This window comes from Lutjanus erythropterus, chromosome 12 (genome assembly GCF_056507025.1).
Source record: "Lutjanus erythropterus isolate fLutEry1 chromosome 12, fLutEry1.hap2, whole genome shotgun sequence".
In the NCBI taxonomy this organism is placed as follows: Eukaryota; Metazoa; Chordata; class Actinopteri; order Lutjaniformes; family Lutjanidae; genus Lutjanus; species Lutjanus erythropterus.
In genome coordinates, this window is record NC_139328.1 from 35,057,586 (window position 1) to 35,191,352 (window position 133,767).

The 133,767-nt window shown below is 39.8% G+C and overlaps 7 protein-coding genes, 9 non-coding genes and 1 pseudogene across 26 annotated transcripts; 8 read left to right on the plus strand and 9 right to left on the minus strand.

The window, feature by feature from the left end:
• Window positions 1–979: 979 nt before the first annotated feature.
• Window positions 980–4,897, plus strand: LOC146318336 (uncharacterized). Its single transcript, XM_084732532.1, has 6 exons — window positions 980–1,127; window positions 2,805–3,500; window positions 3,661–3,732; window positions 3,839–4,139; window positions 4,354–4,413; window positions 4,822–4,897. Exons 1-4 carry the CDS (start codon window positions 980–982, stop codon window positions 3,952–3,954), a joined length of 1,032 nt encoding a protein of 343 aa, XP_084588658.1. The 3' UTR covers window positions 3,955–4,139; window positions 4,354–4,413; window positions 4,822–4,897.
• LOC146318337 (uncharacterized) lies at window positions 4,225–8,573 on the plus strand (annotated as a pseudogene). The gene is made up of 7 exons (XR_014771667.1): window positions 4,225–4,413; window positions 4,822–4,917; window positions 5,110–5,166; window positions 5,541–5,609; window positions 5,729–6,817; window positions 6,924–7,875; window positions 7,944–8,573. The product of XR_014771667.1 is annotated as an uncharacterized LOC146318337 (transcript).
• Window positions 8,574–17,102: 8,529 nt separating this feature from the next.
• On the minus strand, window positions 17,103–17,173 carry trnag-gcc (transfer RNA glycine (anticodon GCC)). The gene has a single exon. It is a non-coding gene; the product is annotated as a tRNA-Gly (tRNA).
• An 889-nt stretch (window positions 17,174–18,062) lies between these two features.
• Window positions 18,063–18,134, minus strand: trnad-guc (transfer RNA aspartic acid (anticodon GUC)). The gene has a single exon. It is a non-coding gene; the product is annotated as a tRNA-Asp (tRNA).
• Window positions 18,135–21,250: 3,116 nt separating this feature from the next.
• On the minus strand, window positions 21,251–21,324 carry trnan-guu (transfer RNA asparagine (anticodon GUU)). The gene has a single exon. It is a non-coding gene; the product is annotated as a tRNA-Asn (tRNA).
• Window positions 21,325–21,827: 503 nt separating this feature from the next.
• On the minus strand, window positions 21,828–21,901 carry trnan-guu (transfer RNA asparagine (anticodon GUU)). The gene has a single exon. It is a non-coding gene; the product is annotated as a tRNA-Asn (tRNA).
• A 1,111-nt stretch (window positions 21,902–23,012) lies between these two features.
• Window positions 23,013–23,085, plus strand: trnak-cuu (transfer RNA lysine (anticodon CUU)). Its single transcript has one exon. It is a non-coding gene; the product is annotated as a tRNA-Lys (tRNA).
• Window positions 23,086–23,745: 660 nt separating this feature from the next.
• trnav-aac (transfer RNA valine (anticodon AAC)) lies at window positions 23,746–23,818 on the minus strand. Its single transcript has one exon. It is a non-coding gene; the product is annotated as a tRNA-Val (tRNA).
• Window positions 23,819–24,095: 277 nt separating this feature from the next.
• trnav-cac (transfer RNA valine (anticodon CAC)) lies at window positions 24,096–24,168 on the minus strand. The gene has a single exon. It is a non-coding gene; the product is annotated as a tRNA-Val (tRNA).
• Window positions 24,169–25,993: 1,825 nt separating this feature from the next.
• Window positions 25,994–28,295, plus strand: LOC146318345 (zinc finger protein 862-like). 2 transcript variants are annotated; one of them, XM_084732799.1, is made up of 7 exons: window positions 25,994–26,164; window positions 26,241–26,425; window positions 26,511–26,758; window positions 26,835–27,086; window positions 27,168–27,636; window positions 27,734–27,880; window positions 27,972–28,295. In XM_084732799.1, the coding sequence occupies exons 1-5, from the start codon at window positions 26,034–26,036 to the stop codon at window positions 27,351–27,353; spliced, it is 1,002 nt and encodes a 333-aa protein (XP_084588925.1). In that variant the 5' UTR covers window positions 25,994–26,033; the 3' UTR covers window positions 27,354–27,636; window positions 27,734–27,880; window positions 27,972–28,295. The 2 variants fall into 2 exon arrangements, with proteins under 2 accessions (XP_084588925.1, XP_084588926.1); XM_084732800.1 differs by having other exon boundaries at window positions 27,978–28,295.
• A 3,423-nt stretch (window positions 28,296–31,718) lies between these two features.
• trnav-aac (transfer RNA valine (anticodon AAC)) lies at window positions 31,719–31,791 on the minus strand. The gene has a single exon. It is a non-coding gene; the product is annotated as a tRNA-Val (tRNA).
• Window positions 31,792–32,173: 382 nt separating this feature from the next.
• On the plus strand, window positions 32,174–32,245 carry trnag-ucc (transfer RNA glycine (anticodon UCC)). The gene has a single exon. It is a non-coding gene; the product is annotated as a tRNA-Gly (tRNA).
• Window positions 32,246–36,170: 3,925 nt separating this feature from the next.
• On the plus strand, window positions 36,171–44,115 carry rab36 (RAB36, member RAS oncogene family). Its single transcript, XM_084732246.1, has 11 exons — window positions 36,171–36,317; window positions 37,183–37,260; window positions 39,263–39,354; window positions 39,470–39,544; window positions 40,535–40,636; window positions 40,723–40,787; window positions 40,902–40,953; window positions 42,211–42,292; window positions 42,366–42,456; window positions 42,573–42,686; window positions 44,044–44,115. The coding sequence occupies exons 2-11, from the start codon at window positions 37,189–37,191 to the stop codon at window positions 44,106–44,108; spliced, it is 810 nt and encodes a 269-aa protein (XP_084588372.1). The 5' UTR covers window positions 36,171–36,317; window positions 37,183–37,188; the 3' UTR covers window positions 44,109–44,115.
• Window positions 44,116–46,079: 1,964 nt separating this feature from the next.
• Window positions 46,080–77,291, plus strand: depdc5 (DEP domain containing 5, GATOR1 subcomplex subunit). Of its 6 annotated transcripts, none has more exons than XM_084732303.1 (43): window positions 46,080–46,352; window positions 48,031–48,098; window positions 48,197–48,284; window positions 48,390–48,436; window positions 49,604–49,689; window positions 49,773–49,856; window positions 49,944–49,993; window positions 51,687–51,756; window positions 51,867–51,945; window positions 52,048–52,109; window positions 52,191–52,260; window positions 52,342–52,414; window positions 52,507–52,610; window positions 52,708–52,782; window positions 54,609–54,743; window positions 54,868–54,929; window positions 55,010–55,083; window positions 55,185–55,254; window positions 55,350–55,386; window positions 55,809–55,929; window positions 56,045–56,268; window positions 56,371–56,571; window positions 58,174–58,309; window positions 58,414–58,505; window positions 60,122–60,181; window positions 61,213–61,396; window positions 62,181–62,341; window positions 62,664–62,784; window positions 63,080–63,247; window positions 63,417–63,639; window positions 64,314–64,450; window positions 64,542–64,644; window positions 64,904–64,966; window positions 65,965–66,080; window positions 66,716–66,796; window positions 66,965–67,097; window positions 68,395–68,494; window positions 68,630–68,869; window positions 72,178–72,347; window positions 75,497–75,668; window positions 75,766–75,826; window positions 76,511–76,593; window positions 76,680–77,291. In XM_084732303.1, exons 2-43 carry the CDS (start codon window positions 48,041–48,043, stop codon window positions 76,976–76,978), a joined length of 4,773 nt encoding a protein of 1,590 aa, XP_084588429.1. In that variant the 5' UTR covers window positions 46,080–46,352; window positions 48,031–48,040; the 3' UTR covers window positions 76,979–77,291. The 6 variants fall into 6 exon arrangements, with proteins under 6 accessions (XP_084588429.1, XP_084588432.1, XP_084588430.1 ...); XM_084732306.1 differs by having other exon boundaries at window positions 68,630–68,809; XM_084732304.1 differs by having other exon boundaries at window positions 64,317–64,450.
• Window positions 77,292–78,749: 1,458 nt separating this feature from the next.
• LOC146318350 (major facilitator superfamily domain-containing protein 12-like) lies at window positions 78,750–95,201 on the minus strand. The gene is made up of 11 exons (XM_084732320.1): window positions 94,325–95,201; window positions 92,583–92,702; window positions 88,977–89,187; window positions 88,761–88,884; window positions 83,572–83,802; window positions 83,363–83,455; window positions 83,167–83,259; window positions 81,783–81,953; window positions 81,584–81,678; window positions 81,277–81,407; window positions 78,750–81,113 (listed from the first exon to the last, which is right to left on the minus strand). Exons 1-11 carry the CDS (start codon window positions 94,467–94,469, stop codon window positions 81,070–81,072), a joined length of 1,458 nt encoding a protein of 485 aa, XP_084588446.1. The 5' UTR covers window positions 94,470–95,201; the 3' UTR covers window positions 78,750–81,069.
• A 1,340-nt stretch (window positions 95,202–96,541) lies between these two features.
• LOC146318351 (casein kinase I-like) lies at window positions 96,542–113,458 on the minus strand. Of its 4 annotated transcripts, none has more exons than XM_084732316.1 (11): window positions 112,330–113,458; window positions 111,976–112,045; window positions 111,463–111,611; window positions 111,137–111,371; window positions 107,980–108,065; window positions 107,804–107,888; window positions 107,420–107,565; window positions 105,573–105,653; window positions 102,971–103,072; window positions 99,131–99,237; window positions 96,542–97,676 (listed from the first exon to the last, which is right to left on the minus strand). In XM_084732316.1, the coding sequence occupies exons 1-11, from the start codon at window positions 112,621–112,623 to the stop codon at window positions 97,622–97,624; spliced, it is 1,410 nt and encodes a 469-aa protein (XP_084588442.1). In that variant the 5' UTR covers window positions 112,624–113,458; the 3' UTR covers window positions 96,542–97,621. The 4 variants fall into 4 exon arrangements, with proteins under 4 accessions (XP_084588442.1, XP_084588441.1, XP_084588444.1 ...); XM_084732315.1 differs by having other exon boundaries at window positions 107,420–107,568; XM_084732318.1 differs by lacking the exon at window positions 102,971–103,072.
• A 12,459-nt stretch (window positions 113,459–125,917) lies between these two features.
• Window positions 125,918–131,429, plus strand: LOC146318352 (uncharacterized). The gene is made up of 5 exons (XM_084733206.1): window positions 125,918–126,048; window positions 127,523–127,662; window positions 128,790–128,943; window positions 129,880–129,957; window positions 131,193–131,429. Exons 1-5 carry the CDS (start codon window positions 125,967–125,969, stop codon window positions 131,288–131,290), a joined length of 552 nt encoding a protein of 183 aa, XP_084589332.1. The 5' UTR covers window positions 125,918–125,966; the 3' UTR covers window positions 131,291–131,429.
• The last annotated feature ends 2,338 nt before the right edge of the window (window positions 131,430–133,767 follow it).

Sequence of the window (133,767 nt, forward strand, 5' to 3'; positions counted from 1 at the left end):
CTGCTGAGACAAGCTCAGAGGATGAGGTGCCAGTTTACGATGACGAGCCCAACTCCAGCTCATCTGTATCTTCCGAAGAGCTCCGAGTGATGCTAGAGAGACGCTCTCAGTCAAAGAAGAAACTTCACTTTAGTCCTCCCAAGCTTTTGCCAAACAAAGAAGCTCCTCCACAAATCATCACATGGTCAAAGGTCCAGGTGACGGTTGAAAGACTGAAACCGTCAATTAGTGAGTATTACTATAACAAATGGAGTGTCACCGTGGATATTCTGAGAGATGATGAAAAAGAGCCTCAGCCCCAGTCTCCAAGCCAGCATCCGCTCAAGGCCCCTGAGGAACTGCTGTGCAGAAGCGATACTGAGCTCAGCTGAAAGTGCCCACCCTGAAGACAAGTCTCAGCCACTGACGAAGTGCCAAGCACAAGTGACTCTGGGCCTCTTTGGGGAACACAGAAAGTCAGGGATGACCTCGATTCCCAAAACGAGGTGGCAGTCAAAGAGACACCAGTCAGCCAAGAAATCCTACTCCAGATTGAATCTGGGCCCCTATCGATTCAGTCATTGGAGGTCATGGAATCCAATGTGACACCTGACCCTCCTCCACCTCATGATTCTTTCTATTGTGTGTCACTCTGAGGCCATTGGCTTTGGAAGTTAAACAATACACCGTTAATGTTAAATAGGTAAGCTGATCATGACCATTGGTCAAGGGTCACAGCTTTTGTGGTTCTTACATTATGTGTTTAAAAGTTGAAGTTGACAGCTGTAGCTGTTTGCTATTTGAAAGCTGTTATCAATATACTAATAAAGTCTTGAGCACATCTGCCATATTAGTATAAGAGTAAGTATTTACAAAACAGCTGCATTGGCCGGGAATCGAACCCGGGCCTCCCGCGCGGCGGCCGAGAATTGTTTAGCTAAACTGCCCTAAACCGTTTCCCATTCATTCTCTATGGTAGTGATAAACCACTACGGATGTAATGCGCCCTCTCGCCACTGCCGCTTTGTGGCACTGTAACCGCTTCAACACCCCACCCCCACCCCGCCTCCTCCACTCCTCAATCGATTCAGTGACAGTGACCGTGACAGTGATAGAAGAGCAACCGAAGCAATACCGAGAAACAACTAGTAGAAACCACTTCTTTACTTTGCATTTGTTTTGTCCAACAAAGGTAGGCTAAGTGACTTTTTTATGAAGGTCCAGATTGAAAACGAGCCAATACGTACATTTTCGCGGTAAATGTCGGAGCATTTTCTACTGAATGTCATACATCTGTGGGCTTTTTCTCTGTGCCGCTCTTTGATAACACGGGAAAACTTGCTAGCAAAGTTAAATACCTTTGGTTTTGTGTATCCGTCGGACACAAATATACACTTCTTACACACATACGTGAAAGTTTTAGAATATTTTGATTAATATATATTCATATATTTTCGTTTCAGTCGGAATATATGTTTTCAGTTCAGATTCACCTGCAACCTCAACATCTAGACAATACAATTTACATATTTTACGTAAGTTCGATTTCTGTACAGTAATTCAATTCAAGTCAGTTTAATTTTATTACCATTAAAACGTCGTTCAGTCACACACGTAAACTAGGTGGGGGAGGGGGGGGGGACTGAGGCTTCGCCAAAAACAGAAAGGGGGGGACATGGCACAAAATAACTACGGATAAAAAACTCAACAGTATCAACACTTGCATTGAATGAGGTAGATTACAGTATACCTGGTGTTTTTGTAGTAGAGTTGCACAAATTCCATTGTAAACTTATAGCAGTGGTGCAAAAAGAATTAAGTTGAGTTTCAAAAACGGGGGGGAAGGGGCAGTAGCGAGAGATCAAGGTGTGAATGTTGCTAGGTAACGTAGTGGGCCTGAAAGGTCGCACTTTTGATCCCCCCACAACAACCCAAAGGCCCAAGAGGGCGAGATCTGGCAACTGTGTCAAGGACTTCCTTCAACTCTTGTCTCCACAGGACACAACGCACAAGCATGCCAAGTATTGTTTCACTGTGCCCCATAACCACCCTTTTCTTGATTGTTCTCCTGTGGTTCACCTCAAATTCATAAAAAAAAAAAATAGTCAAAATTTAACTAGCAACACATAAAGGAAATATGCAATTTTAGGCAAAAGGAATGTCATTTATTGTGAAAAATTGCAAATGAAAGACATTACATTTTACCTCAAAAGCAGTGTTAGACTTAAAGGGACAGCTCATCCCAAAATCAAAAATATATATTTCTCCTGCATGCAGACCTATTTATCCATATGGATTTGTTTGGTGTGAGTTGCTGAGTTTTACAGATATCACCCCTACAGATATTTTGTTAAAAAAATAAAATCAGACCCTTTCCAGAAATGATTATGTGGTTACTCAAGATAATCTACAGACCTTGTTGTGAACAGTTTTATGTAGCATTCTACTGCAGCCAAGTCATGATTTGTGGAATGAGAAACTGGCTTTGACTTTTTCAAATGTATATTTCAGGTGCGTTGAGCTTAGTACATTAGTCATTAGCCACTTAGTACCATTATACTGAGAGAAGGCAGTAGGGGTGTAACAGACACATACAGTATGCAGCATGGGACAACTGCGATCTGTTGCACCCCTAGAAGGCAGACATCTCTACAGCTGATATCTCCAGAACCCTGCAATTCACATTCAAAAATTCCAGATGGATAAACAGCACTACAGGCCAGGGGAAAAATATGTATTTTTGATTTTGGGATGAACTATCCCTTTAAGAAGACGCACGTTTAACATATACATCTAACACTGTCTTTTCCTCTCATATATCACAGGCCAACATGCAAAAAAAAAATCAGTTTTTTTTCCTGGGAGGATCCAAGTTGTTTTCCGCAAGGGACCTCGAGGGTACCTCTGCCAGGATCCAACTGATGAAGCTAAGCAGCTCAAGGACAATCCTTCTCTGCAGGACAAGTCTGCACCACTGAGGGAGGACATAGTCAAACAAAATGCCCTGATTGTGGTCCGTCAGAGAGGAGGTGATTCCTCAGACAAGACAGAGGTGCAGGGGGAATATATACTGCAGTTTGGTAAATATAAGGGTAAATCTTTCCGGTGGCTTTTGGAAAATGATGTAGGTTACACTATGTACCTCATCAAGCACACACAGAAAGAAGAAGCTGCAGGACTGTCAATGACTGTGGGGCCTAGCAAGGCCAGTATGTCATCCTTTATACAATATGCCCTCAGCTTTGACGAAATCCAGTCTCTTCTCCGTTTTGAGTTAGAAAGGACCACAGCTCAAGGACTCTCAGAAGATGACCAGCTGGTTGGCTTTGGCTCTCATACCAAGAGCACCTGGCGAGAGGTGTGGGAGAGCAGAGCTGACGGCTATGCAGCCTTCGTCATGAGAACAAAGTGTTTTGTAGGGACTCAGATGTACAGACTGCAGCAGTACCTGAGAAAGAAAGAGATGGCCTCTGTCTCCTCTCCACCTGTTCCTGCCTCAACTACACCTGATGAAGTTATGAGTAAGTTTTTTTTTCCCAGTATGCCCAAAATGTTGGACCTGTATTTATATACATTAGACATAACTAAGCTGTGGAACATATACATTTGACCAAAATAATTTAATTAGAATGTAGATGTACATTTTTACAGCATTTTTAATTCTTTCTGATGGTGTCACAGTGATGGATGATGATGAAGAGCTAGAAAAAGCAATGCAGAGCATACCACCCACCGAGGAACTGGTGCAGTATCGTAAGTATATTTTTATTTGATTTTCAACGGACTGAAAATTAAGAATCATTTTTGGCTCAGATAGTATGATTAAATGTGACTGCTACATCTTTTTGTGTGTTTCCAGCTGCTGCTGCTACATCATCATTATCATCATCATCATCATTTGCTGAACCAGGACAAGCCACAGGAATGAAAAAAGGTTTTGTAAAAGTTCACACGTGCTGGATTGAGCCACCATGAATTGCTCTCCAAAACAGAACCATGAATTAAACCATTCTCGTTCTCGTGTTCTTTGTGTTCTGGTCAAGTTCTGGCCATGTCTGTTTTCTGGCCATGTTCTGGTCATGTTTCACTAATGTTGTGTTTGCATGGTGATGTTCCTACTAACAAATAGGGTTCATGAATTGATTCCTTCAACGTTGAGGGTAAGTACCCGTTATTTTCTTCATGCATGTTAAAATGGGTGTATGAGTAAAGTGTATTATCATTATATTACCATTAAATCTTTATATCAGAAAGAAGTACCAATTAAATTTACAAGACTTAGCAGATGAAGTAAGATTAAAGTGATTTGTGTGTTTACCTAGTGTGATTATTCCATGTTTCTAATTAAAATAATGTCTTTTTCTGTACCATCAGCTTCATTGTCCAGACCACCTGCTGACAACCAGAGGAAACTGCACGAGCCACTTGTAGATGGTAACTGCAGTGTAATTTGTTTCTGTGTCTACAATACATTCATCTTAATCCATTCAGTTAAAGGTAGAGCCACGAGGATTTGTCCAAGCTGTTCATAAACGCATCAGAATGTCAAATACCAACAGTGTGTTTTTTGGGTTGGTGAAACGTCCTGAGCACAGCAAAACAATAAGAAGAAATAAAATACAAGCAGACGGCAGGGTCTCTGTAGAAACAGCCACCATCACACATTTCTACTTGGTCAGAAGTGATGATTGAAAGAGATTATGTAATATGAGTCTATACATAGGTTTTTGTGGACAGTATTGCAGATTATACCTTAAACTCTCTGGTTTATTGTGGTAATATCAGTCCAGTAATTTACTGAGGATTGCTCTGTGTTATCTGGTTGTCCTTCTGACCTCACAGCCCCCACCATGCCTACAGTGCAGAGACCTGTGCCCCTTCCTCCTGAGCTGCAGTTTCTGGTAAAGGAGCAAACTGAGAGGACTGTCTTAGCACCAGGTGTGTATCACAGGCTGGTTTTCATATTCAGTTTTATTTTCTCCTAAACAGTGTCTATGCTGTGGATTGCATGAGTGTTATATGTTTCTTCAAGGTTTTACATCAGTGGTAACAAAAATGATAAAGTAAATAAATAAAAAATGCAACGTGGAATGTATCTGTTTTAACTGAACTAAACATTGATCTTTTCAGGAATCCTTTCACCCTCTGACACCTCATCTGCTCCTCATACACCTGAGCCACCACACAGTAAGATGTTCTCATAACTCCTTTCTTACTGTGCCCCAGACTTGCCCTTTAATATACAGTTCATAAAAAGAAGACTAAAAAGTGTGCATGTTATGATATCTCAGTCTTTTCTCATCTTTGTTCTCTCAGCTGGTCCGTCTGTTGTTGTTGTCCCACCTACTGTCAGACCAGCCCCTCACTCACAGCTAGCACACAGTAAGATATTTTTATAACTCTACTCTGAGGATGGTACTCTGACCCCAAAATGTTTTGAAATTGCTGTAAAAATGACCTATGTCCTTTACTATACAGTGTATAAGAAGAAGAATAAAGAGTGTAAATGTTAAGGCATCTCTCTAATCAATTTTTTTTTTTCTTAATCCGTGTTCCATCAGCTGGACCTTCTGCTGCTGTTCCCGCAGACACACACAGACCAGATACTTGTACACCAGAGACACCACACAGTAAGATATCACCACAAAGTGTATCAATTTATTATACAATCTGTGATAAAAATAACATCTATTAAAATGATTACATGTCACTTAATTAGGTTTTTTTCTTGTTATCCTTGTTCCCACAGCTGGGCCTCCTGCTTCTGATGCTCCACCAGCACAGAGACCAGATCAGGATATAAGTGGCTGGACCTGTTCTTATCATCAGAAAATGTGGATGAGGACAGAGCTCCAATCTCTGGGACTGTGGCCTGGTTATCACCATATGATCAGGCCAGGTAACGCCATTTCATTATGGCGTCTTCCTCCTCAGCCAGAACTAATTGACACTGTGTCGGTGCTCCCATCCCGCAATTTTTTCCAGCTCCATCCTTTTTTCATTTGGAAACCAGAGAGTGACATCATGGTGAGACTGCGAAATAATTACATACTCCCGTGTCTTCATGGTTGTTTAAAGCCTGACATAGTCTCAGCCGGTGTGGGTAGGCCTCGAGTGATTGTTGGAACCAGTGGGCAGTACTACATCTTTGCCTCACGCCTTCGCTGCAGGATGTGCAAGAAGGTCTGGTTTGCTGACAGTCCTCGTGGCTGGATAAACTGCCAAAGCAGTTTACAAACATTGTGCCAGCATTCTTGACATACAAGAAGGCCATTTGCAAAACGGTGCTTCATGAGCTGAGGCGCACCAGCAAGTCACCCTCGGACATGGCAAATGAGTGAATGAATGAGCTGATGCACCTTAAATACGAACAAGCTCATCTGGCATACCTCCACAGTATTCAGAATGTTTGGGATGCTGAGGCTGGGGCTTATGGACAGAAGACTCTTAGTCACCTTGTGAGGAAGGATGACACGCCACAGTCTTTTGGGGACTACGATGATGGAGATGGGTGGTGTGGAGTCTCTGTCTCTTCTCACTACTTGACTGACTGCCTCATTGAGGAGTACCGGTGCCAAGAGTCAGCCATCATCACACTTTTACAGGGCACTTTTGGACAGGTGTTGAGGTCTGACCATACCAGGAAGGTGGCACGGAAAGTGACCTTGTCTTCTGGGACCATGTCAAGCTACGCCATCATGAATGAGAACTGGATGATTGCCTCCTGGGTCATGGTGCAGTCTGAGACAGACAAGTCCCTTAAGCCCATGTACCAGGGGTTAGCAAAGAGGTACACTGATGCAGGGGTGGAGAAGGCTACTTACCAGTGGGTAGACAGGTGAGAAATATCTGCCCCTCCTTTCACTGTCACCCATAACATACATATTTGACTCAAAAAATGTTTTTTCTTTTTATTCTAATCAGTTCCTTCTTCTTTTGTTCAGGGATTGCTGTGCACCTTTCAGAATCCCTGACCTTGGCCACGGCGAGCACCTCAACTGGGATGCCTGGAAGACCACGCCCTCTCTCAGCACTGAGGCCACTGCTGGGATTCTGGAGAACACCTGTGCATCCCGTATGCACTACAACCCCAGCATTGTGGTGAAATTGGATTTGTTTCACTGTATGAGGCGTTTCATACGGGAGTGCACTTCAGAACATCATCCCCTCTACAGCACCTTCTGTCAGCTCCTCTCCACTGCCTTTTCTGTTGTTGATCAGGAGGACCTGCAGAAGCTCAAGGACGCTTACCAGTTCTGTGGGATACAGCCACCAAATCCCACAAAACAGCACATCAGAGAGCACTGCAGGACCAGAATTCCGCAGCCAACAGAACTGGTCGACAGAGTGGAGAAAGTTCTCCAGCACTTCCACCTGACCACAGACCCAAACAACTTGCCACTCTTCAAACCATCCATGCTGAAGACATGGCGTATTCAGAGGGTGCACATTCTCCGTGGGTGCCTCAGTGATCCTGAAGTCTCAGAGGGAATCATGTACAGGTATGGGGGCACTCTGCAGCTTAACCATGTCCCTGGTGACGGTGCAAAAGTTCCCATCTGGATTCCTGTCAGAGGGACCTCACAGCAGGAGGGGTATCATTTCCACCAGTCCCAGTGGGTTACTGGAACTCATGTGTCCTGTGAATTGTTCCAAGCACAGGGCATGACAGGGGTGGCACGATGGAACTACCAAAGACTTCTGGACATGAAGCAGCCAGATGTGATCCTCCCACCTGTGTTTGATCCATTGCTGGTAACTGAGCTTAACTCTGCTTCAAAGAGGGTGACTGGAAAGGAGAAGTATCCCATGCTTCACCTCTCTGACAGGGACAAAGGAGAGAGGTTTGGCCTTGAATACAGAGAGCCAGGGTGTCGTCCAGTCCCGCTAAAATGGGTAAGTCACTGCCAATTTCTAGGACAAATATTTTAAATATCATTGTAAATGGCTTTTATCAAATTTAGTTGAATAAATATGAGTAAAACAATAATTACCTTACCTTACCTTCTACCTCCTTTTTTTTCCCAGAAACGTCAGATACCCCACCCCTGCTATTGCTGTCCTCACCAAGGAGTGCCCGCACTGGACCGGTCAAAACTGGTGGACGACTGTTTGTGTTGGACCACAAACGCTGGACAACACCAATGAAAAAGGCTATTGACAACCTCTTGGACAAGTATCATGGACACAAAGACATGTTGAAGCTTGTGGATCATGACTATGCAGCTATGGTCCATCAGTCTGCCACGGATCCAAACAGTCTGCTTCACCCCACAACAAAACACCACATAACACAATACATAAAACACCTGGCTAAGCAGTTGAACAGAAGCTCATCACTCAACACCAGTCCAGAAAAACTACTGGAGACACAAAAACTGTGGCATAGTCTAACTGAGGGTAGTGAGACTGTCCATGTCCCAGTTGTTGAACTGCCACCAGCCATTGTGAATCCAGTAGGTCTGGTCTCACAACCAGCAGCTGAAAAGCCACTGACACGGGAGAATGTACAGAAAATGGTGCAGGACTTATTGCAACAGCAGCAGGAGCAGCAGCAACAACAAAAACCCCGACAGACAAAAACTATTGAATAGATGAGTGTTTGGAATTTCATAGATTAAAATTTGGAATATTCCAAATTCTAATCCATGTCCCTTCTTCTCGACTACTTCCTGTGTCAACAGGACGTGCTCCAGAATAGGGAAAGAGAAGGTCAGTGGCTGCAGTTGAAGGACAGTCCTCTTGTGTGCCGCTGAAGTCGCTGGTAAGTTACCATTTGTCGCCTCACAATGCTTGTTTTTCATCTGGGTACTTCATATATAGTGCATTTATTTATGTGGGCCCACTTTTGCCTCTGTCTCAAATGTAGCAAGTACAGTTTTAAAACAATGCTAATTCATGAGCTAATGCTATAGTTCAGAATTTGAAATCACATGGTCTACTTCCATATTCAGATTTATTACATTTGTTTTGCAGGCAAAACATCACCTTAGTGTTTGGCTACAAGATGGTAATTAGATATGAATACCAAGGTGTTGTGACAATGCAGTCATGAACGGTCCAGTCATAGGTCATCTAACCTGAACAGGTACACAAGTAGTTGGTCACTGCACAACTATAGTCCACAGCTGCACAAGTATGAGAGTAGTGCATCCCCCAGATACTTTCTCCTGAGGTCCCAAGGTTATGGCTTATCGGGCAGACAGACTGTCTCCTGACATTCTCTAGCGGAACACAATACATGAGTAAGGCCGACAGATGCAGTGATTTAGAGCAAAGAGGTATGCATAGCTTTTTGTTTTTCACTTATGCCCAATAGAATTTGTATACATGGTTATATACAGTTAAAAACCTTCACTCGAGAAGTAGCCTTCAGAATTGGGTTGGCAGTCACAATTAGGGGTGGGCGATATGGCAAAAATATCATATCACAATTTTTTTATTATAAAATCACGATTTCGATTTTATCACAATCTTACATGTATTTATATTATGTATTATGCTATGTATTTAGATTTCCATTTACTGTTTTTACTTTATTTTCTACTTTTTTTTCAAGTACAAAGGTAAAAGTAAAGGTAGTAATGTCTGCAGAAACCACAAACAGAAGATGGAACTAACTCTTTTAACTGAAACAGTCACCAGAATGCTTTGTTAACATGTTAAAATCACATTTTTCTTCTGGAGCAGGACGCTCCCAGACCCCCAGGGGACAAGAGACTGGTTTACCAACATGCCACCTTTTTCTCCTCTTATGAGTTTGCAGGTCTGTATTTAGTCATCAAAAAATACCAATAAGAATACCATTTAAGTACAACAGCAATAAAAATGTAGATTTTTCAAAAAAGGAAGCAATAACATGCAAGATTTTTAAACTGTAATTAAGTAAAAACACTAATACCACAATGTAAAAATACCTAAGTAAAGAATCTGGGTATTTTTTTCTATCACAGCAGGTAAGTGATCAGTGTTTCAGTGACTCTCTGTGGATCAGTGAATACTGTTTTCTTTATGGCGGCCCGCCACATTAAAAACATCAACACCACGACATGATTTTCTTGTTTCGGAGCTGCACACCTTTTTCGCTCGTGTCTAGAAGGTAACTCTTTATCTGCGCAACTCTCGCGAGATTTGTGTCCGTTATTTCTACTAAAATAATCAAACTCGCGCAATCTTTCGCAGGTCCAAGGTTCCCTTCTACACATGACCCTCTCTCTCTCTGTCTCTCTGTCAAACTAATGACAGCAGACTGAATAATGTCACATTTAGAATGATATATCATTAAATCAATTTGTGTGGCTCCTCCTACTCTTTCATCTCCATAGACAGTCAGCTTGATTCAGCTCAAGAATTAGCTTTCCTGAGGACTGCGAAGACAAGAATCCCGCAACTCTTTGGTAAGTGGGCCGCTGTGTTTATGTTGTTCTCTCCCCTTGCTCCATATCTGAAATTTATAATGTGAGTTACATGTGCTTGGGTATTTTTCAGACATTTTATCCAATAACGGGAGCCTGATAAACAAGCATTTAAAACTGATGGGGTGCATCATGGGGTACTTGTGTATCATCAGCGGTCACAGGTCCGTTGTACTGACCAACATGCTGACGGAACACGTATCCAATGCCGACAGTTGGATGGACGGCAGGAGATTTCAGATCCTGGTGAGTACACTCTTGTCAGTTCTAGATATTAAAGTCAACGACACATTGGCTGTTGAGCTGAATCTGAGGACATGGGGCTAAAAAACTACACTTCCCAGAATGCACCAGGAGCAGCAAAGAGATGCCTGACTGACAATCGCTGATTTAGAGCACCTGGTAAGGACTGGGGGGAGGTCGGTCACTTACAAACAACCTGCAGAGAAGGAAGAAGCAAGAAAGAACAAAGGAACATAAGGAACAAATGGCACACCAAAAATCGAAACGTTGCTGCTGGAGATGTGGTCTGGTTGGCTGACCAAAATGCCTTGAGAGGACACTACAAGCTGGCTAGAGTGGTCAGTGTTAATGCTGACAGCAAAGGCATTGTGAGAGATGTGCTTGTGAAGACTTTTTCCAGCTATCCTGTTCCCATCACAAAGCCAAATAACAAAGAAGGGCCCATAAGGGAAAAAAGTGAAAGAACCAAGAGGCTTCAAACAAAAATCCCAGCCACAATTCTTCATAGAGATGTCAGACGCCTTGTCATTCTACTTCCCACAGAAGAACAACAAGAGGTGTAAAGGACTTGTGTGACCTCGCTGGGTTTGGAAAACCAGGAGGTCAAGTGGGAGGTGTTGAGCTGAATCTGAGGACATGGGGCTAAAAAACTACACTTCCCAGAGTGCACCAGGAGCAGCAAAGAGGTGCCTGACTGACAATCGCTGATTTAGAGCACCTGGTAAGGACTTGGGGGAGGTCGGTCACTTACAAACAACCTGCAGAGAAGGAAGAAGCAAGAAAGAACAAAGGGAGACCCAAGTCCACTCACAGATTCAGCCAAAAGACGCCAATGGTTGGTGAATGTTTGTTTGCTTTGTTAGTGTTCTGATTTTGTGTTCAATTAGTTTGAATGAAGGTATTTTATTTTGAGTTTAAGTAAAGTGAAAATGAAGGATACATATATTCTGTTAAATGTTAAAATTTTGCTAAACTCTTCTAAAATGTTGACCATTCTTTATTCAATTTAAAAGGCTTAAGTGATTTAATTTAAAATGATTGATATGTCAACTTTTTTGGTTCTGTGTTTGATGTTAATTTTGTTTTCTGTCTTTAAAGGTTTACAACCTATTGAAATACCAATCAACTAAGGTGAAAATAAAAGTTTGAGTTGGATCTTAAATTGAGTTGTCCTCGCGTCCTTTTGGAGGGAAAGACAGGTGGACTTGACAGTTGTAAACCACACGGAGCAGCCTGGCCCTGAGGATAAACGGCTTCAGAACCAGAAATAAGCTGTGGACGCAGAGGAAGTCAAGATGGCGGAAGATGTCCTGTGGAAGTCGGTCAAGGAGCTCAAAAAAGAGAGGACCACTGCAAAAAGCAGCTTCACCAGACAAGCCAACTTAATTTCAAGAGGAGCAAGCAGCATGCTTCAAGTGAAGTTAAAGGAGGAATTCACCAAACTTTCAGACTGTTTCAGAAAAATGCTCAATGCCAATGATGATTACAGGATTGGACTGGAGGCTGACATTAAGGCTGAGAATGAAGAGGCAGATCTTGATGAACAGCAAGAGGCTGACATTGACAGATCTGTAAAAGAAGGTGAAACAAAGTTCGCAGAAATAAGAGACATTGTTCAAACAAACCTGTGGTCAAGGTACGGGAAGAGTGAACTTGATGTGGCAATCCGGGAAGCAGAAAAAGCCACTGATAGAGCAGCTGGTGTAACTGTGGAAAGCAGCAATGTGGAGAGCTATGAAGTACACCTCACTCTCTTGGACAAAAGAGTAAAAGAGGCCATCTCAGCAATGTCAACATGGGAGAAATGGATCCCTGTGGAATTAAAGGATGAATTGGATGGAAGAGTCAAGGACGTGAGAGCATCCTATTACAGCCTTGAATTAAAGAAAGCTGACTTTGCCACTGCTCGGACGAGGGAGGAGAAAGGCACAGGAGTGAAACCACAACCCCAACTGGCAACACCCACACCAATAGTGAATAGAATCAAGCCAACCACTCTACCTATCTTCAATGGAAGCAAGAGAGAATATCACAGATGGAGGAAAGACTGGGAAAGCCTGCAAAAGCAGGGAGAGCCATCCGGTTCAATAGAAGTGAAGAAGATTCAACTCTTGGAGAGTGTGGATGACAAAATCTCAAAAGATTTCAGACTTTCCACCTATACCACTGCCAATGACATGTTCAGAGTTCTGGAGAACAGATATGGCAACAAGTCAACCATCACTGTGGAAATCCTTGAAGAGCTGGAGAAGATGCCACATGTGAAGGGGAACCAGCCAAGAAAGGTCATCGACCTCATACAGTCAGTGGAGAAGGCCCTAGCAGATCTCACAGAGTTAGGAAACTCTGGAGCCATAAAGAACCCACTGGTGGTCAGATCCATTGAAAGTAAGTTGCCTGGCTTTATTAAGAGATACTGGCTGATGTTCATGGTTGAACCTAGAAACGTCACATCAGACAACCATTTTGACATGCTCTTGAAGTTCCTAAAAAGTCAAGAAGAAATACTAGAGAGACTCGAACAGCTCAGGACTGTGGAGAAGACAGAGAAAACAGATCGCTTCGACAAGAAGTATGAGAGAAAGATTGCCTCAACAAAAACCACAAAAAAAGAAAAGCTTGATGAGGTATGTGGCGTCTGTGGTGAGAGCGGGCACAACAACAAAATCTTCTTCTGTAGAAAGTTCAAAAGACTTAAGCTACCTGAAACGAAAGCTGTGTTGAGAAAGCTGGGAGCATGCAGGAAATGTCTTGGATGCCATGATGAAGATGGATACTGCAGAGACACTTTCCTATGCAGAAACAAAGACTGTAAAAGGGGAAGCAGTGCCCCAGACCACCATTTCTTCCTCTGCCCAAAGGGAGAAGTCAGAAGAGGTGAAGAGGAAAGGAGTGGAAAATACAGCAAAGGTGAAAGCACACTGACGGAGGAACAAGAGCAGATCTTGTCTGAACTTCCCCTAGAAATGGCAGATCGGTGCAGGAAAGCTTTCACCAACACCAACAAAACCACAGTGGAACTCGATGCTTCAGGCCAGTCGGAGCTACTGCAGAGAAATGGGCTCGCTGAACTTCCTGTTGTTATGATGTTGATGCAAGTCACCGCAAACGCAGGGCAGAAAATTGGGACTTTAATTGACCTTGCTTCAGATACAAACTACATCACTCATAAGGCTGCTGAAAGACTGAGGTTAAGAAATGAGAAGATAACCTTAGTTGTGCATGGAGTTGGTGTAATGACCATGAAGGTGAAGACACGAAGGTATCACTGTCTGCTACGGCTTGGATGAAATTGCCAGAGTGCATCAAGTAATTGAACCTGAGCAGTTGAAAAAATTCTTCCCAGAAGTCAAACTTGAAGAATTGGAAAGGCCAGAAGAGGTTGAACTTCTCATTAGCCACCGAGAGGGAAGACTCGCTCCCCAGAGGGTGAAAATCATCGGAGACCTCGTCTTGTGGGAAGGTCCATTGGGGAAAACAGTGGGTGGAGCACATCCCGACTTGTTTGAAGAAGTGGAGGTGGCAGCATATGAGTCCAAGACACACTTTGCTCGCTCCATGAGGACAGCAGCTGTCAAATATCAAGAAATCAGAAGTCAATCAACTGACATAGCCCAGCTACAGCAAGAGGACATGGCTCAGACCAAATTCACAGCTGCCAGTAACCATAACTTCCTTGAGTGGTGGCACTGGGACAGCATCGGAGCTGCTTGTGAGCCAAGATGTGGAGGATGCCGATGTGGAAACTGCCCACCAGGAGGAAAAGAAATTACCCTGGCAGAGGACAGGGAGCTTGATATAATTAAAGGAGGCCTCACCTACAGAAAAGGGGACGCTCACACACCATCTCCACACTGGGATGCAAAGTATCCTTGGACGGTAGATCCAACCTCTCTTCCAAACAACAAAGTTGCAGTCCAGGCCTGTTTCTTAAAGATGGAAAAGCAACTGAGCAGAGAGCCAGACTGGAAAGCCGCATATGCTACCCAGATCCATGAAATGGTGGAACGAGGCGCAGCCATACAACTCACCAAAGAAGTCAGGGACAGGTGGAACGGACCGGTGTGGTATGTAAGTCACCTGGTGGCACCAAACCCACATTCAGTGACAACACCAGTCCGCATTGTATGGAATAGTAGCCAGAAGTACAAAGGCGTGAGCATGAATGATCTTCTTCTGAAGGGCCCAGACGTCCTCAACCCCATCAGAGCTGTTTTGCTGAGGTTCAGAGAAGGGATGCATGCAGCTCTAGGAGACATCAAAAAGATGTACAACTCTGTATGGCTGGAGGAGCGTGAGATGCATCTTCACAGGTTCCTCTGGAGGGACAGCCAGATGAAGAGATAAGTGAATATGCAATTACCAGAGTCAACATAGGGGACAAACCAGCTGGTTGCATCGCTCAGGTGGCCATGAGGGAAACAGAGCTAACAAGCTCTACTTGTTAGCCTCAGGTAACTTTTCCAAAAGAAAGAAGAAGATGAGGATGGGAAAAAATCTTCTCAAGGAGGAGGTGAGGACTGAGACACCTAATCCACTGACTAGGAGGGCTCTTTTAAGTCAAGTGGCTGCATTGTACGACCCAATTGGCTTAGTTACACCTGCCAAACAGAAGGGAGCTATTCTTGTTAGAAAGGCATTCCAAGAGGGAAGGGGTGGCAAGCTAATCCAAGAAACCTGGGACCAACCTCTCTCAAACGGTCTCAGAGAAGAAGCCATACAGCTTTTTGAAGAATATGTGCAGCTTGGACAGGTGAAATTCCACAGGAGCCTCACCCCGGCTGGCTGGAAAGGAAAACCTTGGGGCATCACATTCTCAGATGGAAAACCTATGGAGCTGTGATGTACTTAAGATGGAGGACAAGTCAAGGCACTGAAGTTCCATTTGTGGAATCAAAAGCCAAGCTGACACCTCTGGATCAGAAGGGAGAAGCTGTAAAAGCTGAAATCTGTGGTGCTGTCTTCACAGCCAGGATCAGGAAGTATGTGGAAAAGCATGCTCGAATGAAGATCGAGAGATGGTTCCATCTACTTGACAGTCAAACCGTCTTAGAAGCCATTCAAAGAGACAGTTATGGGTACAAAACCTTCTTTGCAAATAGAGTGGGTGAAATCCAGAAGGCTGGGCCAGTGCAAGACTGGTGGTGGGTCCGTGGAGATATGAACATAGCTGACATCATAACAAGAGGGGGCACTCCTGAAGATTTGAAGGAGAATTCCATATGGCAAAATGGACCAGAGTTCCTGAAGTGGCCTTTGGAGGAGTGGCCTATAAAATCAGCTGGTGAGGTTGCAGCTCATGCCAGGAAGAGTGTAAACAAGCTTCAGAGGAAGGCTTTCTCAGGTGCATTGAGAAGAGCTCAAGCAGGAAGGAGTCAGCAGAAGGAAAACCTTCAAGCCACTCAAGAAAGTCAAAAGAGTGAAGCTCAAGAGGAAAAACCTGTGGTAAACCCAACTCCTCTTCTAAGAAGGAACCGACCGGATGGGTTAAAAATCAGTGGCTGAAGAGGAAGTGCCGGGCCCCAAAACAGTCAAAGTGGGAGGAAACATCATGCCCTAATGCTGGAGAACAAAAAAGGCAAGGACCCGCAAAATCTGCCGGCGGATGAGTCGTGCTCCTGTCCTGCTGAGACAAGCTCAGAGGATGAGGTGCCAGTTTACGATGACGAGCCCAACTCCAGCTCATCTGTATCTTCCGAAGAGCTCCGAGTGATGCTAGAGAGACGCTCTCAGTCAAAGAAGAAACTTCACTTTAGTCCTCCCAAGCTTTTGCCAAACAAAGAAGCTCCTCCACAAATCATCACACGGTCAAAGGTCCAGGTGACGGTTGAAAGTGAGTATTACTATAACAAATGGAGTGTCACCGTGGATATTCTGAGAGATGATGAAAAGGAGCCTCAGCCCCAGTCTCCAAGCCAGCATCCGCTCAAGGCCCCTGAGGAACTGCTGTGCAGAAGCGATACTGAGCTCAGCTGAAAGTGCCCACCCTGAAGACAAGTCTCAGCCACTGACGAAGTGCCAAGCACAAGTGACTCTGGGCCTCTTTGGGGAACACAGAAAGTCAGGGATGACCTCGATTCCCAAAACGAGGTGGCAGTCAAAGAGACACCAGTCAGCCAAGAAATCCTACTCCAGATCGAATCTGGGCCCCCATCGATTCAGTCATTGGAGGTCATGGTATCCAATGTGACACCTGACCCTCCTCCACCTCATGATTCTTTCTATTGTGTGTCACTCTGAGGCCACTGGCTTTGGAAGTTAAACAATACACCGTTAATGTTAAATAGGTAAGCTGATCATGACCATTGGTCAAGGGTCACAGCTTTTGTGGTTCTTACATCATGTGTTTAAAAGGTGAGGTTGACAGCTGTAGCTGTTTGGTATTTGAAAGCTGTTATCAATATACTAATAAAGTCTTGAGCACATCTGCCATATTAGTATAAGAGTAAGTATTTACAAAACAGCTGCATTGGCCGGGAATCGAACCCGGGCCTCCCGCGTGGCAGGCGAGAATTCTACCACTGAACCACCAATGCTCACAATTGTGATGGTGATTCACGGCAGATCCTTTCTCGTGGTTCAGGAGGATTTCAAACAGCTTGTTACTTAAGCAAGAAAGGAGGAAAATGTGAATGAAAAGCACGGCATGTATTAGCTTTAAGCTGTGCTTAAATACCCCTTTTCCATACATGTGCTGACGTTCCATGAGTCGGTGTGCCTTGGCATGTCAGCCCAGCATAGGAAGGATTTGCTTTCCCATTACAAGAGGTCTACTCAATTGAAGGTGTCTCATGAATATAAACAGCTTAGCTTGAGTCAAGCAGATGTAAAATGGTGAATAAACACTGAACTTCCCTTAAATTCTTCACAACAAAAGTTCCACATTACTGTATTATTCAAAAGCTTCAATTATAAAGCAGCCAAACCATGACATTTTCGGTTTTTATTAGCTTACTTCAGCAGCATCTTAACGTAACTTTTATAAAGCTTAAAGCCAAAATGTAAAAATACAGCCAATATCTGTACATAAAAACAGTGACACAGAAGAGAAATTTAACTTCAAACCAACAAGATTAGCTTCTGAAGAGCTGAGAGCTGAACACACAGCCACAGACACTTTTAAAAAGTGTTTCTCTGCCGTCCCACACAGTCATGAGTTGAGTATCATATCCATTTGTTTGAGGGAAAAAGGCAGGGTTGTCATGGTTTTGCCATGATAAGCAAGACTTTACCACAGCCTGCTTGGAGGTGTATCTGGCTCTCTTTGGCCCCACTCTAGAGTAGGTCCATCACAGGCACGACTCAACACAGCTAGAGGTGATAAAAGTGGTAATGAACACGCATTTCAGCACAGCCAAAAGTGCCAGTGGAGAAGCTCATTAAGTGAGACAATGATTCTGTACAATGGAGTGGAAAAGAATTACTCTCCCCGTCGGGGAATCGAACCCCGGTCTCCCGCGTGACAGGCGGGGATACTCACCACTATACTAACGAGGAGTGAGATCACCTCTAATCAGCACCCTTAATGTAGGACAAACTTCCACATTCCTAGGCCTCACAATTCTTGGCTGACATCATGGATGAGACGTCCATTCATAGCTGTCAGTAGGATTAGGATGCTCTACACAATCTCTACACAATACAGATTTTTTTTTTTTTTTCAATTTTGGTACTATAATGCTCACACATTCAATGACAAACCAAAGGCCCTAGTAGCATATATCAACCATCTGTCAGCAGCCTCTTTACTCTCTCTTTTCTCTTTTTAAATTATTACCTTTATATGTCATGAAACACTACAAAATAAAGCAAACTGTGGCAGAGCCCTGGGTACTGAAGATGACATGACAACCAATGATGACGTGTGTGCTCTTGTACTCTACAAGTCTACAAACATGACCTCAGGTGGCGATGAGACACATGCCCCATCAGAGGAACCTTACCTGAGGCTTCAAGTCCAAGACTGATCAGCACCTTGCAAAAGTAGATACTCTGACAATAGAGGACCAAAGAGGTCCTCGATTTCCAACCAATCTCCTCAAGGGACTCTGATGACTGTGGAGTCACCAACCTCCACATGGACCTTCACTGATCCAAAAGCACCACCAACATTTGTACACAGTACATAATTCCTTTGGCTGCCTACAAGTTGATACAGCTGCTACAAGCATGAAAACTGCATGAAAAACACCTGGAACACGGAAGTGAAACACTTTCAACTCTTCTTGGTTGGCAACCAACTTGTGATGGACTGAGAAATGACAATGTACTGGAGGAAGGTCAAGGGTTACTCCTAAACCTCTTATCTCAACAAGGATGTTAATGACACAGCCATCATGTCAGTCATGTCAGATTAGTACCATTACCTGTCAGCGAGCAAGACAACAAGAAGAGGACACTCAGGCCTGCATGCAAGCCCTTTGAATGGGCCATGAACCCAGTGATGCAGATTTGATCGATATGAAGGGGTCTGTTGCTAGTTCTAGACTGGGTGTCGGGGCAGGGGGTAGAGGTAACAAATACCTCTCAAATACCTCCCAACATCACTTGTACTTCTACCAAGTAGATTGAATGCCTTCCAACGACATGGCTATGACAACTGCAGTTCTATTGCTGAACCATGTATTCAGCCACTGGGGGCTACCCCTCTATTAATTTGGATCATAGCCCTCCTTTCATCTTGAGCGTCATGACTAAACTGTATGGCATCATGAGAGTGGATGTTGAACTATACATCCATCACCATCTCCAGTGATCCAGCAAAGCTGAATGTGCCAGCTGGACCATGGTTAGCATGCTCAAGAAGTGTGTTAGCAGCAATGGCAATGATTGGGATGTCAAACTCCCCTTGGCGCTTATGGCCACCCTGCACTGCAGTGAACTGCCACTGGCTGGGACAGTATTGTTAGCTTGTAAACTGTGTAGTTTGTGTGGTCTTGTAACAAAATCTACCACAAGAATTGAGGATGAATACAATTACATGTTATCTCATGTCTCAATAATTTGTAGGATGCTGTAGGATGTGTGTGTGTGTGTGTGTGTGTGTGTGTGTGTGTGTGTGTGTGTGTGTGTGTGTGTGTGTGTGTGTGTGTGTAAGCCATATGACTAGACTTGCACCGATTTCAACTTTCTTAGCCGATTCCGATTTCCGATTTCTGGGGGGGGGGGGGGGGGGGGGTCTGACCTACCGATTCCGATTTTGGCCGGTTCCGATTTTCAGTCTTTCTAAGAACTGTAATTGACAGCATTCACAAACATTTTTGCAACCGGAGACTAACGCGGTGCAACAGTTTGAAGTAAAACTTTGCCATGAGATAAACAAACACAGAAGTTAAACGAGTCTGGATGAGAAAATGTCTGAGGAGACGCATCAACACAGGTTGTTTATTCTTCAGCCAGAACAGGAGGTGAGATTTGAACTGTCCTTCTGTTAACAGCAGTCTGCTGCTAGCTTGCTAGCATTAGCCTGAAGTGCGAGAGAGTTTACGACTGTTTTGCGACATTGTCAGCTGCTCTGTCTCGTTGTAGACTGTCTGTCTTTTCTTTATCCTGTTCTTGGAATCTGTCTCTGACACCATCTTCAAGCAGACGTGTGTCTGAGTGTGTAGCTGTTATCAGCGCTGTGTTGACGTCACGGTCAGTTTGTCTGCTGCGCGCATGACGTGACCATCGTGCAGAACGTGTGTGACAATGATGGGCACAGAACCGGATTTGTGACGCTGACCGGCCGGTCACCGGTCAGGGCCGGTCACGTGAAAACCGGCCCGATTCCGAGCATTGCCGATTAATCGGTGCAAGTCTACATATGACCCATATTGTGTGTTTTGTCATCTACTGAGGCATGAATACTTACCATAGCCTATCTAAGAAACCACTTAGCCTGAATATACTTACCTGAACCTGTGAAGGAGAAAACACTTACCTAGTCACTCACCTGAGTTATGTTATCTATAGAGTTATGAATATGAGTTATGAATACTTACCATAGCCTATGCTACAACTAATCTCTCTTCATCTCTCTATCTCTCTATCTCTCTATCTAGGTGACGGGCAGTTCCAGAGGGTCCCCATCCCCAGACCCACAGCAGTGGGAGAGTACAATCGTTACATGGGAACAGCTTCATCGTACACAAGGAGCGTGTCAGCCAGGTGCAGGAGAGGCCTATGACCCGCCAGGCCTTCCAAGAGGAGCTGTGTGCCCAACTGCTGGGAGTTACAGTGGCATGCAAGCCGAAGAAGACGCCTGTCCACGACCACTTCCCTGTCCCCACTGCCAATCCCGATAACCTGGGGAAACAACAGAAAGCCACAGCGGGGTGCCGAAAGTGCACTCTGTGCAAAAGGAGCACACCCTGGCAGTGTGAGGAGCGTGGTGTGGGCCTGTGTAAAAAACTGCCAGATATTGAAAGCTGAACTCATCCTGGTAAAAGGGGCAAAAGCACTTACTCCTGGGACATTTTCTGACATTTGTACAGTCAAAGGAACAAAATAAATCCAGGCGGGATTTTGATGCATACAATTAAATAGGGTTAAAAGGGTTAAGTATTCTGGAAACTGAACCTGTTGTCATACATTCCCAACAGCATTCCTTCAGAGAAAATAAATTTTTTACCCGTCCCTGGGTGGGCTCGAACCACCAACCTTTCGGTTAACAGCCGAACGCGCTAACCGATTGCGCCACAGAGACAGACACACCTTTTTCACACAGGTGAAAGCCTTGTCTAGTTGTCGCAACTCAATCCATGCAGAAAAAAGGATTGCTTATATTTATATTTATATATTTGCTTATATATTCAAATTGATCTCGGACAGAATTTTTACCTAGAAGTGTTCAGTGTTCAGCTATTCTCCCTTTGGAAGAACAACTTCTGATAACACAATCACATCCTGACTCTCCCAATAAGCACTTCAGGTCCATTCTGACCCAACCTCTTTTGTCTCCTAACCCCATAAGACAGATTTAGATTCTTGACTCATTATCAGTTCCTTTTACACTTTCTGTGTGACTGTGTACTGATCCTTTTCCACCACAAAGGAAATTACAGTAGTGTAATGATATTTCCATGGCCTAATGCAGTGTTTCTCAACCCTGGTCCTCAAGTACTTCTGCCCTGCATGTTTTAGATTTGAGAAACACTGGCCTAATGGAATCCTCAATCCTAAAACAAATAGTAGGAACAAAAGAGAACGCGTCCCTGGGTGGGCTCGAACCACCAACCTTTCGGTTAACAGCCGAACGCGCTAACCGATTGCGCCACAGAGACTGCCACAAATGCTTTTGCATATAGATTTTTTTTTTCATGGTACCCAGAATTCATGGTTCTGTACATGCCTTGGTTTTGGAATCATGGCTCAGTATGTTTCTACCAAAGCACAGAAAACTAAAGTAGTAGAATGTTTTAATAAGGTCAATAATGTGACACCTTAATTTTTATGGATCTTCCTCTGGTGTTTTTTCCCTTCAAGTTCTTTGGATTATTGTTGGTCTTCTGGACTTTGATTTTCCTGTCTCCCCTTTTGTATTTGTTTGTCTTTGCTGGACTGCTCTGATGTTTCTTGTTATTAAATCATATGAACAACTTGCTCACTATCCAGGGCTGCATTTCTGAGTCCAACTTTCACACTCCTATGTATATGTATAAAAGCCCCCAAATGAGGAAATTAAAAAGCAGCTCTTTCAGTGGCCCAGAAGTGGCCTCCAAACCCTGGCTAAGGAACTTGATAAATATGAAAATCTTGCACTTCCTCAGCACCACTGCATCCCAGGATTCCCCTCAGCCTACTGGCATCAATTATGTTCAAGTAGTGTTACACTGGCCAATGTACTGGTTGGGCTCTTGTTATCAGCTCTATGTGTGATTAAAAAATCACTAGTTGATACTAGTGCTGTTATTTTGGCATGCCTATTTCACTTCCACAATACCAGCATGCTGTCTAAAATTGCACACCACGGTGGTATTAGAACTGCGTTGTTTGGTTCAGTGTAAAACAGCAAAGGCAGCATAATGACAAGCCTTTGTTACAGCAGCACTGTGAGGCCTCTGTTTAAAGAAGGGCTAAAGTCAGGCAGGGGAGGGTGCTTGTCATCTTGGACAAGGAAAGGCATGTCAAGTGTGTGTTTTTTTAAGCCTAATGAGCTTACGAGGGAGGATTGAGGGGGGAGGGAGAAAGCACTGGGGACAGTGGGGGTGTGTGCAAGTCTGGATGTGTAGTGAATTTTATTCACATATATAACTTCATTAAGCTAAACACACAAGATGTAGCAAGAAGAAGCTATGCAAAAAAGCTGACATTAATCCACAAAATGGGTTTCATCAAAGCAAGGACATTGTTAGGGTACGGACTAAAGGATGCATTTTTTCATTGCCATTCATAGCCCGGCTAGCTCAGTCGGTAGAGCATGAGACTCTTAATCTCAGGGTCGTGGGTTCGAGCCCCACGTTGGGCGCTACTACTTTTGTGCAGAAATATATCTAAGATTCTTACCAGTATGTAGCCATATGCTATAAGAGAATAACATTATACCTACCAACACTCTAAAAGGCTGTGATTTAGAATCATGCTCATTCGTGTGCAACAAGAGGATATGATAGCCAGAGGTGGGACCAAGTCATTGCTTTGCAAGTCTCAAGTCTTTGCTCTCAAGTCCAGAGTCAGGTCCCAAGTCAAGACAGGCAAGTCCCGAGTCAAGTCCCAAGTCAAGACAGGCAAGTCCCGAGTCAAGTCGCAAGTCCTACACTTTGAGTTTTGAGTCCTTTTGAGTCATTTTAACAACAAAGTAATAATATATTAAATGTACACGTCGTCATTTATATGCATCTGTTTATTTATTTAGTATAACTATTAATAATAGTTTATGTCTTTAATAAAATATTGTCCTCTGAGCAGTGGTGGACAGTAGTGAAGTACATTTACTTGAGTGCTGTACTTAAGTACATTTTTTGAGTATCTGTACTTTATTTGAGTATTTCCTTTTTTTGGAAACTTATTACTATCATTTTTTCAAGTTGAGTCTAAAGTCATCAAATACATGACTCGAGTCCAAGTCATGTGACTTGAGTCCACACCTCTGGTGATAGCTGTCCAACAACATAAAGAAGAAAATAATTGTTTCCGCCCGGTTTCGAACCGGGGACCTTTCGCGTGTTAGGCGAACGTGATAACCACTACACTACGGAAACTCCTTCAATTCACCTATCCATCACACAAGAAGTTGAACTATATAATCACCGTCTCACTAATTATTTTGGACACAAAATGAAAATCATGTAGATTCAAACTGCAGTGGCTTAAAAATGGTTGAATTTTTGGGTCTTATCTGAGGAGTCTCACCTGAGGTTTTGTTTTCTGTTCTGAGCCCCTCCCACTAGACAAAGCAGCATGTGTTTCATGAATGCAAGCAACAGTTTACAGAGGCAACTGTGAGCAAGCACAGAGACAGGGAGCAAAACCAAGAACTGTTTCCGCCCGGTTTCGAACCGGGGACCTTTCGCGTGTGAGGCGAACGTGATAACCACTACACTACGGAAACTTATACCAACCACCAAATCCACAGAGTTAAAGTAACTGTTACAATGAACACTACAGCTTTCCTGGTCAGTTTTCCCTTTCATACAGCATACTGTATTTCAGACAAATGATTAATCACAACACAAATATGCTGTTGCTATATGACGTGAAGAAGTGATTTGATGGCACATACTGCAAAATGGAGAAAGATAAAGAATATAGTGAGGAGCAAAGAGAAGAGTTTTCAAGCTGAAACAAAACCTATACAGTGTCTACAATAAAACTGAATTATTTCGCAATAATAGTATGACATCAATGTTTTAAGCAGCATGTCAGTATAAAGCATCCAGTGTATGCATCTAGTCTATGCAATTGAACCTTAAAAAAAGCATTAACCTATAAAGTATCCTATGTCTACTGTTTGTCCAGAGCTCACAGGTTTTCTCATAATTTGGTTCGGTCATCTTTTTCAATCCAAAAATGGCAGTACAGGGTTTTTCCTGCGTTCAAAATTGCGTGGCGGCCGCCTCCAGCTAATTTTGTGCCGCCCCCAGCCAGAGCGATTGATATCGCTCAACACAGCGTAAAGCTCCAGCTGTGTTGATTGAGCGATTGATATCCCTCTGCGGCAGCTACGTATTTTAACTGCAGTTGCAGCGTTGCGCCACTATGGAGGCGCTATATCAACAGCAGTGCACCCGAAAGACCTGAAGCAACTACCGAAGAAGAAACAGATCGAATCATGTTTTTTCCACTTTTTTCCCGCTAGTTGGTGCTATCGGCGTCGTGATTTTCCCTGGCGGATGGTACAAACAGGTAAATATTGCTTGTTTTTTTGCATCCAAGCATGTCGTGTTTATTTAAAAAAAAGTTTCCTCCGTGTCAGAGTAACGTTTATGATTTTTAGCTTTGCAGATATGGCAGGCAAAATCAGCCACTACTTTAAAAAGCGACCTTGCGAGGAGTAAAGTCAAGAGTCCAGGTGAAACAGAGCAGAGAAATTAACGTAACAGGCAGTTAAAATGTAATAATCCATGGTGGTGACAACGTGGAAATTTGTGTCAGGTCTGAAAGTACTTCACAAGGGACTGGTGATAGCGAGGGTCAGAATGCAGGACAGGATGAGTCGGCGAGGCGAGGGTACTTAAATCCGTTTCCAATTAGGAGCATAACAACGCAAAGCCAACGTGTACGTGATTGAAACATTATTTTTTATTCCTCTTTCCAGATCTTCTCAAAAACACAGAGCCAGTGGCTTTGACAAGCAGTGGCTAAATCAATTTACCTGGCTCAGGCATACTGAGGAAGGCATGCACTGTTATCTATGCCAAAAGCACTGTGCCCCAACACAGCAGGCAATTGCTGCCTCCCTAGTGAGACAGCCATCAACCAAGTACAGGCTGGACACATTAAAAAGACATGAGGTGACGGCCATTCACAAAGCAGCAGAAGAGAAGGAGAAGTATATTAAATATGGTAGTACCTAAAAACACTCAGCTAATAAAGTTACAAAAACTAAAATAATATAGTTTAGATAGATTAGTTAGTTTAGTTTAAGAAATAGGACACTGCAGCGTGCTATTGCAGCACAGGTGGACATGGACCACAGAGCGCTTGAAGGCTGCTTCAAAATCATCTGTGAGTGTCTCAAGCAAAAGTGGCCCCACCACACAAGCTATGAGCCCATCATTCTCTTATGCAAGCGCTTAGGCTGTGCTTATTTTGATGGTTTGAATGTAAATTCTTAAGTTATATTATTACATAATTGTATATTCAATGTTTTTCACATAATTGTTTTAAAATGAAGTAGGCCAACTTAATTACTGTCTGTTTTGCCCCCAGGTCAGTGCCAACACCAAATACACAAGCAGCCATATAATTGATGAGATGGTAGAGGTCATTGGCCAGATTTTGGATGACCAGTTGGTGGCAGAGTTGTCAAAATCCCCAGTGTGGGGATTAATGGTTGACGAGACCACTGACATCTCTGTCACAAAGCAACTGGGTCTAGTTGTGAGGTAACATTACTTTGTACAATTAAATAAAATTGTGTATTAAAAATTACTTCAACTAAGAGAGATTTTTTATGTTTAGCTTTTTAGGACCCAACCATGTGGGAAGCACTGTAGTCCAAACCAGGGTGCTGCATTTGGGTGGAGTGTCTGCTGGGGATGCTGCAACTCTGTATGACAGCATCCTGCGAGTCATCAGAGATGACAAAATGCTGCCAACCGACAAGCTAGCCTCCTTTGCAAGTGACGGCGCTGCAGTAATGATAGGTGAATTTTCCTTTTTTTTGCATTTACCTTTTAGTTAACATTTTATAAGATTGACAGAGTTATTGGTTTTTTTTTATTATTTTAGGGAGAAAAGCTGGAGTTGGGAAGAGACTCCAAGACTCATTCCCTGGCCTGATAACCGTACACTGCGTGGCACATCGTCTCAATCTGGCAGTGTCAGACTGCATTAAGGGGCAGAGGGCAGTTCATTACCTCACTAAATATGCCAGGACTGTTGGAGCTATCTTCTGGTTCTACCAGGCCTCCAGTAATAGGACCAGCAGTCTCAAGGACATGGAGAGGCTTTTTGAACTCCCCCAAATCAAACTGCAGGTTAGCAATATTCAGTGCTAGATTATTCAGATCCATTTTTGCTTTTTTTTGTCATTTACTAAATAATTTTTTGTAGGGAGGAAACGCTACCAGATGGGAATCTAATAAGGAAGCAACGGATGTGATGCGTCGAATTCTGCCTGCTCTCATCGCAGACCTCTCACTCCAAGCCCGGAATGAGCCAACTGCACAAGGACTGTATTCCTTTGTAAAGGACAAGTTCTTCCCCCCTGCCCTGTGCCTAATGCAACTTGTGCATGAAAAGATCCACCGGCAGTTTTTGGTTTTTCAAAAGAGAAACCTTTTTTTCTCTCAGGTGGAGCAGGAGGTATGAGATCAGTACCATAGTCCTTGGGTTTTCTGTTAATTGAAATGCTGTTACTAGCAAAGCTGTTGTGTTTTATCTCAGGTCACAGTGCTGAAATCATCACTGGCACAGCTGAAAGAGAGCAACATGGTCAAAGACTGCTGGCAGGCATGGCTCCAGTCTGATGCTGGTCTGAAGCCTCTGCAGGAAGAGGTCCCTGCATATTTCCAGGATGATGTGTGGGAGAGCTTCAAGAACACTGTATGTATTAAGAATGTATTTGTGTAATGTGGACGGAAGGACTGTTTTACCTTTTTTTTAACATCTTCTACAGGTGATGGAGCCATTTCCGACTGCACTGACTAAGAACATCGACAACAGATTCCCAAACACCGGCAGTTTGTCTGTCTTCAATGTGTTCTCTCCCAGACAAATTTTGTCAAACTCTAGTACAGAGTATGGGGATGCTGAGATGAGGACACTGGCTGAGGAGTTTCCAAGACTGAGGGAGTCTGACCTGTTGTCTGAGTGGAGCTCATACAGACTGAGAGTGGGGAGTCCTGATCTGAAGGTACTATATATTAAGTTACATTAACTGTATCACCACCACAACAGTCTGGTTTTACTGAATAATTTCATTCATCTTTGTTTTCACTGCTTTTATTCAGACCAAATCCCTGGAGGAGGTGCTTCTGTGGCTTGTATCTGCAGAATCTGCTGAGCTGTATTCCACCCTAAGCCTTGCAGCTGCTATCGCCCTCACAGCCCCTGTCCAGACTGCAGATGTGGAGAGGCTCTTCTCTGCACTCAAAATTGTAATATATGATTGAAAACACTATCACTCTTCATGTCTGTATCAGAATAAATACAAAAATACTTAATGCATGATGAACTGTTTTGTTTAAGGTGAAGACACCTCTGCGCAACAGACTGAAGGAGAGGCACTTGGATGTCTGTTGTAAGGTGGCCATTGATGGACCAGACCAGGAGGCCTTGGACTACAAGGATTGCATGAGGAGGTTCTATAGAATGAAAAAGAGGAGGCTGAAATGTTCTGTGTCTGGTTGCGAGATGTGTGGATAAAAGTGTACTTTCAATTTAAAGTTGGCACCTGATTTGTGTATGTATATAGTTTTAATAAATGAATGCTTTAACATGATAATAGTCATATTCTTATTGGAACTCTTAACTTAAAGTATGTTGCCTGTAAAAGAAAGTGAGTCAGTTGAATTTACAGAATACATGCACATCATGGCGCATGGTCAGGATGGTACCACCTCTGCCTCAATTTGAGCCAGGAAAAACCCTGCAGTAATTGAGTCCCATTTGACATTTTTTGTTTGGTAGAGCCATTTGTCGAACGAGTTGCAGAGCTGGGAGCTGCAGCAATCAGATGATCAAACACTTCTTCAATCACCTATCTGAAGTTGGGTTGCAGAGGTAGCAGTTCCAGCAAGGGACAATTCACTGATTTCATGTTGAGTGCCATGGCCATATTTACAGGTGCTCATCCTCATCCCAGTTTCTTCACACTTGGCTGCAAACCAATCTAGTGAGTGCTGGAGGTCACAGACTGATGATGCCATCAGGGCTAAATCATTTGCTGCAAAATGTAGCAATGCAATCCTCAGCCCACTGAACTGCAACCCCTACCCTTCACAACTATGCCTTAAGATCCTGCCCATGATCATCTCAAATAGGAACAGGGATAAGGCACAACCGTGAAAGAAACCAACCCTCACCAGGTAAGAGTCTCACTTACTGCCATGAACCCACAGCACCTCCCACAATACCTTCCAGGGAACCCGGGCATTCGCCTTCTCCAAATCCACATAACATATGTAGACTGGATGGGCATACTCCCAGGCCCCCTCCAGGCTCCTTGCAAGAGTGAAAAGCTGGTCCATTGTTCCACAGCCAGGATGGGGTCTGCATTATTACTCTCCAATCTGAGGTTTGACTCTCAGCCTGACCCTCCTTTCCAGCACCTAAGAACGGACTTTCCCAGAGTGACTGATTAATGTGATGCCTCCCCCTTTTTTAAAGAGGAGAACCACCACCCCAGTCTGCCATTCATTAGGCACTGTCCCCAATTTCCACATACTGTTGAAGTAGGACTGTGCGGTATACACGGTATGACAGTAGAAATTATATAAATTTGGCCACGGTAGAGATTTGTGCTCTGCCGTCATACCGTCGATGACGTCATCGCACCTGCCTCTGTGTGAAGCACAGGCCGCAAGCACAGTAATGGCAGAAAAGGAGGGGCTGGTAAAAAAACAAAAAAACCCTAAAAAGGGGCTACTTCCGTGATTTGGACGTGGTTCAGGTTTAAAAAGTCAGATGCTGAGCAGAAAAATGTCATCTGCAAGATCCAGACGTTGTCCTATACGGACCCGGACCTATAACCAATAAATTAAATAAATTAATAGATTTTATTTTTTTACGGGTCGCTTCTATTTTAACTGGCGCAACTTTTCTAGTCTTTCCGGCGCTGGTTTAGCTGATCAGGAAACGCACAGACCAACTGCAGAGAAGCTGCGTGTGAAGGAGACTGTTGTTAATGACAGAGTTTATTACAACAGTCGAAACTAACATGATGGTTAATGACATCGACACCAACCAGATGCACTTATAAAATTAAACAACTGTATAAAGAGGCCTATACGTAAAACAGGAGAGTCTGTGTTTCTCTGTGAGAAACTTTCAGACCTTCTCACAGCAGAGTGAACAGGTGAGGGAGGAGAGAAGGGCAGACTGATCACTAATCAATCACTGATACCGTCGTCCTCTCGGGCTGATTAAAAAAATAAAAACGCCAAAATTGGTGACAAACCAAACCTGGTTGTCCACACAAATACAGTCTTTGTGTGAAACACTGCAGAGTGTAACATCGTGCTGTTTACAGACAGCCTGCTGTCTGTAGTTTGACACAGAGACAGAGAGGGTCGTGTTTAGAAGGGAACCCTAGACCTGCGAAAGATCGTGCGAGTTTGATTATTTTAGTTGAAATAATGGAAACAAATCTCGCGAGAGTTGTGCAAATAAAGAGTTACCTTCTAGACACGATCGAAAAAGGTGCGCAGCTCCAAAAATACAAAATTATGTTGTGGTGCAGATGTTTTTAATGTGGCGGGCCGCCATAAATAAAACACTATTCACTGATCCACAGAGAGTCACTGAAACACTGATCACTGACTTGCTGTGTAGGGGTGGTTAATCTGTCTGATCTCCCGATCCGATTCGATTATGATTATTGAGTTCCCGATTCGATTACCAACCGATTTTCGATTATTAACGGTTCTCGATTAGCGATTATTGATTTTCCATTTTTCCAACAGTAACCCAAAATACACCACAAAGTTATTGCACCATTAAAAAAACAGTCAGTTGCTGAATTAATTAATTAATAATTAATTAACGCTTTTTGAGTAACAACTCAAAGCACTTCCTGTGTAGTGCAAAAAAGAAAAAAGTGTTGGGATTAGGGTTAAATTATTTTTAAAATGCATTTGTCTTTGATCTTTGTCTGTCTCTAATTATCACCATAGTTATGTAATGTAATAATAATGATAATAGTAATGATAATGGTAATATATTAAAAACTTAAAACTTATACAGTGCTGTACTATGTATATACTATGCATATATTAGATCATTATACACTGTACAGTATAATACACAACTACGCTCTATAGTCTGCCTCAATGTCCCGCCTACACCACAGCACATCTGATTGGTTAGAAGTCATAATCAATCAATCAATCAGCAGACACACTGTGTCACAGACGGGGTGAGACAGAGCTGCACCGGTGAGCAGAGAGGAGCTGTGTAGAAGTTAAGACAGCTGATATCACCAAAGTTTCAATGAACATCACAGTTTTATGATCTGTTTCTTCGGTGATAGCATAGTTACATCAGTGAAAAAGGTTATGGTCTGGATTTCACTCAAGGCGATGTGACAGCTTTAAAATCAGTCGCTCTTCGCACAGATGCGCTGCACACAGCAACATCTGTCCTGTCTGTTCACTGCAACTCTGCATTGAGATTTCAGGTATTATAACTTATACAAAAGTAACAGTGACAGTAAAACTATGACGCTCACATGTGGTCCACGGATCACATGCGTGCTGAACTGCAGAGGGCGATCCGTACGGGACACGGATCAACTGCGATCCGTTGCAGCCCTAGTTGGTTGCTCGTTGGTTGCCTGTTGTTTCTCGTCCATTTTACACACCTGCTCGTACAGCTCACTCGCTCTGGCAGCTGCATGCACTTGCAAATTGGAACTGGGCGCGCTCGCGTGACGTTCAACTTCCGCTAAACGCAGGAAAACATTTTTGCAAAATAAAATAATGCAAAAAATAATCGATTTTTGAAAATGTAATAATCGATTCATACTCGTCCATAACATAATCACGGTTAATTAATAATCGATTTTTTTCACCACATATGGAGTCATGTCACAGTAGATCATTTTACCAAATTAAGCTTAGAATTATTTCAACGTAAATAAGCAAGTACTACATATGAGATCAAAATCTTAAGTGGCAATGCTCCAGCAGGTCAAGATTTAGAGACATGTTCATCCTTGTGGTTACAAGAGCGTGTGTGAGAAACAGCTGTTGCACACAAAGAAAATAAGAAGAAACTTGTTTCCGCCCGGTTTCGAACCGGGGACCTTTCGCGTGTTAGGCGAACGTGATAACCACTACACTACGGAAACCCTTGAAGTCACATAGTTCTGCAAGCATTGATATGAAAATACAAGTGTCTGGTGGGCAACACTACACTTTCACCATTGTACAAAGCATTTACGTCATCAATATTTTATGTTACAGGGCTACTCCATCTATGTTCTTTTCAAGGATTTGAGAGGGGCTTGGGAAGTTAGCATAATGCCAAAATATATGTACTGCAACTGAAATTTGATTGAAAATATAGGGATCATTTATAGGAAAACACAAAATCATATAAAAACTTCAAAGCCAAACAGTAATGGACCCACTTTCTAATAAGTTTTAAATGCAAGCTGGAGATGTGAAACAGAGATATCTGCACCCCCCTATTTCTGTGACTTAACAGGTTATGCAACATGCATAAAACAAGCGTTGGTGGTATAGTGGTTAGCATAGCTGCCTTCCAAGCAGTTGACCCGGGTTCGATTCCCGGCCAACGCAAACCTTTAGCACCTCTGACTGCAATGCACACAGGACGTAAGTGTTTTTTGTCAAATTTCACCTTACTGTCAATCACCTATTTTTCAGTAGGTTAACCTCTATTTAAAAAACTCCATATAAGCACTACTTGCAGTGCCAAAATTGTATAATATTAATACTAACAGCATGTGCACAAAACTACTAGTGCTATAGTTATAGTTGGCGCTATTTCAATAATAGTAAAGGTAGCATGGCTTGACATGTTTTTGGTACCACCGTTCTGGAAATAACTTCCCATTGCAGCTGGTACCCCAGCATATAATAGACTGCATTGGACCAGATTAAGTACGAACACAACTCTGTTGTAACACAACAAGAAAGCAAAACCTTGATGACAGCATTAAAACATGTCAGAGAAATTGACATAGCCTAAAACCTGAGCGGTTTACTCACCCGTTAGATGCTTGCCCTGGGGTGAAGTACTCTTGGAATTTTCAATCCCTCTCTGTGCTCAGCCAAAACATGTTATTTTCAAGAAAATACATTCATGTTAGTTTCAGACATTACCCAACATTTACAGTCACAAATCTAACTAATCCTGTGCAATGTAAGAGGTCTTTACTTCAATGCTTTTCTCACTGTAACACATACATACTATAATTCCTCTTTGACATCCTGCAAATATTTCCATTATTTATACTTTTAATATTTACATTGTCTATTACTCCCCAATATAACTTCAGAACAAGACAATGTCAACCCATTTGTTATTAGTCAAGCTTATTAACACTATGACAAAAATTTAAAACGTCATTGGTTACCTATAAACTAGCATGAGGTGTTAACATAAGCTGAGGTTTGATAGGCTCCGCAGCATGGACCATCACCATTAGCTAGCAAGCACATTAAGATTATGTGAGTTCCTTTCCGAACTCTGCAGATGTTCCAAACTCAAACAGACTAGCAAAAAATAGTTCTTAGTACAGCATACTTAAATTGACAGTTTACTTGCACTGTCACTGTAACCTTTACACCCCCAAAAAGCCATTTTCAGCTAAAAGTAAAAATAAGTCTTTCTGAATGCACAAATATTAAAGTCTCAATATTCCTGCAAGTCTCACTTTTTTGGAATTTAGCACCTAAAGCTAGCCCAGGGATACTTAAGACTGATGACTAGTCTTTACAGGTAAGGGTGTAAGCTAAAACACACATATTGATTGAAGAAATATCGAAATTATTTTTTGTAAGAATAATCTAAGAATCACTTTAAACCTCCAAATTAATACATAAAATTCAAAATGTTTAAAGTAATACCCATTCTTCATATGTATATAGCAACAGGGAGCCACTGGAACAGGGCAAAAGAGCTGCTTAAATACGCAGTTGTTCCACTCAGATCCAAGTATCTCCCTCACATACACTTGATGTGAGGCGCATTCAGATACTGGTACAGTTATAAAATTTCAGATTAATGGATGTATTTACAAGATAAAGTTACAACAAGCTAATTTAACAATTTTCTTCAAATCAATGCTCATGAATGGTTATATTACAAGACCAAATAAAGTTATCTGCACACGTCTTAGCTGCAATTTACTTTTAGCTTTTCGGGTACTTACTCCTATTATTTTCAAGTTAGAAAGGCACTCACAAAACAACTCATGTTGCGCCAAGATATCGGTGATATCCGAAATCAGCCCCATAAAATAACTCTTTACCTGCAGTGTCTTCATGTCTTAATTAAAACCGCACGTAGACTACAGCCCAACTGGTAAAAGTTCTAAGCTACTTCCGAAAAATTCCGTTGTGAATGCTTTTGATAAGTGAGCTAAATTAGTCAATTTAATTAGAGTCCTTACTAAAAATACTCAACATAATGACAAACGTTTTTTAAAAAAAACGTCGGTTAACGGTCAGCTAAGGTGAAGCATTAAGTTAGGCGAGGTTTGCTAGGCTCCGCTCCTAACTAGCTAGCTAGCTAGCTGATTAGCTCGCTAATGTCAAGTAAGGTAACGTACCTGCGTTCTATATTCAGTAGCTAGATGTCACAAACTCCTGAAAACACTTCTTAACACAACTTACTCCGAGCTTATTCTCAACTTCTAGTCGTCTAGAGCCGGTTGGGACAAAGTCTGTTCACTTATTTCACGATGACCTTCAGCTGTGTTATCCCGCACTGGACTCTAGCTAGCGGTTATATGACTGCGCAGGTTGCTTGCGCGGTTCCCAGCATCCCTCACCGACACATGACTTGAGGTGCGTTCAGGTACTGGCGCGGTGTGAAATTTAAATGTATGTAATTATGACTAAATATTTGTTTAGTTGCGCTATTTTTTGGGCTCGTTTTACACGTTATATAATTCTACATTTTTTAAATTACTTCTCACTCACTAGCATGATTACGAAAAAAGACTTAACATAGTATAAAGCAAAAAATAAATCTCATTTGGTTATCAATGACATTTGGGAATTATTTCAAACCAGAAAAGCACAAAGAAATAAATATAGTTGTGATAATATGATTTTATCTAGACAAATCATATATGTTCAGGTTGGAAGATATATGATTGTTCAAGTTGTTCACCCAAAGATAAGGAGGAATTTGGAATTTCATTGAGGTCTTTTAACTGGATCATTAAACTGGGATTATTTATTTTGTTATATTCGACACGGCAACACCACAAGGTGGCGTAATCAGTCCACTTGGATTTCAAATATGACTGACTGTGGAACGGAGGTACTAACTGTTTTGAGTCCAGGTGTAAAAGGTACTCTTCGAATAATTGGGAATGAGGTTAAAAAACTAAAACTGTGAAGGAACTGGAGAGAGTAAATGTGGACTGAAATATACAGTACAATAAATAAATACAAATATTAACATCACTACTACTCAGTGGTGGACAAAGTACTCAACCCCAGTACTTGAGTCCAAGTATAGATACTCCTGGTCAAATATTACTCAACTACAAGTGAAAGTTGCTCAGTCAAAATTTTACTTGAGTTAAAATCACATCATAACATTAGATTGAAGTTAACTGTAAGGAGTTCTCCAAGTCTGTTAAATAACTCAGATTTCTTTCTGTCTTCAGAGGCAGTATATATACATGAATTATGTGGTATTTTTCACCCCAATAAAACAATCCAACTTTAAAAGCTACCTGGAATAATGAATAATTATAATAACATCTTGAGATTTAATTTAATCTTTCTCCTGCCGTCTCCATTACTGCTTTTTGTTTGAATGAAAGAGGGAGAGTTTGCTTGTGCTTGTTAGTGCGTCTGGACGTATTTCTGCTTTTACATCAGTCCCATTTGAGAGGAGCTACTGTGATTGGTTTCTTTCTGTGAGGAACACAGCATGTGACCAATGGCATTTTAGAAAAGAAAAACAGCAACAGCTGACTTCAAAGCTCTGTTTAGATGAAAAGTAACAACAACCATGTAGTGGAGTCAAAAGTATAATATTTGTCTCTGAAATGTAGTGGAGTACTCAAAAAAAACTCAAAAAATGTACTTAAGTACAGTACTCAAGTAAATGTACTTCGTTACTGCCCACCACTGCTACAACTACTACTGATAATAATAATAATAATAATAATAATAATAATAATAATAATAATAATAATAATGATAATAATAATAATAATAATAATAATAATAATAATAGCACTTAAACTCTTTCTTAGGATGCCACAAATTATCACGAAGTACCGGAAGGAGAGTCGAAAGGAGAGATGCATTACATACATTACATACATACATTTTGTAACCTATCGCCATGTAATGTGTAATGTTGTAGTTATTGCTAAAACAGGTATGCATGTTAACAGTTGCTAGCGAAAGGCTCACAATCATCTATTGTTGGAAAAATATTGTTTTCTTTAATAGGGAATTTATGGATCCTATATCGCCCACCCCTCTTTTTTTTTTTTTTTTTTTTACCACATGCAGTAGGAGTCCAATTATCACGTGACACGGGAAAGGGTATGGTTGTCATGGAAACGAGCTCCTCAAGAAACAGCGTCCGGGCTGGTAACTGCAGCAAGCGACAGTCAGAGAGGTCGAGGAGATATTTAACGCAATTTCATCTGTGGTGAGTACAAGTCATTCACAGCTTTAAACACAGTGCAACACACCGTCATTTTACAAAGGAAAAAAAACCCGTGTGGAATAATAAGTGGTGGGGTTAGTTGTGTTATCTGCCTGTGGCCGCCGGTGTCACAGTACGCAAAACAAAATGTGAGAAGACTTCTGTTTAAAACCTTCAAACTAAAACCCTTCCTCTTGTTTACAACGTTAGCTAGCACCATGTACTACATTTTTTGGGTCAGGTGGAAGATTTAAAAAAAAGAGAGAAAAAAAATAATAAAGAAAGAATGTGCCGAAAGGGGGAAGTATAGATACTATCACAGTTTTTATTTATCTTTTCTCAGCCTGCTTTTATTTTGAAGGCAACGTCACCTAACTTCCGCACTTTTACTGGATAACTTCACAGTGCAGCAGCACCCTAGCATCTTCTAAAACTAAAATAGCTTGAATACTCGTGTTTTGAATGTCCCAACCAGTCTTCAGCACTCACAATGAAAGGTTATATGTTGTTACTGATGAGTGCTAGCAGCCATCTTTGTTGGTCTGTCATACACATTGTACAAACTGTATGTTAGTATCTTGATGCTAAATGATAATCATCATCATTCTTGGCAGCAATGCAGCATCCATAAATATAGAGTTACATATGAATATGTATATATTCTATATCTATGGCAACATCGTGGATGCCATCTTCCCAAGAAGAAGAGGAGAATCATAATGTGGGATCTAATGCTCTAATCTAAATGCTGTATTTGATTCAAACAACATATGACCTTAGTAAAAATGCACACATACAGATGTTGAAGGAGTGCTTTGTATTAAACTGAATTAGATCAAGCTAACTCCTGTTACACGTTCCCTCACAGGCTGTCATGCACAATAACAGGATGATGCCGTTCCCACCACCCATCGGCAGAGACAGGGTCATCTGGGAATTTCCAAAGGTACACCCTGTTTTTCTTTTGCCCTAGTTTAATCCAAGTCCAGGAAAAGCCCTGTCTTTCACAGTGAGATCACTGTGGTTCAAATGGTGGGAGCAACAGTCCAGAGGATGTTATGTTAAATTTATTGGAAATGTGTGACTTCTACCTAAGTTTCTTAGATGGTTAAATCAGTGTCAGAGCACTGCACTCTGGGAAATTATGGGCTGTTGCAGTCAGCTAACTACACGGACTCAGTCACTATATCCTCCTGCCCTCTGAATCCTCTTCAAATAATACCTTAAATGTACTACAAGGAGTTTACTAGTAATCAAACAGTGTCATTTTAATATTGATGCCTCTATGTGACCTACATGAGCAAATAAGGCCATCCACTAGAAAAGTTGGTATACATATATATATATATATATATATATATATATATATATATATATATATATATATATATATATATATATATATATATATGTATACATATATATATATATATATATGTATATGTATTCTGAATGCCTGTCACCTGGCTTTTCCCAGGCAAAGTTGCAGTGAGTAGTATGTTAGCCAGTTAAAAGCTTTAACCTTAAATGTAATGGCAAAAACCTTTATTTTTGCCATTACATTTCATGGTTATTAAGATAGAAATGGTCGCTGTTGTAATTTCAGTCAAAATAATCACAATATGACATTTTTATTATATTGTGCAGCCCTATGCTTGTCCAAAGGGACCTGCAAAATCAGTCAGTATCAAAGTTCTAGTAGCTTTAATGCTCTTTATTTGGACAGGAATCTATGATATAGCTTTAGCTTCTGATGGGGTCAACTCACATGTCCTCAGTGTAGCTGTCAATCCTTGTTTGCTTGAGAATCCTGCTAGTGTTTCTGCCATATCTACCTGCCAGTACCAGAGTAATCCTAATATATCTTGAATTGTGATGTTAAGATTCAACATCTCAAATAGCTTTTGAACACAATTAAAGGATAACTTATGTATTTTTCAACCTGGACCCATTTTCCTGTGTTTTAATTTGCATTTTTTTAAATATATTTATCACTTATGTCTAAGTGACTAATGTGGATTAGGGCTGCACTCATAATTTTAATGAGAAACATCTGCTTTATTGTTTTTGCCAAACGCATCCAAAATCCCTTCACAGAAACAGTAATTTTATCATCATTAAACACACTACATTCAAACTCGACATAAGATATAAATAAAAACAAAACAAAAAGCGTATTCCCTATTGGGCTGGGGTGGTATTAAGGTATGATGGTGTACCAGGGTATCTAGAAATCCCAAAGGTATGCTTTACAGTACAGTCACTGCAGCTGTTTTTTTATTGATGGAAAATAAAAATATAAAATGAAATTAATTTATTACTAATATATACTAATACTTAATTTATTAATAGGGAACTTAGCAACAGAAGAATTATTTGTAGGCAAAAAAGAAATAATTGGCCCATCATTTCTGCTCCATAGCCTCAGTCTCCTTGCTAATTAAATAACTATGACTTGATATGGAATCATGAATATATTGCCACATATAACTTTTTTAGACATAACTTCTGCCAACCATAAAAACTGCAGCAACAAATGCCATCTGGTCCTTTAGGAAGAATCTATGGAATAAGGGTGCGTCTTTCCTGTGTACTCACTTTTCTATGGGCTGTAAGTATTTAAACCCAGCAAGAACTTGTCTAAAAGTCTAATTGCATTGGAAATGATTTGTTATCAAGCCTAGTCCCTTTTAGTTGTCTCTACTTAAACACAAAATCATGGGAAAATAGAGTCCAAATTGAAAAGTACCAAAGTTACCTTTCAACCTTACCTTTTTTGGTGTTTGTCCTTCAGTGTATTAACATGCTGATGTCTACACACAGCCTCACAGAGCCTCTGGCATGGCTGTTGACTCAGTCTTTATTATAACAGGTGGTTACTGCCTTTGTTCAGCCAGTCGTCAAATCAGTCAATAAATGTCAGTCGTATATGGTGATGTTCTTTTCAGTGCTACACACCCGGGGCTTCTATACAGCTGAGGAAAGACTGGGACGTTCAGGTTAAAGCAGCCTGTAAAGACAGAGCCGCCAGGCATCAGCCGTGAGTCTAAAAACTTCAGGGTTGATGCGTCATTCTTTGCTTTCTTTGAGCATTACGTTGAAACATTTATGTGTCGCTAATTTAAAAAAATAACTGCTGTCTTTTTTTTTTAAAGGAGGGACCAACAGAAAATGTCAAAAGTTGTGGTAGTTGGAGACTTCAGTGTGGGGAAGACCTGCCTCATTAATAGGTACTTTATCAATAATTATCTAATGAATACATAACCATATAACTGAGACCACAGTATCAGAACCAGATCAGTTTTACTGTCAGCATATAGTAATTTTTCCTCAAAACCAAGGAGTTGCTGGTCTACTGCTGCCTTGATCGGTTAGTTAGTTTGTGTTATTATCAGACTCCTGTGTTTTAAAAAGCTAGTTCAGATTCACCAATATCACACAGTAACACAAACAAACTAACAGATCAAGGCGGCAGAAGACCAGCAACTCCCGTGTTCTGGAGGTGAAATTACTGATTTTGTAAAATGAGCCTGCCTCAGCAAAAAAGAGCAATATTTGGCTTATATAATAGCGGTTTTCCATCAGAAAAGACTATCTGGTGTCAAGTTAAAGACGTGAAAATATTCTAAATATAGAGTACATTGCTTAGCTTCCTACACTGGTACTCCTGCTGCTTCTCCAAACTGGGGGCTTGTCGGCCGCCTACTGTAGGTAACACACTGACTGTGGATAAGTACCTCATACAACCCACTTCAAAAATCCTAACTATCCCTTTAGAGTGAGCCCATGTCATCTGCAACTCTTCATAACAGGCTGCATGTGACTGTGGGTGGAGGCCAGTCCAATTGCAGAGTAATTTGGACTTTTTAGGGGCTTAAAGATGCAATATATTATCCAGTCATTTACAAGCAAAGGGCAAAGATTAGAAAAATCGGACCAATTTTCTGCTGCAGAAATGTTTTTCTGTTTTCTTATCCTGCTAATCATCAGATTATCTTGATTTATTTTGAGGGTCTCAATGCTAAGACTGAACATGATATAACACACACACTGCAACACCACATAGTACTGTAATAAAACTGCAAAAGTTCTGTAGAAAGTTTAGAAAATATCTCTTTCCTATACTGTATTAACATGCTTCTACTGTTGAAGTGAGTCTGAGTTCTGAACACCACTGTCAAAAAGAAGAAACAAACTAGATTTGTTTCTGCTCTTTTCAGGTTTTGTAAAGATGTATTTGACAGAGACTACAAGGCCACCATAGGTGTGGACTTTGAGATCGAGAGGTTTGAGATATCTGGAGTACCTTTCTCCCTTCAGATGTGAGTAGTTTGATAAGTTATCCTGCACATATACAACTTTAGATTGTCTTGGGTTTTTTTAACCATTCATGTTTACTTTTGTATAGCTGGGATACTGCTGGGCAGGAAAAGTTCAAGTGCATCGCTTCTCCGTACTACAGAGGTGCTCAGGGTAAGAAGCTGCTGTAACGAAGATGGTTATATGTCTGATTCGTCTGTAGGTGAGGCCATTTTGTGTTTTAGCTGGTGCAAACTAATACTGCTTTAACTTTTTCATCTTTTCCAGTCATTATCACAGTCTTTGACATGGCAGACATTAAGTCCCTTGATCATACAAGGTAGGTCTACTAACATTATCACTGGGATTATTCTAAAGTTGTGAAAAGTCTACAATAGAAACAGTGATGCACTGTGTTTGCTAATGGAATATTTTATTATTCTAGCAGTGTGGTGTCACCCTGTTCAGTCCAATATTGCAATACCAGACTACAAACTGCATCATCAGTGCCATACACTGTTTACAGTTTGTGATCTTCTGGTCAATATCTATTTGTCATTTTTGTCAATCACGTCAGAGCTATGACATCACATCCTGGGCTGATGTGGGGCAATTTTATTAAATGAAAGACTAATTTAACCATACCTTAAAGGGACAGGTTACCCCCAAATCAAAAATACATATTTTCCCCTGGCCTGTAGTGCTGTTAATCCATCTAGATTTTTTTGTGGTGTAAGCTGCAGAATTTTGGAGATATCGGTGGTGGAGATGTCTGCCTTCTTTCCAATATAATGGGATGGAATGACATGTGGCTTTTTGTGTTCAAAGCACCAAAAATACATTCAGAAAATTCAAAACCAGTGTCTCTTTCTGAAAATCATGGCCCAGTTACTCAAGATAATCAACAGACCCTTTGTGTGCAGTGTCATGTTGGAACTATAAAGTATTTCCGATAGATTCTGAAGTAGTTCTGGTCAATTCTATTACAGACAGAAAGTAGTACCTACATGAAACTGCTCACAACAAGGTCTGTGGTTTATTTTGATCAACCAGGTCATGATTCCTGGAAAGAGACATTGCTGTTGAGTTTTCAAATGTATTTTTTGGTACTTTGAACACCACAGGACTAGTGCCATCTAGTTTCATTATACTGGAGAGAAGGCAGACATATCCACCGCTGATATCTCCTTATATCAAAACTAGATAACTCACACCAAAACAGTATAGATGGACAAATAGCACAACAGGCCAGAGGGAAAATATGTATTTTTAATTCTGGGACAAATTGTCCCTTTAAGTCACAAGTCTATAGCATGATAAATCAGACAGTATTAGCATTTTATTGCACTTAATTCATATTTGGATCACTGGACAAATTGGACATGTGGGTGATGATTCAGAGATCTGGAATTAGGCTAAAAGTCTAGCCAAGACATATTTGAGCAGTTGGTCTTGATCACTGTCTGCAAACATTGCAGTATTTGCAAATCAGCAACTCACTAAAAATTATATATATATTCAGTAAAATTCAAATATTCTAAAATCAACTACAAGAGTTTGTTGCACTGTAAGATAGGCCTTTTTTTTATCTACATAGCCAATGGTTGGAGGACGCCATGAAAGACAATGAGCCTGACTCTTGTTTCTTCTTCTTGGTTGGCACAAAGACTGACCTGCTGGTGAGTATATTTTATAGTGTATATGTGAATATTTTGCAGTTTTCTTCTAGTACTCACCTGTCTTGTTCTTAAGCCCTCAGAGGAAAGACAGAGGACTGAAAAAGATGCCATCAGGATAGCAACAGAAATGCAGGCAGAATTTTGGGCTGTTTCGGCTAAAACAGGTAAAGCCAAGATTTCACAGTTGTCAGTGCTGTGTGGTACATTAAGACAGCATGCAGAAAATACAGTGATTCTGAGCAATGCAGAAAGCATTTCTGGATTTTTTTCTTCTTTTCAGGGGAGAATGTGGAGGGATTTTTCTTCAGGGTGGCAGCTTTGGCCTTTGAGAAATGCATGCTGACAGACATGGAGAACGGCGTCCCCGCTAGCATTGGACTTGGAAATAGCATCAGTAAGTAATGACTTAACTCCTACCAAGCAGAGATGTGGATTAAATGTAGAAAAATGTTTATAACATGGAATACCTTAAGGTAAAAAGGTAGCACACAAAGACCCTAAGGACAAAACTGATTCATCTCAATGTTACCAATCCTAAGTCCCGCCCCTTTTTGCTTTGTGCTCCAGGAACAGTTGAGCAATCATGGTACTCTGTGGAACTTTCTCCTTTCCTGTTTCCTGTACTTATGTGCAAGCCTTGTTGATGTTGAAAAGAAAACCAAATTTTGAAGCTGATTAAAAGATGTTGCTGGGTGACCACGTTAAAGTGACATATAGTCGCATCTTAAGTTAGTTAATGTTAGCAAAACACTAGCTAACTAGCTAGCTAAGAATTGATGTAGCTAGCTTGTTACTTGGCATTTTGCTAACATTAGCTATCAGATGTAACTAGCTAACTAATGATTTATTTAGATTAGCTAGCTAGCTTGGTAGCATTTAGCTAGCAATAGCTAACCTAAGATGTTTTGTAATGCAATTTTTTTCCTGCACTACCCTGCCTCTGATTGAGTTACCCTGATATTCCTACTCTAACCCTACCCAACCACACCCCTCATGCCTAAACCTAGCCATAACAAGACTTGGGACATCTAACAGGATTACATAATTATGTCAAAAAGGTAACTGTTTACAAATTTAAGAATGATATACTAACATGTTCAGTACACACATTACAACACTTCACAAGTGTCAACACCACTCCAGTAGTCGGAGAAAAAATACTTTCACTGGGTGGAAATTCAGACCAACCACTAATGTTTGCTAAACAAACAAAACGCTACAGTTAGCTACATAATCCCTAGCTGCTACCTACCTAACCCTGCTAGCCTTAGCTGTACAGACCAACAGCTAACGTTAGCTACACAGATATACCCCTAACATTAGCTACACTGACAGGCTGCTAACATTACCTACACAGAACAACCACTAGCGTCAACCACACAATTGCTAACATCAGAAGTAATTCAAAAGTAACAGAAAAGTAATCAAGTTATGTTACTTTAATATTGTGATTTCTAGATAACCTTCCCATATTTGCCCATAACCTACCAACCCAACCCAAAAGACCCAAACCAACGAAGGCAGCAAGTACTAGCCATGATGTTGTCATCCTGGCAAAAAAATCATACAGGAGAGGAGAAAGTTGACTGAGGGTCTGCTGGGTATCAAGCTTACTCAACTGCAAAAAGGGGTGGGACTTAGGTAGCATCCATCAGATTATTCTGGCCATGTGAACAAACATACTAACAGCTCAGTTGCCATCAACAGAGCACACCCACGGTCTAACTATAGAAAAATGTTTACCTTGATAGAATCAGATCGTGCCAACCTGGAGGAGGCCACACCCCAAGAAGTGAAGAGAAGCTGCTGCCGGTGAACAGAGAGGTTCAGCTGCAGAAATAACAGCAATTGACCATGCTCCACCACATTGAAATGTGCCTTAGGACATGTTCCACTAGGTTTCTCGAGTCATCACAACTGCCATATCTTCTGGTGTTTACTTTGCAAAAGGTTAGACCATCATGTGTTCCTGAGAGACAGTTGTTAATGGATTAAAGTCATTAGCAATGGATTTTTTTACTTAAACAAAATCTTATGAATTTGACATTTTTTATGTGCTAAAAGTAAAGAAAAATTACAAGTTGTCAAAAAATATATATATATTAGACCATGGTAAACCTAAGATAAGAATGCTATACTATGGCAATAACAAATCTGATTACAATCACTTCAGTGTATCTTCTCATGTAGTATTTGCCAATTCTGCAATATCTGTAAAATACAAACTCCATTAGATCATTAATTTCAGAGGTGAACAGGTGGACAGGACTCATATAAGACAGGCCAATATTGTCCCTGGTATGAGTTTCTTCATACAGTATTGTTGTGGAATATGTTTCACCCCATTATTGCGGGTTGTATACAGATAAAAGTTTAATGAAAATCTATAGGCTGGAATTTGGCAGAACCAGTGGCACAAATCCAATGTCTATGTTTACTATTATATAATAAAAATGTAAATCACTATCAACTCAACATATATTATGGTCACAATATTGTTATGAATGGTCACAACATTATTATGAAATTATTATAAAAAGTAATAGGTTGATTCTGTTCATGAGACCAGTATTGTTGTCAAAGCCTATTATTATTAAATAAAGTGGTTTATCAGCTGTCTGAACTGTTCTGTCATGATAATATTTAGGATAGTGAGGTATAGCTATGTACTTAAAATACCTTAAGTATACATTAAGTATACCTTAATGATCAGGACTTTTTAATCTACTGAAGAACACTGATCATATACCATATTTTTATATTTTGCTTTTACTTGATGTAGTGGTGCAGGTATTTAAACAAAACAGAATGAAATATAATTTTGCATCACATCCTAATGGTATGTCTTTGTGTCCAACTGGAATATGAAAATGATGGAATGTAACCATGTACTCAAGAACTGTACTTAGGTACAAATGTGAGGTATTTGTATTTCACTATTTACTATCACGATTTTCTTCGCCACTGTCTGTTTCTACTCCACTACAATTCAGTACAGCTGAAATGATTAGTAGATTAGTAGACAGTCAACTGACAGAAAAAAAGTGATAACTATTTTGAGAATCTTTTAAATTGTTCTTAATACAGAAACATTTTATGGATCCAGCTTCCCAGCTTTTTTTTTTTTTTTTACATGTTCAATATTGATTTTTTAAAAATAATTTTGATTTCTTGACCATTGGTTGGACAAAAGCAGGATTACTGGCTCTAGATAATTGTGATGGCATTTCTCTGTATTTTCAGAATTTTTACAAACCAGTCAATCAATTAATGGAGAAAATAATCGGCAGATGAATCCATAATCAATATACAAAATAGTTAGGAACTAGCTACATCTCAACAAGCTACAACAGTAAAATCCCACTTTTATATTAATACATGAGTAATAATAATTTCATGATGTATTACTTAATAATAGATCAGTCACATGGAACATTTTTCTGCAGTGAGTACTTTTAATAGGCTTATTTTTAAGTAAATTGTACTGAGTGTACTTACATGCTTTTAACTAAATTACACTTTCAATGCAGGACTTATACCTGTAATGGAATATTTTTGCTGTGTGTTATTAGTACTTTTTACTGAAGTAAAGGTTCTGAATATTTTCTCCATCACTGAATATGACCAGGATTTCTTACATTTGTAGGTATACTGGGTTATACAGAAAAAAAAAATCCTTGCACTTTAATCTTCCAACTGTGGCGAAGATAGAAATGAGCAGAGTGAGTCCTCTTACTTCGCTGATACTCTCTGGACGACTGCGGACCAATCACATCACACATCCCATGTTTTGGAGGAAGTCCGACCAGTGTGAGCAGCTAGTTAGCTAGCAAACTGCTTCTGTATCCACTCTCACAACGGTGGTTGTAGCTTATTTCAACTATATGGATATACGAGTAGTTAGTGTAATGTTGGAACTAGTGTTAGTTAATGTAATGCTGGTTCACGAGCTGTAGAGTTACGTTGTCTCAAATTAGTCAAATGCTAGGATAGCATATGTCAACATCCCAGGGCAGTTTGAGCTGCTAGGAGTTCGAGCTGTGGAGGAGTGACTGCACGGGTACGTTTAATGCTATATGTACTGTAGCACGTATGTGTTCAGTTGTTTTAAGTCATGTTGCATAATGTTTTAATAAATACTTAAAAATAAGTTATCATAATAAATATGCACGTCATTGTAAGTGAGTGAGAAAGAGAGCGTTACAGCTTTGCAAAAGCCTGACTGACAGCCCATCATGGGTCAGCATTTAGTGTAGAAGTTCCAACAACTTTACCTCATTCTAAACTCGAATTTGGGATTAGTTGTCCTTGCTCACCACACCTGCACCATTGTGTAGAAGACTATGAGAAAATGAAGTTAAATTAATCAAGTATGTAGAATTACTATCTATATATGGTAATTGAGATTAAAGGGGCCACTTTTTATGAGGATGTGAAGTCAGTGGTGATGGTACATGTGGTTAGTTTAAGCAATAAATTTCTCACTGCTGCTACATTGACAGAAAATTGAGTCCCCTTCCTGCAAATTCTGTTCTTCCTGTATCTAGTGATATCACAGTGATATTGTTGGTGTTAAAGGGACACTTCACCCAAAAATTAAACTACTCACCCTCATGCAGATTGAAGGTCAGGTTTAGTTTTTTTAGTCCACAAAACACTTCACAAGAAAACAGCATTGGAGAATCTCCCAAACAATGTAAGTGAATGGTGACCATTTTTCAAATGTAAAAAGCAACCAAAAAAGGAGAAAATGCTTCCACACTGCTTCTCTGGTGTAATCCAAATGTTCTAAAGTCCCAACATGCCATTCACATCAGTCTACAGTGAAGAGTCAGGCTAAAATCATGGTGTAAATGAAGTCTTTCAAATCAGCTTGGCATGTCAGGGCTTACACTTACATCGCTTGGGAGATTCAGTTGGCATGACGGTGAGTAGATAATGACTGAATTTTAATTTTTGGGGGAACTGTTCCTTTAAGAAAGAATTACAGACTATTTTAGCTTGGATTTCTAGCCACACGGCAAGCTAGATGAGTATAGATGAGTCACCTAACACTGTTCTGGTCCACAAAGTAATAGCTATGGGCTTGAGTGGTGATGCACGGCAACATGGGTTAGGGCCATGGAAGCTTGGTTGCAGCGCATCCTGGTACATATAGGCACTGCAAGCATGGTTCCACAAGCAGGAGAACTCAGCTTTTTTGGTCAATATAGCAGTACTGAGGAATTTATTGTTTTGATTGACTACATTTACCATCAACAATGACTAGACATCCACTTAAAAAGTGGTGAATTTTCCCTTTAACATGGTAGGACAATAAAAGAGACAGCCCAAATATGCACAAAGGCTAATTTGTCATGTGTTTTCTTGCAAATAGAGATGAAACATTTACCAGTTTCACATTAAACCACACCAAGATTTGGGATGGTTAGTATTATGTTTTGTGTTTTAACCATTTAAATTGTGTCTGATTACTGTCCAACATCAGTCAAGTTAGCAACAGTCTCCCAGACACAGGTGCAGCATGCAACATGGGTTTGTTTGGTGTTGCTGAAAACATTGACATCTCAAAGGACATGATGCCATGTCAGGTCGTTGAGAGGTTTTCAATTTAATCTTGGTGAAATGCTTGTCTGTATCATTACCCTCTGATCATTATCAGCACAAAGATATGACATTTTTATAGTTTCATCTCTGCTTTTCTGCTCTGCTTTTCAACTCACGATTTTATTCCCCAGCTGGTTCATCATGAAGACTAACAAGTCGTACAAGCTTGTCCTGCACAAGAAGGGTTTTGGTGGAAGTGGTAAGCAAGAACTTACAATTCATGAAGCCTTAATTAATGTTTCTCTTTTGAAAGATTTCTGTCAGATTGTTTTTCAATCAAACTTTTCCTTTGAACAGATGATGAGTTGGTTGTCAACCCAAAAGTCTTCCCTCAAGTCAGTCTGAGGGATATAATCGAGATCGCGCACCCCACAGATGAATACAGGTGAGCTTGCACAGCGTGAAACTCAGTGTTACAGCTTCACTGATGTGTTTCTCTTTATATATTTTTCCACGACTGACCCTATAATCTGTATTTTGAAATTCCCAGTCCTCTCCTGCTGCAAGTGAAAAGCCTAAAAGAAGACCTTCAGAAAGGTAAATGAAGTATGATCTAAGCATTGTGTGTAGCCACGTGTTTGCAATATTTCTGGGAAGTTTAGAATTTTTGAAGTGTGGTTGTGTGAGGTATTTGTCCATAGTCAGTGTATTACAGTAGATGGCGGTTGGCATGTTACCTGTTTGGAGAAGCAGCAGGAGTACTGGAATGGAAGCTAAGCCATGTATTGCTGTGGACAGGGTCAGCAACAAAAAATATTTATACACCTTAAAAAAATAATTGTATTATGTATTTAGAATATTTTAACCAATTTACCCTGCCTTCGGGTAGCCCCCGGGAAAACCACTGATATATAAGCTTTTACATCACTCTTCAAAGCCCCTAGACTCCTTTGGCTGGTCTGCTTCTACTTCTAGTTTATTTGTGTTATTGTGTGACGTTGGTGCTTTAGAAGGTTAGTTTGGATTTACCAAAGTTACACAGTAACACAAACAAGCTAGCTGATGGAGCAACACCCATGTTCTGTGAGATAAAATTGTTTTTGTCCAAGGAATGCAGTGGCGGGGAGATAGTGCTGTATGATTTAATTTTAGCTTCCCGTTGGAGAAGGTTGCCTAGCAGCAAGATAAAGCAATGAAAATATTCAAAATATGGTGTACACTTATTGACATTTTGGGGGGTTTCTAGAATATGTTTTGCAGCAGACCCTGTCCTTAAAAGTACATTGCTGGGCTTCCTACTCTGGTACTCCTGTTGCTTCTCCAAACTGGGGGTGTGGTGACCTCCAACCACTGTAGATAATACACTGACTATGGATAAGCACCTTTTACAACCTCACTTTAAAAAAGTTGCATATATCAAGCAATCTGAATACATCACTTGGGCCTTCAGGAAACTGTGATGGGCATTTTTCACCATTGACCAAAAATGAATTGAGCAATTGAGAAAATAACTAGATGATTAATCAGTAATGAAAATTATTGTTAGTTTTAGCCCTGGAAGTCTCACAAGTGGTGGACAAACTAACAGGAATACCAAACAATCTCCAGCCTCCTGTATTTGATGGTCTTATTGTATTTGATTGCCCTAAGCTATAGGATGTTTAAGTTATTTTGTCCACCCCCTTTAATATCCTGTATAATATTGATATTGATTAATTTGCATTGATTGTAATTTTCCTTCCTGGATATCTTGTTCTTGTGCAGAGACAATCAGTGTGGACCAGACTGTAGCACAAGCCTTCAAACTGCGCGCTTACCAGGATGTCATTGTTAACATTGTCGACCCAAAGGTATGCTCACTGTGAACCCGCAGCTTCTCCGCTATTTGTCAGTCAAACAGAACCTCTCAGAGTGTTTTTTTTCCCCCTCACAGGATGTAACACTGGACCTGGTGGAGCTGACGTTCAAGGACCAGTACATCGGCAGAGGAGACATGTGGAGACTAAAGAAGAGTCTGGTGGGGCATGTGAACGTTTATGTGTCTGAGTTTAATGTGGAATAGAACATTTACGTGAGGATTTAATTGTTCCAATCTTTATTCCAGGTGAGCACATGTGCTTATGTGACCCAGAAAGTGGAGTTTGCAGGAATCAGGTACTAAACATTTCAGTCTCTAAATGCATTTACAGTTACTTGAATGTGAAATAAATCAACATGTACGTACACTTTTCTATGACTGAGCAGCACTCAAAACAGCCAACATACAGTAAGTTTATAAATGTTAGGAAAAAAGACAAAGAGGCCAGTTATGATTTTGGAATTTTTTGGTAACACTTTCTGCAGAGTGTCTATAATACATATAATCACTTTCATACAGTAAAACATTATCATGCAGTTGTAAGGCTTTATAATGTTTATAATAACACATGACAACTTATAACCAGGTTTATAAAGTATTGTAAGTGGTAGATTTAATATATTATAGTTCAGCATTCATAATGCTTTACAGCTCCATTGCAAAGTAACATTACAGTGAATGTGGGTCCTGGGTTACACAGCACTTTATAAGGGTCCTAACCTTAGCCAGTTATAAGGACACATGGAGAACTGCTTTAGTGTATCATAACAGATAATCATTGTTCTATGAAGACCACATTTGTAGTCTGTTGTGGAGGCATCCAGAGTGTATTATAATGCATTCATAATGTTTAATGGCTATACTCAAACACATCTTGGATGCCCGTATATCAGTCATAAAACATTATAGATATGTCTTGATTACGTTATAGATGTGAACTATAATTTCAAGGGACTTATTGATGCTCTTGACAAGTTATAAGCTAGAAGTTGACTGATGGGGCTTATACTACATTATGGCTACCTGTAGTATACTCACCTATACACACTTCAACAGTCAACTGTAATAAGGCCTCTCATATTATGCTATGCTGTATTATGCTCTATTCAATATAATAAGCTATTATATGTGTTTAGTGAAGTGAAGTGAAGTACATCCTGATGGATCTCATATAATGCATGCGTCATCATCTAGTCAGAAGCATCAATAAGACACTTGAAATTATAATTCATCATCAGTCACATCTATAATGTTTTATGACTGTTGATACAGTGCATCAGAAAGCATTATGTGCATTTATGAGTGTTGTCAAAAAGCATTATGAATGACTTACAAGACACTATTGATGCCCATATAACACATTATAGATGTTGTCTTCATAGGAAGTGTTAGCATAAGTTCAATGTTTCTGAAATGAAATAAGGTCTTATAAACAGTGGGAGGGCCTTGAGAGGACATAAAAAATAAAGAAATAAAGTTTGAAAGTTTTAATTTTACAAGTTTGAAATTCCCATATTTATGATTAAAAAGCCATGGCATGTAAATTATGTGCTATTCTTCACTTCATCTGACGTAATTTCCCAGGTGTTACACTGTGTTTGGTGACCAGTCAAATTAAGATCGGAGCGAATCTTATATCTCATCACTGGTACGATCAATCTCATGTGTTGATCAAAGGTTGAAAGGCATCCTGAAGTTTGGGAATGGCTGCTGTAGCATATTATTGAATTTTAAACTGAGAAAACATTATGTCCACCACTTATAATACTTTAGAAATCATGCATGATAATAGGTCTTAATAAAGAGTTTAATAAAACCTTATAAATGCATTATAATGTTGTTGTATTCACCTGCATTATGCAATGTATTTTCTTAATCTCAGCTGTCCCTCGCCTTGTTGTCCTTGTATACAAAGATGATAATGACTGAAGTGACCGTAGGCAGCAGAACTTCACTGTGACTCTATGCACACTGATGTCTTTGATTCAGAGCCCAGGCCAGTGAACTGTGGGTGAAGGGAGAGAAAGTGACCTGTGGGTACATCAGTGAAGACACCAGGGTAAGAGAACAGTGTTGGAAGTAGATGTTGGTATTCACTGACAACAATATATAGATAGAATTTATTTCATTATTCATTTCCCTTAAATGTCTTGTGACCTTGTGACACAGGTGGTGTTCAGATCCACATCAGCAATGGTTTACATCTTCATCCAGATGAGCTGTGAGATGTGGGACTTTGACATCTATGGTTAGTCGGACCTCTCTGATTTGTTACTGGGCTGGTTTTGAAGTTCTGATCTTGACATGTGCCCCTGGAGGAGAATGTCTTATTTGAATATTTTGCTCTCAGGTGATCTCTACTTTGAGAAGGCTGTAAATGGATTCCTGTCTGACCTTTTCACCAAGTGGAAGGTTTGTGATTTATTTCTGTCTGCTCTGTAACTCTTCTTGTTGTAAACAAAAACAGCGTTTTAATGTTTAATGTTGAAACAGGAGAAAAACTGCAGTCACGAGGTGACAGTCGTACTTTTCTCACGTACATTCTACAACGCCAAAACCATTGGTGAGTCTTTTCCCTTCACAAACGCACTCAGTTATGATGCATACGAATACATGTCATTAATACAGTTGTCACTTTCTGCAGATGAATTTCCTGAGATTCTGAGAGGGTCCATCAGACAGGATCATGAGGGACGTTTTTATGAAGACTTTTACAGGTAACTGTGGTTATTGTAGATAGCTTTATTTTACTTGTAGCTCATCTAATTTTACAGATCACAACTGTTACCATTAATTGTTTTGTGATCAGGGTTGTGGCTCAGAATGAGAGACGAGATGAGTGGACATCATTACTGGTCACTATCAAGAAGCTCTTCATTCAGTATCCTGTCCTGGTGCGGCTGAAAGAAGCAGGTAGCTCACGAGTCAAGGGTTTGGTTGATTTAATGGATCTTTGGATCAGGTGCCTTCTGCAATCAAAATCTTGTTTGTTTATTTACTTTCATGCCAGATGGCTTTCCTGTTGGTTATAACTCAACTGCTGCTCAAGGAAACTACCTGGAGGCCATTAACCTTTCCTTCAATGGTGAGTAATCTAATACCAGAGTAGAACTGCTCTGAGACAAAGAAGCAATTCTTTTACTGTGAGCATCTTTATTCTGGTACATGGTTAAGTTAAGATTAATCAACATCATTATGTTTCATCATTATATCGTTATGACATGTTGTGCTACTCCAGTAACCATACAGAAAACCATTTCTCAACAAGTGGCTTGGTAACTGTTTCTTAAATCATGTTTCTGAACAGACTGTGGGTATTTATTAGCCAGATAAGCAGACTGAAATGCCACATCCTTTCACCTAATTATTTGAATGTATTCATCTAATTTATCTGTTTAAATGGAAAGAGGTTCAGACATCTGGAAAAGCTAATCATTGTGGGTCCTGCAGGCCGATTTGTAGCACATGATCAGATGTGTACAAACATAACTGTGAAAGTTTCCTATCAAGGCACTGCCAAGCTGAGCCTCAGATTTGGTATTGTTACCATCTCCATTGGCTAATGAATGCCTTCCTTTGTTCCTGGTTATGAGTCCTCAGGATGATGCTAAAACAGAAAGGAGACAAAGATATTCTTGTGTGGCTGTATTCAGTTATTGGAGTGAATGAAGAATAATATTACTGGATTCTTAGGGACATTTTTGGACTCTCACACATCAGTTGTTTTATTCCAGAATGATTTGCGTTAAGTGGTAAGTTCAGTTTTTTAAGCATGTCAATTGTCAGGTGTTCCACTGTACATTGAAACAGGTGTTATCTGGTTTATACTGGCCAAAAAAGACCCCTTTCTAAAGTGATTTAAGTGTAAATGATGGGGGACAAAATCCACAGTCCATGTTCTATGCAGTCTTCAGAAGACTGAGTTATAGGTTGTTTACATCTCATATTAACAAGCTCTGAGTATGTCGGTTCACACCTGGCATTACAAAGCTTATCCAGATGTGTGAAAGCTTGTGATCGTATCTCACTTCCCTGCTCTCGATGCAAATAAACACGTAGCTGCAATTTTTTTTTTTTTTTAACTAGCGACCTAACAGTAGCAGCCAAGATACTTGGGACACACAGACTTTAGACAAAGAAAGAAATAACTTAACATACAATGTTTAAAAGAAGGCCCAAATAATTAAGAATTTGTGGTATACAGCTTTTCATTACGTTTATAAAGTTTCCAGCAACCGACAACTTAATGTATTGCATTTAAACCCCAAATTTACAAGAAGGTAACAATGATTAAGAATTTGCTGTTGCTGTAATTTTCTCCTCTCTCAAAAAAGGGAGTCAGGGGATATAATAGTTATTAGTGAAATCATCTTTACAGTGAATCAAATGGAAATCAGACAGTTGTTTAATGTGGACTTACAGGACGTTAGTTGAATACAAAGTCTTTCATTGTGGCCCAGGACACACTGCATACACACTGCTGCAAGAATGTGGTCACATGCATCCCAGGCCACTTCTGAATGTGGTCTGAACGATCGAATCTCATTGGGTCTTGGGTGTGTTCACATCTGTACTTAGAGCTGTCCACTCATGATTCAGTCACCCGGGACACATGTTGATACCAGGTCTGAACAGCTGGATAGACAGTGGATATCTTTCGGAGCTACAGTATTTGTAGAACAAAATTTTATTTCCTTGGACAGTGTTTCCTTGTTGATTCGCAGTGGAAGGATAAAAACAAAAAGACATGATTTTGCAATAAAAAAGACTTTAACTTTTAAGATATCTGCTTGTGAAATGTGAACCTGCTCCTTAATATTAAAAATCCAAAACAGTTAAGAAAGTGTCAGTCACTGATTACTAACTAGAAAAGACAAGAAGACAAATTAACAATCACCATGTCTCCCACAGTGTTTGACAAACACTACATCAACCGTAACTTTGACCGCACCGGCCAGATGTCAGTGGTGATCACACCCGGGGTGGGAGTGTTTGAAGTCGACCGGCTGCTCATGATTCTCACCAAACAGCGTATGATTGACAACGGTGAGTGTGACAATAGGAACCCATGTCAAACACATGATCAAACTGAACAAATCTTCTAACAGAGAATCAAAAGTCTGTTTATGAATTAAATGATGTTAGTGACACGTATTTCCCCCCTTTGCAGGTATTGGGGTAGACTTGGTGTGTATGGGAGAGCAGCCACTGCACGCAGTACCATTATTCAAGGTAAAACACACATTGTGTCAGTCTCTGTAGATGCACCAGGACATATACCTGTTTGTTATTGATGGTCATTCTCTCTGTAGCTGCACAACAGGACGACACCTGGAGACTCTCGTGTGGGAGACGACTATAACCTTCCTCACTGGATCAACCACAGGCAAGACAGCATGACTGATGAGAAAAAAGACAAATGCGAACACTATGCAAAGGTACAATTGACTGATCTACAGCCTGGATCTTTTTCTTTCATGCCCACAGCTTCTACACCTCCAAAAGTCAGAGCTCTTGTGGCTCCTTCACCCCTCGAATCAAACTGGCTGGCCGCAAGGTACAGTTACATTTTGTGCGGCTCTGTTGTTTGGCTTAAAAATATTTAATTGATTTTTGCATGTTTTACTATGTCATTTGATTTTTTTTTTCTAGCTTCATGCTGAGAAATTCAAAAGCAGCAAGGACCACAGTAAGTTATGTCGCTTTATCTCTCTGAGCTCTTCATGACAACTCATCAACAACTGCTGGGCTAAAAACAAGTCACATTTTGGCCTTTGTGAATATCAGTTTCTTTGCGAAAGAACTGTCATCCACAGAAAATATTGGTCTCATCTTAAACCAGAGCATCTGCAGATTGATTTCATATCTGATATGTTATGATCCACTAAGTGGTTACATTTACAGTTTCTTTTGTGAGTTTTGTATTGCTATAAACCTGCCTGGTTGCTTGGGGAGTTCTTTTCCTTCATTGTTCTCGACTTGTCTTTTATCAAAAAATTGAGCCCAGGGAGTGAAATGTGCTAGACTTCAGTTCCTGTTAATCTCTTGAAGCATGAAGGAGATAATTAATCTTTCTGATATTCCAACCCTCTTCTTCACAACCTTGTCCAGCTCTCTGTGCTCCAAAGGACTCTGAGAACAGCCTGCCTATACAGGTGGACTACGACGCCTACGATGCTCAGGTGTTCAGACTGCCTGGCCCTTCTCGAATACAGCGGAGCACCAACTTCAGGTGTCTTGACTGCATGCTTGACACAAAACTACGCTGCACTAAATACAAAGGACAGAGTTCTCCTCTCTAGTGAACCTTCTTGTCCACTGAACAACAGCGACCATTTGTCTTTCAGGATGGGTCGAGACAAAGAGACGAGCGGGAGGAAGAGCTGGGGCTCTGTGGACGTCAGCGCAGGCATAGGCGCGTCCCCTCCTGTTCGATCTGGAGGTCCTGAGGAGCAGCGCAGCCTGGCCTCTGATGACAGTCTGGGCCCTGTGTCCAACATGCTGCTCATACCCCGCATGCCTCCCGCCCAGTATGAAGTGAGCAGCTCGCTGGGATACACCAGCACCAGAGGTAACTCCTCCAGAGCTTAAAGGACAGAAGATGCAGTGTGCTCTGCCTCTTTCCTCTCTCCATTCCATTCCTGTTGTCTTCTTTCATTATTTTGTTGTTCAGAGCTGTTAGAGAAAATGATGGACTCTCAGCGGGACTCCAGCGCCCCAGGAAGGTTCACAGTGGGAAGTGCAGAGTCCACCCTGCACATCCGTCCCGGAGGTTACACCCCTCAGAGAGCACTCATAAACCCCTTCACTCCATCCAGGATGCCCATGAAGCTCACCTCCAACCGGCGGCGCTGGATGCACACCTTCCCTGTCGGTGAGGGGACACACAGTCCTGTGAAAACACAACACACTCCCTCATGCAGTCAGCAGTTTATTTCACCTAGTTAAGGTGAAAAGTTGTCTGTTATTTAGCCATCCCCCAATCAAACTTAATGAGGTGGACAAAATAATAGAAACACCTGTCAGTGATTGAGTATACAGTTCAACATCACCACAAACTACAGCCTCCAAAATCATCATACAGCTGAATCAAAACATCTTTGAAATATTTTCAACCAAACTGAACATTATAACGTGATTTGGCGATCATGTAGGTAAAATTTATTGGAGGACAGATGTATTAGACTTAGTGTGAAGCAGGAGTTGGCAAATGTTAACTTAACATTCTCTTTCTCATAAGAATGTCATCACATTATTAAGTTGTAATCAATCAACTCTGCAGACCCTTATACACTGAACAAAAAACCCACAAACACCTGGATGGACACGTTTATTTTTGCCCCTTTTCCAGTTTGATGCTATAAAGGCTTTTCGCCTCCATTGGTAACTGCTGCATTACATCAACACGTGCTGGCTTGGACTGACTCGGTTTCACTCAGCACGTCAGAGTGTCACAGTGTGACAGGGATTTGAATCTATCTCCAAGATGGTATAACAGAGGGGATTCTGGTGTGGGCTCTTCTATCCACTCTCCGAGTTTTGCCAGCAATTCTTTCCAACAAGGAAGAACTACAGATCATTCCCACACAGCATGTAGGAAGTTTCCTCCTTATACTTCCAACAATGTCTCTCTTGTATCTGGCCCATCCTAAAATAGTACCTATGTATAATTTTGTAATGAGTAAATTTACCTCTAATATCTTTTGTGGCCCTGTCAGTAATGGATATAATATCCTGACATGTCCCCTCACCAAGGTCATGTCCTAAATCCCTTTGCCAAATTAATCATAGATTCTCACTCTTCTCAGTTTGTGTATTTATGATGTTGTTATAAAACAATGAGGCACTGTGTGTTATGCTTGGTAAGTCAAAGAACTTCTGTATCAGAAAGTGTTTCTTTAACAGAAACTTTTCATGACCCGACTGGCTGTAAAACGGTGGATAAGCACATTTCATGTCCTATTAAGTCTTCACAATAAAAGACAAACAGAAAGTAAATTTAAAATCACAGAAGTTCAGTTAGAAGCAACTAAAGTAGTGGGAACTTAACACACAAAGACTTTAAAAACACTTTTCCTTCTGCTTTCCTGCTTAGACATGAGTTGAGTCTCTTCTTTTATGGCAACATGTCAGATGAAAAACAGAACTCGTCTTCTGGCAATCGGAAAGGAGTCAATTTTTAGATGACTTATCTACATTTAAAAACCTGCATATATGTGCAGAATTTTCTGTAAGGTTCAGAGCTGGGTAAAAACAGACGGCATGGTGACATTTTCAACCCATTAAATACAGATTTTTTAGAAATTTGGTAAGAAATAATAAATAAATTTTCCTCCAGTCTGTGGTTACTAAGTATCATGTCATACATCAAATCTGGACTCAAGCATAGTCAGAAGTGATTTGTAAAGAAGCAAGAGTGAGACACTGTAACTGTAAGCTGTTTATCCAGACGGCATGTCCCTCTGTTGTTCTTCAGGTCCTTCTGGAGAGGCAATCCAGATCCATCACCAGACCAGACAGAACATGGCAGAACTGCAGGGCAGCCAGCAGAGAGATCCTGCCCACACCTCAGCTGAGCTGCTGGAGCTGGCCTATCACGAGGCCACTGGAAGGTTAGACACATATACTACAGGGAACAAACTTTTCCTTTGTGGAGAGTGTTCGCTTGAGGTACAGGCACTGATTTCAATGCTTGATATGTGTCTTTTTGTTGAAGGCGAACAACCTCCAGGCATGCAGGAGAGAACGGCCTCTATATTGGTGGAGGGATGGAAGAGCTGACTGGAAGTCCAGGGAGCAACAACAGTGGTGATATGCCTACTTAAACAGAATACCTAGTACAATTGAAACCCCTTATAGTCATTAACCGCTTATATGGATCAAAAAGCGACAGCATCATTCCTATATGGCATGGTATTGGTATTCAGTACATATATGTATAGTGATCAAGTAGTTTGCTTTTGGTGTTCATTTTAGGTCTTTTCATTTTTTAATTTTTTTTTACTTAACTTCGATGATACTTTGCCTCCCAGTATGTTGTCTGCTTCCAGCTGGCTACCTGATGCTGGTGGCAGATGCTGACTGATATGACAATAAAGAGAGTAATTTTCTCTCAAGAGAAACAAACTTTGCTTAAAGCTTATGACACAACTCTCGATAACTAACTAACAAATCAGCAAGGAAACTTGGAAAGCAAGAAAAGTGTCCCTCTTGTTGGCCCAGCTGACTGTAGTCTACTTGAACAACAACAGATCTTGTGCGGGTGGAGACAGAAAAGTCATGTAATGCCTCTCTTGAATGGGCCCTTGGCGATAGAAAAACAGTGAAGCAATTTGTTGAATTATTTTATGTTCATGCAGTGAATATACAAGCGTCAATAGATGGTAATCTGTATGAGAAATAAAGAAAAAGAGAACAGTTCAGTAATAGTTATGAGCTTATATAACTATGAAGCAAATCTGTCTGTCTGTATTTAAGTATGTATGTATGTAATTTGCTTATCTTAAGAACCGCTCATCTGACCTATTTCAAACTTGGCAGGTATGTCTGTGGGGACATGGAGGACATGCAGTATGCAATTTGGTGCAATTTTGACACACAGCACCTTTAATACTAATATATTTTGAATAAACAGGCGAACAGCTTATCTGTAGCATTGGGAGTTGGGACTCATCAATATAATGACGTAAACAATTACGACAACGGCACGTTGGCAATACGGCTGCAGTCCAAGCAGGACTTTCCTGGAAAAGAAACTGCAGCCAGCACACCTCGATTATGATCACCTAAAGAGTTTTAAACAGAGTTTTGTGTTTTAGACACAGTGTAGCTCTCTGTAAACTCTGCAAATTGGACATGGCTTATAAGAACAGGAATTCACAGTGGTTGTGGCCCGTCAGTTTGGTCTTATTCCACTTTAAAAAAAAATCATACACCTGGCCACAGTTGCCTTGATGCTCCGCCCACTGTGCATCAGCTCATTCATCTGTTTTTTTAATCGATTAATCAATAAAAAGATTCATCAGACTAATCAAGCTCTAGACTTTATACCCAGACCCATAGGTTTAGGGTTAGCCCTCTCTTTTTATATTAACGTTTTGATAATCCTACGCAGTCAGTGTCAAGTATGCAGTGTTTTGATGAGCAGTTCTCAAGAAAGCTGCAGTCAGCAACACCAGAGGCCTATTCAGAACAGGCATGTGGTGAGTGAGCAGTATAATAGTGATCAATTGGACCCAGCCAGACATGATGACTTGAGGTTTCTACCGTATTCGAACAATTCTCTGGTATTCTGTAACTCTGTTTTATTTGCAGTGTTAAAAAAGAAGCACGCCAGGCTTATGGCAGATTAGCTTCTTGGTCATTTTTCCCAGTTATGAAGACAGTTGAGGAATGTCTTTGTTTTAATTGTGATGTCTGTACAGGAACTCTAACCAACCGCGGCTCCTCGTTTGAAGACTTTTCCCTCAGCGGTGCCGACCCAAGTGAGTCCGTCTTCCCCTTATGAAACAAAATTGTCGCAAACATTGTCATATAGCCATGCCTCAGGATCGAGTTAATATTCTCAATCACCAAACTGATTATGGCAGTAAACCTCCAGAGGTGTCTTGAACCTGTGAGGGCTTATTGAGCTTTGGCAGGCAGGTTTCTCCACTGGGCATCTATCTCCAGGGGTCGCAGGTAGAAACGACTCTAACAGGTCATGTGGTTTGGGGTTACCCTCTCCTCCTCTTCCTCCTCCTCTTCTTCCTCCTCCTCCTCCTCCCTCTCTGTCCTCACTTTCTCAGTCCATCTCTTTTCTGTCTCTTCCTCTGGTCCTCCTCTTTTTAATTCTCATTATAGATTATTACTGGGTCTTGAAATCCTTTAATTATTAGTCTTCCCATAATTTTCCCACCCTGAGACCTGTGTTCATTCAACTAGCCTTGTGTCTACATCTCATTCTGCATGGCAGTAGTGTATTTCTCTTGATTGTTTATAAAATGGTGCTTCTTCTAAATCTGTCTTGCACACAGTATTTTGAATTGAGAGTTTGCTCACCATCTGCATGATGTGATTTTCTCTGCTTTAATACACTCTATAGTCACGTTACTGTTCACAGCTTTTGGACACATTTTTCACTTTGCTTGTGAGTGATGCCAATCACAGACTGACTGTCACAGGGTCACAATCTGCATGTCTGATCACTGCTCCACAACTCCAGGCCCCTCAGGAATCACCAGCAGGGGCGACAAGACCAGTCAAAGTAACACTTTCCTTGTTTTTTCTTCCCCTCTCCTCTACTTTCTGTCTTTCATTTTGTGTTTGTATCTCCATCTTCATCCCTCTCCCTCTCCCCATCCTCTTATTTTTCTTATCACCCCACTGTGCTTCCCCTTCCTGTATCCATCCACACCCCCCACACAAATGTACTGCTCCACTCTGGGTACATGCATTTGTCTTTGCTGTGGGGATTTTTTGTTTTTGTGTGTGTGTGCGTGTGTGTGTGTGTGCATGTGTGTGGGTGCTCCTGAAGCCCTGCTGCTGTCTGCGCCCCCGACAGTGCCCAGCTTCTGCTGCACAGTGGGGGTGGACTGGAAGTCTCTTACCACACCGGCCTGTCTGCCCCTCACCACCGACTACTTCCCTGACCGCCAGACGCTGCAGAACGACTACACTGAAGGCTGCTACGACCTGCTGCCGCACAGTGACCTGGAGAGGTACAAACATCCTGCCTTTACATGTACAGTGCTGTGTGTGGTTAAGATATAAATACAGCATTTAAATGTCATGAATTATCAGTCCTCTATCAAGGTAGTTAAATAAGAGATAATATACAGTGAGTAGGCTTATTACATGGTTACATAAAAAAATATTTGGCACACATTAATGTGACACAAAATATTAATTTTAAAATGATTTTATGGCTTTATTTTGCACTGTTCACTGGACATTATCCTTTACATTATCTACTTTATTATTCAAGGCCATATCTTAACATTTCATATTTAGTTGAATGGTGAATTAGTGACTCTAATCTTGGCGCCCAACTTGAAACTGTGGTTATTCTGTAGACCTTGTGTGATCTTGGGTTTAAGGTGTTTGAAGCATCTGTGTTTTTGAATTTCTAGCTTCTTTGCAGCAACATCTGTACTTGGAGCATTGTAGTCCACCACCAGCTAACTGGTGTTGCTAATATTGGGCTTCAGATGATTGTTGTTGCACTAAGTGACGAAGCTCTATCTATCTGTGGAAACTTCTTTGAAGTGAAGTTGATGTAGTTTATTAAGGTTGAATGTGAACATAACATAACATTACCATTACAGAAACTGTAACTGAGAATTGTTTTGCTTCTTCTTATATAGACACCATTCTATAATATATACTTACATCCCGTGAATCCAAACAAACAGCGTATCACCTGTGAATAAGAGTTCTCCTGACCAATTTTAAGCAAATAAGACTCTGTGTTCATCTGGTCTCATGCCTCTGTCTGTTTCTCAGGCGGGAAGATGAAGCCCCAGTGATGAGTGCGTCTCAGGTGTTTGAGGAGTTTATCTGTCAGAGGTTGATGCAGGGTTACCAGATCATCGTCCAGACCAGTAACAGGAAACCACAGCCCTCTGTGGCCACGCCGCTCGGCAGCAGCCCTCTGTACTCCAGAGGTAACTGAATGTTTCATATAGTTTTTTGTCTACGTTTTTATTTTCTTGCATCAAAAGGTAATTATACATTATTTCAAAGAGTTTGTGATTTTTTTAGTCTGACTTAATTTCTTGTACCAACTGATTCTCAAACTGCCTCATGTGTTTAAAGTAAAGTTACCTTGATGTTTGATATTCATTGTAAAATAGCCATTCCACCTTTATTAAAAAATCAAATTACACAGCAACTCACAGAGAAACAACAGTATACAAACTGTGGTTTCAGTATTGGAGAAAATATGTCCCTGTATGGCATGTGTTGTCTCTCTTCTCGTGTTTTCAGGTCTGGTGTCTATGCGTCGGGCAGAGGAGGAGGAGACTGTATACTGGCTCAGCATGGGCCGAACCTTCCATAAAGTTTGCCTTAAAGACAAAATAATCACTGTGACTCGCTACCTGCCAAAGTGAGTCTGACTGCCAACTCTTTATTTTTGCCAAGTTGAAGCTCTCAAATGGGTAAAAGTATCTCAAAAAAAGTTAGAAGTGACTGGAAGTATCCTGTTCAGTATGAAAACACATCAGTCAAAAAAATATCTGCCAATTTCAGATGTCAAATAACTTCACAGTAAAGGCAGATATGGCTTGTAATCAAGAGATGGTGATGGTGTTAAGAGTTAAGGGTTAGTTTTCCACAATGGAATGAAAGTCAGTGCAACGTCCTAACAAGCTTATCCATGCAAACATTTGCGTGTATTTTAGGTATCCGTATGAGTCGGCTCAGATCCAGTACAGCTACAGCTTGTGTCCTCCACATGCTGATGCTCAGTTTGTGTCCTGCTGGGTGGAGTTTGGCCACGAGAGACTGGAGGAATACAAGTGGAACTACCTGGACCAGTACATCTGCTCTGCTGGCTCTGAGGACTTCAGGTACACACTCATAGTCAAACACATGCACATCATGGATACTTTATATTACTGTTGATACGTGACGCGTTTACACTCTTATATACACTTGGCTGTAATTATTTATTTTACTATACTTATAAAATGAAACTACAGTGAAAAGAATATCATTATCTTCCTTCTGCCTCCACAGTTTGATCGACTCTCTGAAGTTCTGGAGGACTCGCTTCCTCCTGCTGCCAGCCGGAGGAGCTCGGCGGGTGGCGGACGGGGAGGGACACTGGGATGTTTATGGGGAGGGAGCAGGTGCTGGAATGGGTGGCAGCGGGGACTGGCTCCTGCTGGATGGCTTCATCCGCTTCCTGGAGGGCCTCAACCGCATTCGGCGCCGCCATCGCTCCGACAGGATCATCAGAGTGAGGCTCTCCTGGTTCACACCATGTTTCTACATGAAACGTACAAACAGTCATCTCAGTTTGCTGTTTGAATTCACATATTATTATCGATTTCATTAACATCTTTTGTCTCAGAGTTGATGATTACATTTTTAACAACTGAGCACAGAAGTAGCTCAAAAGATAAATGTTTGTTCTAGTGGTGAAAAGTAACTAGTAAGTACTTTTACTAAAATACTGAACTTAAGTACATTTTTTTGACTTGTATTTGGGAAAATGTTTAAATTATTCTTCATGAAAAAATACCAATCAAACTTCTAAACTGTGAGGATTTGCTGCTATTCTTAATCTTAGGGGAAAGTAAACTGAACAGATTTGGGTGTCAACTGTTGGTGAGCCATTTCGGAAATCATGGTTGTGAAAAATTTCGATTTTTTTTCACTATTGTCTTATATTTTATGATGAAATAATCAATTGGTCTGTTGAGAAAATGATTGGCCAATTAAAAGGTACTCATCAGACAGAAGTGTGTCTTTTGTAAATCTGTCACCCTGGAAACAATCCAACAGATTATTGTGTCTCTAATACAGTTGCCAGTACTTATACTGGAACATATAGAACATTTGTAATTACTGTATTTTTAGGTACTAAAATGAACACTTCCCTCTGTGTTTTTCTCTCTCTTTTTCACACAGCAGAAGGGCACACCAATGAAGGGACTGCAGGTTAACAGTCCTCTCCCTCCTTATCCTCCTGAACCTGTGGCGCCCCCACAAGGCAAGAAAGGCACATCAGCTTTATCAGCCTTGCTGGAGATGGAGCAGAACCAGAAGTGAGTCTCTCCTGGGACTTCAGGCTGACACAGTGTTCACATTGGAGCACTGAATATCAGTGTTATTGACATTCTTTCTGCTTCCTTTCAGGACGCTGGATGAACAGCAGCAGCAGCAGGTGAAGCCCTCAGCAGCCGTCAGTGACCCGTCAAGTGTTGCCACAGCTACCACATATGTAGACAGTCCCCGCAAGGTGAGCGTCTCCTCCACGTTTGTTCATCAGAAGTTGTTCTGCTTCATTTAGCTTCTGCAGACACATCTGAATGTGTTTTTTTTTTTATATCAGCAATTAATTCTTGGATAAAACGGTTCTTCTTCGCTGGTGCTTCAGTGTGGGGCTTTTGCTCTGGTTTTTCTCCTTCCATTCCATTTTTCTCCATGCTTCTGTTCTGTTCCTGCTGCTGAGCTTTGGGTGTTTGATCCTGGGTTATGTTCTTCCTGTATGCTGACAGGACGCTGCCTTTATTTTGGATTTTATACGTAGCCCTCGCTCCTCCTACATCTATCACTCTCAGGTCAGTAGCCAGCTCCCTGGGCATCGCTCAAGCTCTGTGTTTTGGGGTGTGTGTGTGTGTGTGTGTGTCCACATGTGCTGTTGCTGCTCTAACTCACTCTGCTTTGCTGCATGAGCATGGTGTACAAAAATACTGTGCGGGCATCACATGATTTTTGACTTGCAGTGCCCCGTCAGATTCCAGTTTTCACTTTTATTGAGTTTGGACTTTGTGTCTAGTGTTGTAGTGCCTTGTGGTAGGTAGTGACACTGTCACCTCTCACACCAGGATCACCTTTAATCCACAGTACCTTTGTGACAGTTCAAACTTTGGCAGTTCCCCACAAATTAAACAGTTTGATATAAAACTTGTTTAATAAGGTCAGATTTTACCAACTGACAAAAATGTTAAAAGTGTCAGTGAGCAGGCAAAGAAGTGTCTGATAAATCCAGGGTCTGTATTTGCAGAAAAGATTTTAATTAAAATTGAATTCTTCATATATCAAATAACAGAATAACTGGATAAATACTCTCTAACCATAGAGAGTAGAAAGTGTGATCCTGGTGTAACTAACATGTACTGTATCACAACTGAGATAAACTGTGGAGACCCGCTCCTGTTTCCATGCATGACATCAGAAGGTGTCTTTACACAAATAAAACAAAACGACATATTTTCTCACTTCCTTCTAGTGTTCTCTGTCCACACAGTTGACATGTCCAGGTGTTGAGAACTCTCTCTATGACAGGGATGGTTTCTTTGCTCTGTGGATTATTCAGAGTAACTGAAACATGACATGTTTCAATGCTGTGAGCAGCACAAACAAAATTACATTCAGCTCATCTGTATTGTTGTGGCAGCAGAAATCTCAAAGTCAGAGATCTCAACCCTGGACTAATTAAAGACATCTGTATACCACTAGATATAAGTGTTACAAATGTTTGTTTTTTTTGTAATCTGGGGAAACTCTTAGAATATCCTGACTGAAACAGCTCATCTAGTGACTTTTAACTGTGTAGTTACCCACTGAAGCCAGCGAGGCTGCAGACAAAGGAGTCCAGCCAGCAGTAACAGCTGGAACAGCTGCACAGCCTGCAGGAGAGACTGCAGCCACCAGCAGCACTACAGACACCAGGTAACCTTTGACTGTCTGTACTGCAGGGATGCTCCTGACTGCTGGAACAACACACATCAGCACATAAGAAGGATTATAAAAGCATTATAATACTGAATACTTTAAACACAGATAGGTATAGTTAAATAGAATTAGGGCTGCAACTAATGATTTTTTTCATCGTCAGTTAATCTGTGGATTATTTTCTCAATTAACCGATTCGTTGTTTGGTCCAGAAAATGGTGAAAAATCAGTCTTTCTCAGAGCCCAAGATGTCTTCCTCAGATGTCTTCTTTTTTCTACAACCAAGAGATTTATTGTAATCGAGAACTAAAGAAACCAGAAGATAGTCACATTTAAGAAGCTGAAATCAGAGAATTTTCACTTTCTTTTTCTTAAAAAAAATTACTTGAAACAATAAATTGATTATTGAAAGAGTTGGCGATTAATTTAATAGTTGTCATTGCAGCTCTAAATAGTAATCTTAGACGTTTTTTGTGGCATTTACTGTTAAACTCAATTGAAATTTACCAGTAAGTATAAAAACTGACAGTGTATTTTGACCAGGACCCCTACAAGAATCACTGATAACTTGATAATAAATTGATGATGAACAGTAACCTATGGTTTAGCACTGATCAGTGATGTGTTCACAGTGGACAGTCTGCAGCAGGAGTCCTCTCTCTGTCCTCTTCTTCAACACTGTTGGAGATCCTGGAGGCCATCAAACATCCCACGTAAGATTTGATGTTGTTGGGTCAGAAACAATCCACACATCCTCTCAGTTGTTCTCGCTTTCTAAAAATTGACTAATTTAATGGGTACTACTTTTAGTTTTGTTTACCATATCTGAATGAAAACAGTTTTGTCTGACTGCGTTGTGTCTGGGCTCTCTGGTGTTACAGGACAGGTGTACAGCTGCTCCCGGAGCAGAAGGGCCTACCACTCAACTGCTTTATTAGTGCAGAGGTTGTTCATTGGCTGGTCAACAATGTAGAGGGCGTGGCCACACAGGGGATGGCTGTGGATATCATGCAGGTGAGAGTTGTGTGTCTCAGCTTTTCTTTAACTTGATGACAAATGTTATGTGATCACGGAAAGCTGGGAGGGAGAGATCTTTGAATTCAGCAACATCACTGACAAAAACAAGGCAAAAAAAAAAAAAAAAAGTTCAGGTGACCAGACAGATTTAAAACAATCCTCCAGGTTAGTCATGTTTGGAAGAGAAAACAAAAACAAACAGTACAATTATTAACCAACCTGTCCTGGAGTCCCCTTGTCACTTTAAGGTTGCCAGGCAACCAGCGCTTCCTCCTGCATAGTTTAGGCACATCCTGGTCTCCTGTCAGTGTGAGAGCACTGCAGTGTATCACCTGCACTCCATCACAGTTAGTGTTGTGGTTTGTGATGATTTAGAGACTCAGGTTGTAAAGTTTACAACCTGTTGTGCTGTTACATTTCTCTGTGTGTGTGTGTGTGTGTGTGTGTGTGTGTGTGTGTGTGTGTGCCAGCTGATATAAAAATTATATTCATGATTTCCTTTAATTATAATTCCTCACTGAAATGTTCTTGCTGAGCATTTTTGTAAGCTTCTGTTTCATCCTGTTACTGTAATGCACACTGACTGACAAAAAACCCACAAAAAGCGACTGCTTGACTTGAAGAATGTGAATGAAGATGGAAACAGCAACTAAGTTTTTGTGCTCACTTGTGGTGGTTTTTGCCTTTTTCAAAAAAGAGTTGATGCGTCTAATGGGAGATGGAAACACTTTATCTGAGTAAGTTCTTGCATGACTGATCAGCTGTTCCTGCTCCATCAGTTTTCTCGTTGCTCCCATGGCTCAAAAATAGATCCACGATGGTTCCACACAGATCTGCTGGAGCCCTCCTCACATTAATACATGACAGTCAGATTTCCATGCTGTTTTCTACAGTGTTTTTCAGCATTTTAGGTGCCACTAGTGCTCTCTTAATTATGTCATAGTCTTGTGTCTTCTTCTTCTGCAATTTAATAATGTTTTTCTGACTGGAGAATTGGTGCCACCTACTGTTTATCTTAATGAACTAGCTCTTAATAGTCACATATTGGTCATTCACATTCTTTTTAGTAGAGTTACTTGAAATCCAGTTAAAATTTGTGATAAATTTGTATGGAAACATGGCTGCTGTTTCAGTCCAAAAATAATCTGGCTTATAGCCCCCATAAAACCATGACATTTATGGATCAAAGCTGTAACACTTTGGTTTGTGTTTGGATGAAACAAACAAAATATAACGTGTTAATTAAGTACTGGTAGTCAGATCTTTACTGTTTCTGTGTGTTTGCTTTGTGTAGAAAATGTTGGATGAAGGTTTGGTGGCCCACGCTTCTGGAGATGCCATGCGCACCTTTGTCTATGGATTCTACTTCTACAGAATAGTAGGAGAGAAGGACGGTGAATGGATTTAAAATACACTCATACTTGTCTCAGCTATGTCCATACACTGTATCTATGATTAATATCAGATAACTCAGCAAAGGTTTCCAGAAGGTGTTGTCATGACATAGTTGTCTGTCCTTTCCTCTGCAGGTCCGACCTCTCAGCCCCCTCCCACGGCGGCTGGGGGCTGGTCTGCAGCAGCCCTGGAGGACTTCGCCCTGTTCCAGAGGAAGTGGTTCGAGGTGGCCTTCGTGCTGGAGGAGCGGCGACCCTGCGACCTCCCGGCCTTCCTCCTGCCCTGGCTGCCCAGCCGGCCGGCCTCCTACGCAAGTAGGCACAGCTCCTTCAGCCGCAGCTTTGGAGGACGCAGCCAGGCCGCCGCACTGCTAGGTACACCCAGCCCGATCCTCCCGGCCCAGCCCACACCGCAGAGGAGCCACAATCTCCTCCCTCATCCAGTCTGATGCAGATCATACACACAGTCCACTTCAGAGAACTGTCTGGGTCCAGTATGTACATGTCACACAGGGCAGAGGACTCTTGGTCAGGTGTCATAGAAACCAAAAATACAAACACAAACCATACATGGTTATTCTTCTACAACTGATTTTGTAGTTTTTTAAACATTCATTATGGCAGTACCAATATCCAACCTTCACATGACCCAGGGAGGTTCTGAGCACCCTCAAGTGAGCCCTCACAGTTCTGCACAGTATTCATCCACATCTTCTGAAGGGCCACTGTTTTTGGTTTTTTACCCATTTTATGAATATTGCACAAGATGGGGAACAACCAAGCGATACAGAAAGAGTGATACTGAGAGCACGTTAAAATGACTGCAGGTTGAAGTGCATTAAATTACAGAACATATCGCTGGTGGGAAGCCTAAGAGTAAATGTTAAGTAGTCAAAAAACTAAATTACTGTATTGAGTTGTTAGATTTTAAATGGACTAAAGGCTGTGTCTCTGTCTTTTAATCATTAGATGTCCAGGTTAGCCCTTACACTGTCCTAGTTTGGATTATTTGAAGTGCGGTTGTATAAGATATGTCTGTGCTGTGTGTTTTGTTTAATAATTTTTGTTTTTTTAAGTATTATATGTTATGTATGCTATGACTAAATGCACATGGGTTGGACCACAGTAAGAGTGGCAGCAGCATTTGCTGCAGCTCATGTGGATCCCGATAACCTAAACATAATCTACTATGTTACCTACACTGCTGTGAACAGGGTTAGCAGCAAAATGTATTTTTGCCACCTAAAAAACTGACTGCTTTACCTTGTTTTTCGACAGCCTTCTCTGATGAGAATTTCAATGATTTGTGGCTTCAGTGTTTAAAAAGGTTAGTTGGAATTCACTGACACACAATAAAACAAACTAACTAACAGATCAAGGCAGCTGTAGTTCTCTGGTTAAAGGACTGTTTTTGCCAAAAGATTCTGGTTGTTTTAGAGAGAACGATATTTGGCTTGTGTAACAGTGGTATCTCAACAGAAAAGGCTGTCTTACAGCAAAGGAAGGCAAAGAAAATATTGCAAATATGGAGCATACTTCAACTGGTATTCTGATACTGATTTTTTTTTAGGTGTCTAAATACATTTTACTGCTGGACCCTGTTCACAGCAGTATGTTGTTAATGGTTTAATCTCCAAACTGAGGACATGTTAACTGTCATCTACACTGACTATGACTAAGTACCACATATAACCACACTTCAAATAATCTTTAGATGGAACATGGAGGTGTATACAGTATATATTTATATATATGATACATCTTTTTCTGGTCACAGAGCTGTCAGCTCAGTGATTGTCAGAAAGGTCAAGAGGAAGCACAGAGACAGATAGCAGTATATTTGTCAAGAGTTTCTTAAGACAGATGGTGTAAGAGTTCATGTAGGGTTTTGAAATATGTTTGTCATCATCCTATCTTAGTTGAGTTTACAGATTAGATTTCAGTTTTGGATTTTAAAGCCTCCTCAGCAGCCTTTTCCTTATCAAGGTCCACTGGTTCACCGTAAACAAGGATTTCTTGTAACAAGCACAGCTCAGACAGCGCTGTGACTAATGTCAAAAATGGACAAAATGTGTAAATAAGCAGCTTGAGTCAAGAACAGTTGCAGTGGTTATGGTCCAATGTGTTTGTGCTGCGAATGACATTTTTAAAACCACATTTTCTCTTTTAAATGATCAAAATAATTAAGAATTAATCAAGTTATATAAACCACAAACAATGAGCCCTACATGTACATAACCACCTCAGACCATTCCAACTTTAGTTCCAGTAAATGAACCATTTTCCATCTCACACAGTGGGATTCTTCCCATCACCTCACAACTGTCTCCATGTAATATTTCGTCTTCGTGCCGTCCATCATCATCATCATCATCATCATCATCATCATCATGTGTTGTAGTGTGACACAGAGATACTGGACTCAGCAGCTCTCCTCACAGTGGACTGTAGATCTGCAGTGACCAGCTGGTGGTGTGTTTCGTTGTTGTAGTGTGTAGTGCATGACCAGTGTTTTCTCCATCCGTCCACAGTGTGACGTGGCCGCATCACTGATCGATGCGATCAAATTTCCCCTCCTCCACCGTCCAATTAGTGCATGCGGTGTGGTTAGTGTGTAGCTGATCCAGGAGCAGTAGGTGGTTGGTGTGGTGTGCAGTGCATGCTGTGGTGTTAGTGGCTGTGGGTCAGTGGTGCTGTGGTGTGCAAAGTCCTCACCTGTCGCTCTCCGCCTGGCTTTTCAACAGGAAGCACAATCACAACACAGCTGCAGGTTGTGACAGTGTTTCTGCTTCAGCTCCACTTGTGCTTCATGGACCGCTCAAAGCTTCATTAGTCACTTTGACATCAGCTTATTTTAAAATGCTTCCATCTTTACAGCAACAACTGTGCAAATGAATGCTTTCTCAGTTTGCTCTCTGACACCTTGGACTGGTTTCCTGGAACAGTCTTAGTGCCTGAGGAATGATTCCAGCCTCACACTGACTGCTCTCAGAGATTATTAGTTGTTCTTATTGTTATTTATCATACCAGGAAACCTCTCTTTGAACTGGGATAACGCAGACATTAATGCTTTATTAACTTTCACTGTCAGGATTTTAAACAAGTGTAATTCCCACACTGAGCGACAAAGCTGCTTATATTGGGGTAACAGAAAACTGGAAAAGAGAATTTTTATACTAGCACTAAAAGTTATATACAAAACAAAAGACATCAAACAAATCATATTAAAGAGTTGTAACTTAATATGTATTGAGCAGAACATTTGAGAAAATAAAGCAGCAAAAATCTTTAGGGGAACTAATTAACAAAACATAAATACAACACAAATATTCTTAGGTTGAGATCACAAAATTAGCACAATTAATATAAAACATGAAAAACTAACCTCAAGAGATCAGATCAATAGATCTGTAATGATGATGTGAATATTAAAAAAAAGTCTTGACCAGTTCCATAAATCTTCAGATCAGATTTGTAGACTTCAGAGGATGTTTTAATATTTCTGATTCTGTTTCTAAAGCATCTAACTTGTCATCAACATTTAACTTTACTCCACCATCACCTCCTCTGCTCTCACTCGTCCGTCCGCTGCCATCACTCCATCCATCTCCTTTTATTTGGCTTCCTTTGCCTCCTGTCTTCCTGTCTCTCCACCTCCCTCCCACCCTCCGTTTGTCCTCCAGCTGCTACGGTCCCGGAGCAGAAGACGGTCACTCTGGATGTGGACGTTAACAACCGCAGTGACCGGACCGAGTGGTGCAGCTGTTATTATCACGGAAACTTCTCACTCAACGCCGCCTTTGAGATCAAGCTGCACTGGATGGCCGTCACTGCTGCTGTGCTCTTTGAGATGGTAACCAGATATTTGATGTCCTTCTTTTTGATGTCAGTGAATCACATCAGATCATTTGTCTAGAGACATAAAATCAATAGATCACAGCCTCTACACATTAGGGCTGTCCAGTATAACCAAAATCTCCAGTATATCCAGACGATGATGCTCATCATGATACAGCACATTTTCTTTAAATGAAATTCAAATAGGATGCAGTGGAAGTTTTTCCTTACTCTTGTGAGAGTCTACATAGGGCTCAATGATAAGTGTTGCCCACTTTCCTGGGGCAAGTAAAATGCCATGTTGGACAAATAAATCAGGCTTAAAAATAATTCAACTATTCTGATAATCAATTAATCATTAAAGTGAGTGCAGTTTTCAGCCTCTCAGATATGGAAGATTTCCTGCTTTTCTTTGTTTATTATCACATGAAACTAAATATTTTTAGGGTTTGGATTTACAGAAGGAGACATTTAAAGACATCACCTTGGACTTTGAAAAAGGATGGACATTTTTCACTATTTTCTGACATTTTATAGACGTTGCAGACCTAAATTAAACATGACAATTAACTTTAGTCGATTAAATAAAACAGTTTGTACAGGGGCAAGTAAAAATGGACTTTGGGCAAGTAGATTTGTGGAAAAAAAGGACAGGGGGTGTCACACACTGTACTGATTGTAAATCCCCCCGAAGCAAATAGTGATTAGTGATATTGGGCTGTATAAATAAAGTCTGACTTGACTTGAGATTTCCTACCCGTATCTGTGCTGTGCAGGAAAATGCAAACCATCATTCAAATGACAGAAAATATTGTTGTAAAGACTGTGATTTGCAGCACAGTGAAATAAGCAATAGCACATAATATGAAACACTATTTTTCTGTAATTATTATTATAGTTCTGCTGTCATTAGCTATGATTTATCATTTTTCTGTCGTCACGGTATATAGACACATCACACAGCTGAACTACACATGAATGAAAACTTCCATTCCAGTCAGCAGAGATTATGTGTTTATCCTGAATAGTGCAGCAACACTCTGATTCTTCCCATTTAAAGTTCTTTCAGATGACAAAAGGAAGAAGAAAAAGAAAACACATATACCAGTGTGGCTTAGCTCTGGTAAAAAATAAAATGATATAATCTGCATAGAGTGATACTTTATATTCAGTGTTTGTGTTGTCTCTTATACAGAACACTAAAGGTTCACTGATCAACACAAACAGTGTGACACTGAGGAATCACTCTGTTATTTAAGCTGTAAATGATGCGTGTTTAAAAGTTTGGGAACTGTCTGATCCATATGATATTTTAATTCACTTCAGGCCTTAAAAGAGTGCTTAACCAGTTTATCATTGTGCTCCTGTAGCTGTCAGACTCAGAAAGCATGACAGACACAAAAAAAAAAAAAAAAAAAAAAATCAATGCAGCAGATCCTGGGGTATCGTCTGTTTTCTTTTGCCCATTTCTCTTCCACAAAAGGCTCCAAAAACCTGTTAACAGACTTTGGTGTGTAAAATTTGTGCAGTTTTTTCAAACTTTAAAAAAAATCTTCTTTTTCAAATATGTTGTTGTGATTCCTGTGTGTTACAGTAGTATTTTACTCCCCAATTTCATCGCTGCAGTCTGCAGATTGTGTGACTTTGGTGAGAGTTTTACCACAGAGAAAGCTGCAGAACAGCTCAGACAGGTTTGATAATAGCCAGAAGTTCAAGCAGGTTACCTAAACCTCTGATTTGGGAGTGAAAAGGAAGGGAAACATAATGGGTTTGCTTTTGAATATTAATGTGTTAGAAACACCCAACAGAGTGATGAGTTCTCCATCACTGGAATAAGAGAAATTGAGGAATGGGAAGCTTTTTCTTCAGTGAACCACAATAAAGGAGGAGAGAAACTAAACACCAGAACTTTTTCCTGAACACTTCATGAATCTGACCTGCTCTTATACTGGCTCCCACTATCTGATCAACAAAATCTGTTCAGACACACCCAACATTCTCAGTATGAAACACAAAACACAGCACACAATGATGCTTTTTTTAAACAAGGAAACACCAGTGAAACTGTTTTGGTTGTGTGGCAACCTGCTGTGACACAGAAAATATTGAGGAAATGAAAAACTGATTGACTGAAGTATCATTAAATCCTGGAAGTTCAAAGTGTCAAAGAACAGGGATGAAGCTAAAGATCAAAAGGATTGATATCACAAAAAGAGAATGATCCTAAATACTGTAAAAGATCAACCACAGACTATTACAAGACCACTGCAAAAACTTTTTACCAGTTATTTTCACAATGTCTTCACTTGAATGTTATTAAAATCAAGGGTGATATATCAAACTGAAATACATACAAGTATATTTCTGAATTAAGAAAGTTTAAATATTCTTAAAGGGATAATCCAGATTATGAGGTACTGATCTGTAGTCAGTGTAATACCTACAAAGAATGGTGTCCCAGTTTAGAGAAGCAGCAGGAGTGCTGCTGTAGGAAGTTAAGCAATTTACTGCTGTCAACAGGGGCAGCAGCAAAATGTATTTTACCCACTAAAAAAAAAATCTTAGCAGTTCAAGTGTACTCTATATTTAGACTATCTTCATGACTTTAACTTGCTGTCAGACAGCTTTTTCAGATGGAAAAAAAGCTGTTATATAAGATAAATATTGTTCTTTCCAAACCAACCAAACTCCATTTGAAAAAACAGTAGTTTTACCTCAAAGGACACAGGAGTTGCTGGTCTACCACTGCATCAATATCTTAGTTAGTTTGGTTTCTTACGTCACTTCTTTGTTTTAAAATAATAGTTTGGATCGACTAAAGACACATAATACTACAACGGATAACAGGTCGAGGCAACTGTAGACCAGCAACTCCTGTGTTCTGTGAGGTAAAATGACTGATTCTGCCTGCAGACTTTGGTCTGTGAGTGATATTTGTCTCATGTAACTGCCTGTCAGAAACGGCTGAGATACCTGTTGTTGCTGATCGTGCCCACAGCAGGTCATTGTTTACTTTGCAACCCCACTTTAAATAATCTGAACTATCCCTTTAAGCAGGAACTGAAAGAAGACATCACCTGGTAAACTTCAAGAAGTCAAAGGAAGGAACAGCTGTACAGAAAAGTCGGGTTGATCACTGAACTGCTGTTGTTTATTACCCGTCAGGTTCAGGGCTGGCACAGGAAAGCAGCGTCCTGCGGCTTCCTGCTGGTCCCTGTTCTGGAGGTTCCCTTCGCGCTGACGTCGTACCTGTACGGAGATCCTCTGAGGGCCCAGCTCTTCATCCCTCTCAACATCCACTGCCTGCTGAAAAACAGCAATGACAACCTGTTTGAAGGTACAGGAGCCGTCTGACTGAACGCTGTGTTCGTGTGTGTGTGATTCATGTGTAGAGCAGCTCAGTCACAACTCGTGTCTGATTGAATCCATCGCAGGTTTTGAACCAGAGACGTACTGGGACAGGATGCAGCTCTTTCAGGAGGCCATACTCTACAGGTCACTGCTCTTTTGTGGTTTCCATAACTACCATTCATCAGTCTTCAGAGCATGATGGGACATGTTGAGCACAGAAAAATGTTTTTTTAAGGCACATAAATAAAATTTGGTAGAAAAATTATTGAATATCACTCAACTCTGTTTTCTTCTCACTAAGTTCATGTTCATGTTTGCTTTGTAGGAAGTTAAGCAAGTTTGTACCACTGTGGACAGCATTTTACCTTGTTATTTAAGATAAATCTTGCTCTTTCCGAAACCACCAGACTCCTTTGGCAAAAAACAGTACTTTTCCTTGCAGAACACAGAAGTTGCTGGTCTACTTCTGCTTCGTTCAGTTAGTCCGTGTTTTTGTGTGACTTTGGTTTAGTTCAGATTCACAGAACATGTGTTGACACGTAACTCATGTAACCTCACTCTGAAAAATCTGAACCATCCCTTTAATGATTATATTGACTTAATTGTGTAGCTGGACTCACTAAGTTTGCAAAACAGCATTTTACTAAGGCATAATTCTTTCTTTATAAAACATGATTCAAGTCCTTGCAAAGTCTGTGTGTTTTCTGTGTTCAAAATGTCCCTTCAAGCAATCAGGAATTTTGTGTCTGGACCAAATATTTTCTTTAAATAAAAACACCTTTATTTGATGTATTATGTAAAACTGTGTCTCTACGTTCTTTCTACCAGATTTGGCTTCGTGCACGACAAGTTTTCTGCTTCTGCTTTTAATTTTCCTGCTGATAACAAGCCGCAGTACATCCACGTCACAGGTTTGTCACGTCACAACACAAAAACACACAATCTGCTGTTTGTTTTCTGGACGCTGACGAGCTTCAGTCTGCTCCTCTCCCATCAGGCACCGTGTTCCTGCAGCTGCCGTACTCCAAGAGGAAGTACTCGAGCGGGCAGCAGCGCCGACGCAGGAACTCCACCACCTCCAACAGCCAGGGGCCGTTCGGCGGGGAGGAGCGTGTCGGTTATTACTGGGCCTACAACACCATGCTGACCAAGGCGTGGAGGACGGGCCTGCTGGGGGACGAGAGGCTCGCCGACCGCCTGCTCAGAGACTTCACTGACTTCTGCGCCAACAAGGACAACAGACTGCTCAACTTCTGGGACAGCTGTCAGGAGAAAATGAACGCCAGCGCCCCCTGACAGGACGAACACAACATGTGAAGACCCTAAACAAGGAATGTGAAAAAAGCATTAAAAAGTATTTTTAATCTTTATTTATCCAGAAACTCAGTTACATGCTGATCTACTGCTGCTGATCGTGTCAAACAGGTGACTCTGACTGACCCCTCTGAGAACGAACCACTGATCTTTGTGGATGTTTACATCATGACCTGCTTGATTCTCTGCTTTGAATGAAGGAACGTGACATTTTAAATATGGAATTCATGCCTTAAGAGCAGAACTTCTGCTCCAGTGTTGTGTTATTTACACAATATAAAGAATAAGACACCTATTCCTGTGAAATGTTTTTTTTTTGTGACACAAGACAAACCAGTCAAACCAGGAACAACCTGTTGGGCTGTTGTATAAGCCAGATAAGATTCTCTCGAAAGCAACCAGACTCCAGTTTTACCTCACAGAACACATCAGCCAGCTTTTAAAAATGACAAACCATCGCGACCCAGTTCACAATAAGTCTTATTAATAAATCTTGGGAGGAGCTGTGTATATTCCTGACCATTTTACTGCCTTTTCAGCATCACATTATAGCACTGGTTCCCAACTTAGAGTCCAGGCCCCCTCTAGGGGCTTTGTGTGCTCTGAGGCTGTTGAAATTAGATTTGCATGTTAATTTAATCACAATTTATACAAATGCCTGTATACAAAACTATTTAAAAGATCTTTTCCTCATTCACAAATGGGAGCATCACTTCATCTGCTCTCTTCTTACCCTGATGCCCCCATCACTCTGGAACAGGGTAAATCTGGACTCATCAGACCACATGACGTTTTTCCATTGATCCACAGTCCAATCTTTATGCTCCCTAACAAACTGAAGCCTTTTTTCTGATGATCCTCACTGATAAGTGGTTTTCTTAAGGCTCCACAGCTGTTTAGTCCCAATCCCTTGAGTTCTCTTCACATTGTGTGTGGAAATGTTCTTACTTTCACTATTAAACACAGCTGTGAGTTCTATGATCTGGTTTCACCAAACGTTTAAGCGACCTCTGAACATGAACATTAAAGGTTTTTTTCCTGAACACATTTCTTCCTTGAAGATGATGGTTCACCAAAGTCCTTCCAGGTTTTAATAATGTGTTGGACACTTCTTAACCCAGTTTTAGTCGTTTCATCTCCTTGGTCATTTTCTTTGCTTGATGCAGGAAAATAATTTGATTCTTCTGAAACAGAGTAACATCTTTTCCACGACCACAGGATATGTCTTCTGACATGGTTGTTTAAGAAGCAAGAAGCTGCTCACTGCATCAGTTACCAGCTGAATCATATTAATCACTGTAGTAATTATCAAATGGAAGGATCTTAACTGTTAACTAACTGGACTGGACTTAGTTAAATCCAGGTGGTGACTTTTTTTTTTTTTTTTGGCCAGGCAGTGTATATTATATGTGTGTGTAGGCTGAGGGGCGCTTTCCATAGATTAAAGTGGGGGGGCTCCTAGGAAAAAAGTTTGGGAACCACTACATTATATCATCTTGACACATGTTATTGAAAACATATATGTTAAATGCTAAAAATGGAAAATAGATGCATTACGGCAGAGTTAACAGAGAACCTCATTGTTTTTATTTCCTCTCATCAGGAAAATAATATAGTGGATCAGCACCTCATACAACTCCACTTGAAAAAACTTGAACTAACCCTTTAAGAACTTCCACAGGTGTTTTTTTCCCTTTTCCATGAAGCTGAGTGAAAAACTAACAGTTCAGAATTGAGGTCAAACACAGAAACATTTGCAGTTGCACCTCATGAAACTTGTTTAATGAGCATCTTTTTATAAAACAACACCAACACATACAAACATATAAGTCACCGGGGCAACAAAGGCATAAAAATGAAGTAAAAACATACACTTATCAAAGTTTGAATGAAGGATTATCACTGAGGTTTGCAGTGTTGGTTAAATATCACAACAGACTCCCAGTCAAACATCAGTACCCGTCCTGATCATTTACCAGTATGATTCTCTTATATTAGTATTCACACATTACATATATGTATACACATTTTGTAGCATTGATCCCTTTAAAGTATTTTATATCAAATTCAAGTTTCTTTTGATTATAAAAAATATTTCTTATAGTCCATTTGGTCTGATTATAAAGAGATGATTCAAACAGAAATACCTCATAATAATTCCATGAGTGACAAAACCCAAATCAGAGCACTTTATCAAAATGATCCACAACAATGAGGCACAAATATTAAGTTATCCCAGTATGTCCACTGTATCCTAGTGCAGGTTTTAAATACTTCATCTCTTCTTCTGAAGAACAGTTCACCTGGAGACATGTGTATGATGCCACATGACTCAACAGCCTTATTTCCTGGAGTAACATTCAAGGTAAGTTCTCAGAACTCCTCTTGTTTAAGTGTCGTCTGTGCGTCGCAGCGAGGCCTCCATTCTCCCTTATGTTTATTTTCCAGTCTGGAGTTCAAAGTCAGTTTTTACTGTGTGACTGTAAATGTAGTGGTCTGTCAATGGGAAAAATGTAGCGGAATGACCCTTTCATGAAGTCTTCCATCTGGAAACCCAGGAAAGTTTTGTGGAATGTAGTCGTCTGTCACATCAGCTAATAATGCAGCACTGACAGGACATCAGCTGTTAGGACACTGGATTTAAAACGGTCTGTGTTCCTTCCTTTTTGGTGTTTCTGTGTCCATGTGTTTCCAGTCTTTCCTAAAGTGTACACACCGTCCAGTTTGACTAAAGACTGCTGTGACCTGGCCCCTGTCCTCCCATCATTTTCTCTTCCGTATAATTGTCATCGACATTCTTTTGCTGCTTCACTGCACTTTAAAGCTCCCTGTTTGCTGGACCGTAGCTCATGTCATACTTGTGAAAAATCAAACAAAACAAAGAAACCTGATCACGCTCACAGCTCTGTGGTGACGCAGCAACTTTTGGTCACAAACCTGCAGATGTAAGGAATCTATACGATCAATGATCTGTTGTTTTTCATTCCTCTTTGATTCTGGGACCCTCACAACCTGCTGGCGAGTTTTAAAGGCATTTTTTTGTTTTTTTCAGAGCCACAAATTGTGAAAAGAAACTGTCGCTGGATTTTCAGATTTCCTTGAATGAATCATGTGTGACTGTACTCTCTCAAATAGTCTGCAGTGAAAAATTATCAAACTGAAAATGTGAAAGGAAAAAAAAAAAGAAGTACAGAAACAGGTTTGCAGTTCTGAGGCGCCTGTCTTGTGTGTGATCCTGTTGGTCAGTTTCTGTGGAAATAAAAAAAAGATTCTAATAAAAACGTGTAGAATCCTAAAAGATAAATCAATTGTCTTCAGATTGAGACGGACTGAAGATTCACTTGAAATGGATGACTTAAAAACAGAATAGAATGTTTCCTTTCATTAATCATGTTGACAATCGATCTTTTCCAGCCTCTTGATTGCTAATATTAAGTGGTTATTGTCTTATTTCAATTGTAATGTTATTTAGTTACTGGATAGTGTTTTAGTTTATTTAAGTAAGCCTTGATTTGTGGATCTTTTCTGTATTTATTATTTATGATAGAAAGGGTCCAGGCTTGTCTGCAGTTATCTAACTGTATTATGTGTTTTTCTTTTCTTGCTGTTGTTTGTACTGTAAATACTGATTTGTAAAAAGAATAAATAAAGTGTTCAAAAACAAGAAGTTGCTGTTAAATTTTCTGCCGAAGGACTAATCATTTCAGAGTGAGACAGCAGGAGGTAGGAGACATTTTACTCTCTACTTCCAGTCAGGACATCTGCTGATGTTTTTGGAAAATCATGGAAAAGAAGATCCATGTTGAAAACAGCTGGAGTGTCCGTTAAGCATTAAAAAGATGTCCCTTCTCAGTTCCTTTGGTTTCCCTGGTAACTCCTGTAACTTAGCACAAGTGCTGGATGAGTCACGTTAAGTGCAGCAGTGAGGAAATCCCCTGGAAGCTCCCTGAAAAACTCAAGAAGAACTTTAAGAGGAAACTAAAGTGAAAGCTCCTCCTGTCCTGCTGAGACCCGCCCACAGTTTGTGTTTCTTCTGTCGTACTGCCAGCGTGTCAGCTGTAGGGAGGGAGCTGTTAGTTGATTCTGGCTTCACCCTCTGACATGTCTGTCTGACCACCTACACACACACACACACACACACACACACACACACACACACACACACACACACACAGAGGACAGGAATGGTCAGGCTGTGAACCACAACAAAGCAGTAATGACAAAGGAACAGTTACAATGAGTGAGGCTGTAAGTTATATTAGTACAGTTGTCTGACTCACGTGATCTGATCCTGATTGGCCAGATGAGGATGGAGCAGAGCGCCAAAGCTGCGATGATTGCCACGCCCCCCGTGACTATGACCATGACGTAATGATAGAACCACACACAGGCCGGACAGCACACCACAGTGCTGAGAGACAGAGAGACACAACAAAACATGTCAGAGCAGGTCTGAGAGCCTGAGAGACAAACAGGACAACAGTCAAACTACTTAGTTACTCTTCTGGATCCAGTGTGTGTGTGTGTGTGTGTGTGTGTGTGTGTGTGTGTGTGTGTGTGTGTGTGTGTGTGTGTGTGTATACTAACTGGCAGGGATGCAGAGCTTGAATGATCATCACAGCGACTCCATTGGCCAGCTTATCAGTGAAGCTCATGGCTCCGTACACAAACGCTCCACTTTGCTGCAGACAGAGAGAGACAGGTGAAGACGAGACGATGTAAAAGGACACCAGTGAGGGTGACATCACACCTCCCTCTGTCTCTCTCTCACACACACAGGTCTCACCGTCTGATCTGCGATGAGCTCTGCGGTCATGGCGAGCGATATGACCAGGATGGTGGCTGACCCCGCCCCCAGCAGCACAGCCGCCCCGTACACCTGCTGACCCATCTTGCCATCCAGCAGCACCCAGTAGGAGAAGGCCATGACCAGCAGCAGGCCCACGAAGTAGGTGAGCTGGACCAATCAGAAGAGAGACACATAGATGAGCTGCTGGTTCTATTTTTTTTTTTTTCTTCTCATTTTTCACTCACTTTATTTAAAGTTCCAGAAAACTTGGTTTCAAATTCTAAGCAGTTCTGTAAGTTATGATTTTGTCAAAACACCCTTGGGGATTATTTCTAAAGAACACGACAGTGAAAACTCAGCAGATCAGTTTGATCAGGTCTGTGTGATCTGATTGACAGTAACACTGAAACATGAGTAAACAATCCACCAATAGTTAACAAATTTTGATACTAAATCCTGACTGGTGGATGGACGTATGTGACATCATGTTCTTCTTAGTCACCACATGTCCTCAAATAGTGACCGTGGCCTTCATTCACCTCAGCTGCAGAATGTTCCAGGCCTTTAATTGTGGCTTGTATTCGAGACAGGCCTTTATTTCTAATTCCTTCTGTTTGATGAGTGTCACATTTTAGTATGAAACCTTGTTTTTATCTGTTGCTGTTTGTCTTGTTCAACTCAATTACGGCGTCAATATTTCCTGTGTTAATTTCAAATTAAAAGACCTCTAGCGTTTTAGTGGACAGAAACCCTTAATTTCTTAACAAGTCTTTTATTGTGAAACATTTGCAGGAATGTGTTGCTGGTGTTATTGTGTGACTTTTGGATCACACAATTACACAAACAAACTAACCTATCAAGGCAGCAGTAGACCAGCGACTCCGTTTTCTTTTTTTTTTTAAATAATTATCACAGTTTGGACTTTTTGTGTCTTTAACTGATAGGCAGCTGAAGATAAGACAGGAAAAAGAAAGAGAGGGGGTCACAGGCTGGAATCAAGTCAGGGCCATTTCAGCCTCAGTACGTGGCAGATGCTCCACCCACTGAGCCATCAGGGCGCCCCACAACTCCTATTTTCTGAGTTTAAGTTACTGTTTTTGCTAAAGTAGTCAGGTGTCTTTGGAGAGAGTGATATTTGTCTTCTTTAACAGCGTTTTTCTGTCTGCAAAGGCTGTCTGAAAAATTCAAAATTTTTAAAATTTTGTTGCCGACCCTGTCCACAGCAGTACATTGTTTAGCTTCCTACACTGGTACCCCTGCTGCTTCTCCAAACTGTGTGTGTGTGTTGGCCGTCATCTGCTGTAGTTAATACACCGACTACAGATAAATGTCCCAGAGGCATCAGGACTGGAGCCAGGCTGAGGTGTGAAGTCTAACTTACACTTTTTCCAATGAGTTTACTAAGAGGCTTCATGATGAAGGAGGACAGGAAGCCACTCAGGTACATCACTAATGGGATGGTTGCAATGAACTTCTGTTGGAGGGAGAAAGAGACACAGAGTGAACAAACAATGAGTGTTGAATGTAGCTGTGATGATACTGGATATTACTGAATGGTTGTGATGATTGTGTGTTACCTTGGGCAGACCCAGAGTGTTGATGAGATACATGGAGATGTAGGTCTGAGACAGATTGACGATTAACCTGGTGGACATGTAGAGTAAGGCCACCTACAGAGACACACAGTAACACACACACACACACACACACATCTGTCAGTCAGTGAACAGGACTTCTGATGAAACACTAAATGTGGCAACTGTCATGCTGTTGAAACTCTTCCTACCTGGTAAAATGAAGGCTGTCGCAGCCAACACTTCCACTGCAGGAGAGACGACACGCTCCTGGGGCGAGGAAGCAGGGGTTTCCGCTCCCCGTCCTCCTCCTCCTCCTCCTCCTCTTCCTCCATCCACCTCCTCCCCTCCTCTCCTCCAGCCTCAGGCCTCCTCTCTCTGGTTCCCAGGTGGAAGATGAGGGAGAAGAGGGCGCCGATGCCCAGAACGATCAACGCCAGATTCTGTCATCAAACACGACACAGCAACAGATCGAGGTTTATTATTAACCGCTGTCTGCTTTTTTCTTCTTTCACTTCCCCCAAACTGTATGAGCAGACTGTTTCAGTCTGTACTCACACACCAATACTCCTTTTTTAGTTTTACATATCAGACAACACAGATATTCCTGTCATTACACTTCCTGTGTGGAAGCATGTGAACTAAGTTATTTTAGAGCATATCTGGGTTGTAGTGGGACAGCTTCAGTAACATGATTAAAAAGGTTACATACAGTTTGGGTGTGTTACATGCACACAATAATGTCTAAATTGAAAATTACTGTGAGAAATGGTTGCATAATAGTCCTGTACACAAATAATAATGGAGTTTGGAGTTTTGGTTCAAAGGGTAACTATATTTTTCAACCTGGACCCTAAGATTTTGTGTAGAGTTGTAACGACTAGTCGATTATTAATCGATCATAACATTAATCTCCAACTATTTTGATAATTGATTATCGTTTTGAGTAATTTGTTAAGAAAAGAAGTCCAAATTCTCTGCTTTCAGCTTCTTAAATGTGAATATTTTTTGGTGTCTTCACTCCTCTCTGACAGTAAATTGCGTATCTTTGGGCTGTGGACAAAACAAGACATTTGAGGACATCATCTTGGACTTTGGGAAACACTCATTGATATTTTTCACCATTTTCTAATATTTTAAAACTAACAACTATAAATCGATTAATGGACTATGAAAATAATCTTTAGTTGCAGCCCTGCTTTTGAGTCTAACTGACTAATAAGGACAACAGTTTTTGAAATTTGTCCAGTATTGAGTGAGAGAAACAGCTGCTGTATTGTTCTGTTCAAAGCCACCAAACTCCACTGACAAAAACAACAATTTTACATCTTTGGTCTACTGCTGCATCGACTGGTTAGTTTGTTTGTGTTACTGTGTGACTTTGGTGTTGTAAAGGGTTAAATAATGATTGAAGCAGCAGTAGATCAGGGAGGTAAAACCGCTGCTTTCATCAGTGGAGTCTAGTTGCTTTGAACAGAGCGATACACTGACCGTTTCTGGTTAAAAAAAAAAAAAAGTATATTACTGTTCCACTGTCTCTGTAGTCATCTTTTCCATAATGTTGTCAGACATTTGGAATAACAATCTAAGTCTGTCAGTGGCAAAAACAAGTGCCTCTAGTGTCTGGATGGTGCACAGTAGCCTGTAGGGATAATGTTGTAGAGATGGCTCAAGACGATTTTTTCATGTCAATACAGATACATCAAACTGGAGTATCTACTGATACAGATTCCCTTTTCTTAAACAACTCTATGAATGCACTTGAATGGATACTTTGCTTAACTTGGCCATCTAAAAAACATCAAAGTGTGAAACAAATAAGGAAAAAAATACATATCCCACAACATGACAACTCAGTTATGCAAAACTGCTGCTCCGCAGCAACTTTGCTCAATGTGTACTGACTGAAACATTTAGATACTATTATGAAGCACCAGAATCACTGTACAACAGAAGGGTGTGGTCTGTGATTTTGGAGAAGTCTGTGTGTACATTCAACAGCTAAAGCTAACTTTGTCTTTTGTGATAAGAGCTGATCTGAGCAGGTAGAAATGGTACCTGATCTCTATACACACGCTACTTCAGCAAAACCACTACACACACCAGGAAAATGACCAAACATGACACATTTAGTTTTAAATGGGACTAAATTGGTACATGTGATAGACACTTCAGGGCTTTTCACAATGCATATTTTTAGCCCTCAAATAATTTAGCCCCTTTAAACACACACACAGTGTTAACCCAGGGTTAAGCTAAACCCATGACTATATGATACACACTGCACTTCTACTAGCCCTGGGTTAAATGTTTGTAGAAAGGACTAATGTTTACGTTCTAGTATGACGTGTGACTACTCTTAACAGTCTTTACACTTGTTTCACACCTTTTAGCCCTGTGTTTAGTCTACTTTTAGGGATAACCCTGCTACAGAGCAGGGTCAACAAACAAAAGCTTAAGTTGACATGAACTCATTTTGCCAGGATGGTGCCAGTGTGAAAGCTATCTTGGGGCTAATATCCGATTTATATCTATGGATATTTCCTAGTCAACAAATAAGGTACAATTCAGTTCTTTTTTCTACTTTTCTTATTTTGGGGGCTTTGTATGCCTTTAATTTACAGGACAGCTGAAGACAGAGGGAGTGGGGGAAGGACATGCAGCAAAGGGCTGTGGGCGGGAGAACAGCCGCGGCAGAGGACTCACAGCCTCAGTACATGTGGCGAATGCTCTACCAACTGAGCTTCCAGGCCACCATACAATTCAGGTCTAAGCGTGAAGGTAGCGCCTCTTGAATCCACATGTCCAAGTCAAATGACTGAGACAGTCAGTGTGATCTGATTCCACTGGTATGCCAGACACAGTGTCATTTCAAATCACAAGGGAGACACAATAACAACACACACACAGGGCCTTATTTTCCAGAGACACCAACAAATCTAAGCGTATTCTCTCAGCACCGGAGCTCATGGGTGTGACTAAGTAAAGCTTGGCGAGTGTTCAATCAGGAAGGTTGTCTTAATTCTTACTCTGTTTACAGTTTTGGCTTTTCCTGCTACCAACTCCACCAGCTGACGGACAGCGTTCCCTCTTATCACTTAAATCAGCACCAATCAAATTTTGCCACGACCTCTGTGAGTAGGGTTGCCACCTTTCAGAAATGAAAATAAGGGACGCCCACCACAGCTCCTCAGGGCCATGACCACCACAGGCCCGACTCCCGTGGGGTGCTATGTTTTATTTTGTGCCAGTGTTAGTAGTAGTAGTACTAGTAAAGGGGTGATCAAGAAAGCAATTCGTCATACTCAGTGGTGGACAAAGTACTCAACCCCAGTAACTGAGTCAAAGTATAGATACTCTGAAAACACCTGATGATGAACTGACCTGCTTGTAGAACCACTCTGCTACACAAAGTCTATAGAAACACCTATAAAAAAATTAGCATAGAAATACAATCAAAAACAAAAAGGACAGCTGTTGTCATTTTCTGATGTAACTGTATTAAAATCACATCATGAAATTATATTGAAGTTAACTGTAAGGAGTTCAACAAGTCTGTTAAATAACTGAGATTTCTTTCTGTCTTCAGAGGCAGTATATATACATGAATTATGTGGTATTTTTCACCCCAATAAAACAATCCAACTTTAAAAGCTACCTGGAATAATGAATAATTATTATAACATCTTGAGATTTAATTTAGTCTTTCTCCTGCTGTCACCATTACTGCTTTTTGTTTGAATGAAAGAGGGAGAGTTTACTTGTTCTTGTTAGTGCGTCTGGACGTATTTCTGCTTTTACATCAGTCCCATTTGAGAGGAGCTACTGTGATTGGTTTCTTTCTGTGAGGAACACAGCATGTGACCAATGGCATTTTAGAAAAGAAAAAACACCAACAGCTGACTTCAAAGCTCAGTCAAAAAGTAACAACAACCTTCCTAGAAATGTAGTGGAGTCAAAAGTACAATATCTGTCTTTGAAATGTAGTGGAGTGAAAGTCAGAAGTTTCCAAAAAAACAAATACTCAAGTAAAGTACAGATACTCAAAAAATGTACTTAAGTACAGTACTCAAGTAAATGTACTTCACTACTGTCCACCACTGGTCATACTTAAAGCTTGAAATGCTTTATTACCAATGAACACATTCTTTATTGTGCAACATTGTTGCATATAAGGTGCTGTTAATTAGGCTACATAAAGCCGTAATTACATGCATCCCTATTTAACATACAATGAGGAAAATATATAACAAAGTGCCATTTGCACACAACTTAGTTATTGCACAATCAATTAACCTATTTAATGAGATACTGTTTGATCTACCACATGGCAGTAGCACTAACACCTAAAGGAGATCTATTTGTGTGGAGTGTGCAACAATGAACTTTTAAAATATAAACTAAATAAACTGAAAACTTAATGTAACTTTTAAAGTACATATATGTTCTTGCTGTAGGGACTCTCTTTGTGAAGCCTGAGGACATTTTTACTTAAAGAAAAAAAACAAAACAACAACAACAACAACAAAAACACTTGTAAACTTGTTTATCTGCGTTTTCACTTTTGAGAACGTGGTGGAGTATCGTGGTGTAGTGGACATTTTTAAAAGGTGTGGGTGTTGTGAGCAGCGCCGGTGTGTGGTGTCTGTCTCTAGGCAACGGTGACAGCAACACACGTAGGCAGCCAGGCACCAGAGCGGGGGGGTCCTGCGTAGATCCCGCCACGACAATTTTGCTGGCCTTAGTATTTCCTGTGTTTTATTTTGTTCATTATTGTTAGAATTAGTGTTGATGTGTGTGTGACAGACGTGTATTGGACATTTATGAAAATACAGTAATTGTCAATTAAAGGACGATTCCGTATTTTACGGGACGGGTGGCAACCCTATCTGTGAGCCAATCACATCAGGAGGAAAGAGTGTAATGAGTTCACCTTTGAGGAGATGCTGGACCTCAGGACTCACACTGAACTCAGCTGCCATGCTCCAAATATTTTAAATGTAAACTTGCATTCTATCCTGACCGATCCATACTGGGAGATTTATATAATTCATGAAGTTATCAAATCTGTGCCACGTTCTTTATAACATGCATACACTTCTCATAAATCAGAGACTGCACATGGAACATTCCTGCTGCTGTGTGATGACAACAATTTGATCAACTAAAAGAAAAAGATTTGACGTTTTGAAAGTTGTCATGGCCACCACCAACTGAAGCTACAAAAATTGTCCTTACATCAGTACTCCTGCTGCTTCTCCAAACTGGGTTGTGTTGACCTCCATCTACTGTAGGTAATACACTGACTATTGATCCCCTTTAGCACCACTGTTCACTGTTGATGTTTAACAGTCATCTTCAGCAGCTTTACCCACTCTTAAACATTATAACGTGTCCTCACCCTGAAGACGGGGATATCTACTGGTCCGAGTGAATCAAGGTCATCGTCCTCTCCAGCCTGGACATGGAACAGCAGGTAAGCGATGGCATACACAGTGATGTTAGCTATTACTGTGAACGCATACCTGCACACACACACACACACAAGGAAAAAACAACATATTCAGGAACTGCATATGACCTTGCTGTGTGCGCTGTGTGTGTGTATGAAATGTACCTGTATGCAGTGAGTTCCACTTTGGCGTGCTCACAGGTGACCAGCTCCGGGATGAGAGACAGGTGTGAAATCTGAGTGGCGGCCCAGCCGAACTGAAAGATGACGATGAACGGGATGAAGTAGATGAGACTGGCCCACTGAGGGGTGAGGGAGCTACAGCCCAGACACTGGTTGAAGATGAAGGCGAAGGACAGCAGCACGCTCAGTGTACCTGGAGAACACACACACACACACAAATACACACAGAAACACAACATACGACTTTAAGTATAGTGTTTGTTTCTCTCCTGTTCACTTGAATGAACTGGTATCAGATCACCTCAAATCATATTCACACACAAAAGTAAGGAAATGAAATTTAAAGGGACAAATCACCCCAAATTAAAAATACATACGTTTCCCAGAGTGAAAAGTTCCTTTAAGAACAAAATTTACAATTTTGCTCCAAAACTTGGTGTGTTAACTTCATCTGTAAGACTTAAAGAAAGTCTATAAAACCTGTCACATTTCTTGAATTTTTAACCTTTAACATTTTGTCTTCATTTCACAGCACAACAAAAGCTGTGTTTCCACCCAGAACTTGTAGTCCCAGGAATTTCTTTTCAAGGTTCTGTAGTAGTTCCTGTTGTTGCCTTAGTTTCCACCATGGTCTTAAAGACCCCCTAAGATTAGAGAAATCATTCTGCTCGTGTATGAAAAGGCAGAGGCTGTTTACAACATGTTTGCGTGTGACTATGCAACAACGACGATGACGACATTCAGCCCTACAGACAGGCCTCACTGTTTGAAAAAAAGACAAAAAACAAAAAATGGTTTGCAGCGGTAGATTCTAAAAAATTGTGGCTAAAATAAAATAGTCCTATTACATGATCAGAGATAATTCATTCTAATAAAAAATACAGACATTAAGTGTGGTGTTGAAACTTGAAGCCTCCAGGTCACAAACACTAGAATAGACTTGACAGTGACGCAGGAGATATCGTTTGTCCAACCGTTAAACTTTTGAAATTAAAAACATTTTCCATATTCAGAAAGTCTGAACTGTTCAATGAAGGAGAGCATGTATTTAGTGGAAAACATGTCAGACACAAATTGTTATTCTAAGCAGAGTATTTTCATGTCTTGAAACACGTCTGGCAGGAACTGTGATGATTTGATGGCCTCAGTACAATAAAAATGTTATTTTTCATGCTTCTCTGTCTACTTTTTGAGCTCAGCGATGTTTAACTGTTATGTTATCTTCTTGAGTACTAAACCCAAAAGCCTCTGCCTAACACGCTCTGACCTTAGACACTTTACAATGAAGCTTTCCCTGTGTATGCATTTGTCACCAAGCTCTTGCGCAAGTAGTTAGAATTTTGTATTTTTAATTAGTTTGGAAGGGCAAGGGTCTCTTGTGGTGGCGGTGATTATAATTTTTGAAAAATGTAATCATCATTGTTATAAACTGGCTAATAGGAGCTGTAAGTCATAAACAGCTGCTAGGCTAAAAACAAGGCTTGCCCAGTCACATTTTGGCCTTTGACGAGGCTCAAATCTGACATTACAAAACTGACTGTAACTCGCTTTATTCTGAATCGTTTTTCATGAAATTCGGTTTGTTATAAGGATTACTTGAAGGAATTAAACTGAGTTACTTGTGGTGATCTAATCAGCTCTATGCCAAAACATAGAGATTCTGAATAGCCATAACTTCCACTAAGACCTGCAGACTCTGACCTATGAATAGGGCACGTTACGTGTATATTATTAAGGATTTTATCTTTTGGTTTAGATCCAAATATGTGGAGCACACACTGTTTTTCAATTAACAAGATTCTGACAGGATTAATGAATTGATTAATGATGAAAATCTATCCACAGATGAGTCGGCAATCAAAATAATTGTTAGTTGCAGCTCTGCATTACACTATTCTATGCAAAACATAAAAAAATCTCTGTTGGTTGCAGTAGGCAGTTGTGGTGGTTTTGCAGTAGGTGTTTCACCACCTGTTGCCTGATGGGGATCTGCACTCTACTGAGTGACATCTTCTAGTTTTGTTTTTAATTTTTGTGTTCAATTCAGTTTAGTTTCAGTTAGTTTCCACCGTGGGTTTTGCCATTTCAGCTTTGTTTTTTATCGTTAAAGTATCGTTTTACTTCTTTTTTCCATTAGTTTCAGTATTAGTTTTTATCATAATATGGGGGTGTTTGTCAGAAGCAAGATTTAAGAAGCTCAGAGTAGTTATAATGTTACAATGACAACACTTATTGCAGGCAGCTGACTCAGTCATGTAGATATCCTACTCTCATTAAACAGATGCACTAGTATCTGCTCACACCTACTGTGTTGACAAATTTCACCAAAGTGACAAAGAATAAAATTAAAGACAAGAAAATTTCATTTTAATGTCTTTTGTAAGTTCACAATATCATCTCAGTTATTATTACGACAGCTTTCGTTACAGAATCTTGTAAAACATGATCTGACCTGAATGGGATCAATAAAATATACGCCAAGTCTTCAGTATGGGAGCACAGTCCAAACAGTAGTTTCATAAAAAGTTACATCAACACCCTTTATGAAAGCATGTCGGCTACAGAACACCTGACTGACAGAAACAACAACAGGCAGCTTCTTCTTCCTGTTCAGCCTTTTACCTCCCACTGCAAGATACTAAAACTATGTAGAACATTTACAGACTATTAAAACTTTTAAAGGTTACATAAACATAAGCATTGAAGAAACACATGTATTAATATAAAAGGTAGGATTCTCCTTGAATCACATGAACTGCGCCTGTATTTACATTTTTCCCAGGCAAAGTTACACTGAGAGGTACGTTAGCTAGTTAAAAAGAAGCAGAAGCAGACTTTTACTTGGATCATTTTATTTCTGAAGTAATATTTTGTGGTTATTATGGTGGAGGCCCTATGGACAATACTTTGTCAATAAAGTTTCTTGTAGTAGCTTTAAAAAGCTAAAAAACAGTTTCTTAAAAATATGACATGGAAACCTTAGAAATAAAATGTTTATTTCCATGTTTATTTGAATATAATGTGTCAAAAAATGCTGTATGTGGCAGATGTGGGACCAAGTCTTTGCTTTACAAGTCACAAGTATTTCTCAAGTCTTTCCACTCAAGTCAAGTCTCAAGACCTTAACTTTGAGTTTGGAGTCCTAAACAAGTCATAATGCGCTCTTCACCAAATGTAATGCCATTATAACAAAAGAGCCTTGACCTACTGTGATTTATGGAACTTCAAATGTCGACCAAAGTTGGAAGTTCTGGCATTTGTGTCTGTAATTTCGATTTGCACATTTGTTGAGCCCTACATAGTATTTGCACACACACAAAATTATCAAAATGATAAAAGGTGAAGCCACTTGCGTGACTAGGTAAGTGGAAAACAAAATATTACGGCTGAACCCTGCTGGTGTTAAAGTCCAAGTCGAGTTGTCTGAAGTCATCAACTTTGTGACTTGAGTCCACACCTCTGGTATGTGGGTTACTAAGTCTCTGAATTTACACTTAACTGTTGCAAGTAAATCATTTCTGAATCTCATGGGGCAGTAAAGCAAAGCCACGGTGTAATACTATCCACCTGTAGGTCTGTTTAACTCACCAACTAGATGCCATGTCTTCCTCTTGCCATAGTTGCCACAGCCAGGGGTTTGGTCTGACTCATAACCAATGAGAGGTGTACAGATAGCATCAGCGATCTGCCCGACCAGCAGCAGCAGACCTGCACCACAGGAACACATTCACAATTCAGTTAATGACAATGACAACCAGTGTGTGACAACAGATGAAGACAGACGATGCATGACAAGGGCAGGTGTTCACTGTATGAATTTAGTATAAACACCCACAGACAAGACTGAAAATATCTGGTGTTTATAAGACTGTGACAGTCTAACTTAGAGGAACAATTCATCCTAATATCAAAAATACAGATTTTTCCTCTGGCAAGTATTCCTATTTATCCACCTATACTGTTTTGGTGTGACTTGCAGAGTTTTGGAGATTCAGCCAGAGAGATGTTTGTCTTTGCTCCAATATCATGGTACCAGATGGCACTCCGCTTGTGGTGCTTAAAGCATCAAAGAAAATATGAAATGAAATGAAATGATGATTTTAAAAACTCAACAGCAATGTCTTATTTCAGAAATTATGTCCCTGTTGCTCTAAATAATCCACAGACCTTGTTGTGAGCAGTTTCATGTAGGAGACTTTAGACTACTTTAATCTACTAGAGCTACTTTCTGTCTGATAGAAATAAAGTAGTTCCTGCATGAAACTGCGTGCAATCCACTGGTGTGTGGATTATCTTGAGTCACTCAGTCATGATTTTTGTAAAAGAGACACTGGTTTTGAAATTTTCAAATGTATTTTTGGTGCTTTGAGCACCACAAGCCGAGCGCAATTTAGCCAAATTATACTGGAGAGAAGGCAGACATCTCTACAGCTGACATCTCCAAAACTCTGTAACTAATACCAAAAATATCTAGATGAATAAATAGCACTACAGGTAAGATGAAAATATGAACTTTTGATTTTGGGGTGAACTCTTTCTTTAAAAACGAAACACCAGTATAAAATGAATAGTATCATCACTTTTTTCTGATGCATAAAAATGAACATTATAAGTTTCAAAAAGATTTATTATAGGGTTGCTGTGTAGGACTGCATGTAATGTCCAGATACATATCCCATATACACAACATGTAGACGATGAGACAGACATAGAGAAAGACAGAACAATACATAGATATTAAATAGAGCTGCAACAATTAATCAATTATTAATCGATTATTAAATTAATCAGCAACTATTTTGACAATGGATTAATTGTTTGAGCAATATTTTAGGAAAGAGAAGTCAAAATTCTCTGATTTCAACTTCTTCAATATGAATATTTTTTTGGTTTCTTTACTCCCCTGTGACAATAAACTGAATATCTTTGTGTTATGAGTAAAACAAGACATTTGAGGATGTCACCTTATGCTGTGGGGAAACACCAATTGACATTTATCACAATTTTTTTTTGTCAATTTAAAACAAACAACTGTTGACCAATTCATCAAGAAAATTAGCCATGTACTAATCCACTATGAAAATAGTGGTTAATTGCAGCCCTGACAGTAAGGCTAAATCAATATCATGATATGACGATAGATACTGTCTTAGATTTTGGACATTACTTGTGATATGACATTTATTTTTCCTGGTCATACAGGCTGCATTATAGTAAAGTGATGTGATTTGTCATCTGAATTTAGCAGACTACTAGATCTCCTGCTAGATAGATAGATAGATAGATAGATAGATAGATAGATAGATAGATAGATAGATAGATGTACTAACCTGCATTTGTGTTTTGGAATCCCAGCACTGAATGGTAGAAGACCAGTAGGTATGTGAACCACATGGAGGCACACAGGTCGTTGAGAAAGTGTCCCACCGCATAGCTGAGCCTCTTGAGGAGAGGCGGACCCTGGACGTCCGACATGATGACTCGAGGAGACTTGACTGTTCAAAAGACAATCTCAGTACGCGCCTTAATCAGTCAGACTGACTGATAAAATAATGTGAATAAAGTATGTGAAGTTAGGCGAGTTTTTTCCCCCGGAGAAGTTGAACAGAGCTAAATGACGACAGACCTGTTCTCGGTTCCCTTTTTTCACATGTCAGCTAGTGTCTGTACATTCACTTCTTATCGTCATGTTTGTCCGTTCAGCAGCGTATATGTCGCTGCTGTGGGAGGTAGAACAAAAAGATATTCCCTTTCATTTCCATCTCTGTGTCGGTTTCCTCCTGTGGTCAGGTGACAGTGGAGAGCCGTGGCCAAGCGAGGAGGAGCATCAATGAAAATCGAAACAAGCACAACACTACACCTCGCTGCATTTCACCCCTTACATCACATTTAACTAGCTAGGTAGGATAACTGACTAGTTGGCTATGATACGCTGTGTCTCAGCTTTCTGCGGTGGTGAAAAACAGAAATGCCATTAGAAGTCACCCCAACATTAGTGAGAAACCTCTTAAATTCCCTTTTTCCTGCATTTCTTACAGCAGCAGCAGCGTCTCACGTTAATTCCATGTCGGTACGGAAAACAGCGAACAGCTCCATCATTAGCTCTAAGCTAACCGGCTACAAACGTAAAGCACATCTGGCGATACAAATGCAAACAGATGTAAACAAAAACGCAGATCCGGCAATGATGATGTAAGCAGAAAAAAAGCCAGAAGAATAGACCAATAGGAGACCCTTTTGCTCCTCTCAGCCAATAGCACAAGCCTCGCGGCACTGCTCACGGGTTACACGTCCTCACGTGACGATAGACTAACAGCCAAAGATGACGTATGTAAGTCTATGAGAGATATCCCCAACTCACTTCCTCAGTTGCGTAGTAAACTGTTACAAATTAAAAGTTTAAAATCTACAATTTTGGCCACTTATGATAATAATAACAGAGAAGTAGATGCTGCCCAATATACTTTTATATCCTTGGGAGTACTCAAAATAAAAGACTTTATACACAGCAGCCATTTTGACAAGAAATAGAGTGAACACATGTACTAATGATGCCAATTGAGATTCCATTCCATTCAGGTCAAACAGTCAGTTTGCTGCTATTGTCCATGTTGGCTCACTGGAAAGGTTCTACTAAACTAAATGGAATAAGACCTTAATTAGTATCGTTGGTAACACCTGTGTTTACCTTGCTATTTCATATCAATATGGCTGCTGTGATAAAAGATGTTTTGAAATTCTGTTGTCAAATACAACAGAACAGTTTTACAAAAGAACAGAATTCAACCTCTCTGTTTTATAATAAGTTATCACTTGTAATGCTTATCTTTTCACATTATAAGATAACTAGTATATTGCTATACCAAGAACATATGTTTGTACATTGTAATAATATGAAAATGTTAAAAAATATCTTGTTCTAACATGAAAGTTATAAGATGAAAATATGGTTTTATAACATTAAAATATCTGTTATAATATGAAAGTAGCTAGTTATAATGTGAAAAGAGTTTGTTATACTGTGAAAATATCTTGTCATAACATGAAAGTCTTGTTATAACAGGAAAATATCTTCCCATTCACACTTAATGACATCAAATCTCTCCTCCTGCCTGTGCTTTCTTGTCACATTTGCACACAAATGGTGTTGTTGTTGTGGTGTTTTCACATTATTGTTATAACAACAAGTTTTTACATTATATCATTAAACTTTTCACATACCAAGATGAATAGCACATTAAAACAAGAAGTTTCCTGTTATAACAAGTTTGTATATCTTATAACATGAAAATATCTTGTTTTAACCTGAAAGTATCTTGTTTTAACATGAAAAACCGTCATAACAAACTTGACGTTATCGTATGTCAACTGATCATCAGGTTTGTGATGGGACCGCAGTCAAACTATGAAGGGACCTTTCTGGAAAAACGAAATAATCATGCTTCTGTCTGGATTCTTCAGACGTGCACCTGCATGACAAAAAACTTAGAGAGAAAAGATAGAAAAATATTCATGATGTTTATGATTCCCGTAAATAAAGCTCAGTGTTTATTTTGTTTGGTTGTTTTTTTAATGGAGTTATCCACCTTTCCATCCTCCAACCCAGAGAGAAAGAGGAACAAAAACAAAACAACAGAAAATTTAAAATACAAGTTATTAAAAAAAATACATTTTGAGGAACACACTCGAAGCTACAAAACACAAACTTTTTGAACAACTCAAAAAGACAGAAAAAAAACACAGGTTCCCAATTGTAGACAGTCTTTTTTAGTTACAAATTAAAACGGGAAAAAGCATAGTTTTCACATAAACATCTTCTTTAACTTTTGATTCTGGTGGTTGTGAGGTTTTCCTCTGAGGGTGAATGATTCTGAGAAGCACACTGAGCCTGATCCGTTGCAGGAAATAGACTGAGCCGCTCACGGTGTACCCCCCATTGACCCTAGGGAATAAAAACTTTATAGACTATGTGCAAGAGCTGCATCTTTGTGTCCATGAAGTCTCTTTATGATGAGCTCGAGAAAATGTGCAGCGTGTTTGTACGTGTGTGTGTATGTTTGTGTGTGTATATGTGTGGTCCGACAGTCTCATTGCCTCTCATCCTTTTGTTGTCCTCTCTTGTGTATCTCCTCAGAAATACACGTCTCGCTCCTCTGAACCAGTCAGTAAGGAAGAAAAAAAAAAACACAAAAACAAAAAAATAGGGAACTGCCAGTAAACCAGCTGAATCCAGTCTGCCAGCCAATCAGCTTGCCTCTTACAGTCTGGTCACTTGTTTCCCACAGCAGTTTGTGTTGTTCCAGTTTCAGTTTGTGACTGCAAGTATATGAAGAGTCCACCGCTGGTGCAGCTAGTCCACATTTAAAGCTCCGAAGTGGAACAGCAAACATGTGTTACTCTGTCTGTGTGTGTGTCTGTCAGTCCAGAGCAGTAGAAACCAGTAGATCACTTTAGCAAACATTACTGTGCTGCCCAGTGGTCCACCCCAGTGGACCTCCAGCAGCAGAAGAGGAGGGTCAGAGGGGGACTGAGGGGAGGGACAAAGAGAGGGTTATATGAAGAGGGCTGGAGACAGAGAGAGAGAAAAGGAAAAAGAGGTGGTGGGCTTTCTCTCTCGTCTCTCGTTTTCATTTGTGTCTCTGGAGAGCTTTCCTCTTCCTCCTCTTGAAGAAACAGCAGCACCTGCAACACACAGACCATCGTTGACACACCTCCAACACAGCTGACACACTTTCATTTCTCTTGAATATCACCAGGAGGTGCCAGTGTCTGGTTACATGTATCTTCTTAAAGGAGCAGCATGTAGCCATTGTAAGTGCAAATCAAATAACAAGTTAGAGCCATAGACCTCAATAAAAAGGTTGTAAACCTGCAAAATAAATACAGTGTATGGTTGAAGCAAGTTGTTAATGTGAAACAGAAAACAGCCTATTACCAAGTTTATTTAAATTTGTGGGTGGAAACACTTTGTGCAAAAAAAAAAAGTACTTTGGGGCATGCAAATGCACAACTTATGAGATTAATTTATTTAGGGTCCATGTAAACAGTTAACTTGAAATCTCTAATCAGAATGATTTCAATCAGGTTGAAGAAATTCATGTGACCGCAGCAACAGACACACAACTTTCAGCCAAAATGCCACACGAAAGATTTCTGTATATTCTGTTCTTCTCTTCTCACTGGATTAAAGTGGCTTTGTTGGAAAAAGGTGACAGCACACACAAAATGTAGTGATATTTTTTTTCTTATGGCTAGAATCAATCAAATCACAGTTCATTTGAGGTTTTAACTCTTGATTAAATATTAACAAAGGATATTTTTTTTGAAACCGTCATCTAACTGTTGCATTTGTGGGTACAAACCTTAAAGGTTATGTGATCTGACCCCAGGGGTTTTGATTCTAATATTACTATTTTGTCTTAGCTTTAATATCTTGTCCTTTTCTCAATATACTAGGATGGTTGTTGGCTTAACTATTAATGGATGAGTGGATGTTCATGAAGAACGGATTTTGGGGGTCATGGACATGTTAAGAAGAAATGTATTCTAATTATACAAATCTTGTATACATAAAAAAAATCTCAAACAAAAATCACATGCTTATACATTTCCCTTATATGAATAACTACTTTAAATTTGAAATAGTATTCCAGGAATCCCATGACCTCTGACTTTATCAAGTGGAAGACAAGAAACAGTGTTTTATTCTGCTTTTCTGCAGTAAATCTAAAGTGAACCACTTTACAGGACATTTCGACTACCTAAAAACAGACTGGAACATAATAATAAGTGAATAAAAGACACAACACTTCTGAAGAATGAGATTGCAAGAGAAAAAAAGACAGTGTCAGCATCCTGTTGGTGCAAAGTCAGTACTTCCTGAAGCACTGCTTTTCAGAGTAAAGGCTGTGTAGTAAAAAAGAATGAGGAAGCTACATGAAATCTTGTTGACAGTCACATGAGCAGCTCAGACCAGATTTGTTAATACCTTGTTTTTTTTTAGTAGCTGACATATTTTATACTGCTGCGATACTACTGTAATGTGTGTGTGTGTGTGTGTGTGTGTGTGTGTGTGTGTGTGTGTGTGTGTGTGTGTGTGTGTGTGTGTGTGTGTGTGTGTGTGTGTGTGTCCTTACTTGGTATCATCAGCCACTTCCACCTCTGCATTGGCTGTGATTGGTGCATTGGAGTGTCCTGCAGTGGGGTCGTCTGTATTCAGCTCCCCATTGGTTGAACTCATCACCTGGAGGGGGGGCAGAGGGACAGAGGGATGAGCAGAGCATGTACCGACGTCCTATCCAAGTGGGACAAAATAAATATCCACATTAAGGTAGATTAATCTGAAAACACTGTTTCCACACCAGTACTGTCAGGTCAATTTTTAAAATGTCGTTTTTTCAGCATAGACAGTTATTCTGAGTCTCAGCTACTTAAACCTGCGTCTGTGTCCTGCTCTCCATGCTCACGATTGAATAGTTTGTTTTCAGATGGAGCCAGCTTAATGTGGACATGGTCTTAACAGTCCATAAGACACAGGCATCGTCAACATTCATTTTGCTGCCATGCAAAGTAGCGGCACCTCTGCTTCATGGCTGACAGTGTTTTTGGTGCTTTGTTGATGATCACCTTACAGAATTCATAACAAAAAGCCGTGGCCTCTTTAAAACAGCTCCAACAACACATGTAAATGCAAGTAACATTTTGCCACAGCTGTTGAGTGTTAAGTTCATTTAAGCATTTCACATTTTCAAGACATGTTTTTTTTTTCTTATAAAGGTTTCCCATCACTTCAGTACACATGCCATGACTGAAATGAAACCAACTTTGCTAAAATCTGTCAAGCTCACCGGCTTCATGCCAAGACTGAAGAGGACTAAGATGAACTCTGCTCAATAGAAACCCAATTTAGCCATCAACACACATAATCAATACAACATATAATACTTGGTACACTGTCCGTTGCTTATGTCACTTTTACCTGTGTGTGTTTCTGTAAAATGCAAATTATAGTGTTCTGTTAAAAACATAGAGGATTATGTTTTTTCTTTATTCTTTATGAGAAGACCCTGGTTCCACAATAAAAAGCAAAAACACTGCTATTAAATCACTGATTGCAAGTGCTGAAGTCAGTATTTGAGAGTCTTCTTTATTTTAGATTTATTAAAAGCAAAAACACGTTTTGCTCACTACATAATTCCATATTATTCTATATTTCACAGTTCTGATGTCTCCAGTATTAATCTTCAATGTTTAAACTTAATAAAAATAAAAAAATTGAATGAGAAGATTTTTGTCTGGTACTACTGTACTGCTAACTGAACTGACAATGCCACCACAAATAATCTGGCATATGTTGAGTCTCACTGTGGGCAACAGATCAATTTTTATGATAATGGCGTTCACACGTGAATGGTCACATCATGACAAGATATCTGTGTGTGTTTCTTTGTTTTAATGTTTTCTTTCCCTGTGGACTACGTTTATATCAAACAGTGCTCAACAATACAAATGAACTTAGTCTTTACCACAAAAATCACATAAGAAGATATAACTTTGTTGAAATTTTTAGTAGCAATGTGTAAGATACGACCACCTGTGGAATGTATCATCAAACAAATAGGGGTCAGCATATCACCAGAGTAACTTTGACCCTTGAGCTAGTCTACTAGCTGCTGTTAGCTCAGTTAGCCATGTGTCTAGTGGCCCTGAGCTGACTTGAGTATGACCGGATCTGCAGCTCAGAGCACTGCATGAGTTAACACTGCATGTAACAGAACCAGGCTCAGCAGCCTCTCAGTGAACAAGACTGACGGAGGCCAGCTTGACAACAGGGAATACAGTACTGAGGTCCAACTACGATCCAGACTCTGGGGGACGACAAAGACACGGTTGGCAAAGACAGGAGAGGCATCAAGCCGAGAGGAGTGAGGGGGACGTAGAGGGGAGCCAGAATATTTTCACATCTAACGGCGGATTAAGGATTTACTTTTCTATGAAACTAGAGCTTGAGAAAGTAGCCACAAACTTCATGCTTGCATACATCTCCCAGCTGAAACTATGAGGGGATTGGACTATCGCCTTTTGAGGTACAAAAAGTGGAAGGATGTGGTATTACGAGACAGGGCAGGCCGGCGCTAGCTGGTTAGCACGCTAACTTCAGTAGATACCTCTGCAACATTATACACAGACATCTCTGACGTAACGTCATAACTGTCATTTCTTCACATTCTGTTGATATTGTTGGTTCATTTTTTGAACATTTTAAAGATTAATCATTTTAAAATCCTGGTCATATCTTACACATTGCCTCTTTAAGTGTTATAAAATACAAAGGTGACATATTTAAAGTGACTGGAGTTCAGGCGTCACCGGCCGTGCTTGATGATATCAATCAATCAAGGAAATCATATATTAATTATTTTCTTGGTCAGCTGAGTACATTTGTCTCTACAATATTGCTGGACACAAACAGTAATATGAAGCTACTTCTGGCAAAGTAAGCCATCGCTACACAGCGAACAGAGCAAAACTCTGTGTCTCAGAATTCATTAAAACTGTCAAATATCAACTTTCCAATACCACATTGAACTCTGTGGTTTCATCCTATGCCAAGTAACTACTACATGCTGCTCTAGAGACCACTAAATAACCACACAATTAAGCAAGATCAGTGGTGTGTACTGAACTACATTTGGAGACTTGAGTCTTGTACTTCACCCATTCTTGAGAATTGGGACAAATTGTTAGGGCCCGAGGGTGCTCAGGCCCTAATTATTAATACAAACACTTTAATACCATGTTTGGTGAAAATATATTTTTAAGGCTTTATATATATGAAAAATATGTAATGTATATATGCAATTTATGTCATTTATTAAGTCCTGTGGTTTCATTGTTTTAATTTCTAAACTTAGACAGACAGAACAGCAACAACAACAGAAAATACTCTTGTCCCAGACAAGAATTCACAACCTCAAACAATTTATAAATGTGTTAAAAGCCTTCAAAATCTAAAACAAAACTACTGATAACACAGATGTAAAAATGGGCTATTATAATCATATTTGTTTAAAGATCAATTTTATGAAAATGTTGGTCCTTTAAAGTTGTGTCTCAAATTTCTGTCAACTCCATCAGATTTTTACAAAAACGGAATTTAAAAAGGGTTAGCTATACCCTAAGGACCCCATCTCCCCTCCTGGTTTAAAAAAAAGCAGGAATACTGCTCAACCACTGATAAGATGTCAACTCTGTAGTTCTTCTAAATCAAAGCTAAATTAAGATTTATGGTTTAAAAATGTGTATTCTGATCAGCATTAAGAGAACTCTGAGCAACTTTAAAAAATAAAATCACCACTAGGATGTTGGCCTGTTAAGAGGTTTAACAGTCAAGAGTTTGATCTTTTAAAAATACATTTTCCAGAATAGTTGAAGAGTAAAATGCAAGTCGAACCTTTCTTCACCAAATCCTACCATTTCACTCAGTTTCTACATCAAATAGGTATTAAAAATTAAACCAAACAAACTGATCTCAGCCATAACTACCAACTTAACCTCTGCTAATTGTCTATTGTTAATTCAAGCTGCTGCTATAAACACAATATCAAACTCAGAGTCTTCTACCTCGTCACTGTTCGCCTCACAAACAGCAGCCTATATCATGTGGCCTCCAACTATAGAGAACCCAGCCAACCACCATCAGTCCCTTCGCTGGTTGTCTCCCTTATTTTAATGATAAAATGCAGTGGTAGTTTGAAATAACGTAACATATGCTGAGCAAACCTAATATGGATAAGTGAAGATTTTTATTTGGAATTTCTACTACAACAGTCCCATGTGTAGGGATGATTGAGGTAGTGAGGAAACAGTCTTGAGGTCAGCCCTGCTGCAGAGACAGAGAGAGTCATGCAGGCAGACAGATAGACAGGTAGGCAGACAGACAGGATGCCAGCAGAGCTAACCCTTCCTCTCAGTACCTGGACAGACCCGCCCAGCCTATCAGCAGTGAGATGGGAGCCCAGCAGCTCTCGATTGGTCACTGGAGTGGGCTGGGACTCACTGCCTTTCCCCTCTGGAGACTAGAGGAGACGGGAGGCCGTTGCAGGAGGAACGAGAAGGGAGGAGAAACGAGGAAGTTGAAGAAGTAGTGGTGGTGGTGGAGGAGGAGGGAAAAGGTTAAACAGACAGGTGAAATGGAAGAGGAGGATCGCCATGGACAAAGTGGGAAGCACAATGGAAGAGAGCGGGAGAAGCAGTAAGGCGAAGGAGAAGTGGGATGACAAGCAGATGGAGTGGAGGAGTGGTGGGGTGAGGAGCAGTACAGTGAGGAGAGAATGAGGAAAGAGAAAAGATATAGTGAGTACAGAGTCAGTATTTGGTGGAGGAGCAACAGGAGGGTGAGCACTCAAGTGTGCAGTACAGTGAGAGTGCACACATGTGGAAGCCCCATGCAAAAGGGGGAAGGAGGTGGTCTATTTTCTTTTCTGTGTTACCTAACCTGCATCACATCTGTTTTTTGGGATTGAGACCCAAACGAGTCTGCAGTGCAACCTAACCACTGGTGCCTTTGTAAACTTTGACTGATGTGCATTTGTGTTTGTGAAAGCTGGGGTGGATGGTATATAAGGGCTGGGTATCGGTCAAAGCCTTTTACGAATGGGAAGTTCAGTGTGCTGAGACATCTGAATTCTAAGAAAAGGCAGTGGAAGAAACTAAAGGCTCATTTATGCCTGCTATACATGCAAGAATAGATATATTTGTTTCAAATGAGGTAAAAATCACTGCCCACATATTTCCATGCATCATTTAAAATGGCATGGATGTTAAAGGGATAGTTCACCCAAAAATGAAAATTCAATCATTATCTACTCACCTCCATGCCAGTTAAAGGTCAGGTTTAGGTTTATAGTCAACAAAACACTGCTGGAGTTTCACAGGGAAACAGCGTTGCAGAATCTCACAAACAACTGAAGTGAATGGTTACCTGTTTTCAAATGTAAAAAAAAAAAAAAACTGGAAAAATAACACAAAATGACTCCATACTGCTCGTCCGGTGTAATCCAAGTTTACTAGACCCAACATGCCATTCACTTGCATGCACACACTGTCACACCACACACACACCCCCAGTGCTGACAGTGTGCACACGCTCAAGAACGTGGCTTCAAACTAAGGCTCTACAGTGAAGATTTAGGCTAAAAACATGGTGTAAATGACATCAGTGTTTTGTGGACTAAAGAACTAAACCTGACCTTCAATCAGCATGAGGGTGAGGAGATAATGACTGAATTTTCATTTTTGGATGATCCCTTTAAGCAATACATCCACTGGCAGACACCTCTCAGTCAAAAGTTACAACACAAAAGCAGAAGAGTCAAAAGTTTCTGACAGCAACAAACATGGTGACACTGGAATAGGTTGTAGTAATGGCTTCTTTAGACAAAAGAAAAAGTGAAGGCAGCATTGGAGACAGAGGTGGTCTGTGGGGCCAATAAATACACCATCTCAAGGTGTGGATGGAGAATATTTCTCATTAACTAACTGACAACAAATATTTGCAGTACTTTTGGATGTTAGAAATTTCTTGTTTTTATGTCTGTTTTAAGGTATTGGCTACACTGCCCCCATGAGTACTGGTCATATTGCTCCGTTTCGTCTGAATCTGAAAGCTTTCAGAAAACATGCAGAAGGCTCCCCGTCTATCTGCCAATCTAACATTTAACGTAAGTGAGTCTTAACACAGACATTGCTACCAAGGCAGAAACATATAATCAGGAAATAGTTGTAAAAAGGTACCTGACAATAGTGAACAGTGACATGTATTTGTGGCTATTATTTGGAAGGTACACAGTAAATCCCCCTGCTCAGAGGAGGGCATAAGCTGTGTACTGTCGACCACAAGCTCAGTGATGCTGCAGAAATGGAATTATTATAATTGTTGTGGATCTAGTCTGACTACAGTTGCCATCCTCCCCGAAGAAACGATAACTTTTCACATCCAACTGTTGAGCCTACAGGGGGTGACACGCAGTGTGTTAAAGTTTTTCTGTTGATCAATGTCATTATACATCTGCTGTCCGCTTTGACTCACCTTTGTAAAGAGTGAAACCGTCCAACAGGGGTTAGTATTTTAACAGGCACGATAAGTATAACCATTACAGGTTGTACAAAAGATATTAAATGTAACACAGAGGTGTTGACATCTTTAGTTGGGATCTCTGCAGCACTGCTTGCATACTGGCTGCTGTGTTAATTGACAAAGAAACCGAGCCAGTTACCCTTCAACAAGTCCAACCAGCTGCTGTCAAGTAGAGCAAATGAGAAAGTGACAAGAGCTGAGGGAGCAGCACTGTGAGTGACAGGCAGGGCTGCTACACGCAACCAGCTGTGTGTGAGTGTGGCTAAACTATGGTGAGAAAAATGTAGCTCCACTGCTATACTTTTCTGACAAATATCTTGTTTTTAAGTTTTAAGGCAAACATACTAAATCTGTTCTAAACATTCAGACTACTGAAAGTCATGTGAATGGAATCACTAACATGACCATGTTGCACAGCTGTTCAGAGTAAGTGTGTGTACCTGATTTTTGGTCTGCGGCGCTTTCTCTCGGTTGCTCGTCTGAAGTGGAGTCTCACTGGCCACTGGACCAATAGGAGTCGGCTAAACACACAGAAAGTGAGGTCAACATGAGAGCAGAGTGAGGAAATACACAGATGGATGTATGACATTTCTTCATGTTTATGTGTCTTTACTTAACACATATGTGGGTTCACAGCATAGTTGTAGTGAGCAGTCATCTTAGTTTTAAAGTGTCTCAGTTCTCTTAATGTTAATCAAAATACACATTTTTAAACCATAATTCTTATTTAGCTTTGATTTAAAAGGGCTACAGAGTTGACATGTTATGGTTGAGACACGTGAGATGAGTTGTTTGAAGTTGTAAGTATATATATATATATATATATATATATATATATATATATACATATATATATATATATATATATATATATATATATACATATATATATATAATTAATTTATTAATTTATATCATAAATTACATATATTTCACCTGTTCTTGTTTTTTTTAGGACATGATTTGTCCCATTTCTCAAGAATCGGTGAAATCTGATAGACAGTTCTTTGTGAGCTTGGGTGCTTATGTATCAGAGACTCATTGTTTGGCATATGGTAACTATTACCATGGCAATTACTATTTTTATGGTGATGTTACACAATTGCACACTTTTGTCTTGCTAAATGACTACAATGCACTGCATGCTCTTATTGCTTGTGCCACTGACTTTGTGTGGATGTGTAACAACATTTTAAAGCTAAATTAGGAGAAAAAATAAATTATTTTAATAGGACCCAGTATAACAAGAAAAACACTGCACTCAACATTACACAATTGGGAGTGATTTTAAGCTGATTGAAATTTCAATTCTCATTTTAACGAGTTAATTAAATGATCTGTTTTTCATCTCAGGAATATCACTGAAGTCTGCTTAAGACAATGCACTGGTTACCTGTATCTTTTAGACATATCTTAGACATTTAGGTAGATCTAACTAACTTTGTTCATCCCTATATCAGAGATCTTCTTTCACTTTATGTTCCAGACAGATCACTAAGGTTTTCCACCACTTTTCTTTTAAATGTTCCTGATGTGTCACATAAACGTACTAGTAAGAGTGCCTTGTGTTTTCATGTCATTAAACTGTGGAACTCACTGCCTCTGGGTATTAAAATACCAAGCTCTATCAATACTTCAAAAAGGAAAATAAAGACCTCTCTTTTTTATCTGCCTTTTAATGTGAAGTAATGTTACAAGCTCAGTTTTCAAATTTTAATCACTGTTTTTTTTTACATTACTTTTATCTCTGGTGTTTATTTTATTCTGCTGTCTTTTACTCATTGATTTTTAACATTTAGTTTCACTGTTGTAACTTTCTGGTATGTGTTGTTTCAACTTTGCCATGTAAAGCAATTTGGGCTGTAAGTGTATGAAAGTTGGTATATAACTAAAGCTGAGTTGAGTTGTACAATGAACTGTCTTTTGCTATTATACACTAATTACATCAAGCTTGGGAGCAACAATGCTGAATGCAGCAGCAAACTTTTATTTTATTTGAACCTCAACATTCATTCTGCTGAGTAAGTCTCTTCAGATTACAGTTTAGAGAGAAACTTAAACATGGAGGAGGAAGTGTCTTTGACTTTCTGTTGATTTGACTTGAAGTTAATAGCATGACTTATCAGTTTCTGTTTACACAGGAGATAAGTCATATGATTATGTATTAGTGTTCAACTGACCTTTCAGCACTGACCCTCTCCTAAACCAGCACTAAGTTTAGCTCAGACAGCTTACTGTGTGTGTGTGTGTGTGTGTGTGTGACAGAAAACACCCACTCCACACTAACCAGTGGCTTTCCAGTCCAGTCATACTGGTAGTCAAAGATGTATCCGTTTCTGTCAAAGAGGTCCGTGAAGAGCTTCCTCAGGTAGTCATAGTCCGGCTTCTCAAAGAAGTCGAGCCGACGCACATACCGCAGATAGGTGGCCATCTCTTCTGTTGCACACACACAGGTACACAAACACAATTCACACACACAGGCACCGAACCCACACATGCACAGATTCAGACACAGAGACACAAACACAATTTGATCAACATATGTTAGCTTAATTCAACGGCTCAGAAACACAGCTTTTCTGTAGAGGTGTGTGTGCCTGTGTGTGTGTGTGTGTGTGTGTGTGTGTGTGTGTGTGTGTGTGTGTGTGTGTGTGTGTGTACGTGTACGTACCTGGGAAACTTTCACAGAGGACCTCGATTGGTGTGTCTCTCTTTGTGTCTCCTATCTTCTGATAACGTTCTTTTAGAGTGTCAGCCTGACGACGAGAGAAGAATATACTCAGAACACACTTTAATAAGGGAATGAAAAAAAGCCCAAACTGGATGGTTGTCTGAACATCTGCTCACCTTGAGTCCCTGCCAGGGTAGACTGCCTCGCAGGAAGTACATGAACATGTGGCCCAGAGCTTCCAGGTCATCTCGCCTGCTTTGCTCTGAAGTAACACAGAACAGCAACAAAGACTTTAAAAGCTGGACTGCAACAGTGGTGGTAAATTCAACATCTCTAATGTTAACAACACAAACACTTCTACATCCAGTCTGGTCGTCACGTGAGATGAAAACGGTGACTGTGCTGACACCTCCTCAGATAATATGGGGATTTCAAAAAATGTATTGCCTACAACTTTTATGTTCCAGTAACCTTTTCAGTTATTTACTCAGCAATTATGTCAAATATTTTCTGTTTTCAGCTTCTTTATATGGGAGGATTTGCTGCTTTTCTTTATATTTGATCAGTGAGCAACTGAAAATACTGAATAACTGACTGAACTAAACAAATTATGTGAAAATCTGACATTGTGGAGGGCATTTTTCTCCGTAACCTGATATCTTATAGACTCTAATCAAAAGATAACATCATGCGACCACTTTTTCTGTATTAACCACTTCTCTCTTCTTCATTTTAGTGACAGCTGTCCTCTCACCACAGCATTTAGTGTTGCATTGTGTATGAACAGTGAGCAAACACGATCATTTCAGTCCCAAAGAAAATGAATAAGGGGCCGCATCACTTTCAGTAGGTCGCCACTGCTGCTCAGTTAAACAAAGCTCAAGTCAGCTGACATCACTGCAGTTCAAGTAAAGAGCCATTTCAATTGACAGCACCCGAAAACAGTTTTACACATGAAGTGCTGTTGATTCAAACAGGATAAGCGGAATGTGCAATTTTGTGTGCCGGAAGGAAATGAAGTGAAAACCACGCCCCACCTGCTCACATCAGCACTGTGCCTGTCGGCTTTTGGAGAGCATCCAGTACTTTTCTCAACTGTTTGCCAACCTGGGAAACAGCCGTAACAAGCACAGCATTCAAACTATTTACATAGCTGAAAAAATACAAACCTCCAATGTTATAGCTCCTCTTTTATTATGATGGAAACTATAGCAGCAACTACGATTATTTTCATAGTTGATTTATTGGTCAATTATTTTCTCAAGTAATGATGAATAATTGTTTGTTTATGTAAAATATCAGAAAATTGTGAAAAACGTTCAGTGTTTCTCGAATACTATGATGACGTCCTCAAATGTCTTGATTTATTCACAACCCAAAGATATAGAAGAGTAAAATAAAACAGAAAATATCTACTTTAAAGAAGCTGAACTCAGAGAATTTTAACTGTTGTTCTTAAAACATGAACTCAAAATGATGAATCGATTATCAAAACAATTGGACATTCATTTAATAATCAATTAACCATTGCAGCACCAGTGTAAACCTCCTCTAGTGATCATTGTTACAGTGATCAACCACTTAGACAGATGAAAAAGCTTAGGACAGAATCATTCCTATACAAATGCTGTTTAAATCATTTGTCTGCCTGAGGCTAGCTTGTTGAGGCTGAAAATCAGTCTCCTTGAAGCTTATAACTCCCAAAAATGAGCCAATGAGATGCAGCAGGGAAACTTGGCATCCCTCAAGTTACCTTGTATAGTTTACTCAAACAGATTTCTGGTGATGTAGACAGAAACATTAAGTAACATGCCCTTGAGCAGGCCTTTGGTGAGGGAAAATATTGAAGCTGTCTGTTTAATTATTTTATATTCATATAATGAATATACAAATGCCAGTTAGCTTTTAAATATGCTGCTCATTCATCCTGGAATAATTTACAGAAGGATCTGAAGTTGGCAGTTCCCTTGGTCCATGTGTTTGCTCCTAAATTTTTGCTGAAATCATTTTAGAAATTGTACTTGCATCACAATTGTTTTAGTACTTGTGACAGTTGTGCATGTCTGTTGGTATTGTTGGAGCATGTAACGATGCTTTATGCCGTCTGGCCAGATGTGATCACTGTTAAGAGGTTTCCACCATACAACTGTAATTAAATGTTTGATATTCACATTACTGCTTGTCTTAATATGAAACTCTTTACACATTCTTTTGTTGAAGGTGTTTACATCCATGCAAGCACGCCTGCACACACACACACACACACACACACACACACACACACACACACACACACACACACACACACACACACACACACACACACACACACACACACACACACACACACACACACTATTCATGTTTACCAAACCCATCAGAATCATTTCACTCTCCTCAGAATTGTCTGACTTAGGACAGCGTGTACGATTTAATTGCGTCTAGTGGTGAGCTTGCAGATTACAAACACCTCATCTCACCTCACTGTCAAAGCGAGTAGGGCAACATACGGTGGACGTGAAACTTGCCAAAGGCTCCACCTAGAGGGCGCGTCTGGTTTGTCCGTTCTGGGCTACTGTAGGAATATGGAGGTTCAACATGGCAGAACTCCATGTAGGGGGACCCAGGCAACATTTAAATAACAGTCACACTTGTGCATATTGTTTCTGTTTTTGTATTTTTTTTTTCTTATTCTCTATTTTTCTATTTGTGCTGTTTTTAACTGCCAGTACTTGCCTTTAGAGCCACAATGATTAATTGAAAAATCGATTATTAATCGATTATCAAATGAATTACCAATTAATTCAATTAAGTCTTTTTTTATTTAAAAAAAATGTCCAGATTCTCTAACTGACTGTCTTTGTGTCTTGTACATAAGACATCTGCAGACATCAGCTTTGGCTTTGGAAAACAGTGATGAACATTTTTCACCATTTACTGACATTTTACAGACCAAACCACTATCGATTGATCGAGAAAATAATCGACAGATTAATTGATGATGAAAATAATCAATAGTAGCGGCCCTACTTGCCTTAATCTGTATTGATATTTTAGTACCGTGTTTGTTGTTATGCACCAACATGCCACAGCAAATTCCTTGTCAGTGGAAACCTACTTGGCAACTATTTTAAAATTAATATTAAAAGAACAATAAAGCAAAATCAAACCTGTCATGTTTTGCTGAGGGTGTGTGTGTGTGTGTGTGTGTGTGTGTGTGTGTGTGTGTGTGTGTGCTCACAGCTCTTAAACATCTATGACTGAAATGAGCTGGATCAGTGATTTGGGTTAGTGTGGTACCACTGAGCACATGCAGCAAGAGGAGCAGCTCACCTTTCCCCAGGTGTGTATTGATGCTCATATATCTAGCAGTTCCAGTCAGACTCTTGTGTTCTCTGTATGGGATGTGTTTCTTGGTCTCTGGGTCGATATATTCTTTCGCCAGGCCAAAGTCTATGATGTGGATGGTGTGTTGCCGTTTGGAGCCGGGTCGGCCCACAAGGAAGTTCTCAGGCTTCACATCTCGATAGATCAGGCTTCTGGTGTGGACAAACTCCATGCGGGTTATCTGAGGAGCAAAAACAGATAAAGATAAAAGATCCAACAATAAACTACAAGTGTTTTAAGGGGGAAAAATGTTTTCTATGCATTGGTCTTACCAGTTGTATGGCTATCATGAGTACAGTCTTTAGAGAGAAAGTCCGGTCACAGAGGTCAAACAGATCTTCTAAGCTGGGTCCCAGCAGCTCCAGAACCATAGCGTTGTATTTACCACATGGTCCAAAGTAAAACACCTGGGGAACACCCTCTGCATGAACAGACAGAGAACAGGCGTTGGACACTGGCACATTTATGTATATACACATATATAACACCACATATCACCTTAGGTTTTGGATATCATGATATGTCATAAGTAGGGGTGTGAGAAAATACTGAAAATAGAGTATCACAATATTATGTTTTGTGATAGTGAATCAATTCACAAAACACTGAATCTGTGATCTGTGGCAGTGGTTCATTTTGTGTTGTGGTGAAACACCCAACCACTAGATAGCAGTATTGTTCTCACTGTTCTGATTGCATAAAAAGTAAAATTTTGAACTCAAATGTTATGCATATTGTGCCGTGTTCTTTACACAAAACCTGCCAAAAGAGACGGTGGTCCTCACCTGAACTCCCCAGCTGTTTGTAGAAGCGATATTCTAGGTGAAGCTGTGGTGCCCGTGACTTGATAGGCTCCTAAAAAGGATGTTTGAATAAGAATAATTGTCATACAATAGACAAAGTAAAATTCATAAAATAAAATTCACATTTTTCTGATAATACTGACATATTCAGAGTAGTCAAAGACAAACATGTTAGGTATATAATGGTTTAAGAACAATGCAAAACAGTTTTCTGTCCATTTCAAGGGTAATTCAATTATCTTTTGAAAAATGACTCGATGATTGTCCTCACTATTGAACAAATTCAGTGTACTGCCCTACAACACATCATACAATACACAGAGATATTCTTTTTACCAGTTTGATAGCCACATATTCATTGGTGTACAGGTTCTTTCCGAGTCGCAGCTCTCCAAAGTTCCCACAGCCGATCTTCTTTCCCACTCGGAAGTTTGGTCCAACCATTAGAACCCCGGAGTTGGAGCCGGCACCCCGGCCACTGTGCCCTGATCGACCTCCCGTCTTTCCAGGCATCCTCTTCCCCTCCTCTGTCTCCCCCTTCCCGCCGCCTCCTCCTCCTCCTCCTCCTCCACCACCTCCACCTCCACCGCCGCCCCCTCCTCCCCCTACTCCTCGCTTGTCAAAGTCCATCAGTTTGTGGTAGCCTGGCCTCTCCACGGTTAAGCCGATTCCATGCAACCAAAGCAACTACCAAAACAACTGCCTGGCGGCTTGACTGTCTGACGGTAGGATGGTCTATGCCGGGCCAAGCTGTGAATCAAACTGGGGTTGGTGTTTGACTTTAAAGAGGGCAGGGATGAGCTGTGGGAGTTAAAGTTGAACTGGGACAGATGTGAGATGAATTTAAAGGAATGAAGTGGATCTCATATAGGACCAGAGCTTAGTCAGACTGAGCGCTATACACAAGTGATGAGGGATGATGAGTGTGAAAGATGGAGCAAAAAGCAAAACCTGACAATTTTTGGATGGATGGATAGATGACTAAATGAAAGAGAAATGAAAAGATGACGGGGTAAGGGGACACCACTACCAGCTAGTTTATACCCCCTTGTAGGGGCCAGAGATGGTGATGGTGGGGAAGATAATGGTCAGATCGGTCACCATACACGGTTAGCCATATGCTAACATGCTATATGAAACTGGGAAGCTACGCAAGCTTCAGGCTCAGATATACCAGTCCACCATGACAACAGCCTGCTGTCAACACAACACCCATACACCCAACCCCAGTGAGACACTGACAACAGGAATGTGTTGAGTTGATAAAAAACTAAAGGAGTTCAGAGGTTCCTCTTTTTTTACATCTGATATTCTGGTATGTCTCAATACTTAAGGCATTTGATTTATTGCCATATGTCTTGGTGAGATGGTTTTAGAGTTCCTATAAATGCTGGATCTCTGCACTTGTCCAGGTGAAGCCCCAGACTCCAGATGTGAGGAATGCTGTCTGCTGAGACTGCGAAGTACCACCTGGAAGACACAGAGAGAGAAAACATGATTAGACTGAAATAATTTCATAAAAAAAAACCGTATTTTAATATTTACTATATAACAGTTATTTCAGACAGCACACGTTTATTGGGCATCTTCAACCATTTTAGCTTTTGTCCTCAGGCTTGTGGTGCTATTTATCTATACTGTTTTGGTGTGAGCTGCAGAGTTTTGGAGATATCGGCTGTAGAGCTGTCCGCCTTCTCTCCAGTTTAATGGAACTACATGGTACTAGTCATGCAATGCTCAAAGCACCATAAAATACATTTGAAAAATTTGACAGCAATGTCTCTTTCCACAAATCATGATCCGGTGTTTTGAAATAATCCACAGACCTTGTTGTGAACAGTTTCATGAAGGAACTACTTCCTTTCTAGTAGAAAAAAAAGTTGTTTTTCTGTTTTTACTAGAAAGAAAGTAGTCCCTACTTGAAACTGCTCACAACGAGGTGTGTGAATTATCTTAAGTAACCGAGGCATGATTTTTGGAAAAAGGTTTTGAATTTTTCAAACGTTGTTTTTTTTTTTGGTGCTTTGAGTACTATAAGCCAAGTGCCATTTACTCCCATTATATTGTAGAGTAGGCAGATATCTCTAAAGCTGATATCGCCAAATCTCTGCAAGTCATACCAAAAAAATTCTAGATGAATAAACAGAACTACAGGCCAGGAGAAAAATATGCATTTTATATGTATAAATATGTTCGCTGTTTTTGCAGAATGTTGAACTAAAAGGTGCCAAAGAATTGGGATGTTTGTGGACCTGTGTTGTGTTGGTGAAGGCTCACACTATGGTGATAAAACTTGCTACAACAGGAGGCCACCTGCATTAAATATTTGGTGGCTATGAGTAGTCTAACTTTTTGTGGCCACGGGCCATACTGCCATGGTTAATGTCAAGCCCTGACTTAAAGAGCCCCCAAACTCAGTCCTATTTAAAAAGGATAATCTTAACAAATCATTTTAGAGAAAAAGATGTTCAATGTTTATGAGTTGAAGTGTCAGATTCCTTTGGACAGGAATCATATTGTACTTCAGGAAACATCTTTTAACAGATCTTTCTACTTGTCCAACTTTTTCTGTAAGTGCTGACCTCTAATAATGTACAATGTCTACATCAGATAAGAAGTAGCAACCACAAAGATCTGAAAGATTTTATAGCAGATATGTTACTGCAAGAGTAAAAGTCCCTCATGAATGTTTATGATTATGTGTCAGTAACATAATATGTAATGGGTCAGAGAGAGATTCTGATAGGTAGTCTGTGACCAATTCTTATTTTGAAAATTTTGGAAGTTTAGAAGTTTTAATTATGAAGTTCAGAAGAGTAGCTGACCAACAGCATTTGGCCTTTCTAACAGAAAACCAGGCCAGATCTTCCTCCAGGAGGACAGGACATGTTCTCTAGCGTTTCTGATTTCCTCTTCTAATAATAACACTCATCCTAGCTACTCCAATTCCTTCCTTCTCTCCTCTGACTTTTCCTCTGCACTCCATTCTTTCCTTTTACATTAATCTATCTTCACCTTTCTGTTTCTCACATCCCTTCTCCTCCCCTTCTTCCTGCTCTTCATGCTATAATAACAAGCTTTCAAATAGCCATGCATGTCTTTTTTTATTAAGATTTAACTATGCAGCATGCATATTAGTTAATTTACTAAAGAGACATAAAACATTGATTTTGACCTAGAGCAGGGGCTCCCGAACCTTTTCAGCTCAAGACCCAAAAGAGATATTTGGTGTCTCCCTGGGACCCAAACTAAAACAATATATTAGACTAACCACGAGGGGGGTGTAGAGCCATTAAATGATTCTAAATCATTAATCAATTAATAAATTAATCTGCAACTATTTTGATAATCTGAGTATTTTTTAAAGAAAAAACTCAAGATTCTCTGATTTCAGGTTCTTCAATGTAAATATTTCCTGGTTTCTTTACTTCTCTACGACAGTAAACTGAATATCTTTGGGCAGTGGGCAAAACACAACAAGACATTGCAATGATTGACATTTTTCAACATTTTGTGATAATTTATAGTCTAGACAACCAATCCATTAATCGAGAAAATAATCGACTATGAAAACAGAGGTTAGCTGCACCACTGCTGAAGTGGCTGTCATATTTCTTGACACCAGCTGGAGTAAAAGCCTAGAGGTACCCTCCGAATGAGCTATCACTATTGGTTTCTTAAAACATAGCTTATCGGGGTCAACTAGTCAAATTCTGTGTCAGCTGTATAACATCAGCTACATGCATGTTTCTAAAGTCAAGTCAAATTCACTCAGGCTCAAATGTAAATTTAAAAAAGAGGATAAGTTGAACAGATACTCTCCTCTGTTACACCAGGTCAACGGGAATTTGCATTTTCTTTTCATGGGATAAGATGACACCAATTTGTAAGACAGAGGTGTAAAACAAAGGCTTAATACCATACTAACGTACACTATGTTCAGGTTGCTCCTGACATGGTCATCAGTCAACTTCAGAAGAAGACTTCACTGTCCAAAAGGTTCATGATCACTTCTTACACAGAGTTAAGGACAACAGTGAGGAGGAGGAAGAGGAGGAAATGTCTTAGATAGTGGACAATGCTGAATACGTCGATGCATCCCCTCTGATGTCATTAACAGGAATAACATGACCCCAGAGCCCCTGTGAGGAAGGGAAACATGTATGACCCAAATATTACATGTGGGTTTTTGTGTTAAAGGGACAGTTCACCACAAAGTCAAAGACACACCTTTTCCCCATTTGAAATGTTCAAAATCAGTGTCTCATTCTGATAAAACCTTGTTATGAACAGTTTCAGGCAAGAACTACTTTCTGTCCAGGACTAAAGAAAGTAGTTCTGGTAGATTTTACTGCAGGAAGAAAGAAGTTCCTACATGAAACGGCTTATTACAAAGTGTGTGGATTATCTTGAGTTAGTGTGTCAGGATTTTTGGAAAGAGAAGCTGGTTTTGAATTTAATCTTTTTTTTTTTTTTTTTTTTGGTGCTTTGAGTACAACAATCTGAGTGCCATTTGGTTCCATTATATTCGAGAGAAGACAGACATCTCTACATCTCCAGATGGATTAACATCATTACAGGCTAGGGGGAAAATGTGTATTGTTGACATGGAGGTGGACTGAACCTTTAAATCTGAAAGAATACATGAGAAATCTCTAGTCAATACATCTTAATTACTTTGATCCCTGTAAGTTTACTTCAAAACAACATAAATGTCACAATGTTCCACTGTAGTCTTACAAACAACTACACATTACATTCTAGTCAGATAATGACGTTCTGATGTCATTCAACCACTATAACCCTGCACCTCTCACATGATATCTGAAGCCAATAAGTGCTGAATGAATGTAAAAAATGGCTGATGCTGGTACTGTTCTATGAACACAGTGGGATTCACAAGGACTGGGTGCTGTGCAACAACAACTTCTACTTAAGTGCAGCTGCATCAACTCTGTGCCTGAGAACTTGATATGTTGTTTATGTGGTCATTTTGCTCAGCTAAGTTTATCAAATGAGGGAATGGGGTTCCTCAAAACTTAACAAACAGGGTTACAAGACATGTTAAAATCAGATTCCATGATAAAATTAAACAGCACTTTGCCCTGACTGGAGTTAGACCTATCCCTTTAATTACATCCGCTGTAGCAGGTCAAACACTGTGTTTTCCCTCCCACAGAGGCCTCTGTCAGATTGAGCAACTCACAGCAAAAATCAATGCTGCTGTATAGGCCATATATGAGAATGGGTTAGGCCTGTGCAAAGCAAGAGGCAACATCACTCCCACACACTATCTTTGGCCTCAGCTAAAAGAAGAGTTTGCAACTCTTGCATGAATACAATATGAAAGACTGAGGCCTTTCCTCAAACATATGTTTGATACTAGCTGTCTCTGGTAAAAAATTGACTTGCTGCACCAAAGTGGTCATTAAACAGTTTTCAATTCATTATACTTATCTTTCAACAAAGTCTAGGATGATTTTTTTTTTTGCCAAAGTTTGACTTTCTCTACTATAACCTCCTTAACAACCATGCAATTAAATCGGAATATGTTCTAAAAGGGTTTAGTATCAAAAGTAGGGCAGCATGATTTGGTAAAAAAGTCATATTGTGATTATTTTGACTGAAACTGCAATAGCAATATGCAGTACAGTTATTGGGAATGATCATTTTTGCATGACATTTTTCATTTTTACTGAAAAACACCCATTCAAATTGTGATAATGTGATATTTGTTGAAGACCGTACCAAACAAAAATGCTTTCTTTCATCTGGAGAACAAGATTTGTAGGCCAGCGCATCTCTGCAACACTACAGTGCTTCATTTTATTGTTCTCAAAAAATTATGATTTTGTTCTGGTTCTGCAATTTTGATAATGCACTTGGCCATATTGCAGGTTTGATAATATTGCACTTAACTGTACAGTCCTAATCAAAACTCATGTCTTTTTGACATCAAATACTATCAAGAAGCCTTTAAATTTTTTCTTTGAAACCAGTACATCTCCCAAACATTTGCAACTTCATCACTGCACATCAAAATTTCCTCATAACAACTGATGGTGTCTGAACATACAGTGTCAGAATATCTTTACACGTTTATATGACTTTTCAGGGTATCCATGCATACAATATGAAAAACAACATAGGTATTTCTTAAGCTTTAAAATCAAATCCTGAGTCATCTGCAATAATTTGTATCATGGTCCCCTCTTGTCTGACTATATCAACCTGACCAATAGGGCTCAATAATAAGGATTGCCCACTTGCCCAGGACAATGAAAATGACACTTCGAGTAACTACATTTTATAATTCACTAGCTAACTAAGTAACTAAGTGTTAAAAAAAGAATTAAACACATTGTTTTTGGATGAGTTGATGATGGAAATAGGGAAAGAGTGAGCCATCTTGTTTCCTTTGCATCTCTGTTAAGAGTTACACATGTGCAAGACTGGACACTTGCGAGAAAATGGCAGTGAGTAAAGACAAACTTTAGAAGCTGAGGCGCACCTTAACATTTCAGGAGTTTCACCGGGTATCCTTAGAGGATGTGGACGAATCTCCAGCTAAGTAATTGTGCTGTTTGCCGAAAGTTTGAGAGCAAATGGGATCGTTTTTCTAAGGCACATTTAAGTTTCTGAAAAACAGTGCTATAGTGCCATGAACGAGAACCAACAGTATCTCCTTTGGTGCCTTGCTGGTGCTTGTACAAAGCAAGTGAGGTAATCACAAAACTGATCAAGACAGTGTGTCATGTTTCAGAAAACACAGCCATTCGCTGCACACTCCAGTGTGACTTCTCTTCAACAGAGGAAGGGGACTGACCTGGCCACACTGTACCACACTGACATGATGCATTATTTGACAATTGCTAATAAATAAAACAATTTCTTTAGGGCCAGTAAAAATAAACTTAAGGCAAGTACATTTCTGACCCACTTGCCAGACCATGTGAAAACACACATAAACAATGAACCCTGCTGAGCAACTAAAGTTTGGTAGTTTAGCACATCCACTAACCTGCATGCAGTCTCACACCCAACAGTACCCACTACAGAGCATACCACAGGCTACAAACCTGACCTCAATTACTAAGCAACTGTAACATTAGACTCAATAGTTTCTCAGCAAGACGAAAAACCTGACAAAAGTGTTTCTTAGATGGGTGATGCCCATTGAGACACCAACTATTTAAAATTTTCTGCAGAGCCTCATCGCAACAAAAATTTAGGGGTGAATGGAAGCAGGTGTTTAACTGGCTAAAATATGACACATCTAAAGATGAAATGCACTGCGCGTGGTGCCAGTTCCCTCAGCTAGCCCAGAAGTCTAGCTCATTTTTCAGCGGAAACAAAGGAAAAACCACATCACAAGTCATGGGAAAAGGGGACAAGTGTCCAACACAACACTAATATGTCCTAAATCGCCATTTCTGTATTATCTTTAAATATGTTACATCTGGGCCACCAAAAAATTCTTTGGCCACCAGGACTTGGTGGCCTGTGGCACCGGTGCTTAAAAATAAAAGCATCTATGCCTGTAATCTATTGACTGTGCGATGCAACACATCAATAATTCTACATTGCATTACAAGAGGTAAATAAATTAGCAGGTGGCAACATTAGGGCTGTGTATTGTCAAGAATTTCGTGATACAATAGAGGGGCTGTGATTAAATATACTGCAATACTGTAAGTGATACATAATGTCATAGTATTCAAAACACACTACTATCTGCATAAAATCTGACAATTAACAATTTTACATATTTATGCAATCAAAACTGTGGGAGCTGTATTTGTAATCATCACACTCCATGTAACATCCAAAATCATAGCACTACTTTTTGTGCAATCTGAGCAAAGGAAAGAGATGTGCTTACTCCTTCCTGTCTCAGTTTACATTGTCAGACTGGAGTGGAAGAGTCAAATGCCTGAAGAGATAACAACACCGCCATGAACCTTTGGATGGAAACTATAAATCAAAAATTGATACACTGTTTCTGAGAATCTTACAAAATACCAAACAAATTATTGTAACAGTCAGGTGTATCGATATTGTATTACACCCCTAGGCAATGTGTGCTACTACTAAGAGTTTTCTGCGTGCAGTTTATCAAGTTCAGCTCAACTTTTTATGCTTTTATCTATGAAAAGTTCATAAAATTAATGAAATCATAATGTACTCATAAAAATTTCCTCTGTAGAATTCTTCAGAGATTAACTAAAAACAATAGCCCTTGGCTCTGCACCTGGTATTATCGTGTTCTCACCCAAAACCACATGTCCTTTGCTGGCCCAAATCAAAGACCTGCACAACAGCTTTTCAATAGCCTAAACATCCATCTATGATCTGTAACAATTTACGCTAATGGTAGTTCATGCCAGTGTTATACTCTCAACATTATTATTCAATTTCTACCTTTATTGCTGTCACCACCTTAAGTGTTGTTTACAGTTTTAGGTGTTTTGATGGTCAGCCCTATTGAAGATTTTCCATGTGTGCATCAATGGCACCCTATAGTATAAATAACCAATGTGGAGCTGCAACAATTAATCAATTGTAAATAAATTATTAACTTAATTGCCAATTATTTTGATAACTGATTAATCGATTTGAGTCATTTTTTGTAAGAAAACAGTTTCAGATTACAGTTTCTTAAATGCAAACTTTTTTTTTGGTTTCTTTACTCTGACACTATCATTAACTATCATTAGGTTGTGTGCAAAAACATATTTGAGGAAGTCATCTTTGGCTTTGCGAAACAATGATCAACATATTTCACCATTTTCGAGCATTTAACAGGCAAACAACTATTAATGGATTAATCGAGAAAATAATGGATAGATTAATCGACAATAAAAAATAATCTGAATGCATGCAGTACTGGTGGCTCTGATGGGAAAGAAATCCTATGTTGTAATAATCGGTATATCATGACCTATTCATTGTGAGCTATTTACGTGATTCTTAAGAGAAATGCAGTATATAGCAGAACCAACATGGCCTTGTCTCACCACCCACACTCCAATGATAAACTCAGCTGCACCACCTCTTATTCATCTCTAAACAGGAGTTTGAGTAGTAATGAATACTTCAAAGGCAACCTGAAAGTCTGTAAGAAAAACAGCTTACTTCAAGCAAATGTTGTAGCAGAAAGCTGTTCAGGTGCTGAGCTGTGTGACCAGAGGAGCTCGAGTTTGTTACTGCAGCTAACATAATGTTAGCTGATACGACTGCAGCAGATTTCAACATTACGGAGAGCAGCGGTTGTTTCAATCTGATAACTTCACGCCTACAGTTGCTGTCCGACGTAAACTGCTAACCTGGTTTTGGAAAATCAAATAATGTGGTGTTATTGAACGTCAAACTATGAATCGAGCCAGGCAACGCAGGAAGTTAGGTTTAGGCCACAGTAGTTAGTGTGTGAGTGTTTGGCCTGACAACGTTAGCTTCATTGAAACTCATTTGAAACGACCAAGTGGAGAGAAGGCTGTAAAGAATGAAGCGAAGTAATGTCACAGAACACAACGACAAAACTGCCGTACAGCAGTGAATTGGGCAGCTAGCGAACCACATCAACAACTAGCTCCACAGCTAGCGTTTACTAGCCTCAGAGAAGCTAACGTTGGCTAACATGTTAGCCAGCCAGCTAACTAGCCAATGTTGGCTAACGCTGAATTTCTGCCCATACATACAGCCATTCATAAAAAATAGCTTGCTACTTTAACAAACACATATATACAAAATTCAAAAAAAGACATTACATACCAAAACAGGTTTTCTCTCGGTCGCTATTTTTCTAGCTTGGAATAAACTGTTCTCATTTTCTTCGTCTCGTTTTCCTGCTCATCTCTTTTTCTGTGGATGTTTGGCTAACCAGCTGAAAAGCCTCGCCAGTGATCGTAACGTAGTTTACGTAAACGAAAATGAGCACGGCGCGGTGGACGAAGGTCGCGAGCGTAACTTGTTTTGAAGAATACCGACAGAAAATCTGTGAGCGCGCGCGTATGTGTGTCTATATGAGTGTGCGTGAGACAGGGTCATGCACACTATGTTTTCTAGTGAAAAGTTGTTTTTACTTTAACCAGAACTTACTGAAATACTGCGAGTGTGTGTTTTCACACTTTGCCTGTTGTAGATACCTGTACCCACTCTTGTTGTATTGACTCTGCAAACTGAGTTTTATTCAACTTCAAAATCCCATTCATGTTAATAACCAATTTCCACTTTGCCTTTAGTGAAGCAATGCAGTTTAGCTCCCAGCTTAAACTACATTTTGCATCCTTCATCTATTTACCACTTTTTCAAATATTTATAGCCTCCACTTTTCAACGTTTACCTATTCATTCATACCTTTCTCTACAAACCAAACCTTAAAATTTTTATATGTACTTTTTTATTAATATTATTAGACTTTTAAAGCCAGCAATGCAGTTTAGTGTCAGCTTTTTGACATCCAGCATTCACACCAGCAGTTTCTTCAGAAATTGCCTTCCCTCGTTGTGTTGGCTCTGCATTTTAGCACATTCAATTCATACATTGATTTTAATTGAACTTTTAAATCTCATTCATTTTCATTGCCAGTTTTCCAAGTATCCCTACTCTTTCTGCAGCTTCTTCATACAAAGTTAGGGCAGGTATGCAGTTTAGTTCTTAGCCATCAGTGAGGTGCAGTTTAGCTCCCATCTTAAACTACATGTTGCATCTTTTATCTCTTTTCCACTTTTTCAAATATTTATAGCCTCCACTTTTCAACTTTTATCTACTTATTCATACCTTTCACTACAAACCAAACCAAATAATTCCACATATATTATATTAATATTATTAGACTTTTAAAACCAGCAATGCAGTTTAGTGTCAGCTTTTTGACACCCAGCATTCACACTGCAGCTTCCTCAGAAATTGCGTTTTCTAGTTGTGTTGACTTTGCACTCCAGCACATTCAGTCCCTTGACTTTTATTCAGCTCAGTTCCCACTTTATGCTACATTTTGGATCCTATCTCTTTCTCATGTTTCTCAACTTTTATCTTCTCCTTCAGACTTTAAGCCATAACCCCCAATTCAATCCTTAAAATATTCCACATCTTTCAAACATTATTTCTGTTATTAAACTTTTAAAACCAGCAACACAGTTAATTATTAGCTTTTTGACATCCAGTATTCACACTCACAATTTCTTCAGAAACTGCCTTCCCTTGTTGTGTTTGCTCTGCGCTCCAGCACATTCAATTCATACGCTGAGTTTAACTGAACTTTTAAATCCCATTCATGTTCATTACCAGTTCCACTTATCCCTCCTCCTTCTGCAGCTTCTTCATCCAAAGTTATGCAGTTTAGTTTTTAGGCATTAGTGAAGCAATGCAGCTGAGCTCCCAGCTTACACTATATTTTGCATCCTTCATCTCTTTCCAACTTTTTCAACTAGCCTACTCTTTTCAACTTTCATCCATAAATTCATCCATTCACTCATTCATTCTTTCTTACTCATAGTTTAAGCCATAAACTCAATTCAAACCTTAAAATCTTCTACAGCTTTCACACATTGTTGGTGTTTTTCAACTTTTAAAGCCAGTGATGTGGTTTAACATTAGCTTTTCAATATCCACTGCCTTCAGAAATGGACGTCCCCGGATGGACCTGCTGATGAAATGCAATTGGATAGACCTACAACCAATCAGAGCAGTGAAATATGTGATGTGACTTTTCAAATCTGGGCCGGTGATGCTCCTCTGTCAATAATTTCATAAAATGTGCACCATATTAAATAAAGCGTGATTGGCCCAAACAGATGATGGAATTCTGTCTGAATGGAAGAAAAGCTAGACGAATCTGCCAAAGCAAATAAAAACATGACAAGATTCTTTAATTTCCCAGCTATAATTTGCACCACTACACCACAACTTTACATGTTTTTAATTATATTACACGATACTTCATCACTTAAATGTGGCTGAGGTGGTTTGTTTTTTCTCTATTTTTACATCTGTTTCTGGCCATCATCACAACTAACAGCTCCCTACTAAAATTTGAAGAATGTTAATATCACCATCCAAAAAAGAACCTTCATCAGTTATAGAGGGCCGTCATCTAACATCGTCGGTCCAATTAACCATACTGTCACTGCCACCAAACAACAGCAGACACAGTGTCTTCAGGGGAACCCCAGACCAGTGAAAGGTCTTGCAAAAGTGATTGTTTAAATCAAAACCATGATAAAATCTTGTGAGAGCTTCATAAATCTTGGGTTTCCTCCTCAACACGACCAGCAGACAGCGAGTGACAGACGGTACGACGTGCCGCCACAGGAAAGGCGGCGCAGGACAAACAAAGTGGTCACCAGATTCATCTATAGGCATATGATAAGGGTCGAGGGCTATGGTGAGCAAATGTAACTGAGTCACATTACCGACAGTGCTGTTTGCAAAAACGGTGTTGTACCTAGTCTTGAATCATGAAAACAAAGTAAGAATTTAAAACATTTGATTTGCTTTATTTGTCTGAATATTGAATTTACTTAAAAGTTAAGATTTTAATAATAACTAAAATATTTATTAATCATAATTTTAGTACACAAAAATTAAACCATGAAATTGATTTGAATGCACATGATTCATTTTAATATACTTAGAATACAGTAAATTCTACTCAAAATAGTTAAGCTAAAAGTATATATACTTAGTTCACCCAAAAATGACATTTCACTCAATATCTATTCAGTCCTGTGCTGATGTGAGGATGGGTGAAGATCTCCAGTTCATAAAACACTCCTGGAGCTTCAGTGGAAAACAGCATTGAGGCCAAATCCAGTACAATTGAAGTGAATGGTGACCAGTTTTAAAATGTTAAAAACGTGTCCATAAGCCACAACATTAAAATTTGACCCCAAAAAACCCATTCACACCATGTTTTTCACCTAAATGTCAACTGTAGGCTCTCAGACACACCTGAAGTGGATACTCAGGTTCTCCCCCAAGTGGCGCGGCTGCAGCAAAGAAATGATGTTCCTCTTCTATGTCAAAGTCCTCAGACATTTTCTTCTTTGTTGAAAGTTTGCAAAGTCTACTGTGTCCGTAACAAGTCACTATTTCTGAACTGATCTCTCTTTGTTGTCTGAGTCACTTCCAGGTAGCATGTAAACACAGATGTGAAGGTATCGTGAGATCTCATATATCTCCTTCAAAGTGATAAGTAGACTGAACTTAAAAAACATGCATCGATTTAGATACACTTGTTTTGCACAGCCACTTAAGTAAGTAAATGAAGTAAATTCAACACAACATTTTTTCAGTATAGATTGTTTTAGTGTGAGTTACAGAGTTTTGCCGTACAGATGTCTGCCCTCTCTCCAGTAAAATGGGACTTAACGGCACTCTGCTTGTGGTCTTCAAAACACCCAAAAAATACATTTGAAAAATTCAAAACCAGCGCCTCTTTCCAAAAATTATGACCCCGGTTACTTAAGATAATTTACCAACCTTGTTGTGAGCAGTTCTAGGAGAAAGAAAATAGTTCTGGTAGATTCTAGAGGAAAGTAGCAGAAGCGTTATGAAGTACAGTGAAGCTATGTTGAATTTTTTTTATAAAATACGTTGTCATTTCCTTGGTCCCGTTGCAAAGTCTCATTTTTCAATGGATTAAAAACAAAAGACTTCCTGTTATTGTGCAGACATCAGCACTATTTTTGATTCCACTGTACCGTTTACTATCTACTTCACAGCGCTGCAGCGCATGTGGGGATTTTTTTTTTACCATCACCTTGCATACATGCAGATGGATAACAGTGATACTGTGGTCAGCATTATCAGCAGAAACCTCCTCTGCTCTGGTTATCATAGCCTTCATCGGCCCAAAAACACAGTACATCCTGTCTGGCACTCAGGTCTGCTGCTGTCTGTCAGTACTTATTCGCCAGTGCATGTCAGCGTGAGACACACCTGACACTGAGAGCAGAGACGTCCTCAGTCTGATGGTGACAGGCAGGATGAGAAAAGAATCAGACATGTTGTTTCTGCTGATGATACATTTCTTGTACTGGACTCAAACTGAAGGTGAGTTGTATCAGTAGTGTTATTACTTATATTGATACCTACATTTATGTATTTATTATTGTGTTTGATTTAGTAATTAATGACACATATATGATGATACTTTTAATAATAAAATAATGATCTGTTATTCAGTTGTTTCTATGCATGTTTGTTATTGGTGTTGTCATTACTTATACGACTATATATACGACTATTATAGACATTAATAGAAAGAAAGTAAGACGCAGATTTAATAACAGTATATGTGTTAAGGAGAATTCATAGAATGTTTTCACCAATGTACTAATTACTCAAAATATATTCAACACAAAGTACGGATATAAAAACTCACAGTGTGATAATGCCACAATAAAAAGTTCATGATTCGTATAGGCTAAAATTTGTTTCTACTTTTTAACTTGATGTGCCTCTGATTTACTTCTTAAATAAAATAAAATAAAATAAAATAAAATAAAATAGTAGCCAGACATGACTTAAGCATGTGCAAAAAACAAAAAAACAAAAAACAAACAACAAACAAAACAAAACTGCACAGTGCAGCACAGTTGTACCAAATAAATTAAAAATAATCAAATAAAATAATTAACTATGTAATATCACAGTATACATTGTCACAGACTTTTTATATTTATTTATTAATATTTGATTTATTGCCACATATACAAATATTCACCAAATAAAATTTCCTCAGATTATATTTTGGATCTGTTTGGATTTATACAATTAAATTTACGTTGTACCCAAATTATGTTTTGCACATTGTTTGACCAAGGTGATATGTATGTATTTATGTTGAATATGGAAGCTTTTACACGAGATGTTGATATGTATATCAGTAAAATACACATGAAATAAAACAGTAAAATATAGAAACTGTTCGACGTTTTTATCTAGTTGTCTTAGACAATGAATACTGCAAAGATTTATAAGGACAGTTAACGGTTATTATTCATCGCGGACAATGTCTTTTTCATAGAAGACATTTTGTCTCAGGTATTAATAATAAAATAAATGATTTTTTAATTTCGTTTAGTCTGGGTAATATATAGAAAGTTAGTGTATGGAAGCTGAGAATGGCTGTGCTTGCTATTTTTTAAACACCTTTATCTCAAGATCACGAGTTAATCTCACAAAAATAAGCTTTGTTATCTTGAGATAATGAAATAATCAACTTGTTATCATTATAAAACAAAAGGTTATTTCCTCTTACTGCTTATAATGTTCATCAGAGATCAGCAGTGACATGCCAGCATGCATAGATGGCTGATTTTACTGATTTAGCTGAAAATGTCAGAGCAAGGAGAACCAAATATAATCCAGGCATTTTATGCAAAAGTGTGGCTCAGCCTCACACAAACTGCAGCATAAACAAACACAACAGATATTATATTATATTATATTATATTATATTATATTATATTATATTATATTATATTATAAATTATTATATATTTTTTAAAATCTTCAATTGCAGGTGGCTGCAGTGGAACTATGGTGAGCATTTTTGGAGGTAGCAGGGTTCTTCCAGTTGGACAGGGCTTCAGCCTGAGCTGTGAGTTCACGTGTTTAACACCCCAGCATGTCGCACAACTGTGGAGGAACAGCGGAAACAAGGTATTTTCTGACATTAGTAGTTTATTACATCATACATTAAGCTCTTTCATATGTATACTGAAATTGAGTGCATTCTTGATCATGAAGGTCATAAATGTAGCTCACCCACTCTTGAGAATTGGGATAAATCATATCTTACCAAAAAGCCCTAATTCTTTAAGAATGAAATATATACAATATAAGAAATGTTTTGGTTTTCTTTATTTTTTTTTTCTATTATTTCTAAACTTGCTCCATGCCAGAAAACACCCTTGTTCCTGACTTTTATCAATCCAATTTAACCGCTGTGTAAAACCTGATCATTATCATCTTCATAAAGGCAGTATTTTTAGAGTAACCCTCTCACTGAAATGTATTAGACTGACACCCTGCTGGAGGACTGAATACATAAGGTGGTGCAAACCACGCAACTAACCAGGTCATGATTTTTGGAAAGAGACGTGGTTTTGTATTATGCACTAAAACTGTCTGGATGGATAAACAGCACTTCATGCCTGGGGAAAAATATGCATGTTTGATTTGGAGATGAACTGGCCCTTTAATGGCTACAAGAGGCATGATGATTTTCTGAACTTCAATTCCCACTGAAGTCCCACTGAGATTCAGAATCTCTTTTACAAGAGAGACCTGGCCAAGGTAGGAGCCAATCACAACATACTAAAATGTGACAAATACAGCTTATTAAAAAAAACAACTCACAATAAAACAACAACAACTGGGGGCCTCTCAATGAAAAATGAGCATGTCTCCATCACCACATTCTTTATGATGCCCTTAAATTTCTCAATGGATATGAATATTTCTAACCTAAGATCTTTCTGCAGATTATTCCAAGCCCATGGTGCAGAGTAGGAAAATACATTATTGCAATAATAATGAAATAATTAAATAATGCAATATTAATTTTTATTGATCTAGAAGTGGTTTAATTTCACACCTTGATGTCTTAAAGTAGAGGTGTTTTAGTGCACTGTTAGGTGTGGTTATATACAAACATGCACTCCTCACTCAGACCGCTCAGCTAAAGAGGGCAGTGAAACTCTTTTCAGACTGGTGTTAAGTTCCTGCTCAGAAAGTCAGACAGTGTTGGTGCTAAACTGTATCGACAGGTTGTTTTTGTCTCCCAGGACAGAGTGTCCCTCATCAATATTACCTCCATTGTCCCCAATGTGACGGTGGCCCTGAATGTCAGCTCTGCTACGAAGGCAGACACTGGTTATTACTCCTGCATGACCCTGCCGCCCGATACAATCAGCCCTGAAGTCCTGATCGAGATATCAGGTAAGATACAGGTGAACAGCGACGGCACAGTCAGGTCAGGTTTTACTTCACAGAGTCACTTTTCGTAAAAACAGATTTTATTTCATGCTGTCACTTTTTTTCCCTGATTTATAGTTTTTATTTTTTAATATTCAAATCAGTCGCATCATCTGATATACATATTGCAGTCTGTTACAACAGCCTGAAAGAGTGTTAATAGACGTACCCACTTAATCAAAAGTCCTCCAAAACCAAAAAATTCTAAAGTTCCCCATTCCACCCTCTCAAACACTTTTTCAGCATCAAGCGAAACAACAGCAATTGGTGAACTGGAATTTGAGACTGCCCAGATAATAATAAAACGTCTGCAGAAATGCATTTTTGAATGAATCCCCATGCTGTCACTTTTAATGTGTGTTGTCACTGGTCTCTCACCTTCCAGCCAATCACATGCCCCCACCCCTTGAGCTACAAGCTCAGCAATGGCTATTAAAGGTCTAATGTGTAAGATTTAGGTAGATCTACTGGCAGAATATATCAGAAATGGAATATAAGTATGTTTTCATTAGTGTACAATCACCTGAAAATAAGAATGATTGTATTTTTGCTACCTTAGAATGACCCTTTTGTATCTACAGAGGGAGAGGGTCCATCAGGTCGCCATATTGAAACACCATGTGTCTATTGTAGCCCAGAATGGACAAACCAAACACTGGCTCTAGATTGGGCCTCTCATGTTTTTTGTGAGTTTTCACGGCAACCGTAGTTTCTCCTATGTGCTTTTTGAAGGGGAGGGTGAGGCGAGCAGTGTAGAGTGCCTATGGAGGCACGTCATTGGCTGAAAGATGACAAGGAGGTGACAACACCACTGACACGAAAAGTCACATGAAACAAAATGATGTTAAGCATTACGACTATTTCATATAATTACTAATTTCTTTATTTAATGTTGAACAGATAACCTGACAACACCCGGCCTGACCACACCCAGCACCCCACAGAGTTACAGCACCCAACAACACAACAGATCAGCAGGTGAGAGCTCGCAGCCACGAGACGCAGCTTTTCAGAGGGGTATGATTCCTTCAACCGTAAACTATGGGAAAATATTATATCTGCAGTAAATCTGCAGATGTGCTCCATCTTCATATGTTCCAATGATTTTAGTCCTCAGCAGACTGGAATTTAAAAAAAAAGGAAGGGGAAGAAAAATTATTTTGTTTATACTGCATTAATTGTGTGCAGACATTTTTTTCTAAAGTCGTGCTTTACCTGCTTTACCTCTTCAAACAGCGGGACTCAGAGAGGGCTTTTTTAAGATGGGGTTAGCAGTGGCAAATTGGAGGAGAAATGCCAGTAGCAGGGGTGTTTCTAGAGGGGGGGCATGGGGGGCACTGACCACCCTTGAAATCTAATTGGCCACTTTATTGGTTATCTTGAGGCGTGACCTTAGTTTCAACCAACTGTTTGAAGACTTTTTAATGGTTGTAGCCTGCTTTTAATTTTTTACAAGGTTAATTTAACCCACCTACAAATTAATACATGATTTAAATAATAAATCCTAGAAATAAAAGTATTTTTCCTGCTGGACTGTGAAGGATGAATTTAGAAGTCTCACAGTCTGAGGATAGATGCACAATGAAGGTACGATTTCCTTCTGAGGACTTCAGAAGTAAAGTATGGAAACCTCCATTGTATTTGTTTGGTGGCATGCTGTTGTGATTAGTAGGAATATTTAGCTTTGAAATATAACATTTAAACAGTAAAAAGAAACTGTGAGATACTGTAATGTTGATAATTCAAGTAGACATGACCAGTGGTACATTAGTGTGGGCATACGTCCACACACTTCATGTCATTCCTGCATTAGTCAGTGTCCCACATGGGCTGCTCGTGTCAAAAAAGTCTGCAACAATTATTCTTTCACTAATCAAAGTCAAATTTCCCTGATTTCAGCTTCTTAAATGTGAATATTTTCTGGTTTCTTTACTCCTCTCTGATAGTAAACTCAATATTTTTGAGTTGTGGACAAAACAAGACATTTGAGGACGTTATCTTGATCTTTGATCATAATTTTTCACCATTTTCTGACATTTCCTGGAGCAAACAACTAATCGGAGAAAATAAAATAGATTCCTTTTTCATGTCTTTTCTGTCACTGCTCCCTCTAACTCTGCCTCTTTTCATCTCTTTCTTTGCTCCTGCAGCTTTGCTTTCGAGAGATTTTATGTAACTAACAGCCTGATCTGCATCCGTCTGTGTCCCTGCAGGTCTGCTGGGTCAGGTATGGTATTGGATTCTGCTGGGAAAAACTACTGTCCTCCTCCTCAGCTTGGCCACCCTGGCTGTAAAATACAAGAGAGGATGAGAGGAGAAGGATCCAGATCTCGCTCCATTATGTTGCTTTGTCTCTACCGTTCACTTTTGAAATTAATATGTGCATTCTATAATCCTCAAATCAAGCATTTCATGTCAGTGAAGCAGCTCCAGGATCTGTTCTACACTCACAATAGAACCGAGTCTTTTGCTTCCCTGAAGAAATTTTAATGTTCATTGTATTGTTTCTTGATTTGCTGTATCAATTTGTGTTGCATCAGTAATTTTACACATAAATGGTATTTTGCATTCATTTAACTCCCTGCATGTTTGTGGTTTAGTTTCTGTTTAATATAAATATATGCATATGGTAATATGTTTATGTAAGCCACCAAAAAGTCAACTGGAAGTTTCTTGTGTTTCCTATGAACTTGTGTTTCTTAATTGCCATCTATAGGCATAGTGGATGAAATTCATTCTGCTGGACAAATATCATAATTAGCTCATTATCAGGTAAAATAAACTGCTCTATTGTCATGTCCTTATTAGCATATGAATTAGCTTGTTGTGCTAATTACTCAAATTGCCCAATACGCAGCTCTTAGTAAACAAGTTTAAGCTCAGCTGCAAAGCCTATAGATGACATTTAAATCATAAAAGTTCATTGGAAACTATATTGCTTTTTTCCATACAGGCCATATGGAAGTGTCCAATAGACTTAAAGGGATAGTTCACCCAAAAATGAAAATTCAGTAATTATCTACTCACCCTCATGTTGATTGAAGGTCAGGTTTAGTTTTTTAGTCCACAAAACACTGCTGGAGTTTCACAGGAAAACAGTTTTGCAGAATCTCACAAACAATGGAAGTGAATGGTGACCAGTTTTCAAACATAAAAAAACAACTGGGAAAAAAGCATAAAGTGTCTCCATACTGCTTGTCTGTTGTCATCCAATTCTCCTAAAGCCCAACATGCCAAGTTGACTAAAAAAATGTTATTTACACCACGTTTTTAGCCTGAATCTTCACTGTAGCTCCTTAGCTTGGAGCCACGTGCACACTGTCTAAACTGTGTGTGTGTGTGTGTGTGTGTGTGTGTGTGTGTGTGTGTGTGTGTGTGTGTGTGTGGTGTGACAGTATGCAAACAGCATGTTAGGGCTTGCACACATATGGAAGTAGGAGTAGGGCAAGGCATAAGGAAAAAAACATAAGAACTGATTTTTTACATCTTCTGCTTGGAGAATTAAGTCAAAATGTCGAGAATAAAGATGAACGAGGATTTCTTTTCTTTTTCTTTTTGCATTTTGAAAATATAGTCAAAATGTTAAGAGTAATGACAAATTTAAGAATTAACCTTGCATGAATGCAGGGGAGTAATCATGGCTTGTTAATGTATACACCACACCTACATCTTTGCTGTTGGTCAAGAAGACATGCATTTGCATGTGTTAATGTGCCATTGTTCTCAACATTTTAATTTAATTCTTTACATTTCAACTTGATTCTTTATTCACTTTTGCTAAAAACAAACAAACAAAAAACCTTCCTGGTCTGATTTTTTAAAATTACTGGGACTAATACTGCAGAATACTGCAATGGATATTAGACTGTGAGTGGACATGTATCCACTATGTAGGCAAGAAGGGCATTTCATGCATGAATGAATGAATTTAACATTAACCAGCTCAAACTTTGAATTTATTAACGGTTAAAAAAGACTGCAGTCTAAAATGTCCCAGCTGGACACAGAAAGACACAGACAGAGACAAACAGGCAGTGTTTTTAAACTGTTAATAACTTCACACTTTGAGCTGCTTCAGGTGAAATTCTCTCTGTATGAGGTTTTAACTGTCAAAAAACAGCTTTAGGTCAATCCACCAATCAGAAGACAGGACTGGCCTCAGGTTGGTGAAACTGGCCAATCGCCTGTATGTTACAACACAGAGAAATTTGAAAAAATTTAACCTGAAGCAGATCAAGGTTTGAATTTATGAACAGTTGAAAGACAACAGGCAAAAATGTAAAATTGGACACAGAAAGACAAAGACAGACAGAAACAGACAGACAGACAGTCATTTTAAACTGTTAATAATTTCAAACCTTGAGCTGCTTCAGGTGTAATTGTCTCTGTTTGAGGTTTTAACTTCAAAGAACTCAGGTTGGTGAAATTGACCAATCACCTGTGAGCAACAACACATTCAATTTTAAATACTTCAAAAAGAGGCAAAAGTTGAGACAACATACCTCTTAAACTACAGCTGTTTAATGAAACACTGTAATTACTACAGCTAAAAACCACATACGGTGAGTGAGAGGACAGGCTGCTGAATGCAATGGTGCAAATTTTATTTCTGTGGTGTGAAAAATGAGGCCACCACCACGATGGAAAAAACTGGAATCATCTGCTTTCTTCCAGAAAGTTTGGCTCTCGCTTAACATGGGATTGAATGGGGCAATTGGTTGGACTTGTCCTTTTAGACCTCGGGTAGTCAAAATCATTTGTTCATTTGCTTCGGTAGTCACACCTCTG

Excerpts from the sequence above, each read along its gene's own strand:
- LOC146318336 (XM_084732532.1), top strand. The coding sequence starts at position 980 with ATGCGCCCTCTCGCCACTGCCGCTTTGTGGCACTGTAACCGCTTCAAC. Across the intron at positions 1,128-2,804 it reads GCAATACCGAGAAACAACTA|GCCAACATGCAAAAAAAAAA; the intron begins GTAGAAACCACT and ends CATATATCACAG. Across the intron at positions 3,501-3,660 it reads TACACCTGATGAAGTTATGA|TGATGGATGATGATGAAGAG; the intron begins GTAAGTTTTTTT and ends ATGGTGTCACAG.
- LOC146318345 (XM_084732799.1), top strand. The coding sequence starts at position 26,034 with ATGGTAGAGGTCATTGGCCAGATTTTGGATGACCAGTTGGTGGCAGAG. Across the intron at positions 26,426-26,510 it reads CGGCGCTGCAGTAATGATAG|GGAGAAAAGCTGGAGTTGGG; the intron begins GTGAATTTTCCT and ends TTATTATTTTAG. Across the intron at positions 27,087-27,167 it reads TCTCTCAGGTGGAGCAGGAG|GTCACAGTGCTGAAATCATC; the intron begins GTATGAGATCAG and ends GTTTTATCTCAG.
- rab36 (XM_084732246.1), top strand. The coding sequence starts at position 37,189 with ATGCACAATAACAGGATGATGCCGTTCCCACCACCCATCGGCAGAGAC. Across the intron at positions 37,261-39,262 it reads TCATCTGGGAATTTCCAAAG|TGCTACACACCCGGGGCTTC; the intron begins GTACACCCTGTT and ends TGTTCTTTTCAG. Across the intron at positions 42,457-42,572 it reads GGCTGTTTCGGCTAAAACAG|GGGAGAATGTGGAGGGATTT; the intron begins GTAAAGCCAAGA and ends TCTTCTTTTCAG.
- depdc5 (XM_084732303.1), top strand. The coding sequence starts at position 48,041 with ATGAAGACTAACAAGTCGTACAAGCTTGTCCTGCACAAGAAGGGTTTT. Across the intron at positions 52,783-54,608 it reads CATTAACCTTTCCTTCAATG|TGTTTGACAAACACTACATC; the intron begins GTGAGTAATCTA and ends TGTCTCCCACAG. Across the intron at positions 56,269-56,370 it reads GGGATACACCAGCACCAGAG|AGCTGTTAGAGAAAATGATG; the intron begins GTAACTCCTCCA and ends TTTGTTGTTCAG.
- LOC146318350 (XM_084732320.1), bottom strand. The coding sequence starts at position 94,469 with ATGTCGGACGTCCAGGGTCCGCCTCTCCTCAAGAGGCTCAGCTATGCG. Across the intron at positions 83,456-83,571 it reads GACAGCCTTCATTTTACCAG|GTGGCCTTACTCTACATGTC; the intron begins GTAGGAAGAGTT and ends GTGTCTCTGTAG. Across the intron at positions 81,408-81,583 it reads CAAGCTCTGCATCCCTGCCA|CACTGTGGTGTGCTGTCCGG; the intron begins GTTAGTATACAC and ends TCTGTCTCTCAG.
- LOC146318351 (XM_084732315.1), bottom strand. The coding sequence starts at position 112,623 with ATGGACTTTGACAAGCGAGGAGTAGGGGGAGGAGGGGGCGGCGGTGGA. Across the intron at positions 111,612-111,975 it reads CAAACAGCTGGGGAGTTCAG|AGGGTGTTCCCCAGGTGTTT; the intron begins GTGAGGACCACC and ends CTGTTCATGCAG. Across the intron at positions 108,066-111,136 it reads CAATACACACCTGGGGAAAG|AGCAAAGCAGGCGAGATGAC; the intron begins GTGAGCTGCTCC and ends GTGTTACTTCAG.
- LOC146318352 (XM_084733206.1), top strand. The coding sequence starts at position 125,967 with ATGGTGACAGGCAGGATGAGAAAAGAATCAGACATGTTGTTTCTGCTG. Across the intron at positions 126,049-127,522 it reads GTACTGGACTCAAACTGAAG|GTGGCTGCAGTGGAACTATG; the intron begins GTGAGTTGTATC and ends CTTCAATTGCAG. Across the intron at positions 127,663-128,789 it reads GGAGGAACAGCGGAAACAAG|GACAGAGTGTCCCTCATCAA; the intron begins GTATTTTCTGAC and ends TTTGTCTCCCAG.